A 144,179-nucleotide genomic window follows, 5' to 3' on the forward strand; every position below is an offset into this window, starting at 1 on the left:
CACTGATCTCCTCTACAGCATGTAGCCCCAAGGGATCTGCATCCACTGTGTAACAGCACTGATCTCCTCTACAGCATGTAGCCCCAAGGGATCTGCATCCACTGTGTAACAGCACTGATCTTTATTATTTTCTACAAAGAAACACTGCCAACTGTAGATTCACTGCTGAGTCATTGGCTGTTCCAGGTGATTAATCTTTGCTATTCTTATAAAAGACCAGAGTACTACCAAACAAAGTAAAGTGGCCTGTACTCTGATTGTTATGTGAGCTATTCTACATCTAGATACTCTTGAGCTGAATACAAGCACGCTACAAACTACGAAGCAGAGGTAATCAAAATGCAGCTCTTTTTTTTCCTTCAATCGGTGTCCAGAATGTTTACAAGCAGGGTAATGAGATAATAGCCACAGCTGAAAATAAAAGATCTGCTCATCGTGCTGCACATGATTCATCGGTGAGCAGCGTCTGAGAGCCAGTGTGTGTTTGTGCTCTGAATGGCCAGCTGGGAAATTGTGACCCTGCATGCTCCTCAGGGGTAGCAGCTCAGATGCGTATGTGAAGTGAAGATGCTCCGTCGCCCCACTAGGTCCTCTTAGCTGGGTACTGGGGTCCCTTGTCACATATTACACACTTTGGTGCTGGCTGAGGCCTCCAGCTATACTCTAGTTCAGGGCTCTCCAACCCTGAGAGCTACCATCCAACCCTAATCTAGCAAACCTGATTCTAATAATTAGCTGGTTGATAAACTGAACCGGGTTAGTTACAACTGGGGTTGGAAGCGAAAACCTACAGGAGGGTGGCTCTCCAGGAACAGGGTTGGAGAGCCCTGCGTCTAGCTGCTAGAGCGTAGAGAGAGAGACAGTTATATGTGCCAGCCTGCCAGGCAGTACCAGTGATAGTGGCATCCCAGGTTAGCTACCACTGCACTGCTAGTAGGCACAGACAGAGAGGCCCGGGATACAATTGCCATGGCAACGGTCACAGCGTATTACCTGGGAGACTACGGGAGGCTGGCGGCTTGTCAAGGCTGTTTTTTGTATGCATATGTCTGTATCTCCCCAGGTAAAGGGAATGAGTCACGCTGTACCTCCCCAGGTAAAGGGAATGAGTCACGCTGTACCTCCCCAGGTAAAGGGAATGAGTCACGCTGTACCTCCCCAGGTAAAGGGAATGAGTCACGCTGTACCTCCCCAGGTAATGGGAATGAGTCACGCTGTACCTCCCCAGGTAAAGGGAATGAGTCACGCTGTACCTCCCCAGGTAATGGGAATGAGTCACGCTGTACCTCCCCAGGTAATGGGAATGAGTCACGCTGTACCTCCCCAAGTAATGGGAATGAGTCACGCTGTACCTCCCCAGGTAATGGGAATGAGTCACCCTGAGTGGCTATTACAAAGATGAATGGCTATGTAGGTCTCGTATGGCTCAGTTGGTAGAGCATGGCGCTTGCAACGCCAGGGTTGTGGGTTCGATTCCCACGGGGGACCAGTACGAAAAAAGTAATAAAAAATATGAACATGTATGCACTCTACTGTAAGTAGCTCTGGATAAGAGCGTCTGCTAAATTACTAAAATGTCAAATGTATTATGGTGAATCACACACAAACAGATCAGATCAAAGTGCATCAATAATAATCATCATCCTCATGATTATACACACAAAGCAGCAGTGTAAAACCAAAGTTATGGTGACTGAAGTGCTGTGTGACTGAGTACACATGTTTCTTCAGAAAATGTATTCAAGAATTACAGCAAACGATGGACAGCGAAACATGCCAGCTTTTCTTCCAACAAACTGCTGCGTATCCTCAAAAAGCCATCCTTAAGGATATGGGCATTTCAACTCAATGAGATAACACCTCAGCCAAGTGCCATCTTTAAAAGTAGCTGCAAATGTGGAATGACTTAATGAATTGGGCCATGGGCCTTTGTCCAGGTCTGAAAATAAAGGTTGAAATATGTGCTCGTCACGCTCTCTCAGTAGCGTTGCCAGCTAGGCCCGAGGTCAGCCTAGGACAGAGGAGACTAGGGAGATTCATGCAGGTCGGCCCCTTCAGGCAGCTCTGCGTGGAAGACCGATAAAGGAGCGGCAATCGAAAATGGAAGGGTCCCGGCTCACACCCCTGCGGAACACCTAAATTCCCTGACAGAACCTAGTTCATCATATGAATTACTCCCACATACGATTGTCTCCGCAAGTTTATAGTCAACGTTTTCGCTGACTTTTCCCGCCAAGCAAACACTTAGACTCAAGCCGTTGGGCTATTTGAAGTTGCATCTGGCTTAACAGAGAGACCATCTGTACAGAGTGTTCGCTACACTAACCTGTTTGAATGAGGCTGTCTGTACAATAACAATGCTGAATAAAGTGTGTTTATGTACCCTCAAAAAGCCATAACAAGTCCCTTTCTGAGTGGGAGCGATGAAACCTTTGTGTGCCAAGCCCAGATCCATAGCCTACAAAAAAATAACTGAGCTCTCATTTATCAGCTTGGGGAAACTACTTAAAAAATAGACTCTCGACAAAATATCTAAGATGAAAATACAGCGATACTGAGGTTACACTTCCAATTAGCCACTTGCTTTTTGGAAATTATATCTGTAGTCATGGTGTTGCATTATTAGTCAGGGCCATGTAGCATTATTAACTGACTGTTTCTTTTAAGAATGTACTTACTCTTAGTGAGTCGTGCCACATGCTTTCCCCTCAACACAGCAATTCCGCAGGTTACATAAATGCCCTTTAAAGCACACACACTTTGGAGTCTAGTGTACAGTGGGGTCTGAAATTATTGACACCCATGATAAAGACGAGGAATAATGACTGTATAAAATCAATAATTCAAATACTGAGCTATATTGTACGCAAAAAAAAGGGAAATTATATTGTTTTATACTAAGAAAGAGATTTTGTTTAACAAGTAATACTTTTTTTAGAAAAAAAAGTAGGTGTCAAAATTGTAAAAATTATTGACACCCCTAAAGATTATTTGAAAAAGAAAAGGAGAGCTGCACACTCCAGGAGCTCAGATGCAATAACCTAATAACCAACGTTTCTAGAAGACTAGCCGTCTTCATCAGGGTATAACCCCTAAAGATTATAACTAAAGTAGTCAAAAGTTTAGTATTTGGTCCCATATTCCTAGCACGCAATGACTAAATCAAGCTTGTGACTCTACAAACTTTTGTGCCCAATAGAAATGAATGGTAAATAATGTAGTGTCTTTTTTTTCAGTCACTTTTATTACAAATAAGAATTAGAATGTTTCTAAACACTTCTACATTAATGTGGAAGCTACCATGATTACGGATCATCCTGAATAACGATCATTAGAGAAGGTTAGAGGGTCAAAGATCATACCGCTAAGACATATGCATCCCATTTCTACTCAACAAGAAACAGACAACAGCTACGTCACCCTGTCACCCATATTCAAGAACAACTCATTCTCAATTCCGATTACCTACAGAGGCCCTATGATCTGGAATTCATTCCCGCCTGCTTTTGCCAAGCTATCCCCATCTTTGATGTATTTTGTTAAGAGGGGGAAGCCCAAAAGGGCTTGTCGAGTATTCCCCCCCTCCTGCACACACACACACACATATTTATTTTACTGTTTGTCTATTTGTGCAAATAAACTAAACTAAAAACTAGACATTACCAATAACAGGGGAGGTTAGCATGTCTTGGGGGTATGATCTTTGACCTTCTGAAACTCTCACTCATCATTATTCACGATTCATTCAGGATTGAATGATTGAATGATGAATCCAGAATAATTATGGATAATTACTTGTTAAAACCAAAAAAAAGATTACTTGTTAAACACAATCTTTCTCTAAGCAATTGTTTTAGTATAAAAATATAATTTCTCCATTTTTTTTGCATTCAATATAACTCAGTATTTATTCTATACAGTAATTGTTATTCATCTTTATCAAGGGTGTCCCACTGTATATCTAGGGTCATTGATTATTTCAGAATGGTGTCACCATACATTTCTTCAACAGTGTCTCTGAAAAGCTTTTGTCCCATGTCTCGATCGATCTCGCCCGTTTGGTTTCTGTCACCGTCTTCGACCTTTCATTCATCATGACGATCGAGAAAAACTAAAGAAGGGTATCAAAGGCTTTCTCCACCTTTCGTTGCGGTCTATACAGATGTTAAATGAATAACCCATTGACTTCAAAATCGAAGTACAAAGGCTAAAAGATGAAGAAAAGAAAAAAAAATCTAGTATCTTTCAATAGTTGCTGAGAATCATTAAAGACATATTTACCTGAGGGCCTGAAGCAAGGCTTGCAAAATGCATGAGCAATTCTGAGAAAATACAATTAATCATTCAGCTTAACAGAAAGACTCATGCAGGAGGAGAGAAATATCCCTGTTTGACAAGATAAGTAGGCTTTTCAAACCCACAGCCTGCATTGTATTAACCAGCATTGGGAGTTTACAGAGGGTCACGAGGACCGTCAGTGACTATTTTATGTGAGTCTGTTTCTTAAATTCTATTCAAAGGCTTCATCTAAGTTTATGTAGAAGGGTCAGGTGCTGCGTACCTCAAAGATACAGTAACTGGCTAAGGAGTTATAAAAAGAAAAACTATATACACAATAGGATCACGACTAAAATAACTCTTCACCTATAAAACATAATTGTCTCCTCGTCATCCATAGTGTAGTTGATGGCTTGCCAGGTAACTACGGAATAACACTGTTAATCTGTTTAAGAAAGAACACACTGGAGGAGTAGAAGCAATTAAATTAAATGTGGCTAGCTGAGGGGCATGGTTAGCATCAAGCCACTAAACCTAATGACATGTCATTATATATCCAGGTACCAGAATGACTCATTCATATGACTGAATTACATATTAGTGCTGAACAGTGCCAATTCCAACATTCATAATTCTGAACATTGTTTATAATTTACGAGGTAGGGTTGTAAGTAATTGTATATTATTTGGAGTGACAAGACTTTGAATGATTCAGTCTGGTAAAGTCTCCTCTCTTTTAAATTCTCACCCATCCCTTAATAGGCTAATTAATGCACAAATTAAAAAAGGACAAATTAATGGACTAATAACTGATTGGATCAATAACGGACAGAACAAGAACCTTCCGCCCTGTAATACCAGTAAATGAAGGTGACAATGTCACCGGAGAGATCTTTCACAGACAAAATGCATGATAGATGGAGTTGGGAAACTAACACACCCAGACAGAAGCATTGGAAAGGGAGAGATTGATGGACACTGATTTATAGGCACCAGCTCATTAACTAAAACTCTGTGCTTTAACAAATTACATTCCCTTGATGATGCACGCTTACTTTTATCTTTGTTAATAACATCACTTTTTAACCAAATTCCTTTCACAAGCCCCAAAACTGGTGTCCCTGAACAACAGATATGAAAGTGAATGATTTGCGGGATGCTTGGGGGGGGGAACGTCAAGAAATTAACTTAAGAGAGGACGTAGACAGAGTATTTGAATATTGGGGCATCTACAAACTCAGTCAACCAAAGTTAACAACATATCTGCTATCGTACCTGCTATTCTGTTTTACTATCACTATACACATAACATTGAAAATAATCCTTCAGTCTACATACACTGAGTGGACAAACCATTAAGAACGTGGTCCTCTGTAGCTCAGCTGGTAGAGCACGGCGCTTGTAACGCCAAGGTAGTGGGTTCGATCCCCGGGACCACCCATACACAAAAATGTATGCACGCATGACTGTAAGTCGCTTTGGATAAAAGCGTCTGCTAAATGGCATATTATATATTATTATTATTATAACACCTGCTCTTTCAATGACATACTGACCAGGTCAATCTAGGTGAAAGCTATGACCATTATTGATGTCACTTGTTAAATCCCCTTCAGTCAGTGTAGATGAAGGGGAGGAGACATGTTAAAGAAGGATTTTTAAGCCTCGAGACAATTGTGACATGGATTGTGTATTGTGTCATTGAGAGGGTGAATGGGCAAGACAAAAGACTTAAGTGCCTTTGAACAGGGTATGGTAGTAGGTGCCAGGCGCACCGGTTTGTGTCAAAAACTGCAACGCTACTGGGTTTTTACGCTCATCAGTGTCCTGTGTGTATCAAGAATGGTCCACCACCCAAAGGACATCCAGCCAACTTGACAACTGTGGGAAGCATTGGAGTCAACATGGGCCAGCATCCCTGTGGAACGCTTTCAACACCTTGTAGAGTCCATGCCCCGACGAATTGAGGCTGTTCTGAGGGCAAAAAGGGGGTGCAACACAATATTAGGAAGGGCTAATAAAAATTTATTGAATTAGTTTCCCCACTCAAAATCCAGAGCTAAACCTTGGAGAACTGTTCTTTGGACAGGGGACAGACATAATTCCTCATTATATATGTTTTATTATTGCCACAGCCAAGTCACAAGGGGCTATCAGATCTCAAACACATGTCCCTCTCTGCTGATAGTTCCTCATCAGTTAACTGGATTCAACAGACATGGATATTATCATCATGACATGTGTTGATTATTATGGGCTAGCTAGCCCATCAGGGGTTTGGCTGCAACTGCCACTGGACAGACTGACAGACAGTAAGGGGGAAATGAAGACTTCTGTTGTTATCTCGCCATCTCACTTCTGTTTAGTTCGACTCCAGCTCCTGTAGCACGTCTATCAAAAGCAACCCAGGTTTCTCCTCCCTCAGCTCAGAGCACTTACCAAAACAAGATGAAATGATCCTCGACCCCTGGAGGTGATGACGACAACGATGATGATGCGTTTCACTAAACATGCCCACAGGACATCAAGCTGGCTGTAATTCTGAGGCTGCTCTGTGGCTGTAGATTAGCATAATGTATTCCTGTGGTTTCTACATGAGGGCTCAGTTCTGGGCTTTGATGCAGGGGACAAGGCCATGAGACTGATGGGATCGTCGTCTCCACCTTTCATCTAGGCTAAACGCAGGCTAAACTTGAGCATAGAGAAGAATGGAGGAGACAGCCTCTACAAAGAAGAAGTGAGAGACGATGTCACAGACATGTTTAGGTTTACAATTACTGCAGACAAAGCTATGGACACCCAAGTTAGAGAATGGAGGGTGAACGGGCGGACTAGAGGGTGAAGGATGATCAACAATTCTCCACAGAAGCTTTAGTGTAAATCAAATCACATTTTATTCAGGACATGATTCGTAAACAACAGGTGTGGACTAACAGTGAAATGCATACTGACGGGCCCCTAACCAACAACACAGAGAGAAAGAAAAGAGAAAATGCGTAATAATACAAGTAATAGATACATAATGAGTAACGATAACTTGGCTAGTTACAAGGGGTACCAGTACCGAGTCGATGTAGGGGTACGAGGTAATTGAATTAGATATGTACATATAACTAGGAATAAAGTCTGGGTAGCTATTTGTATAAATTGGAAGTGCTGTAAATGCCAATACAAAATGTCCGAAATGTTTCTTCTCTGGGGCTGAAGAGAAAATGATACCACAGCACAAAGAACAAATCTAATCAGCCTGTTGCATTTGTTCAGTGCAGTGACTTTACATTTCTGCTTATGCCAACAAAATGTGCCCTGTATACTATTTGCCACTCGAAAACAAATAGCAACTTCGGATACGTTTTTAATGTTTACTTTCCCCCTAAGACACTATATTAAAACAAACAAAGACTACGACCATTGAATAAATGTCCAATATTCTCTCCCGTTGACAGCCTTTCAACAGAGAAAATGGAGGACCAATTGTGTTGAAAGGTAGCCATTGTTACCACATAATTTACTTCACTGAACAAAAATATATATGAAAATTGTAAAGTGTTGGTCCCATGTTTCATGAACTGAAATAAAAAAAATCCCAGAAAATTCTCTCTCTCAAATTTGGTGCACAAATTTGTTTACATTCCTGTTAGTGAGCATTTCTCCTTTGCCAAAATAATCCATCCACCTGACAGGTGTGGCATATCAAGAAGCTGATTAAACAGCATGATCATTACACAGGTGCACCTTGTGCTAGGGACAATAAAAGGCCACTAAAATGTGCAGTTTTGTCACGGAACACAATGCCACAGATGTCTCAAGTTGAGGGAGCGTGCAATTGGTATGCTGACTGCAGGAATGTCCACCAGAGTTGTTGCCAGAGAATGCAATGCTAATTTCTCTACCATAAGCCGCCTCCAATGTCGTTTTAGAGAATTTGGCAGTACGTCCAACCGGCCTCACAACCACAGACCACATGTAACCACGCCAGCCCAGGACCTCCACATCCGGCTTCGTCACCTGCGGGATCATCTGCAATAAAGCCCTTTTGAGTGGAAAAACGAATTCTGATTGGCTGGGCCTGGCTCCCCAGTGGGTGGGCCTATGCCCTACCAGACCCACCCATGGCTATGCCCCTGCCCAGTCATGTGAAATCCATAGATTAGGGCCTAATTAATTTATTTCAATTGACTGATTTCCTTATATGAACTGTACCTCAGTAAAATCGTTGAAATTGTGGCATGTTGCATTTATATTTTTGTTCAGTATAATTAATGAATAAATACCATTGAAAACAGTACTTGTAATATTAAGTGCTACCCAAAAACTTGAGTTGTTCATCAAGTGAAACCTCTCCTCAGACGCTGGGGGAGACGCAGGTCCCTTTAGTGTGATAATTCATGGACAGACCCTCTTTATAAGAGCCATCAGTCTTGTCAGAGGGAAGTCAGACAGGTGCCCTCTGCTCCACCACAGGCTCCCGGACAATCATCCAATCATCTCTGGCACTCCCCGCAAACGAGAGGGGAGCTAATCTGATTGGTTTACACAACGGCCCTCTGGAGTGTGCAAGAGAGGTGGGGGGTGTGGGGGTGTTGCATTCGATGGACGATAGGATCTAGTAAAATAAATGCTGAACATGATGGCGAGATGATGAGATAGGTGGTGATATGTGTGAGTACTGTACGTCAGTGTAGTTGTGTGTGTGTGTGTGTGTTTGTGTGTGTTTGTGTGTGCGTGAGTAGTCTCTTAATAAAGAGACGGTGGCACTGCTCTCTCTTATCTGAAAGGTTTTAGTTGCCTCTGTCTGGTACAGTGTACAACCCCTTTATGAAAAAATCCTTTTAAGTGTTAATAGGCTTTTACAGAGTCCTTGTTCCAGCACAGCCGGTGGAGGCTGTGCGTTTCAGTGATGCACATGATACTGCTTTTAGCATAGAGAGACAGAAAGAGAGGGGGAAAGGGGATACCTAGTCAGTTGCACAACTGAATGCATTCAACTGAGATGTGTCAACCTGCATTTAACCCAAGCAGAGGGGTGCGTGGGGGGGGGGGGGCTGCAGTTAAATCGACATCCATGGCGCCCGGGGAGCAGTTGTCGTTGGGGGTTAACCACATTCGAACCAGCGACCTATTGGTTACTGGCCCAACGCTCTTAACCGCTAGGCTACCTGAGGGGAACTCCACAAACTACAATTACATTTTCTATGAGCCACTAGGTCAAAACAAACAACTGTTCTGAATCACTGCACGTGCACACTAACTCCCAAAACAGACACAAAGGGCTTGAGCCATCATTCACACACACACATTGCACTGATAAAGACAGGTCAGCAGAGAGCCCAGTCATTACTAGGCACACCCAGTGCATGACCTTCTCTGCCTCCCTCCTTGTCCCCTCCCTCCTCCCTCCCTCGCTCCTCCTCAGGAGGTGGGGGCCACTGGGGCGCTAGAAAATGATTGTGTCTGGGGTGCCAGCCAGTATCAGATAGGGACCATCTGTTTCCCTGCACAGTTAGGAGACTGAGATATGACCTGCTCTTCGTAATTCAGTGGAGAGAGCGAGAGGAGGCACTGGGGCAACGACAGATCGCCATCCAGAGAGAGAGAGAGCGAGAGAGGAGACACTGAAACTGGGGCTACGACAGATTGCCATCGAGAGAGCGAGAGAGAGAGAGAGAGAGAGAGAGAGAGAGAGAGAGAGAGAGAGAGAGAGAGAGAGAGAGAGCGGAGACACTGGGGCTACAACAGATTGCCAATCAAAGAAAGAAAGAGCGAGAGAGCTGCACATCACATGGTGAATCCTCAAAAAGGTGTAGAGTAGTGAGAGTTATATAGAGTTGTGTGTCATGCTGCATCTATGGGAGGCCCAATCAGGCTCATTAAATACACACTCTCTTCAACTGTTATTCCACAGTGGGAACTGGAAACGCAAGTCACAGGACAAGAAATGTAAACTACAGCTCAGTACTGATCATTGCAGTATCTTTTGCATAATTCAACATGCTATCTCAGGGGTTCCCACGACCCCATTTTGATTTTTGAAAATTCTTGCGACCCCTACCATGTGAAACAAATTATGTTTACTTTATGGCAGTCAATTGAAAAACATTCTAACAGTGTTTCTGATTGTCTTCTCAACTCACCATCACATACTTTTCATGTGAGGCTATGACAGTCAATGCAAATTAGTCTGACGTAATGCATCTTATCTCACCACCACTAATGAGATGGGTGTGCTTGATGCATGGCGCGTCAGAGCTTCTCAAAGTCAGGAGGTGTGGTCGACAGTGCGCACCTCATCTCTGCTGTCACATCCAACCTGGATCGATATTTGGTTTCAACGCAAACGAGAGCACTGAATCCAGCTTCACACAGATATGAGCTGGCGAAGGGTACCATTCGTTTTATGGTGCTTTAAAGACAACTGGGAACTCCAAAAAATATGAGGTCAAATCATGACATCAGTGATCTTCAGGTCAGAAAGTCGGAGCTTTAGAAAGAGACCAGAGTTCCAAGTTGGAATTCCGAGTTGGATGACCGTTCAAAACAATTTTTCCCAGTCGGAAACAAAAATGTTTTCTAGTTCCCAGTTGTCTTAAACATACTTTGTTTAGATATTGAAATCCAGTGGCCTACCTGGATAAAAAAGAAGATGCTTATTTCTCACAATGAGAACAAGCTGCCAATTCCTTATATAAATGCACCTCTAAAATCGATAAATCAACATATCAGCAAGCAACTGGGAGAGTGTGAGCGATCAGTTATGTACAACAACGAACCAATCAGTTGGTAAAGCAGCTCGGCGACACGAAAAGGAGAAGCTTGGAGAAACAAACTAGTAATTAACAGTTAAAGGGTATTCAGGGAAATGATGTCAATGCACACCAAAACAAACTGCTACAATCTGTTATTATAAAAGTAGATTAGCTCAAAAAGAAAGTAGAGGTTATCGTGTCAGACACGCACAAATAAGGTGTGCGCATGAACGAACAAGACAACAAAATTAGCCTTTTGGAAACAAAGTTGCAAACTTTAGAAGATGAATTGGACCAGCAAGAAAACAGAATGAGACTAAACAACATGAGAATATTGTCCTTACCGGAAGACAAGGAAAAAGGATACCTTTCCAGAGACATGCTCAAACTGATAGAGGAACTTGATATGGATATATCACCAGAAGATCTGGAACGATGCCATAGGATCGGCGAGAAACAGAAGAACGACAACTACCCAAAGGCATAGTTCCACAGTTTGAAGATCACCATCAGACCAAAATAAAACATTCAGAGGCCACGTGGGGGAAAGGAAATCGAAATCCACGCCCGGTCCATTCGATTAGTCCAGGATTTGTCTGCCAGGCTGAGAGAGACGCAAGGAATACATTCCGATCAGACAGTCACTGGTGGAAAATGGGACCAAATCTCAGTTCTGCTTCCCGGCAGTGCTGTGGGTATGGAAGGGAATGCAAAGCATGGAATTCACAAGCCCTAATTAAGCTACAATAAGTCTTCCCGGTTGAAGTAGGAGAGCTCCCTGCTTTGAGAAGGAAAAAACTAATCAGCGCACCAGCTTATCGTAAATTTAGACAATATCCTTTCTCCCCTCCCCCCAATACAATTTATACTCTACTTTCCCCAAGTAACTGTTCTTCTCTATGAATTAACAATAGAAGTAGCCATTGCCAATGGGCTACATGGACACTGAAAAGACAATTCAAAGGGGGAAATACAGTATCTGTCAATAACTGTTCTATGGATGTCCAAGTGTGTGTGCGTGTGTGTGGGAGTGTAGGTGTGTATGTGTGTGTATATGAATGGGAGTGGATGCTTACGGTATATGTTGGGGGGAAATGAATGACAATGGACGAGGTAAAGGGGGGAGAAAACTGGGAGGGGAGGTGGAGAGGGATGAGTTTGGCTTGGGAGAGTGAGAGAAGGAAGGATTTAACTATACTACAATGTAATTGTATTTATTTTTGTGACTTGCAAACCTGCTGTAAAATGAATAAGAGTTCTGGACAGATTAGGAGAGGATGTAGAGTCATTATTGTTCCTTGTTTGTCATTATAACTAAGACTCAAAATGGTGGTTACTGGTGAGAGTGGAGAGGGGCTCTATCCGAGGGATTGGGATGGGGTGACTGGGAGGGCATCTGACATTTCCCTGAAGGACAGTACCAGTCAAAAGTTTGTTATATATTTTGCAGCTGCATTTAAAACAATTATAATCATTACAATTAAAAAACAAGGTGACCCCTGAAAGCCAGATGGAGATGGGTACATTAGACATGCATTCGGTCTTTATATTACTGTACCATAGGCTATGCTGCAGCAAGCGTATAGGCCTACCTGTCACAATAAATGTTACCATGATGAGATGATAGGTCTACATGCATTATGAACTGCTCTCCATACTGAGATGGGCTGTCTGTCCCCACCCTGAGCGTTGATTCATCATGCAGAGGCCATAGAGAAGCCATATTTAGACACTGCATATAATTTAACAGTTCCATTTCACGCCATGCTGTTCATATAAATAAATTATTATAATTTACCGGTTTCTCGCAGTTATTTATCCCGGGAAAAGGGAGTGGTTTTGGGCGGTAAATCCTGGTAAATCTAGGTAACCGGGTTCCCGCCATTCAACCCTAGGTGGTTTTAACTTTCCAGACTTGGAATTGTATCAACTCGCTACCCAAGGCTTTTACTTGCGACATATAGTTAAATGCACTAAAGAGGAACAATGTCTACATATTGAAGATGCGCATGCTCATCCCCAGAATCTTCTCACGTGTCTATTTTCAAAAGATAAAGCTAAGAACATTAACAACTTCATAGTTAAGAACACAAACAATATGGAAGAAAATGAAACATATTCTACAAGAACCAATATCTCTCCCTAAAAACACAACCCTATGGAACAATCCTTGGACAGCTTTTCAGAATTCCCCGATAAATTGGTCGACATGGAAACCTATAGGCATAGAAACCGTGAATGAATTCGTAATAGGAAATACATTTATTTCCATGACAGAATTAAAAACCAATTTTGGACTGACCAATGTAGATATTTTCAACTAAATACAACTTAAAAGTTTCATATTACGAAATTGTGATTTGTAATCTTTTGGACATCAGAGCAATCTTGACGGAATTATTTTTGAGTCAGAAAATAATATTCATTTGATAGGTAAGATATCCAACTGACAATCTCAAATATAAACTATTGGAACCAAGACTTTAAAAAAATAAGGTAATAAGGTGAATGCACCAATTTGTAAGTCGCTCTGGATAAGAGCGTCTGCTAAATGACGAAAATGTAAATGTAAATGTTAAAAAGACGTGATATTGGCACAAGATGGAGGGAATGTTGGAAAATAACTAACGACATTACAGTTAATTAAAAACGTACACTTCATCCAGTGTAAACTAATGTATACAATTTATTATACAAGAGACCATATTCACAAATCCTACAGCACAACGGCAGAGTCATGTCTTAAGTGTAAAACTAACAATGACTCAATAACCCATGCTTTCTGGGAATGTTATAAAGTCCAAAAGTTATGGGCGGAGTTAGAAAGTTGGCTGTCAGAAGTATTACAATGTAAACTAACTTTTAATCAGTCTTACTGCATATTTCAAGACATGGCATATGAGGGTGCAGTGAGATACCTGATGGGTTGGACGATACTTTTCTCGTCAATCATCTTGAAAAAAACGTATACTTGACTGAAAATCAACCAATCCTCTATCATTAACACAATGGAAAGGTCAAATGCTTTATTATCTAAATGTTGAAAGTGCGTGGGCGACGGAGAGAAACTAAATGGTGCAGTTTGAGGCCATATTGAAGTACAAATAGTTCAATATGAAAAGTATGTTTTGTGGACCAAGGCCCAGGGTGGACTGCCTCTTCCTGTACCAGCAAGATAGAGGAGAAAGGAAAAATGAGAGAGGAGAGGATGGAGGAGAGGATGGAGGAGAGGAGAGGATGGAGGTGAGGAGAGGAGAGGATGGAGGTGAGGAGAGGAGGTGAGGAGAGGAGAGGATGGAGGAGAGGAGAGGATGGAGGAGAGGAAAGGATGGAGGAGAGGAAAGGATGGAGGAGAGGAAAGGATGGAGGAGAGGAAAGGAGGATATGTGAGGATGAAAGAGAGGTGAGAACGGAGAGAGGTGAGGAAAAGAGAGAGGTGAGGAGAAGAGGAGAGGAGAGAGAAATTATAGAAAATGAGGAAATGATTTTAATCTCCGTTCCCTCAGTGGTCTGTCACCTGTCATCTGCCCGTGGCTCCACCACACAATTTGTGCAAATCACCATTGCTCTCTCCCTTCCTTTCTCTCTTGCCACGGCGGTAGGCCGAATCAAAGCGACTGAAGTAGTCCTAACACGAACCAAACGCCACCTTCACACCTGTCACTGTGTCACAGTCTGTCACATCTGTCCCTTTCAGAAGGGATTTCAGCTATGAGAGAGTCCAAGGGTGGGGTGACCCGGCAAGTCTCTTCTGTTCTGACAACTTGCCATCCCACAGTTACTGAAAGAAAAAGAAAAAAAGAGTCCCGCAAAACAAAGGAAGAATGGGCATTTCTGCTGCGGGGAGTGAGAAGTATGAGATTCCTGCATGTTTTTCAGTTTCATTTCTCTTTGTGTGGTGTTCTCTCACAATCTTAACACATTGTCAGTACAGAATGTACGGAATGAAATCCAGGCCCCAGAATCAATCCTCCACAGTAGAGTAGGGATCAGTTTGCTCAGTTCGGTGAGGCAGCAGAGAACAAACTCATGGCAGAAGCAATTGGGGCCTTGTGGCCTGGAGGTAAGGCGTGTGTGGTGTGTGCGTGTGTGTTTACTGTATGTGTGGTGTGTTTGCGTGTGTGTTGGCTGTCTGTGTGTTGTGTTTGCGTGTGTGTTGGCTGTCTGTGTGTTGTGTTTGCGTGTGTGTTGGCTGTCTGTGTGTTGTGTGTGCGTGTGTGTTGGCTGTCTGTGTGTTGTGTGTGCGTGTGTGTTGGCTGTCTGTGTGGGCTGTCTGTGTGTTGTGTGTGCGTGTGTTGGCTGTCTGTGTGTGTGTGTGTGTGTGTGTGTGGTCTGGCTGGCAGCTGCTCCGGCCGTGGCAGTAATGCGTTCTGTTGTCACACCTAGAGCTCTTTCCCCTCCTCTTATCATCCTCACAGGAAGAGCTGCCGTCACGGGTAGCAGAGCTAAAATTAGTATCGCACTCCGATAGACCGCAAGTGAAATGCACTCGGCCCGAAAAGGGCTCCTTTCAGACGTCGGCGTGTTTCTTTGACAGCTTTCTTTGACAGCTTAACGACGAAAATGCACACACACACACACACACACACACACACACTAACCCTCCCTGTGCACTTCTCTCCTGCTGACTGCGATGAAATATTCAAAATGGGACGGAGGCTCTGGTTGCCATGGAAACCACCCACCAACTCATAGCAATCAATGAAGTTATCCGAATAGATGAAGGAATCTAGATGTTGTTGGGCCTCACCATTGCTGAGTAGTGAAAAGAAAAACCTACAGCGCATTCGGAAAGTATTCAGACCCCTTCCCTTTTTCCACATTTTGTTACGTTAGCCTTACTCTAAAATTGATTTTAAAAAAATTCTCCCTCAATCTACACACAATACCCCATAATGACAAAGCGAAAACAGGTTTTTAGAAATGTATTATAAACTAAAAAAACTAAATACCTTATTTACATAAGTATTCAGACCCTTTGCTATGAGACTTAAAATTGCACTCATGTGCATCCCGTTTTCATTGATCATCCTTGAGATGTTTCTACAACTTGATTGCTCCATCTGTGGTAAATTAAATTGATTGGACATGATTTGGAAAGACACACACCTGTCTATATCAGGTCCCACAGTTGACAGTGCATATCAGAGAAAAAAACAAGCTGAGGTTGAAGGAATTGTCCGTAGAGCTCCCAGACAGGAATGTGTCGAGGCACAGATCTGGGGAAGGGTACCAAAAAATATCTGCAGCATTGAAGGTCCCCAAGAACACAGTGGCCTCAATCATTCTTAAATGGAAGAAGTTTGGAACCACCAAGACTCTTCCTAGAGCTGGCCGCCCGGCCAAACTGAGCAATCGGGGGAGAAAGGCCTTGGTCAGGGAGGTGACCAAGAACCCCATGGTCACTCTGACAGAGCTCCAGAGTTCCTCTGTGGATATGGGAGAACCATCTCTGCAGCACTCCACCAATCAGGCCTTTATGGCAGAGTGGCCAGGCGGAAACTACTCCTCAGTAAAAGGCACATGACAGCCCGCTTGGAGTTTGCCAAAAGGCACCTAAAGGACTCTCAGACCATGAGAAACAAGAATCTCTGGACTGATGAAACCAAGATTTAACTCTTTGGCCTGAATGCCAAGCATCACGTCTGGAGGAAACCTGGCACTATCCCTACGGTGAAGCATGGTGGTGGCAGCATCATGCTGTGTGGATGTTTTTCAGCGGCAGGGACTGGGAGACTAGTCAGGATCGAAGGAAAGATGAACGGAACAAAGTACAGAGAGATCCTTGATGAAAACCTGCTCCAGAGCGCTCAGGACCTCAGACTGGGGCGAAGGTTCACCTTCTAACAGGACAACGACCCTAAGCACACCACCAAAAAAATGCAGGAGTATCTTCGGGCAAGTCTCTGAATGTCCTTGAATTGCCCAGCCAGAGCCCGGACTTGAACATCTCTGGAGAGACCTGAAAATACCTGTGCAGCGACGCTCCCCATCCAACCTGACAGAGCTTGCGAGGATCTGCAGAGAAGAAAGTGAGAAACTCCCCAAATACAGGTGAAGCTTGTAGTGTCATACTCAAGAAAGCTCGAGGCTGTAATCGCTGCCAAAGGTGCTTCAACAAAGTATTGAGTAAATGGTCTGAATACTTATGTAAATGTGATATTTCAGTTCTTTAAATTAATACATTAGCAAAAATGTCTAAAAAGCTGTTTTTGCTTTGTCATTATGGGGTATTGTGTGTAGATTGATGAGGGGACAAAAACGATTTAAATCAATTTTAGAATAAGGCTGTAACGTAACAAAATGTGGAAAAGGTAAAGGGGTCTGAATACTTTCCAAATGAACTGTATCTAAAGATTTGTGTTTTACTTTAGATTTTGAACGACTCTTGAACTCAATTACACCTGTGCTCACAGTAATCAAAATGAGTGATTGCGGGGCCAGGTGATCCAGTGACTTATGACTAATACTGCCTTGCTACTTGAAAAAGACCAATTTCACAGAGAAATTGCCCCGTAACAACCGTGATTGACATCAATTACCTCAAGTGAAATTGGGTCTCCGACCCTCCAGTGATGTATATTGCTTGTTCGCAAAACCAGCTATCTTCGTAGAGAGTAACTACCTGTCAAATGCTAAGCAGCCGGCAAGCCGCTTATACAATAAAAACATTAAAACCCGTCACTGGCTGAATAGCGTTGGGTGATGAGACTTAACTTTAAAGGGCATTCTGACCCCGTCCACGGGTACAACAGAGCACAGGATTAAGTGTGTGTGTGTGTGAGTGTGTCTGTGTGTGTGTGTGTGACTGTGTGTGAGTGTGTGTTCAGTGTGTGTGAGTGTGTGTGTGTGTGTCTGTGTTCAGTGTGTGTAAGTGTGTGTAAGTGTGTGTGTGTGTGTTCAGTGTGTGTGTTCAGTGTGTGTGTGTGTGTGTGTTCAGTGTGTGTGTGTGTGTGTGTGTGTGTGTTCAGTGTGTGTGTGTGTGTGTGAGTTCAGTGTGTGTGTGTGTGTGTGTTCAGTGTGTGTGTGTTCAGTGTGTGTGTGTGTGTTCAGTGTGTGTGTGTGTGTGTGTGTGTGTGTTCAGTGTGTGTGTTTGTGTGTTCAGTGTGTGTGTGTTCAGTGTGTGTAAGTGTGTGTGTGTGTGTGTGTTCAGTGTGTGTGTGTGTGTAAGTGTGTGTGTGTGTGTGTTCAGTGTGTGTAAGTGTGTGTGTGTGTGTGAGTGTGTGTGTGTGTGTGTTCAGTGTGTGTGTTCAGTGTGTGTGTGTGTGTGTGTTCAGTGTGTGTGTGTGTGTGTGTGAGTGTGTGTGTGTGTTCAGTGTGTGTGTGTGTGTGTGTTCAGTGTGTGTGTGTGTGTGTGTTCAGTGTGTGTGTTTGTGTGTGTGTGTGTTCAGTGTGTGTGTTTGTGTGTTTGTGTGTTCAGTGTGTGTGTGTTCAGTGTGTTCAGTGTGTGTGTGTGTTCAGTGTGTTCAGTGTGTGTGTGTGTAAGTGTGTGTGTGTGTGTGTTCAGTGTGTGTAAGTGTGTGTGTGTGTGAGTGTGTGTGTGTTCAGTGTGTGTGTTCAGTGTGTGTGTTCAGTGTGTGTGTGTGTGTGTGTGTGTGTGTGTGTGTGTGTGTGTGTGTGTGTTCAGTGTGTGTATGGAACATGGCTCACAAAGAAATGAGGAGAGTTAGAGGTTAATTCCTTAAAGGAAAGACTCACCAATTTCTATAGATTCCTGGGGTTATTTCATGTTTTCATGTGTATCTGAGCTATTCCTCGTTCAAGCAGAAATACAACCGCTATGACGCGTTTTGCATCATATGAACATATGATATTCCAGAGAGCCAGCGAAGCGAGTGAACGCATCCAAATGATGACAGCACATCACTAATACCAATTAACGACAACCTGTGAACCATCTACCCGCGCTGTTTCAATTGAAACAGTCCACTCAATGAGGAGGAGGGAGAGTGAGAGAAAGCGGGAAATGGCCAAATCATGCCTTACCTTCGATCATGCTATTCAAGTCAATCTCTTCATCCTCCTCCTTGACTCGCAGATATTTAGTTGTGAGCCTATAGAAGAAAGAGAGAAAGAGAAAGAGAAAGAAAGATATTATCTTACAGAGGAAGCAATTCACTTCTAGGGCCAGCATTGAGGAGGACCTGCTTTTAAGTCATTACAAAGGAGTGGATATACCCCTGGGATGGCTTACATCAAAGTACAGTATATCGCCATGATGAGAAGGATTTACCAAGAAAATCTTCCAAAAGGACTAATTCGAGGCAGAAAGGAGTTGGAGCACTTAACAAAACAAGCAGATTAATTTATTTTAGCTCACTTTAATCCATTGTACAGGATAAAAACATGTGACTGACGTTTTGACGTCAAGCTGACGTCTTCCTCAGAGTGACCTGACCATTGCACTTAGCTGATATATACATTTTTGTAAATATTTGAGTATATCTTTTCATGTGACAACACTGAAGAAATGACACTTTGCTACAATGTAAAGTAGTGAGTGTACAGCTTGTATAACAGTATAAATTTGCTGTCCCCTCAAAATAACACAACACACAGCCATTAATGTCTAAACCGCTGGCAACAAAAGTGAGTACACCCCTAAGTGAAAATGTCCAAATTGGGCCCAATTAGCCATTTTCCCTCCTCGGTGTCATGTGACTCGTTAGTGTTACAAGGTCTCAGGTGTGAATGGGGAGCAGGTGTGTTAAATTTGGTGTCATCGCTCTCACACTCCCTCATACTGGTCACTGGAAGTTCAACATGGCACCTCATGGCAAAGAACTCTCTGAGGATCTGAAAAAAAGAATTGTTGCTCTACATAAAGATGGCCTGGGCTATAAGAAGATTGCCAAGACCCTGAAACTGAGCTGCAGCACGGTGGCCAAGACCATACAGCGGGTTAACAGGACAGATTCCACTCAGAACAGGCCTTGCGCCATGGTTGACCAAAGAAGTTGAGTGCACATGCTCAGCGTCATATCCAGAGGTTGTCTTTGGGAAATAGACGTATGAGTGTTGCCAGCATTGCTGCAGAGGTTGAAGGGGTGGGGGGTCAGCCTGTCAGTGCTCAGACCATATGCCGCACACTGCATCAAATTGGTCTGCATGGCTGTCGTCCCAGAAGGAAGCCTCTTCTAAAGATGATGCACAAGAAAGCCCGCAAACAGTTTGCTGAAGACAAGCAGACTAAGGACATGGATTACTGGAACCATGTCCTGTGGTCTGATGAGACCAAGATAAACATATTTGGTTCAGATGGTGTCAAGCGTGTGTGGCGGCAACCAGGTGAGGAGTACAAAGACAAGTGTGTCTTGCCTACAGTCAAGCATGGTGGTGGGAGTGTCATGGTCTGGGGCTGCATGAGTGCTGCCGGCACTGGGGAGCTAGTTCATTGAGGGAACCATTTTATTTTTTAATTTTTTTCATTTAGCAGATGCTCTTATCCAGAGCTCTTATACAGTTAGTGAGTGCATGCATAAAAAATAAATAAAAATCATACTGGCCCCCCGTGGGAATCGAACCCACAACCCTGGCGTTGCAAACGCCATGCTCTGCCAACTGAGCTACATCCCTGCCGGCCATTCCCTCCCCTACCCTGGACAACGCTGGGCCAATTGTGCGCCACCCCATGGGTCTGAACCATGAATGCCAACATGTACTGTGACATACTGAAGCAGAGCATGATCCCCTCCCTTCGGAGACTGGGCCGCAGGGCAGTATTCCAAAATGATAACGACCCCAAACACACCTCCAAGACGACCACTGCCTTGCTAAAGAAGCTGAGGGTAAAGGTGATGGAATGGCCAAGCATGTCTCTAGACCTAAACCCTATTGAGCATCTGTGGGGCATCCTCAAACGGAAGGTGGAGGAGTGCAAGGTCTCTAACATCCACCAGCTCCGTGATGTCGTCATGGAGGAGTGGAAGAAGACTCCAGTGGCAACCTGTGAAGCTCTGGTGAACTCCATGCCCAAGAGGGTTAAGGCAGTACTGGAAATGGATGGTGGCCACACAAAATATTGACACTTTGGGCCCAATTTGGACATTTTCACTTAGGGGTGTACTCACTTTTGTTGCCAGCGGTTTAGACATTAATGGCTGTGTGTTGTGTTATTTTGAGGGGACAGCAAATTTACACTGTTATACAAGCTGTACACTCACTACTTTACATTGTAGCAAAGTGTCATTTCTTCAGTGTTGTCACATGAAAAGATATACTCAAATATTTACAAAAATGTGAGGGGTGTACTCACTTTTGTGAGATACTGTGTGTATATATATATATATATATATATATATATATATATATATATATATATATATATATATATATATATATATATATATATATATATATATATATATATATATATATATATATATATATATATATATATATATACACATATACATATACATACACATACACACACACACAGTGGGGAAAACAAGTATTTAGTCAGCCACCAATTGTGCAAGTTCTCCCACTTAAAAAGATGAGAGAGGCCTGTAATTTTCATCATAGGTACACGTCAACTATGACAGACAAAATGAGAAAATCACATTGTAGGATTTTTTATGAATTTATTTGCAAATTATGGTGGAAAATAAGTATTTGGTCAATAACAAAAGTTTCTCAATACTTTGTTATATACCCTTTGTTGGCAATGACACAGGTCAAACGTTTTCTGTAAGTCTTCACAAGGTTTTCACACACTGTTGCTGGTATTTTGGCCCATTCCTCCATGCAGATCTCCTCTAGAGCAGTAATGTTTTGGGGCTGTCGCTGGGCAACACAGACTTTCAACTCCCTCCAAAGATTTTCTATGGGGTTGAGATCTGGAGACTGGCTAGGCCACTCCAGGACCTTGAAATGCTTCTTACGAAGCCACTCCTTCGTTGCCCGGGCAGTGTGTTTGGGATCATTGTCATGCTGAAAGACCCAGCCACGTTTCATCTTCAATGCCCTTGCTGATGGAAGGAGGTTTTCACTCAAAATCTCACGATACATGGCCCCATTCATTCTTTCCTTTACACGGATCAGTCGTCCTGGTCCCTTTGCAGAAAAACAGCCCCAAAGCATGATGTTTCCACCCCCATGCTTCACAGTAGGTATGGTGTTCTTTGGATGCAACTCAGCATTCTTTGTCCTCCAAACACGACGAGTTGAGTTTTTACCAAAAAGTTATATTTTGGTTTCATCTGACATTCTCCCAATCCTGTTCTGGATCATCCAAATGCACTCTAGCAAACTTCAGACGGGCCTGGACATGTACTGGCTTAAGCAGGGGGACACGTCTGGCACTGCAGGATTTGAGTCCCTGGCGGCGTAGTGTGTTACTGATGGTAGGCTTTTTTACTTTGGTCCTTAGGATCCACAGTGTCTAAGGAGTACTGCCAGAATGCCTCTCTTTGTTTTAGTTTAAGTACGATGTCACCTCCTCTTATAAACCTGGGATGACTTACATCAAAGTATATCACCATGATATAATAAGATATCCCATTTTAAAAGTACATTGGCTTCATAGCATTAACAACATTGTACCATCTTACAAACTGCTGTACATCAATGGGCAATGTTCTCTTGGCAGAGAAAAACATCTGTGTCTAGTGTTGAGGTTAAAGTAATGATAGCTCTGTGAATAGTGGTCGTGATAGCATGTCCACAGCTATTCAGTGCTAGCTGAATAGTGGGCTGCGATGCAGCTTGGCAGCTTGGCCTCTTAGTTCTTTCTCATACAGTAAAGTAGACTGTAGGAGAAACACCATAGAGCCACACCTGATCCAAGTCTGCCTCATAGAGATAAAACATTGTTCTAATCAAATAAAAATAAAATGTTATTTGTAAAGAACAGGTGTAGACTAAAAGTGAAATGCTTACTTACGGGCACTTCACAACGCAGAGAGGAAAATATAGAAATGTTATAACACAGGGAATAAATGCACAATGAGTAACGATAACTTGGCTATATACACGGGGTACCAGTACCTAGTCAATGTGCAGGGGTACGAGGTAATTGAGATAGATATGTACATATAGGTAGGGATAAAGTGACTAGGCAACAGGATAGATAACAAACAAACAGTACCAGCAGCGTACAGTACCAGTCAAAAGTTTGGACACCTACTCAAGGGTTTTTCTTTATTTTCACTATTTTCTACATTGTAGAATAATAGTGAAGACATCAAAACTATGAAATAACACATATGGAATCATGTAGTAAGCAAAAAAGTGTTAAACAAATCAAAATATATTTTATATTTGAGATTCTTCAAATAGCCACCCTTTGCCTTGATGACAGCGTTGCACACGCTTGGCATTCTCTCAACCAGCTTCATGGAGGTAGTCACCTGGAATGCTTTTCCAACAGTCTTGAAGGAGTTCCCACATAGGCTTTATATAGCATACATAAAGGCTTCATATGCACTACATAAATGCTTCACAAATCTATACGCATTTGTCATACTCTATAAACGGTGTATAAAGGATGATCTAACCAGTCCCACTATAGGGTGAATTGCCAAATGTGACATAACACACTATGTATGTTTATACACCATTTATAGATGACATATACTTAGATGATTTGTGAAGCATTTATGTAGTGCTTATGAAGCTTTTATGTAACGCTTATGAAGCCTTTATGTAATGCTTTATAAAGCCTTTATAAGATGTACTTTGTTTAAAGTGGGACCGTTTTCTCTACGAGAAAGACCTGGACCAGGTGTCTGTGGACAAACTACATCAACACATCACACAGGTGCATGTTTTCAAAAAAGTTACGGCTACTGCAAATTCTCTTCTCTTGTCATAACTGCGAGACGTCTTCAAGTATGTGCTCAGAGGCAGGGAAATGAATGCATGATGCCTGGCCTGAATATATCTGGCGGAACGATTGAGCTTAGAGGGGCGCATCACAGAAGCATAACTAGAAAGGACACGGCTATATACATAAATGACATTGACTTAAATGGGAACGTCTGTTCTAGTAATTCTACGGTAGCATAACCTTTAATGAGTTTCCTCCAAAAAGCACAACAAGTCCCCTCGTTGTCATGTCCTGTCAGACAGTGATTTAAAAGGGAGACTATACTGAGCCTCTGCCCTTCCTCCTGGATGATGTTACCTCTACAGGAGGATATTGACAGATCTAGAAGCAGTCAGAGACCATACCTGAATCCCCAATCATATCTACTGCAAATGTCATCTCACACAGATAATGTTAGACCCTGCTGCGTGAGAGCAGATAGTGACTGAAAATGATGCGAACAAGAATAGTATCTCCTATGTAAACATGTCAAGTCAAGTTTGCAGCGCAAACTATTGAGAACCATTGAAACGATAAGCTTTTAATTCAGACCTTCGACTACAGTATTGTCACCTCTTCTAGTGTGGGACTAACGTCTTCAATAATAAAGTGAGAAAGTGTAAATGTTTAACCTTGTTGAATTGGTCACTTAATCCCAAAATATTTTAGAGTGGCCTAACCTTAAATTCCCACAGTAAGAACTAACTTTTTAAGTTGGCCAGAAATTGCATGACGACTCATCCTGAATTTAATTCCGCTGCACTATCGATCGCTTCATACATTCAGTCTGAAAGCCGCTGTCCTAGAAGTCGTTTGTGCTGACGTCAAAATGAGGGTCGTTGTACAAAAATGTATAAATGATTGGATCGTCTCTAACCAATCAAGAGTATCAAAGCCAATGACTTAATTCATGATTTGTGTAAGACGGCTCTGGCCCAACCCATCGGTTTGTGGGACCAGTCATAACGCTCAGAATGTGTTCGCATTCTACAAGACGTTGGGGAGGAAAACAAATCCAGACTCATCGTGGAGAAGAAAGAAATGCTAGTGGGCGTGGCGTTTGGCCAGAGCGATGTGGAGGGGTAGTCAGGCTAGTGGGCGTGGCGTTTGGCCAAAGCGATGTGGAGGGGTAGTCAGGCTAGTGGGCGTGGTGTTTGGCCAAAGCGATGTGGAGGGGCAGTCAGGCTAGTGGGCGTGGCGTTTGGCCAGAGCGATGTGGAGGGGTAGTCAGGCTAGTGGGCGTGGCGTTTGGCCAGAGCGATGTGGAGGGGTAGTCAGGGTAGTGCAGAAAGGCCATGTGCTTTGTGTTACCATGGCTTTGAGAGTGGCCTGACTTAAAAAATGTCCCTTACAAATGTTTTGTACTCAGTGTGCAGTATGACATGCAATGCTCTGAAAGAAGAATTGCCTATAGCACATAGCGTACAGCAGCGGTCACCAACCAGTCGAACGCATTCGCTCTCTATAATTTCTATTAAAAAACAACAATAAAGCCTTGCTTTCTTCGTATTGTGTTTTTGTTTTGCACCGTTGGGGTAGGTGCACTTGATTCAGCAGCCCTAGCGCTGGGAAGGCAAAGTGTTCCCATTTTGAACCATTTCATGTGTCTAAAAGGTAGAACTCTGCATAGCCGGCAGGCCCAGAGAGCAAATCAAGTGCACCCCTAGGCCTACCGCTGGCTAATCAGATAGCTCAGATCACCATGTCTGCACAGTTTTCTCGAGCCATAGGCTGTAAAAAGAAGCTTTGAGAGCACAGCAAAGTTGATACCGTGAGATTTCAAAACTTTTAAAACCATGAGTAGAGAGAGAGACTCAATGAATACAGCAAAGTAAGTTAATGTTTAAGTTATTATTCAGCACTGTAAACACTTTGTTCAACACTTTTATAAGCCATAGAATGCGCGTTCTCCCTACTTCCACTCACGCTACAACCAGCACTGCAGCTGCAATGAATGAGCATAGCAAAGTGTTTCGATAAGCTTGCGTTGCTATTGTTAGCGACTTCATAAGAGTAACATGAATTGGCACGAGTCAGAAATAATGCAGTGCGACTTGAGTTTCGCCATCGGCTGGAAGACTGTCTCCTTTTCTCAGCGCAGGGAGGGAGAACGGAGGGACGGTGAGTCGCGTTAGAGGCAGCCTCACCGCTGCTCTCTCCCTCCCCTCAGACTGACCATCAGATGCAGGTAATCAATCAAAATAAAATAAAAGCTAATTATTATACTCACTCAGCTGTGCCTCCCAAGTAATACAACAAATTATCTATTACTAGTGTGATAACACACCTAAATGTTTTAAATAAAATTTCAAAATGGTCTGAGAAGAACAACATTATCAGGGCAAATCAAGCAGAGCCAATATGCAGTGATAATGTATTAGGCATATAGCCTACTGCACAAACCTCATTGCTACAGTACTGTTTTTAATAGGTTAATGTTGCATAGGCTAATGTTTTTAGAAAAATCTGAGTGGTAAATCTCGGCTTGCTTTTGGACTCAGGAAAGATTGGTGACCACTGCAGTACAGGTATGAGACGAGGCGCTATATAAATACATAATGTACAGTAGCAGCAGTGCTTTTGAATTGAGCCTGACAGTGAAAACGAGAGAACGAAATCGAGGCGCTAAAGGAAGTTCCCATGGAAGAACTGTCAGTATTTCCAAGACTGACCAGAGACTGAAATAACCTTGAAGATCAGCAATGTTGAGCCAACACCATCCTAGAGGAATAGTTAGTTGATGTTTCATAATACACAAACCAGTTCAAAGAGAATCAAGTTCATTATTTCAAACTCTCGAGGGGTCTCTTCTCCCCAATTTAAAGTAGAGTCGACAAACAGTGAATGATTAATGAGATGAAAAGAGGGCGAGGGGGTAGGACGGCCCAGGAAACTAATCAAGGATTCATTATATATCCGGTTTTTAAATGGAAACAAATGGATGAAAACCAATTCTGTACCTTTTGAGAAGTAAAAACAACAACATTTGATTTCACCTAACTTGTACACTCTGTCATAAATAGCATATGAAAAAATTAAATAATAATAAATATTAAAAAAATACTACAGTAAGTGCCCATTAAGTGCCAAATGAGTGCAAACAGCGCTGACCCTAACAGGATTGATGATTTCATCTTAAATCAGTCATTAATCCCCTTGCGACAGGGGGATGGAAGCATGTTGTGTGCAACAGGAAGGGGCAATTGAATGTGAGCTTCATAAAAATGTTGAAATTGTTAAAACATTTCTTGCCTGCCTACAGTGAGGGAAAAAAGTATTTGATCCCCTGCTGATTTTGTACGTTTGCCCACTGACAAAGAAATGATCAGTCTATAATTTTAATGGTAGGTTTATTTGAACAGTGAGACAGAATAACAACAAAAAAATCCAGAAAAACGCATGTCAAAAATGTTATAAATTTGATTTGCATTTTAATGAGGGAAATAAGTATTTGACCCCCTCTCAATCAGAAAGATTTCTGGCTCCCAGGTGTCTTTTATACAGGTAATGAGCTGAGATTAGGAGCACACTCTTAAAGGGAGTGCTCCTAATCTCAGTTTGTTACCTGTATAAAAGACACCTGTCCACAGAAGCAATCAATCAGATTCCAAACTCTCCACCATGGCCAAGACCAAAGAGCTCTCCAAGGATGTCAGGGACAAGATTGTAGACCTACACAAGGCTGGAATGACCTACAAGACCATCGCCAAGCAGCTTGGTGAGAAGGTGACATCAGTTGGTGCGATTATTCGCAAATGGAAGGAACACAAAATAACTGTCAGTCTCCCTCGGCCTAGGGCTCCATGCAAGATCTCACCTTGTGGAGTTGCAATGATCATAAGAACGGTGAGGAATCAGCCCAGAACAACACAGGAGGATCTTGTCAATGATCTCAAGGCAGCTGGGACCATAGTCACCAAGAAAACAATTGGTAACACACTACGCCGTGAAGGAATGAAATCCTGCAGCGCCCGCAAGGTCCCCCTGCTCAAGAAAGCACATATACAGGCCCGTCTGAAGTTTGCCAATGAACATCTGAATGATTCAGAGGAGAACTGGGTGAAAGTGTTGTGGTCAGATGAGACCAAAATCGAGCTCTTTGGCATCAACTCAACGCGCCGTGTTTGGAGGAGGAGGAATGCTGCCTATGACCCCAAGAGCACCATCCCCACCGTCAAACATGGAGGTGGAAACATTATGCTTTGGGGGTGTTTTTCTGCTAAGGGGACAGGACAACTTCACCGCATCAAAGGGACGATGGACGGGGCCATGTACCGTCAAATCTTGGGTGAGAACCTCCTTCCCTCAGCCAGGGCATTGAAAATGGGTCGTGGATGGGTATTCCAGCATGACAATGACCCAAATCACAAGGCTCAAGAACAAGCACATTAAGGTCCTGGAGTGGCCTAGCCAGTCTCCAGACCTTAATCCCATAGAAAATCTGTGGAGGGAGCTGAAGGTTCGAGTTACCAAACGTCAGCCTCGAAACCTTAATGACTTGGAGAAGATCTGCAAAGAGGAGTGGAACAAAATCCCTCCTGAGATGTGTGCAAACCTGGTGGCCAACTACAAGAAACGTCTGACCTCTGTGATTGCCAACAAGGGTTTTGCCACCAAGTACTAAGTCATGTTTTGCAAAGGGGTCAAATACTTATTTCCCTCATTAAAATGCAAATCAATTTATAACATTTTTGACATGAGTTTTTCGGGATTTTTTTGTTGTTATTCTGTCTCTCACTGTTCAAATAAACCTACCATTATAGACTGATCATGTCTTTGTCAGTGGGCAAACATACAAAATCAGCAGGGGATCAAATACTTTTTTCCCCTCACTGTATCTATGGGCATCACAAAACACCAGAAAATGGCCAAGAGTAGAACCAGCTCACCTGCTTTTACACTATGGTTTGACTATTAAAATGTTCAATGTCTCTTTTGAAAAAAATATTTGTTTCACCACTTTAAAATGAGAGTTCAGTTCACGTAACAAGTTTGACATTAAAATGAGGGACAGACGTAAATGAATCACTCATCACATGAAATAAATAATCATCTTCAGAAATGACTGTGAAAGCAACAAAATAACTAAGGCTTTACAATGATGGTGGGTTTAAATCTTCCTAGAAGTCACAGAGGGTGCACAGAGCGACATGTCAAAATGCTAAATAAATGTGATTTATTGAAATCTCCAGGTCTATATTAAAAAGGGACGCAAAAGGCAGTCATTCCGTGGAACGATCCATGAATCCTATAGAATCCATGAATCCATGAATCCTATAGAAAGTGACTGTGCATAAAAAAATGATGTAATTTCTATGCCTTTGCCGTCCTTTCTCAAGGAGATTATGGTCAGAATATGATAGAGATGAGCCAAAATATATCTGCTGCATTTGCTGCACTTGACTACAGAATAAAGGCATACTGGGATTTCATTTTTACTGCATCGTGAGGGAGGGATGCCAGTTCAGGAAATATTGATACAGATGTCTTACATAACAAACTCCACTCCATTTTTATATATATATATATATATATATATATATATATATATATATATATATATATATATATATATATATATATATATATATATATATATATATAACAGGAAACTTACATAATCGTCAAGGCATGCAGTAATCTTTCAAAGGGTTCAACCATCAGTTCCTCCTCCTAACCCTATCCCCAGGATAACCTGGTTAACCCTAACAACAGGAGAACCTGGCTAGTGCGGGCAGTATGAGGGAAAATCATGACGGCCTACCCTGGCCAAACCCGGACGACGCTGGGCCAATTATGCGCCGCCCTATGGGACTCCCAATCACGGCCGGATTGTGATACAGCCTGGAATCGAACCAGGGTCTGTAGTGACGCCTCTAGCACTTGATGCAGTGCCTTAGATCGCTGCGCCACTCAGGATGCAGGGTTCTATAATCTGCTTGCTCTATATGACATTACTGTGCCCTCCCTCCCTCCCTCCATCCATCCATCCCTCCCTCCATCCCTCCCTCCATCCCTCCATCCCTCCATCCATCCATCCATCCATCCCTCAGGTAACATCTGCCAAAGTATGGCTCTGTAATGACAGAGCATTTGCATTTACATGAGCTTTACTCCCACGCCACATCAGTCTGGTGACAGGAGAGGGTAAATCATAGTGGCCGAGGTATGGATAGGGGGAAAACACAGGTCTGTAGGGTTCTGTAGCTATTTAATAAATTGCAAATTCAGAAATGAGACTGAGGCTATAAATGTATTGTGGCAATATTTGGTTTGACTTGAATCAATGCTGCAGATCCAGCAGGGATCAGTTCTATTTTAAATAGGTTTTGTGGGCGTAGGGAGATTGGATGTTCAATTTAATCAATCCAGCATTACGTGCGAGTGTTTGTGTGTGTGCGAACGTGTGTGTGTGCATATTTAAACTGATGCCTCGCATTTAGTGATGGAGGAAAAAAATAATCGATACAGCTACATATCGCAAATTTATTTTGGACGATATTATAAAAACGATACTTTGACTCCAACTATCGATTTGTTAACAAAAGTATGACATAGTCGGCTGTCCCTGAGCCGGTATTGTTCATCCTATATCTTGTTCTCCATCTTCTTTTAAAATAGTGAGCCAACATGTCTTCAGCACTTTTATTTCCCTGACCAAAACTAATTTTCTCTCTGCAGCAGACATATAGTGTGCAATATGTTGGATACATATAGAATCGTGAGAATCGTAATACATATAGAATCGTGAGAGTCATATCGGCACCTAAGTATCATGATAATATCGTATCGCGAGGTCCCTGACTTCCCCAGCCCTACTCGTGTCTCTGTGTAGCTCAGTTGGTAGAGCATGGCGCTTGCAACGTCAGGGTTGTGGGTTCGATTCCCACGGGGGGCCAGTATGAAAAAATAATGTACTGTAAGTCGCTCTGGATAAGAGCGTCTGCTAAATGACTAAAATGTAAATGTAAAATGTGATCTGCACTGCATCGAAGTGCTCTGACCACACTCTATCCATAGAGACAGACTGAGCTGAGTGGAGCCCAGGGCCAGTTCTGGATCAGTGCCCCTGCATCAACACCCTGTCAACCCCACCGAGAAGAGCCCCAGGGGGCCTCGCTAAAAGCCAGGTGTCAGAGCAAGCGGCTGTCTAAAAAGGCCCTGTTAGAGAGTACAGAGACGCAGAGCGGGTCCCACTCTGAGACTCAGAGAGAGGAGATGCAAGTGGTGCTATAAGATGAGACAGCTAACGCTTTCATATAATATTGACAGAGAAGGAAATTGGACAAAAGTACGATTCAAGATGGCTGCCATTTGGAAGATGTACAGTACAATTGACCAGACCTCCTAAACTCCTGCAGAATGTTTTCAAACAAAAAGAAAAACATACTGATTTCATTTCAAGAAATTCCGCTCAGCAATGACCTCCTCTCACTCAAAAATCCATCACTTGTCACACATATCCTAACAACGTGGTCAACAACTACTATGGTTCACCAGAGTAACCAGTCTTATCCGAAGATGCAGAGTGGTGAAACGGTAGCCACAGATTTGCATAACCACCCTACCTCCACACAATTATAGGTCATATTCTCCCGACACGGTATCAATTGTGAGTAGGGAGATCGGACGGCCTCACGTCTTCGACCTGCTGAGAGTACGGAGATATAGCAATACCATTTCCGCATATTGTGCTGACCCGAACCATACAGTGCTGACTTCTATATTCCTTTCACGTTGTCGTTTGCAGCATGGACGCATAATCAGGCCAGCTCAGTACAGCTCAGATGTCTCAGTAGCGTAACAGGGTTAAGAAGGCCTTATGGTCTGAGGTGTAGTGTATAGTGTACCTGCTGGGTAGCCGGCCTCTCTTCCCCAGAGAGAGCAGTTTCTGTCCCTGAGCCGTGGCTGGTTCCTCCTTGGGCTCTCTCTTCACTAGGGGGTTGGCTGGGGGGCGACCTCTGAGACGAGCAGCCCCCTCGTAACCCGACAGCGTTGCCCTGAGAGAGAGAGCGAGAGAGGGGAGAGACAGAGATAGAGAGGGTGTGTGGGCAGGGGGAGAGAGAGGATAAAAAGGGAGAGGTTATAGTGAGAGATGGAGAGAGAGCGAAAGGGCAGTGAACAGAGACGGAAAAGAGAACAGGAGGATGAACATTAGAAAGACAGCTACACAGACAGGCAGGCGGTCAGAAAATCAACAGGGACTGGAAATAGCCTTAGAGGAGATGTGGGACGTCTACATATAGTTGATTTGAATTATTTAAAGATCAAATGTGTGTTTAACAGGTGGCATGAAGTTCAGGTGAGGACACTCTCTGCTAAAAGACATGAATATGGGCTCAACTGGATACAACCACACGTTACAGTGTTGCCATAGCATGAACAAATGTTTTTATCAGTACTACAGTGGAATAATAACACAGAACTGTTTTTGGATGCTGTAAGACTAGTGGCTAGACACCCTCAACAGGTAGATGCCTCCGTAGTCCATACTGAGAGACGCGTGCAGGAGTTCAAATGGTCTTGCTTTTGTACTATACGACCAGATCAAAATATAAAACATTTTAAGGAAACATTTTCATGTACTGTAAATGATTGATGAATCAATAAAGCAAATGCTGACCTTGAACGTAACATCTTCAGTACATCCTCATGAGTAACCACAAGTCTACTCTTAAAGAGAGTCTTTGGCAGGTACCACAACTTGACACCATTCAAAATCATATCACAAACACAGCATCAATTTAATTAGCTTCTCTAAACAGCCCAACATGTGAAATTTCAATCTGACATTACATCTGACACATTAAAGACGCCTCTGACGGGAATTTAAAAAAGCGGAGTTGATAATCAAGTTTGTTTTATATTAAAACCGTTCCCGCTCGGCTTTAAACTTGACAAGTTTCCTACTGTAAACTCTGGCGGGCTAGCCATCCACAGCCCGACCAGGCCTAGATAAATGGAGCAGACCCAATGCAATTGCAGAAAATCCATCTGAGCAGCGTGTAAACTAAGCTGATCAGCGGTGCTGAGTCGGCGTTTAACCAAACGCTTCTGATACTAAACGCTTATGTATCTGCTGTGGACACTGTGGAAAAATGCAATTCACCGCCCTTAAACTTCTTAAACGTCAGAGAAGCCAACAAAACGTGATCTGCCTCGTCTCCATCGCTTGATGGAAACATTCTAACCTTGGAATTTGCAGAGAGTGGCGTGCAGTCCTCCGTTATGCCTTTTAGATAAAGCCTTAAAAATGTCACGACAGCTGTTATTTTGCTAGTTTAGAACAGTATCAGGTCCCCTCAGTGGAACATGAAACATTGGATTACATTTAGCCAAGTCTCCTCTCCTTCCAAGGCTGTAGGCAGTTTCAATTAGAAATCTCAGTTGGGTGGCGACACTGACACAGTGTTTAAAGACTTCGAAAATGCATCCTTTCTTCCTCCACTCCTTGAAGTCATCACTTATATCTGACATGTCTGAATGGGTGAAAGCTATGAAGTGGAACTGTTGCTTTCACCTATCCTATCATGCTAGATTAGTGAGGATGGAAGGAAGCATTTTAACCATTTTCAAACAGGGCCAGCTGGCCATCTTGACACATCATCACAATGACATCACACCCCCTCACCTGGTCTCCATGGGAACATCCCGAGGTGGCGTGGCTTCCTCCTGGTCGTCGGCGGTGCACAGCCTCTTGGTCTTCTGGACAAAGTGTACAGGGACAAAGGTGATCTGCTTCTCGCCACCCAGCCGGTCAGGCAGCACGACCTCCTTCTTCATGTTGATGTCAGAGTAGGGACAGCCGAAGGCACTGTGGAGAGGAGAAAAATAAGAAGGGAGGAGTGAGTGAGAGAGAGAAACAGTGTGAGAAAGAGAGAGAGAGACAGTGTGAGAGAGAGAGACAGTGTGAGAGAGACAGTGAGAGAGAGAGACAGTGTGAGAGAGAGTGACAGTGAGAGAGAGTGACAGTGAGAGAGAGAAAAGTAGACAGAAAGACTGAGCCAGGAAGATAAAGAGGGAGAAAAGAAAGGGCCTCAAGCCTGTCGATACTTTAAAAGCCCTTCTCAGCCGGCCAGCCCAGGATGCAGCAGCAGGACATGTTTGTGTGTGAGGGTTCATTTGGCCTGGCCTGTCACAGCGTATTAGTCAAACCAGCCCTTCAAAATGACCATGTGGAGAAAGCCAGTGTAAAAACTGCTCAGCGTGTGGTGCTGAGGTCCAGGCCAACCAGAAACAGTAAAGAGTAGAGACACATTGCTATTGTGTGGCTGCTCAAAGTATTTAATTATATGCATCTCTAGGCTTTGCTGAGCCAGAGCACCTTTTCTGCAGAAAATCACTGCTTTAGAAATTCAGAGGCTAGCTCTCTCCATCTGTCTGAGGATTCAACTCCTCTCCTTCCCTCCCCCGCTCATGCATCTTTTGGTTCAGTTTAACGAATTCCACTTTGGACCGTGACTCACGGCAACAACAAGACGACATAAACAAGACAAACCACAATGAAGAGGCCAACAAATGGGATGAAGAAATTAGAGAATGCAGCAAATGAAGTATGAAATGGAGTGAAAGAAAGCGAGACCGAGAGACAGAGAGCGAGAGAGACAGAGCGAGAGACAGAGACACAGAGAGAGAGACAGACAGAGAGAGACAGAGAGACAGACAGAGAGAGACAGAGCGAGAGACAGAGACAGACAGACAGCGAGAGACAGATACAGAGAGAGAGAGACAGAGACAGAGACAGAGAGACAGAGACAGAGACAGAGAGACAGAGCGAGAGAGACAGAGACAGAGAGACAGACAGAGAAACCCCATTTTTTTCCATTGACATTTGTCTAATGCCTTTGGATTTTTGGAAAGGCCACCCTGAGGGTGCTGTGACTAATTAGCTTGATGCTGTGTCAATGACAGCAGTGAACTGAGACACACTTTATTTTTTGGGACTTAACTTATTCACATCTGGGGATGGAACTCCATCTGGCTCCAGCTGGCTGGCTGCCTGGGAAGGTGACGCTGTTCTCGTAAAACACTCACTCACACACAAGTACGCACAAACACAAAATAATGCAGGTACGCACTTAGACACACAGGTACACACACACCCCGTGACTGACTAAGAGAACATTGGTGATGAAAGATTTAGTAATACCTCAAATTCACTGCCCTTAAAAATACAAGGATGTGTAGCACACTGTTACCTTTCCACACAGGCTTGAGGGGACCCGCAGCCCCATCTGCAGAATTAGCTGACTCCACATCTTTCAAGTTGAGGCTGTAACTCCCCAGAGCCAGATGAACTCATGGATACCATTTTTATGTCTCTGCGTCCAGTATGATGGAAGTTAGAGGTAGTTTTGCGAGCCAATGCTAACTAGCGTTAGCACAATGACTGAAAGTCTATGGCAGGGTTCTTCAATTCCGGTCCTGGAGGGCCGAAACACTTCTGTTTTTTATTTCTACCTGGTAGTTAATTGCACTCACCTGGTGTCCCAGGTCTGAATTAGCCCCTGATTAGAAGGAGAGGATGAAAAACAGAGGTGTTTCGGCCCTCCAGGACCGGAATTGAAGAACCCTGGTCTATGGTATCTGCTAGCAATAGTTAGCAATTGCGCTAGTGCTAGTTAACAACCTCCTTCAAACTGCATGCAGAGACATAAAAATGGCATCCACGAGTTCATCTGACTCTAGGGAAGTAGATAAGGGGCCTCATTGCCAAAATCCTGAAGTATCCCTTTAAGGCCTTGGCTAACAGTGGGAGAGTACAGATTTACAGATACAGTTGACAACTCTCACATTCTGCTGGCTGCAAAGCTGGCCAACCATGACCGACAAAATACAGCAACGAGTGGAGGAGGGGGTCACCATAAGTGTCACAGCAAGCAACTGAAGCAAGTCACTGGGTTGAGGGCCAACCGCTCTAGTTTGTTATACATGTTTCCCCCATGATTACTTTCAAGGCTGGGCACCCCCAAAGCAACATCCAGGCGTGATTTGACACAAGAACTGTCAACCAAGTGGCCAAACTCTGTCAGCTGGGGGCCAACAGAGCTAACTGGGGGGCCGTACCCGCCTATAAATGGTAAAGGAAACACTGGTAGACACAGCTAGGAAGAAGACAAAGAAGAGGTTCCTCTAACACCATCACACAGCCTTCACGCTCCATCACAGTCCATAAGCCCAGCTCCCTCTACGCATCTTAAGTCTGGCCCTGAATTTAACGAATTCCACTGGAAACAGGAGTAGATAAGAAGACTTAAGAGCCACAGAGAGAGAGAGAGAGCTCTGTTGGAAGGACACTGAGGTAAATCCAGCCGTGTTGGACAGAGAAAGACACACAACGGCCAAATCTGTTTTTGTTATTTACGTACCTCACAGATACAGTAATTAATCAAGTTATTATGTGTTTACTGCTGAGCTGCTACCACAATGTGTTCCCCTCACACACACACCTGCATCTGATGCCATAAATCGACTTCACACACACACACTCTCCCCCTCTAACTGCCTTGGGACCAACTAAACCGTAGCGCGGACCAAGGAGAAACATATAGTTATGTAAATTTTTGATAAGGGTATTGGAACTGATCCTTCAGCAGACTGGAGACTTTAAGCCCGGGACGAGACAATTTATGTTGACGCCCGCTGTGGAAATCCACAACGCTCGTGTTCATTAAAATGGAATGATGCATGATGGGACAGCAGAACTACTGGCGACTGAAGCAGGAGGAGCTCAGAAATAGAGTGCAGCAGCAGTAGTGAGCGTTGAGAAGCTAAAATGACTGTGTTCAGAGAGGGGTCTGTCACCGCACTCGATGTCCTTTCCTCCACTGCAGATAAGAGATAAGATCAATTTGAGGAAAGGGTCGTGCTGGATTGTTCTGAAGTTCAGGAAAGAGCCGAAGTGGGCCCTTTCCATTCACATGTTATCTCAATGTGATCTCAATGGAATTCAACATGACTAGTCTTTGTGCGACCTCATGAGCTGACACTTTAAGGTCAAAATGTTAAAGAACCAATATAATGTATAAAAATGCTAAAAGGCATACACGTTTTCTTTTCTTTCTTTTTTTTCTTCCAAGTAAATGCACAGTTTTATAAATATTCACGTGGGGTAATGAGATTGCATAATGCTCGCTCGAGCAGTAGATGAACTCCGGCTATCTCATCACGAAATCTCCAAGCTAATACCAAATAATACCAAAGTGAAACAATTTTAGTTTCCGAGGTAGAAGTTTTGGTGAGGGAGGCCCTGCTCTCTCCACTCCCAGATGCTTAGCCCATTTCATTCCGATCTCCTCTGCATTTTTGTAGCCATTTGCTACAGCCTGTCAACTATGCCTCTGCCTATCCCTGTTCTCTCCTCTCTGCACAGGCTACACAAACGCACCACACCGCGTGGCTGCTGCCTCTCCAATCTGGTGGTCCCTGCACGCACCACCCACGTGGAGTTCCAGGTCGCAGGCAGCCTCTGGAACTGCCGTTCTGCTGCCAACAAAGCTGACTTCATCCCAGCCTATGCCAACCTCCAGTCCCTCGACTTCCTGGCGCTGACGGAAACATGGATCACCACTGAAAACACCGCTACTCCTACTGCTCTCTCCTCGTCTGACCATGTGTTCTCGCATACCCCGAGAGCATCTGGTCAGAGGGGTGGTGGTACAGGAATCCTCATCTCTCCCAAGTGGACATTCTCAATTTTTCCCCTAACCCATCTGTCTATCTCCTCATTTGAATTCCATGCTGTCACAGTCACTAGCCCATTTAAGCTTAATATCCTTGTCATCTATCGCCCTCCAGGTTCCCTTGGAGAGTTCATCAATGAGCTTGACGCCTTGATAAGTTCCTTCCCTGAGGATGGCTCACCCCTCACAGTTTTGGGGGATTTCAACCTCCCTATGTCCACATTTGACTCATTTCTCTCTGCCTCCTTCTTTCCACTCCTCTCCTCTTTTGACCTCACCCTCTCACCGTCCCCCCCTACTCACAAGGCAGGCAATACGCTTGACCTCATCTTCACTAGATGCTGCTCCTCTACTAATCTCACTGCAACTCCCCTCCAAGTCTCCGACCACTACTTTGTTTCCTTTTCTCTCTCACTCTCCTCCCACACTACTCACTCTGCCCCTACACAGATGGTAATGCGCCGCCGCAACCTTCGCTCTCTCTCTCCCACTACTCTCTCCTCTTCCATCCTATCATCTCTTCCCTCTGCTCAATCCTTCTCCCTCCAATCTCCTGATTCTGCCTCCTCAACCCTCCTCTCCTCCCTTTCTGCATCCTTTGACTCTCTGTGTCCCCTATCCTCCCGGCCGGCTCGGTCCTCCCCTCCAGCTCCGTGGCTTGATGACTCATTGCGAGCTCACAGAACAGAGCTCCGGGCAGCGGAGCGGAAATGGAAGAAAACTAAACTCCCTGCCGACCTGGCATCTTTTCACTCCCTCCTCTCTACATTTTCTTCATCTGTTTCTGCTGCTAAGGCCACCTTCTACCACTCTAAATTCCAAGCATCTGCCTCTAACCCTAGGAAGCTCTTTGCCACATTTTCCTCCCTCCTGAATCCTCCCTCCCCCCCCCCCCCCTCCTCTCTCTCTGTGGATGACTTCGTCAACCACTTTGAAAAGAAGGTTGACGACATCCGATCCTTGTTTGTTAAGTCTAATGACACTGCTGGTCCTGCTCACACTGCCCTACCCTATGCTTTGACTTCTTTCTCCCCTCTCTCTCCAGATAAGATCCTGCGACTTGTGACTGCAGGCCGCCCAACAACCTGCCCGCTTGACCCCATCCCCTCCTCCCTTCTCCAGACCATCTCCGGTGACCTTCTCCCCTACCTCACCTCGCTGATCAACTCATCCTTGACCGCTGGCCATGTCCCTTCCGTCTTCAAGAGAGCGAGAGTTACTCCCCTTCTCAAAAAACCAACACTCGACCCCACTGATGTCAACAACTACAGACCAGTATCCCTTCTTTCTTTTCTTTCCAAAACTATTGAGCGTGCCGTCTTTAGCCAACTCTCTTGCTATCTCTCTCAGAATGACCTTCTTGATCCAAACCAATCAGGTTTCAGGACTGGTCATTCAACTGAGACTGCTCTTCTCTGTGTCACAGAGACTCTCCGCACTGCTAAAGCTAACTCTCTCTCCTCTGCTCTTGTCCTTCTAGACCTGTCTGCTGCCTTTGATACTGTGAACCATCAGATCCTCCTCTCCACCCTCTCCGAAATGGGCATCTCCGGCGCGGCTCACTCCTGGATTGCGTCCTACCTGACCGGTCGCTCCTACCAAGTGGCGTGGCGGGAAGCTGTCTCCGCACCACGTGCTCTCACCACTGGTGTCCCCCAGGGATCGGTTTTGGGCCCTCTCCTTTTCTCCCTATACACCAAGTCACTTGGCTCTGTCATATCCTCACATGGCCTTTCCTATCATTGCTACGCTGACGATACACAACTAATCTTCTCCTTTCCCCCTTCTGATAACCAGGTGGCGAATCGCATCTCTGCATGTCTGGCAGACATATCAGTATGGATGACGGATCACCACCTCAAGCTGAACCCTGGCAAGACGGAGCTGCTCTTCCTCCCGGGGAAGGACTGCCCGTTCCATGATCTCGCCATCACGGTAGACAACTCCGCTGTGTCCTCCTCCCAGAGTGCGAAGAGCCTAGGCGTGACCCTGGACAACACCCTGTCGTTCTCCGCCAACATCAAGGCGGTGACCCGCTCCTGCAGGTTCATGCTCTACAACATTCGGAGAGTGCGACCCTGCCTTACACAGGAAGCGGCGCAGGTCCTGGTCCAGGCACTTGTCATCTCCCGTCTGGACTACTGCAACTCGCTGTTGGCTGGGCTCCCTGCCTGTGCCATTAAACCCCTACAACTCATCCAGAATGCCGCAGCCCGTCTGGTGTTCAACCTTCCCAAGTTCTCTCACGTCACCCCCCTCCTCCGCACACTCCACTGGCTTCCAATTGAAGCTCGCATCCGCTACAAGACCATGGTGCTTGCCTTTGGAGCAGTGAGGGGAACGGCACCCCTGTACCTTCAGGCTCTGATCAGTCCCTACACCCAAACGAGGACATTGCGTTCATCCACCTCTGGCCTGCTGGCTCCCCTTCCTCTGCGGAAGCACAGCTCCCGCTCAGCCCAGTCAAAACTGTTCGCTGCTCTGGCACCCCAATGGTGGAACAAGCTCCCTCACGACGCCAGGACAGCGGAGTCACTCACCACCTTCCGGAGACATTTGAAACCTCACCTCTTTAAGGAATACCTGGGATAGGCTAAAGTATTCCTTCTAACCCCCCCCCCCCAAATTGTAAAGTGGTTATCCCACTGGCTATAGGGTGAACGCACCAATTTGTGAGTCGCTCTGGCTAAGAGCGTCTGCTAAATGACGTTAATGTGCCCTTGAGCAAGGCACTTAACCCTAATTGCTCCTGTAAGTCGCTCTGGTTAAGAGCGTCTGCTAAATGACTAAAATGTAAATGTAAATGTAAACTTCACACCAGGATAACATTACCTCGTCACCAATAACGGCTCTGGAATTAAAAATAATATATTGAGGCTGCTTGAGCATAATGCCGTGCTGGGGTATTAAATACAGTAGCTTTCCGTTTTTTTTATATGTACTACAGAAATGACTGAATACAGTTGTGTGTGTGTGTGAGTGAGTTAGTGAGTGTCGTGTTTACCTTTTTAACAAAGTCAATAGGGAGAAAACTACACAAAGATCTTAAAGGACACCTTTCAGAGAGAGACATATTTAAGTCTGTCATAACAAAAGAAGTGATGACATTTCTAGCCACAAATGTTATTTCTACTCATAAAGCTGAAGTTCTGAGTTCATGTTAATTCATGCATATGGGATTCAAATGAGTTGCTAAGGAGGTTGGGTTTCTACAACGTGGTGGATTTCTTTTTTTCTGCAGCAGCAGGGTTTTATACGTAGAATGGTACTGCAGATGAGGAGTTGGTCAGGAGCCATTGTAATCATTGGTCTTTCAGGAGGATCCCACTGTGGCTAGAGGAGATGGGCGGGAGAGAACATTGGTCTTTCAGGAGGATCCCACTGTGGCTAGAGGAGATGGGCGGGAGAGAAAAATATGCACGGTCTACTCTCATTACATTCAGCGTTGATTACATCCTTGAAAGATAGCAGAGGGTAGCAGAGATAGCAAAAATAGCAGAGGGTGAGTTGAATCCTCAGGGGGAGGGAGAGGGAGAGAGGTGGAGAGTTGAATCCTCAGGCAGATGCTCAGGGGGAGGGAGAGACAGAGACAGAGAAGTGGAGAGTTGAATCCTCAGACAGATGCTCAGACAGACAGATGCTCAGAGAGAGACAGAGACAGAGAAGTGGAGAGTTGAATCCTCAGACAGATGCTCAGACAGACAGATGCTCAGAGAGAGACAGAGAGAGAGAGAGAGAAGGCTACAGGGTTGGCTTTTTCCAGGCTGCTCACTCGCTGGTGTGTGAGCTCTGTGAGTGAACTCTGGCCAGGAGTGCTTCTCCTCCATCCTCCCCTTTGTGGAGGCACTCCTCCAACCTCTGGCTCCCCTGGATTAAATGCTTAGGGCCCAGCTGGCTGCAGCCCCCACTCCCTCCCATAGAGCAGTCCAAGTCAGCTAGCCGAGCGCTACCATTCGGCCATGCAACGCTGCATTTACAGCAGCTTATCTATTACCCAATGACAATGGTCGTCCACATCCCACCTTGCCAACGCCAGCTGCTGGTGGATAATACCTTCACATGGAGGTATTAGCCCTTTCTAATCTGGATCTCAATGGAACAAACAGCAAATTGAGCAAAAATAATGACGCCCCTAAACAATGGTGACATTCTATCAGAAAAGCCAAGCTGGGCATAGGTCTGGCACAAACCATCCTTAGCTACTACCACAAAGGATTTGATAAGTATAAAGCAATATGCTGAACGTCCTTCCAAGCCTATCCGGAGTTCGATACTGCGACCAGAATGGTCACATTTGCGACCGTTTGACTTGGCAGAGCAACACATTTTTTAATTGGTCGCAAGGGTGCCAATGAAAATATGTTTTATCTGGTCACGTTAGTTATTGGTTCACAATTACTTTTTTTTTTTTTTATCGTCATGATTTATTTAAAAGAGTAATGTGCAATTAACCAAAATAAACCAACTTTCCGAAGAGGCAACAAAGGCATGGGAATGCCCCTGTCTGAGTGTGTCAGGGCTCAACATACAGGAGAGGTTTTGGAAACCCTCCGGGCCAGTCAATCATCCCAGTCAGTGGGCAGCTTGGGCCAATGAAAAAAAGATTGTAATAATGCTATTTTTAATCTAGGCCAGTGGTCACCAACCAACTGGTTGATCGCACATTTCTGTAAAAAACAACAACGTTACCATTTTTATTTTATTCATCTCGTACTGTTGGCGGTAGGTGCACCCGAATCAGCTGCCCTGCACGCCACGTATGTGAATTGTTCCCATTCTGAACCATTTAATTGGTCTGAAGGTACAAACACGCCTTCCTGGCGGACCCAGAGAGCAAATCAAGTGCAATATAGGGCTACCGCTAGCCAATCGGAATGCTCAGATTTGTCTGCAGTAACGTAGCTGGTGTAAATAAAAGCTACAGCAAAGTTGATACAGTGAGATTTCTAAACTTTTAAAAACCATGACTAGAGACAGACTGTCAATGAATACAGCAAAGAGCTGCTGTTTTTATGAGAGCGTTGACAGGGCACTTTTTATTCAACACTTAGGCCACAGGAAGATGTTTGGGGGTGGGGGTGCTGGGGAGGGGGGAATCATTTTTTGCTCGCGTTACAGATGGGTATATCGGTCTGCTAATACAGGACTAGTGCACTACTTTTACATATATATATATACACACACACACACACACACACACACACGTTACTGGACCGGGCCATAGTGTCAGACAGTGTTGTCATCAACGGTTGTCTTACCTGTGGTGTCCTGTGTATTTGGCCCCTTTGATGTGGCCCATGCCCCTGCAGCCCGGAGTGGGGCACACTCCCTGGGTCACAGAGCTCTTAAGGTCAGAAGGTCCTGCATGTGCTGCATGTGGACAAAAACAAAACAAACTTTACAAAATTCTAACTTACAATGCTTTTCTTTCATTATTTGTTTTTTTATGCATGAATACGATGGCTCACTGTTCGTTGTTGGCATATACTGCCGAGGTTTGCCCATTTTACCAATGAAGTAATCATTAAAATAATTTGCAACAAATGGTTTTGTGATGAATAAGCCAACTGATTCAATGAAAGATGAGTTTTTCTGCCCATAATTTATTTTCCCATAATTATTTATATCATTGATCTTGGATTGATAAATTTTTCATTGATTGATTTAGCCAGTAGGCAAGTAGTAGGTTAACTTTGGTCAGCAACTGCAGTCAGTGGTATACATATATACACCTAACCCATGTGTGATGAGTACTAAAATGGAGTTACAATGAAAGGAAAAGGCCTTTAACTGGGGTAGGTCAATACGTAATTCGTGTGTCAGGGTAGACAAATAGCCCTTATGGCTCTGCTTATGGTGGTAGATTTCCAAAATGAAGAGATTAAGAACTCTAGAGAGAGACATCAAAAATGTCTCTTGCCATAATACATCACCCGCCAAACTTCTAAGACAAACCAAATAAGATCTATGATATTCAAGTCAGGTTTATGGCCTGTATTGCCGGTGCCAAGATACAACTATTTATTTCTCACCCACATGCACACACAGACACATTTCATGGGTCGTCCCAAATGTGTTTACCAAAAGGGGGAATTTAAGAGATTTGTTATAGTCTCTGAAGGAGACGAGTCCTCCACTTGGAATAAGATTAGACTTATTTTCCGTTGCAGCCATTTATATTGTACCCCTAAAAACAGTTGTCAGCGGTAAAACATCAAGAAAAAAAATCACGGCCAACATCGAAAAACAAAAACAGATGGCATTGGAAGGTCAAGAGATGAATCTGTGCAGACAAAAATACATTTCTTGATTTCTTACACTGTGCCAACCTGTCAATCACAACGGACTACTTTGACATGAATTAAAGTTTGTTTTGGGGCTGTACATGCTATTGGCTACAGTGCAATCGGAAAGTATTCAGAACCCTTGACATTCTCCAAATGTTGTTACGTTATAGCCTTATTCTAAAATTGACAATAGTTTTTTTCCCCTCATCAATCTACACACAATAACCCATAACGACAAAGCAAAAACACGTTTTTATAAAGGTTTGCAAATTAAACAAATGAATAAAATGAAATATCACATTTACATAAGTATTCAGACCCTTTACTCAGTACTTTGTTGAAGCGCCTTCGGTAGCGATTACAGCCTTGAGTCTTCTTGGGTATGACACTACAAGCTTGGTACACCTGTATTTGGGGAGTTACTCCCATTCTTCTCTGCAGATTCTCTCAAGCTCTGTCAGGTTGAATTGGGAGCGTCGCTGCACAGCTATTTTCAGGTCTCTCCAGAGATGTTTGATCGGGTTCAAGTCTGGACTCTGGCTGGGCCAATCAAGGACATTCAGAGACTTGTCTTGAAGCCACTCCTGCTTTGTCTTGGCTTTGTGCTTAGGGTCGTTGTCCTGCTGGAAGTTGAACCTTCACCCCAATCTGAGGTCCTGAGCGCTCTGGAGCAGGTTTTCATCAAGGATCTCTCTGTACTTTGCTCCGTTCATCTTTCCCTCGATCCTGACTAGTCTCCCAGTCCCTGCTGCTGAAAAACAATCTTAGTTTCATCAGACCAGAGAATCTTGTTTTTCACGGTCTGAGAGTCCTTTAGGTGCCTTTTGGCAAACTCCAAGCGGGCTGTCATGTGCCTTTTACTGAGGAGTGGCTTTCGTCTGGCCACTCTGCCATAAAGGCCTGATTGGTGGAGTGCTGCAGAGATGGTTGTCCTTCTGGAAGGTTCGCCCATCTCCACAGAGGGTCTCTGGAGCTCTGTCAGAGAGACCATCGGGTTCTTGGTCACCTCCCTGACCAAGGCTCTTCTCCACTTCTTTTTTGGTACCCTTCCCCAGAGCTGTGTCTCAACACAATCCTGTCTCGGAGCTCTACGGACAATTCGACCTCATTGCTTGGTTTTTGCACTGTCAACTGTGGGACCTAGACAGGTGTGTGCCTTTCCAAATCATGTCCAATCAATTGAATTTACCACAGGTGGACTCTCACGGATGATTAACGGAAACAGGATGCACCTGAGCTCAATTTCGAGTGTAATAGCAAAGGGTCTGAATACTTACGTAAATAAAGGTATCTGTTTTTTAATTTTTAACGCATTTGCAAAAAAGCAACAAAATTCAAAAAACCTGTTTTCACTTTTGTCATTATGGTGTATTGATGAGAAAAACATTTATTTAATCCATTTTAGAATAAGGCTGTAATGTAACAAAATGTGGAAAAAGTCAAGGGGTCTGAATACTTTCCGAATGCACTGTATATAGGTGTGCTGAATATTTAGAGCGCAGTACAAATTCCTGTGCCATAGAAAATACTTTGCACCATTATAACAGATAGCTGTGCTCTAACGTCAGTGAGATTTACCTCTGAAAGGGACAGAATAAATAATGGGGTATGGAATGGTCCTTGAGAAGAGTGGAGTCTACTGGTTTGTGTGTAGGTGAGAGTGTTGAGGTGGAACAGTTAGCGAAGAGCGCACACTCGCAGATGTGCGCACACACACACACACACAAAGGGGTTGTGAACTCACAGAGGGGGGGTTCCAGGGTGTGGCCTGTTCGGGCACACCAGCCCACAGGGTGAAGGTCCGGCAGGTCAGAGTCCACCCAGAAGTCAAACTTCTCGTGCCAGCCGTCAAAACGGATCTGATTGATACAGAAAGAGAGGGAGAAACAGAGAGAGAGAGTTAAAAAAACTAATTCAAATTGAAATCCCTATTAAAATTAGGTTAAAACTAATTGAATGTGTCATTGAACCAATTGCACTTCATGGCAGCGAGTTGTGGAGTCCACTTGCAAAACAAGATTTCATCCAATGGGACAAACACCCCATTGAAACCCTGCATGCAGAGTTCTGTAAGATTCTCCTACATGTCCCGAGGAAAACTACAAACAATAATAATAATAATAATAATATGCCATTTAGCAGACGCTTTTATCCAAAGCGACTTACAGTCATGCGTGCATACATTTTTGTGTATGGGTGGTCCCGGGGATCGAACCCACTACCTTAGCGTTACAAGCGCCGTGCTCTACCAGTTGAGCTACAGAGGACCGCAAACAATGCATGCAGGGCAGAATTAGGCCAATATCCACTAATAATACAAACTCAAAAAGTAGCAATTCAGTTTTGGAAACATCTAAAATACAGTGACCCCCTCTCATATCATTACCAAGCCCTGCAATATCAAGAACTGAACAAAGAAAAGAGTCCCCTCATCCAGCTGGTCCTGGGGCTGAGTTCACAAACCTGTTCTACTAACACACTGAAGCATCAGGATCAGAACATCCAATCAATCAGAATAAACCAAATTACAACACAGTCAAAACAAAATTACATTACTTATTGGAAAGCACAAAGCAAAATGCAGTGCTATCTGGCCCTGAGAGAGAGCGATACACAGAGAGAGAGAGAGAGAGATACAGAGAGAGGGAGAGATAGAGATAGAGAGCGAGAGATACAGAGAGCGAGAGATACAGAGAGAGCGAGAGAGAGCGAGAGCGAGAGAGATACAGAGAGAGAGAGCGAGAGAGATACAGAGAGAGATACGGAGAGAGAGAGATACAGAGAGAGAGATCCAGAGAGATATATAGAGAGAGAGAGATACAGAGAGAGATACAGAGAGAGTAGTAAACAGTAGTAAACAAAAATGTTATGACACCAAGTTTAATGATTATAGAGCTGGTTCAGAATCCACAGTTGATTCTGTTCTAAATGTACCTACTCCTAGTAGAGGACTCTTTGAAAGTACAATGGGATGCATGACATTAAATAATAACATTTTATATTAATCAATCCGCCACGGTGTGTAAGATCTGATTGTTTTATTTAACCTTTATTTTAACAGGGAAGACATTGAGACCTAGGTCTCTTTCACAAATGTGCCCTGTATATACAACATAAATAAACATATTATATGCAAACTATACTGAACAGAAATATAAATGCTACATGTAATGTGTTGGTCCCATGTTTCATGAGCTGAAATAAAAAAAATCACAGACATTTTCCATATGCACAAAAAGCTTATTTATCTAAATTTTGGGCACAAATTTGTTTACATCCCTGTTAGTGAGCATTTCTCCTTTGCCAAGATACACCATCCACCTGACCGGTGATCATTACACAGGTGCACCTTGTGCTGCGCACAATAAAAGGCCAATAAAATGTTTTTCTGTCTGTAGTCTGATAGGCTGGGCCTTGCTCCCCAGTTGGTGGGCCAGTCTCCCAAGTGGGTGAGCCTATGTGCAATCCCATGGCTGCGCCTTTAATTGACTGATTTCCTTATATGAACTGTAACTCAGTAAAAATCGGTCGGTCGGTCTCGCTCTCAAAAAGACAGTAATGGGAAGCATCACAAAATCAGCCTGTTACATTCCTCCACAAATAAGTCCCCAATCAATACTTTAAAATTGCCAGAACGGCACCAGAACATCAAGATGAAACATTTTGTTCCAGCAATACGGTGCATTAAAACTAAACGCAGATTTACCTCGGTCGGTTTTTACCTAGTTAATCCTGTGAACGGGTTAGGCAACTCAGGTGTCTATACTTCAACAGCAAAGTTAGATAAGACTGAAGTTTATGAAGTAAGGCCTTGATTACACATCCTTATTTCAAGATGCATGAATTATACATCATGCTAATCAATTCATCTTCCTCATCAGCTGGCAAGTGTTCTCATAGTGGTGCTTTCGGTGCAATATTAAAGTTTCCACCAAACTCCACTCTATACTAAACACCACCGCTGCTTCGACCGATGCCTCTCAAAACTTGCCGTGTTTTTAGATTTCCGTTTCCCACTCTATTAAAATCATGACGACTTGTCAGCTGACAAGCAGCAGCTCATAACCATGGTTCAGTGGTGCAATAGTGTTCCTCCAGGGAAGCCAGCAGGCTTGACCCGTGTGTGTGTGTGTGTGTGTGTGTGTGTATAGAGTAGCTACACAAAGAAATCATTATATGTCTTATGTAGCACTAATGGATGACGAGAGGGTTCTGGTGAAGACGGATGACTGGGGTCTGGGTGGGGGAGAATCGATGCAGTGCTTTGACCCAAGCTAAATCCACTATGGGTTAATGGCGCCTGTCTGATCACATAATCATGAACCCTCTACAGTCCAAGCCCTGTCTAAGCCAGGGGAGAGGGGAGTTCTATTAAGCTATATGGAATTGTTTTAAGAAGGCCATAACAAGGATCATTTAGCTATTAGATTTGGAATTTTAAGACCCCTTAAAGTATATATATATAAATATATATATATATATATATATAAATATATATATATATATATAAATATATATATATATATATATATATATATATATATATATATATATATATATATATATATATATATATATATATATATATATATATATATATATATATATATATATATATATATATATATATATATATATATATATATATATATATACATACATACACACACACACATATACACACACAAATCATTTGATGAAAAATTTTATTTGGCCTTACTGCTATTAGCCCATAGAAACGCAATGAATAACATATTTACTAAATTGAACAACAGATTGTTTGTTCTGAAGTGTCAGAGAGATGAGAAAGATTAGAATTGTTAAATGATTTTTTACATGTATTTGACCCCTTATTCTTGCCACTAAACTGTCTCCATATATACTTCCATAATTTTTTTTTAACTGGTACCTGGTGGACCTTCAGACGAGTCATGTGAGGCCTGTGGGCGTCCTAGAGCAAAACAACCGACAGGTCGGTGTTCATGAGAGTCTCACCTTTCCACAGCGGGGTCATATTAGTGTGCAGCCCAAACTGTTCGGACGCTACAGACAGAAGTTGGCAGATCGGCTGTACCTACTTAAGATGAGTCCCAAGACACTTTGTCGTAGAGCAAAACGGAGAACACCATCATGTTTGTGAGCGTCTCATCTTTCCACAGAGGGGTCATAGGTCATAATAGTTTGTAGGCCAAACCGTTTGGACACTACTGATGATTTTGTGAGAAGACCGATTTTCGGGATGTCTCAAACATCAATCTAGCTCTGTCACCTTTCACCGCAGATGCGGAAGTGTGACATCAGCGGATGCGGTGGATTGAGGGGGCGCGGAAACCGACTCTAGGGGGATTTAATCACACTGTGAGACACGTCGGGGGATTCCTCTGCTAGACTGACTGAGCAGCGTGACGTGATAGGACAAATATGGTGAGAAATGAGGCACTCTGCTCTGTCAATGATCAACTGTATAAACACCCAATACATACATCAGGCGGAAACACATAGGCATGGGCATGGGCATGCAGTACAAACAAACACAGTGCATGTGCCCTGACACACACACAATACAAACTACCAAGTCTCAGTACAAGGCTTGTTAGTGGTTTAACAAGAGCAGCACCAACAAGAGGCTTCTGCAGACTCTCCAGGCTGCTCATTTCACAGACATGGAGTCCTAAACAGCCGTGGTGTAGGAGCTTCCAGCTCAGCAGGCCTCCTCACCCTGACTAACACCCCCCCCCACACACTTCTATTCACATACCCTCCTCTCATCCCCTCACCTCCTCTCATCCCCGCAATCATCCTTTCATTTTGTTCTCTCTCTCTCTCTCATCCCCTCTCTTATCCCACCTCTTCACCTTCCTCCCCCTCACCTTGACCCTGTAGTCCTCAGTGTCTGAGACAGTAGCCACACGGACCAGCATGGGGTTCCTCCTGTCCACCACCTCCAGCTTCATGTTCACCTGGAAACTGTGAGGAGCTCTCTGTGATGGGGAAGAGAAAGGAGGAAGTGAGGGGGGAGACAGCGAGAGAGACAGAAAGAGCAGAGCATGCAGAGTGGAGGAGAGCAGAGGTGAGGACAGGCCCCGTCAGCCAGAAACTCAGCCAGAGGAGAAGATTTGAGGGTGTGGAATTGTGTGGAGCTGTGCAGATGTCATGCAGGGGAGAGGCAGTTGACAGTGGAGTTCTTTAGGGCAGAGAGGAAGTCAGTGAGTTTGACACAGGGTGTTTCTGAATGAGAATGACAGGGACCATATCCATTAATCGTCTCAGAGTAGAACATTGGTCGTAAGTACTGAGAATAGAGACATTTGACTCCTACTCTTATATGTAAAAAATAAAAGCTATGCATGAAGCATTTTAGTCATAAGACTCCGACTAAGTAAACAGATGTTTAGGACACATCATGAGCTGTCCTAACCAGTTAAGAGTTGTGCAGGTGTTTTGATAATAGAAAAAGTCAGTGAGTCAGTGGTTCCTGCACCACATAAAATTGCTTTGGAGTTGAAGAATGTTTTGATATTTCTATATGATCAATCCATAAACAATCTACACCTACATGCAACAGTATGTCTTGCGCTTTTGAAAATGATTTCACATGAGCCCTTTATCACATGATATGCCTAAATACTTATAACCACATAGGCTAATAAATAATAATATTTATATTTGTATTATTTAATTAACCTAAATCATGTTATTCCAAGTTATCCCTTTGGAGCGCAACATCATGTTGGTAAAAAAATATAAAATTGGGCAATTGAAGCCATCTAGGGCCCATGTTAACTTTGATTGTGTTCGATGAAAATGTTAGACCTTTCAAACGTTTTATGCAACATTATCTGCAAGTGATTTGATGCCAACTGTCCCAAAGAAATGTAGAGTTATTAAATGGGAGTGACGAGTGTGTTGATATACAGTGGGGGAAAAAAGTATTTAGTCAGCCACCAATTGTGCAAGTTCTCCCACTTAAAAAAATGAGAGAGGCCTGTAATTTTCATCATAGGTACACGTCAACTATGACAGACAAATTGAGAAAAAAAATCCAGAAAATCACATTGTAGGATTTTTTATGAATTTATTTGCAAATTATGGTGGAAAATAAGTATTTGGTCACCTACAAACAAGCAAGATTTCTGGCTCTCACAGACCTGTAACTTCTTCTTTAAGAGGCTCCTCTGTCCTCCACTCGTTACCTGTATTAATGGCACCTGTTTGAACTTGTTATCAGTATAAAAGACACCTGTCCACAACCTCAAACAGTCACACTCCAAACTCCACTATGGCCAAGACCAAAGAGTTGTCAAAGGACACCAGAAACAAAATTGTAGACCTGCACCAGGCTGGGAAGACTGAATCTGCAATAGGTAAGCAGCTTGGTTTGAAGAAATCAACTGTGGGAGCAATTATTAGGAAATGGAAGACATGCAAGACCACTGATAATCTCCCTCGATCTGGGGCTCCACGCAAGATCTCACCCTGTGGGGTCAAAATGATCACAAGAACGGTGAGCAAAACTCCCAGAACCACACGGGGGGACCTAGTGAATGACCTGCAGAGAGCTGGGACCAAAGTAACAAAGCCTACCATCAGTAACACACTATGCCGCCAGGGACTCAAATCCTGCAGTGCGAGACGTGTCCCCCTGCTTAAGCCAGTACATGTCCAGGCCCGTCTGAAGTTTGCTAGAGTGCATTTGGATGATCCAGAAGAGGATTGGGAGAATGTCATATGGTCAGATGAAACCAAAATAGAACTTTTTGGTAAGGAGGACAAAGAATGCTGAGTTGCATCCAAAGAACACCATACCTACTGTGAAGCATGGGGGTGGAAACATCATGCTTTGGGGCTGTTTTACTGCAAAGGGACCAGGACGACTGATCCGTGTAAAGGAAAGAATGAATGGGTCCATGTATCGTGAGATTTTGAGTGAAAACCTTCCATCAGCAAGGGCATTGAAGATGAAACGTGGCTGGGTCTTTCAGCATGACAATGATCCCAAACACACCGCCCGGGCAACAAAGGAGTGGCTTCGTAAGAAGCATTTCAAGGTCCTGGAGTGGCCTAGCCAGTCTCCAGATCTCAACCCCATAGAAAATCTTTGGAGGGAGTTGAAAGTCTGTGTTGCCCAGCGACAGCCCCAAAACATCACTGCTCTAAAGGAGATCTGCATGGAGGAATGGGCCAAAATACCAGCAACAGTGTGTGAAAACCTTGTGAAGACTTACAGAAAATGTTTGACCTGTGTCATTGCCAACAAAGGGTATATAACAAAGTATTGAGAAACTTTTGTTATTGACCAAATACTTATTTTCCACCATAATTTGCCAATAAATTTATAAAAAATCCTACAATGTGATTTTCTGAAATGTTTTCTCTCAATTTGTCTGTCATAGTTGACGTGTACCTATGATGAAAATTACAGGCCTCTCATCTTTTTAAGTGGGAGAACTTGCACAATTGGTGGCTGACTAAATACTTTTTTCCCCCACTGTAACAGTATAATTATAAAAAAAATCCACTTTTAACAAGCATCCGAATTGGTCCCAAAAAATTATAACATACGCATGCCAACATGCCAAGAGTAGGCAAAGTGATCAGGCGAATATTATATCAATCGTTTTACCATTGCAACATTTGATGTTACATTCACCGTGGTTGTCCGAAGCATGCACAGCTGGCGATGCCTCATCGCGATTGGTTATTCCCCATCTCTTGCAACAACGTCAATGAGCCTCATCACTATCTTTCCTTTGCGGTACCTCAAACTGTTGTGATTACCAGCAGAGATTAACTTTTATGAGTTGATTTTACTCCTGGCTCTTTATCTGGGTAGTGTCTTAACATCATCATAAAACCTACTCTGAGCTGGGAGTTATTTTAGTCTTAAAACATGTTTCCTAGGACTTTTTCTGAGATGCTTTGTGGATACGGGCCCAGGTCTGGTAAAGTGACAAACTGATGTCAAACTGAGGAAAACATTACTTGTGTCATTATTGTGAAAAGGGACCTAACCACAACCGTTATTAAACTGCCTTAAATTTCAATTGTTTGTAGGAGTTTTTTTAGACAATAAAGGAAATCATTATGAAACACTAAAGAAGCCGTTAGATTGCAGCAGAGCCTGGGAACAACAATGGTGCCGCGTGACACACAGACACACACACAAACACAGCGCTGTCTGATACATAGCTAGCCAGCTGTTCTGTGCCTAGTGCTTACTGCTTACCATACAGAAAGCCTGGCTTGGAACCGCCGTGGAACCATTGTCTTCTAAGTACTCCTCCCACAGGAAATGTTCTGGGTTGGGGTGTCCTTGAACACAATCCAAAACACAATCTGATTTAAACATGGGGAAATCGCACACGCTCGTGCTTGCGCACGCACATGCACACACAAACAACTTCAAACGGGGACCATACACGGCTGTGACAATCTCATTACAAGACAAATGAGCTTGAAAACTTAAATGTGACACACACACACACACACACACGGGTGCAACATATGCGGGGGAGCTAACGTACACAATCACATATCGCCTGGTTGCGGAAGGAAATTATGTTTAGCTAGCGGAGATTGAGTTGTGGAGGCTGCCATTAGTGAGTGATTAGTTGTACTGGCCACTGCCTCGGTAGTTCTTGTTAAATCAAATACAGGAAAATACCTCAGTCCCAAGCCAGAGAGTAGTCAGAGGTAGTCAGTTATAGAGGCACATTTGAGCCAATCACAAACGGTTCAACAATAAAAACTTGCCTGGCTACTTCGGGAACTGCTCATTTACTGTGCCTTTACTTTGAAACTCAATCTGAAACTAGATTCCATTCTAGTAAAACATCCAAGAGAAAATGCATGCGTGCATCTCAACAGTCTAAAGTGGCCTCCTGCTTGCAATATGGCAGATGCATCTGCTACAAAAGGAATTTATAACACATTACATTTTGTAAGACAAAATATGTTCAGTGCATAGAAGCAGCTGGAAGTCTGATAGTAAAGCTGTGGGTAAAGAGCCTACAGATGGTTCAATATAGAGGTAATGAGCACTTTCATAGTCACAGTTTCTCAGGGCAAGATCTAACATCATATTAGTAAGTACACCTGTCTCTTCCTTGACTATAGGAATACGTTCCAGAGCTGCAGTTCTTCACTTGCTCTAAGAACACCAGTTGAGGAATCACACTGTATACGACAGCAATGATGAGTCCACATTAAGTTAAAGTAAGGGATTTGGTAAGGGATTTGGAAGCAATACAACTGGCCTTAGAGACTAGTTGCGTATCTGGAGCATCAGCAATTGTGGGTTCGATTACAGGCTCAAAATGGCCAGAAACAAATAACTTTCTATTCTTGTTTCAGTCTATTCTTGTTCTGAGAATTGAAGGCTATTCCATGCGAGAAATTGCCAAGAAACTGAAGATCTCGTACAACGCTGTGTACTACTCCCTTCACAGAACAGCGCAAACTGGCGCTAACCAGAATAGAAAGAGGAGTGGGAGGCCCCGGTGCACAACTGAGCAGGAGGACAAATACATTAGAGTGTCTAGTTTGAGAAACAGACGCCTCACAGGTCCTCAACTGCCAGCTTCATTAAATAGTACCTGCAAAACACCAGTCTCAATGTCAACAGTGAAGAGGCGACTCCTGGATGCTGACCTTCTAGGCAAAGAAAAATCCATATCTCAGACTGGCCAATAAAAATAAAAGATTAAGATGGACAAAAGAACACAGACACTGGACAGAGGAAGATTGGAAAAAAGTGTTATGGACAGACAAATCGATGTTTGAGGTGTTCGGATCACAAATAAGAACATTTGTGAGACGCAGACCAAAGGAAAAGATGCTGGAGGAGTGCTTGATTCCATCTGTCAAGCATGGTGGAGGCAATGTGATGGTCTGGGGGTGCTTTGGTGGTGGTAAAGTGGGAGATTTGTACAGGGTAAAAGGGATCTTGAAGAAGGAAAGCTATCACTCCATTTTGCAACACCATACCATACCCTGTGGACGGCGCTTGATTGGAGCCAATTTCCTCCTACAACAGGACAATGACCCAAAGCACAGCTCCAAACTATGCAATAACTATTTAGGGAAAAGCAGTCAGCTGGTATTCTGTCTATAATGGAGTGGCCAGCACAGTCACCGGATCTGGGGTGAAATCTCTTCAGATTACCTCAACAAATTGACTACTAGAATGCCAAAGGTCTGCAAGGCTGTAATTGCTGCAAATGGAGGATTCATTGAGATTATTTCTAACCTTGTCAATGACTACATTTCCTATGCATTTTGCTATATTTCCTATTCAAACTCATTTCATGTATGTTTTCATGGAAAACAAGGATATTTCAAATGACCCCAAACTTTTGAACGGTAGTGTACATACACACTTCAATGTTGGACATAAGACTGTAAAAACACCAGGAAATCAGTGCCAAGTGATTTTAATTTTGTAAATCTGTTCCCAAGTATTCCTACACATAATAGAGAGACGTGATTGTATACACATGTAAGCAAGGTTTGAAATGATTATGTTTTAGTCAAATATTATATTTGTTTGGGCTAAACTTGGTCACTTTTCAGTATACAGTTGTGGATGATCCGTTATGTATCCCATAGACTGTTGGCATCTCCCAGCACCACATGTACACCACTGAAACTGCTATAGCTTAGCCAAGGACTATCGGGTCTGATAGGAGTTGAGAGAGAGAGAGAGAGAGCGCTAGCAAAATCAAGAGAGAGAAACCTTGTTTCAAATGGTCAATGAATTAATGCTCTCTGCACAAGGCATGGATCAAATAGTTACAATAATATTGTACCCAACAGCTGTGATAACATAAACGATAATCTCTCTCCCCCTCCCCTCCTGTTCTCCCCCCCCTCTCTTGCCTTCTTTCCCTCCCTCTTTCTCTCTATTCGCTGATCTGCAAATGATCTGATGATTGTGCTCCAGTATCCATTTAACAGCACAGCACCACACTCGCTTTTAACTGGAAAAACAGATGCAGTTTTGTGACATACAACTCTCTGGGAGAATGTTAGCCGAATGGCACAACCGAGCAGCCTATTATATTGTAGAACAAGAGAGGGAGAAGAAAATGGAGATGGAGAAAGAGGAGAGCGAGAGAGCCTAGAGGGTTTTGATATCCTTTCAAATGCTTTGGACTTGGATTCCTTATGTCATTTAGCAGACGCTCTTATCCAGAGCAAGTTACAGTTGCTAGGTGGGCCAACCACATGTCCACAGGCATAGGAAATATTGAATTTATTGAGGAAAAGTGTATCAAAGTCAAAGCTAGAAAGGAGGGGGTGGTTTCAGGTGCTTTCGGAAGATGGGCAGGGACTCTGCTGTCCTAGCTTCAGGGGGAATTTGGTTCCATCATTGGGGTGTCCGGACTTAGCAGGAGCTGCCCTCCCGTAGGGATGGCAGGGCCAAGAGACCAAAGGTGGCAGAACGGAGTGCTCAGGTTGGGGTGTAGGGTTTGAGCATAGCCTGAAGATAGGGATTGGCAGTTCCTCTTGCTGCTCCATTGGCAAGCACCATGTTCTCATTGTGGATGCGAGCTTCGACTGGAAGCCAGTGGAGTGAACTGAGGAGCGGGGTGACATGGGAGAACTTGGGAAGGTTGGGGTAGTTGAGTGTCATACACATAGCAATGATAGGAGAGACCATGTGAGGATATAATGGAGCTGAGTGACTTGGTGTATCGAGAGAAGGAGGGGCCTAGAACCGAGCCCTGGGGGACACGAGTACGTGGTGCAGACACAGATCCTCTCCATGTCACCTGGTAGGAGCGGCCTGCCAGGTAGAATGCAATCCAAGAGTGTGCAGAGCCTGAGTCGCCCAGCCCTGAGAGGGTGCAGAGGAGGATCTGATAATTCACAGTGTGGAAGGCAGAGGATAGATCTAGCAGGATGAGAGTCAGCTTTGGCAGTGTGGAGAGCCTCTGTGCTACAAAGAAGAGCAGTCTCGGTTGAGTGACCCGTCTTGAAGCCTGACTGGTTAGGGTCAAGAAGATTATTCTGAGAGAGATAACAAGAGAGTTGGTCAGAGACAGCACACTCAAGCTTTTGAAAGAAAAGAAAGAAGGGTTACAGGTCTATAGTTTTTTGACGTCAGATGAGTCGAGTGTTGGTTTCTTGAGGAGGGGAAGCGACATTTTGAAGTCAGAGGGGACGCAGCGAGTGCTCACGGATGAGTTGATGGAAGTGAGGAATGGGAGAAGGCCTCCAGAGATGGTCTGGAGAAGGAAGGAGGGGATGGGGTCGAGCGGGCAGGTTGTCGGGCGGCCAGTCCTCACTAGTTGCAGGATTTCATCTGGAGAGAGAGGGGAGAAAGAGGTCAAGGCGTAGGGTAGTTCTGTGTGAGTGGGACCAGTGGACTCAATAGGCTGAGTGAATGAGGAACAGGATGTCGTCAACCTTCTTTTCAAAGTGGTTGACAAAGTCGTCCGCAGAGAGGGAGGAGGGAAGGGGAAGGGGTGGAGGATTTAGGAGGGAGGAGAAGGTGGAGAGTTTCGTAGGGCTAGAGGCAGAAGCTTGAAATTTAGAGTGATATAAAGTGGCTTTAGCAGCAGATACAGAGGAAGAGAAGGTAGAGAGGAGGAAGTGAAGGATGATCGGTCCTCCGGAAGTTTAGTTTTCCTCCATTTTCACTCAGCTGCCCACAGCCCTGTTCTGGAAGCTCGCAATGAGTCACTCTGCCACGGAGCAGGAGGGGAAGGCCCGAGACATAGAATGCGGAAAGGGAGGAGAGTACGGACTAAGAGGAATAATCAGAAGGGAGAGATGATAGGATAGAAGAGGAGAGAGTAGTGGGAGAGAGAGAGAGCGAAGATTGCGATGGCGCATGACCATCTGGGTAGGGGCTGAGTGGCTAGGGTTGGAGGAGAGAGAGTTAGAAAAGGAAACTAAGTCAGAGACCTAGAGGGGGGTTGCAGTGAGATTAGTAGGGGAACAGCCTCTACTAAAGATGAGGTCAAGCGTATTGCCTGACTTGTGAGTTGGAGGGGATTGGGAAAGTTTGAGGTCAAAAGAGGTAAGGAGGAGAAAGAGAGAGTTGGAAAGAAATTAATGGAAGGCAGACTCCAGGAACTTGAAATCCGCCAAGTACGAAGAGCGGTGAGCCATCGTCAGGAAATTAGCTTATTAAGGTGTCAAGCTCATTGAGGAACTCTCCAAGGGCACCTGGTGGGTGATCGATGAGAACAGTGTTACGCTTGAGTGGTCAAGTGACAGTATGGAATTCAAATGAGGAGATGGACAGGTGAGAGAGGGAGAAAAGAGAAAATCTCCAGTTAGGCGAAATGAGTAGCCCTGTGCCGCCACCGCAACGACCAGATGCTCTCGGACTATGAGAGAAAACATAGTCAGATGAAGAGAGAGCAGCTGGAGTAGCAGTGTTCTCTGGGGTGATCCAGATCTCCGTCAGGGCCAAGAAGTGAAGGGCAGCATAGGCTGACCGCAGATCGGAAGTTCCAAACGCTGCCAGAGACCCGGAATTCCACATGGGTTGTACGCTCAGGGTTCAATAAATTAGAAGAGTTGCAGCCAAGGGGTGGGGAGCATCTGTAAAGCCTACAGGGAGAGGAGCGAACAGGTATAGAAAACACACACACAGTTGCCAAAGCTACAAAAGAGCAAAATGAGATAATCTGAAAATAACTCGGTAAAACACTCAAGTGAGAGAGTGGTGTGAAGCCTTCCTCTCTTTCCTTCCTCGAAGAACTCCACAGAACAACTCTGCAGAACCGTCTTTGTTTCGCAGACGAGACCACCGCTTATAGCTGCCCCTGAGAAACCAGGGGAGACTGAATCCTGGTTGATGTGTCAACAATCATCTGCAAGTTATGAGCATTCAGCAGTTCACACACCAAGTAGGCTACTGGGAAGACAGGCAGCACTTAAAGTAGCTGGCCATAGCAAGCAAAAAGACAGTGCTAGACAACAGATGAAGACAAAAAATATACTTATCACTCCTGGAGATATCAGGAGTCCTCTAGCTAATAAAGGAAACTCCACCAACGAGTTTGATTACCGTTGGAGTTATTCACTTTACAGCACCCAGTGGGTAATTCCTACCACATTACCATCACCCGACCCAGGCTTAAGTGCCATTACATTGAGTCAGACAGCGTAATTATGACTGGGTGTTGGGGCCCTGGAGTGGCCCAACATGACAACACAATAGATGAGAGGGCTACTGTACGTGTTCGTTACGCTTTGCAATTACACAATAAGACATTAAAAGCCACACAAAGTGACATTTTAGACACCTTCCTATACCTTAGTCCCATTTAACATTACCATGACAACCCCTCCAACTTTTAACATATCATCGTAGCTAGCTGCTGACTGCAGATGAGAGCCTTTTAAATGATTGACAGCATCTAGACTGACAGGAGAGCTGATTTTACGTAAGTCAAGAGAATAATATGAAAATATGAAGCTGGTCTGTCAAAGCTGTCAACGGATCAAATCATGAGATTAAAGCAGAGCTCGGGGGTATGTAGCCTGTGTACAGTAGCATCAACTGCAAAGGAAGTGGAGGTGGAGGTGAATGCTGACAGGTGAAATAAATAATATAGGAGTTCTCTACACTTTTTTTTTGGTCAACATTTTTGAATGTCAATTAAAATGCTTTAACATGTAACTCATTGTGATAGCACTTAACATTACATTGTGGTCCTCTGTAGCTCAGCTGGTAGAGCACGGCGCTTGTAATGCCAAGGTAGTGGGTTCGATCCCCGGGACCACCCATACACAAAAATGTATGCACGCATGACTGTAAGTCGCTTTGGATAAAAGCGTCTGCTAAATGGCATATTATTATATTATTATTATTACTACAACTTGTTACCATTCAATTACTAAGTTATAACCTTTTTCCTGTGCTGTAATGTAGTGTTCCATCATGGTATATCAACAAAAACAACAATTGTGAAGTAAATGACTAATGTTTAGATTTTTTATGCATTTAAGGCATACAGTACTGTATTACTAAAGAACAGCCGTGATTAAGTTTTTCCTTTCAGGATGATGCACGGGTCATACATATAATGTATAACTTAAGCCTTGTTCACATTGGCAGTTTGAAGTGACTCAATCCTATTTTTTGGCATAAATCTGATTAGAATCTGTTATTTTTCCTGCAGTCTGAACAGCCAAAAAGCCCATGGAATCAGATATTTCAAACCACCTTCGTAGGTAATTTGAAATCAGATACAAATCTGAATCCTGGCCTTGTATCTTAACGGTCAAATCTGATGTATTTGACCTCGTGGTTTTTACACTTATTTGGCATATCTTGTTGCTTGCTAGCTACTCTGTTAACAGTTTTGACAAGAACATGTGGAAGCTAACTAGCTTAATTGTTTACAAACAAATTAGTGAATGTGCTAGAAAGCTAAACAGCTACTTAGCTAGCTAGTGGACTGCTGTGGCTAGTCAAAAAGGACTCGTTTTGAAAGTTGGATCCTCTTATCCTTTGAGGCTTTAAAAGTGTTCTTAAACTATGGTTTTGAACATTCAAAGCAACTGGGAAATGTCCATGGCAGGCATTATTGTCACCTTAGCGTACTACATAACTTCTGAATGATAGGAAGCACCACCACCAATCAGCCTACACCACCGCGCACATACCCGTTGTTACTATGACAACTAGCATAGCCATGTCAGCAAATGACTGCTGTCTGAACACACACAAATCCGATTTGGTCACTTGTAACTTGCTGTTTGGACAGTCAGTATTCCAAAACGGATCCCTGCCCCTGTTTCGCTAAAAAGCTAAGGGATGGAACTGGAGAAATGTAACCCCGCTCAAATTCAGACAGAGCTATGGACTGACCATCCATGATATGAAATGTATAGTTTTAACCATGTTTTGAGGCTATACGGTGTTTGTTCACAAACATACATATTTTTGGTTCTGTTGGGGTACGACAGATGAACTAAGCTCATAAGGCATTTATAAGTACAATTCTTCAAGAATCAATGGGCATATATAATTAAGTAGCAACTAAGGATTCTAGCTTTAAATAAGGGTGTAGAAGTGGAAGGGGACAATACCAGAATATTAGAGGAGAAATGAAATGAATTACTCTAGTATTGACGTGGAAGATTAAGAGAGAGTTATGATAAAGGTTCACATCTTACTACTAATATGGGGACTAAAGTAAGGAATGACTAAAGTAGCCTTTTTGGCAGACATTAGCCACACAGCATCCAAAGTGAATTACACACAACACATATATACAGTATTGTATCGACTGGGCTAGCTACTCACCCTGAGGTGCAGTGAGAGGTCGTCCGTGGTCCTGGCACCAGCCCACTGGGTGGATGTAAGGGCTGCTGGCATCACACCTAAAACACACACACACACACACACTATAACTCTAATTTTATATCTTATTTACTTTGAATTTAATGTCATATCTTATGTTGTTCTTGTCTATTAGTGTTCTGTACTTTGTCATGTATTTGTACGTTTTATGTGGACCCCAGGAAGAGTAGCTGCTGCATGTGCAGTAGCTAATGGGGATCCTAATAAACTAAACCACACACACACACTTAACCACAGCATACTGTACATTATCTTCCTACATAGACACACTTCCTCAACTATACACACACGTACAATTTTCATTTGATTTCAATCCTCCTGGGGTAGCACAATACAATAACCTGTACATGCAATTTCCATTTACAAAACCCGGTTTGTGACCGGGAGAATATTGCAATAGGGCTCTGACGAGAGGTTCTGGAAATAGATTCTCAATCCACGCAACCCGTGTTGGTATTAAAAATTAGCGATAGCGATGTTACTGTGCAACTTTGACGTTCTATTTTCTCCAGAGATTGCAAAACAATTTGTATGTTGATGTAGTGCCCATCGGTTATGATTGTTTCAACCTGTGTTGAGAAGTCTTGTTTTCACAGTTGGTTCCTGGTTTTAACCCCCTAGAGTCGATTGACGCACCGGTGCGTCAATGTAAGTAACATATTTTTAAAATCCCCATCAAAATCTGTCAGTTTAAGCTATAGATATGTTTTTTGCATTGGATGCGTCTCAATCCACCGCATCCGCCGATGTCGGTGGTGAAAGGTGGTAAAGCTAGAGCAGTCATAGCCGCAGGAAGTAGGGGTGCTGAGGGTGCAGCAGCACCCCCTGAAAAATCAGGTATTTTTTTTGTTTAAAAAAAAAAGTTCCTCACAAAAAAGTAGTGCACTTGGCCTTTACTAGCCCTGTATTAGCTGACCCACATAGCCGTCTGAAGTATTGTTAGGGCGGAGAAACCTGCATCTTGTCAGTATATCCATAATCTTTGTTCCAGCTCTTGTCATGGGCTCCCGATTGGCGCAGTGGTCGAAGGCACTGCATCTCAGTGGCTACACTGTCCCGCTAAATCATCCTGTTTTAAAACATGGTCACCCCACCCCTCGTCCGAACGGTTTGACCTAAAATCTATTATGACCACTCTATGGAAAGGGGAGGCTCTCACGTTTTGCTCTATGACCCCAACAAGTGTCACTGGACGTGTCTGAAGGTAACCGGTACCGGTTTACATTTTGTTATGGAAGTATGAAGGTAGTTTTGTGCCTACCCAAAAAGGGGGTTAAATGTGTGTACCAAAAAATATATAGATATATTTCCAGAGTTTTCTTATATCTCCTAGATACAGGACAAACACTTCAAAACCGTGTTTCTTACGATTCATTTTTTGACTGGCTTTTTTGCCATTTATGAATGTGTTATTCAATGCATTTCTCTGGGCTATAGTAGTAAAAGCTCAATTCAATATTTTCTATATTTATTTATACCTAAAGGGGTCATAAAATTCCAAATCAAATAGCTAAATGATCCATAGTATGACCTTAAAAACAGTCCATGTGTCAGCATAGAAACCCACCACCCCAACGGCTTAGACTTTGAAGAATTAAAGAGCACCAAAAAACGACTAACCATGAGCCTTAGCGTTTCTACCGCCACAGAAACAGACCCTGGGTCTGTTCTGAAGTGACTTGTCTCGGTTAACCCAGAGGTAATATCTCACGAAATTTGGTCAGATGCACCTGTGACAGTGCTATTGAGTGCCATTATGTGTTTGCTAACAGATTTCATGGTTTATTTTAGGGCTGTGTCTGGTAACTTAGCTAGCTAACAGAAATTGGAAATGCAACACCTCACCCAACCAACAACCGCCATGTTCAAAATGCTATTTCTAATCTTTTGAATTAATGGTTAATCCAGGAGATGTTTGTACATTTTCAACATTTGGAACCACGCGACCAGCTTGTTGTTGAAATTTGTATGCTAAAAATGAGTGGGTGTTCCGGGTTTGATCACAGGCTATGTCGCAGCCGGCTGCGACCGGGAGACCCATGAGGCGACGCACAATTGGCCCAGCATCGTCCGGGTTAGGGGAGGGTTTGGCCGGCCGAGATGTCCTTTTCCCATCGCGCTCTAGCGACTCCTGTGGCGGGCCGGGAGCATGCACGCTGACACGGTCGCAGGTTGTACAGTGTTTCCTCCGACACATTGGTGCGGCTGGCTACCGGGTTAAGCGTGTCAAGAAGCAGTGTCAAGAAGCAGTGCGGCTTGGCAGGGTCGTGTTTCGAGGACGCATGGCTCTCGACCTTCGCCTCTCCCGAGTCCGTATGGGAGTTGCAGCGATGGGACAAGTCTGTAACTACCAATTGGATATCACGAATTTGGGGAGAAAAAGGGGTAAAAAGTCAATAAATAAAAATGTAAATATGAAAATAGCCAATCATGAGGTGTACAGAGTGAAGGCTTGCCTGATTGCTGTCCCTTAGGCCCAATAAGTTGACCAAAAATCCCACAAATGCACTTTGGTGAGCATAGCAGAGTGGCTGAGAGAGTGAATCTGTGTGCGAGGGGTGTGTGTGTGTATGTATATGTGTTTTTTGTGAACGTGTGTGATTAGCCAATCATGGGGTTACGTGAAGTGAAGGATTCCCTGATTGCTGTCCCGTACATGCTCTCTGGTGAGCATAGCAGAGTGGCTGAGAGAGTGAATCTGTGTGCGAGGGGTGTGTGTGTGTATGTATATGTGTTTTTTGTGAACGTGTGTGATTAGCCAATCATGGGGTTACGTGAAGTGAAGGATTCCCTGATTGCTGTCCCGTACATGCTCTCTGGTGAGCATAGCAGAGTGGCTGAGAGAGTGAATCTGTGTGCGAGGGGTGTGTGTGTGTATGTATATGTGTTTTTTGTGAACGTGTGTGATTAGCCAATCATGGGGTTACGTGAAGTGAAGGATTCCCTGATTGCTGTCCCGTACATGCTCTCTGGTGAGCGTAGTGGAGTGGCTGGGAGTGAATCTGTGTGCGAGGTGTGTGTGTGTGTGTGTGTGTGTGTGTGTGTGTGTGTGTGAGTGTGTGTGTGTGTGTGTGTGTGTGTGTGAAAGTGTGAGCATGCAAGCGTGTTGTGCCTGTGTGTACGTTAAACAGAGTGTGGGTGTACATGTTGATTGTGTGCGTGTGACTGCGAGCTGTGGCGACCCATGATTTATGCATGTCTTTGTAAGTAGTAAGGAGGATAGGAGCTTCTCCTCTTGGAAAGTCTCAGTATGAGACATGAAAAAGGAAGAAAAAGGACAAATAAAATACCCGCTGCAAAATGTCTCAGCCAGGCAGCTCTGAGAACAAAACAGAGAAGACCGTCAGTTCTCCTCTTCAACGATTACATCTTATCTAATTACACAGCTTCTGTTTTTCTCCCACGTCAGGCTTTTCACTGGATGAATTGGGTCATGAGTCACATGCTATGTAATCAAACTCCTCTTCGCAATAAGCAGGTAAATCGTCACCGATTCACTGATGACAGTACTGGAATTGAAGATCATACATGCACACACACGTGCACACCCGCACGCATGCACACACTCTTTACTGTTGTTCTATACGTCACTCTATATGTAACAAAGCTATATGCACTGAGTGTACAAAACATTCCATGCTCTTTCCATGACATAGACTGACTGGTTGCAACACAATATTAGGAAGGTGTTCTTAATGTTTTGTACACTCAGTGTATATATATACACACACACACACAATAGAACATCAGTTACAAAACAACACTAAGGTGTAATATATCAATTACTGACACTAAACAATCAGGAAACAAATGTTGAACGCATATCTCATCTGGCTAGAACTTGATGAAAACACCTTCTCAAACTCAGGTTTGATTTCCACAACAGACTTCATTTAACAGTCAAGGTAGAAACCAGGAAGCAAACATACAAAAGCACGTTTCAAACTGAGGAAACAGAATGAGTTCTGTTGAAGTTTTTCCCCCCCGCACACATAAACACACAGTGTGGACATTTTATTTTCCAATTTCTCATCAACTTACAAAAAAGCTCATTTCAAAAGAATGGAAAACAGTTTGAACTGAATGATGGGTGTCTCACCAGTAATCGTAGGTGTCGTCCCAGTTGTCAAAGTGAACCAGGAAGCGATTGTCCACGATGTCGGCCACTGAGGCCACACACACCAGGCATGGGTTCTTCCTGTCCACTGCCTCCAGTTTCATGCCCACCTGAAACTTAGTGGTGCTCGTGGTCTGTGGACACACATCAGTAGGGGCTCAATTCTTTGACTAAGTGGAAATCATGCATTCATGTCAATGGAGGGTTTGAGTAAATATTCAAATAGCATACACTGATTCTGCCCTAAAAGCTTGAGAGTCACTTGTTAAATCCACTTCAATCAGTGTAGATGAAGGGGAGGAGACAGGTTAAAGAAGGATTTTTAAGCCTTGAGACAATTGAGACATGGATTGTGTACTTGTGCCATTCGGAGGGTGAATGGGCAAGACAAAATATTTAAGTGCCTTTGAACGGGGCATGGTAGTTGGTGCCAGGCGCACCGGTTGGTGTCAAGAACTGCAACGCTGTTGGGTTTTTCACGCTCAACAGTTTCACATGTGTAACAAGAATGGTCCACCACCCAAAGGACATCCAGCCAACTTGACACAACTGTGGGGAAGCATTGGAGTCAACACGGGCCAGCATCCGTGTGGAACGCTTTCGACACCTCGTAGAGTTCATGCCCCAACGAATTCAGGCTGGTCTGGGGGTGCAACTCAAAAATATATCGTCCTTTACGTCAATCAATTCCCTTCATTAAAGTCATACAGTACCTCTCAGTCAATCTGTATTTGAGCTTATGTCACTGTAAAAAACTACAGGAAGTAAAGCAGTGTTTCTCTGACACAGTGTGGAGGGAGCTTTACAACAGCCACTGGGACACATTGTTCTGTTCTGTTGTGTGAATGAAGGTCAGCTTTTGGCCCCAGGCGTCCTTACAGAAGAAAGTAGCACTAAGCTTCTGTTGACTCCCGCACCCCGACCAAGCACTTACACTGTTATGGGATTTAAACAGATTCTGTGGTGCAGCTGGAGCATTGCAAGACTCTTGGTATTTCTCCCAGTTAAACTCGACTTCGTTGTAGCCTGAAAAAAAAAAAAAAATAGTGCAGAGAAATAGGAAGGGGGGAGAAAGAAAGGAGAGAGAAAGAAAAGAAAGGAGAGAGAGAGAGAAAACAAATGCGATTGGGGTTGTGTAAAATATTGCTGTGCCAGGTACATTACATTATTCGCAACAGACTGCCGTGTATTAGCAATACATGCTGATGGTGTGGAAATGACATGAGGCCCTTGTAAGAAAAATCAACAATGCATAGTTTAAAGACCATTCTCCTGTAATGTGCTGAAGCCTATTCCGTTAGGATTAAACACGCACAAGCTCTTACACAGAAGCAATACCATTATATCAAACAGACAAAAGTGACCAGCTGAAGGGACCTTTCACACTACTGAGCCGAACTGAGCTAAGACGAACCAAGCTGTTCTGGCTACGAATCCACCATAGTTGCTCGCCTTGAATCATGTTGACAAAGACCACGTGAAAATAATATATCCAAGCCTGCAGTTTGGTTTGGGTCAGCACGATTGTCACGAGTCACAGTGAAAAGAGAAAAGGGTAACATTATGTTGATCTGCTGTAGATCACCTTTTGGTGGGTGGAGCTTGTGTCCTGTCGACTCACACCATCCGGCTGGCCTGATGTCGGCAGAGTCGGCGTTTACCCAGAAGTCATAGCATTCAGAGTAGCCGTCGATGTGGAGACGCAATCGGTAGCCAATCACCTTTGAAAAACAAAATGCAGTTTATGTATGAATGTGCATGCGGTCCCTATCCCAAACATCACGGCATTACGTCATTCCCCTCCGTCATCCCATGACTATTGCAGTAGGCTACTTGCAGGGCCTTGCGCTTAACAGTTGGTTTCTGTTCCACTGTGAATTATAAAAAAGAGACTTTCCATACAATTCGATTTTTTCTGATGGAAATACAACAGCGACAGCTAATGTCAATCTTGTACATTTGGAAAGTGGTCGATGTGATACGCACATTCAAAGTGCTTAGGTCTTGACTCGTGACAATTTTAACACAAAAAGGGATGGCATCAAAAGCAAATTGACAACACAAAACTACCAAGGCCGTTGTCAGTAACAGTTAAGGATGAGAATTTCCTCCACCCACAACAACGCTGCCTGGACTTCAATCACAGACCCAGTTAAAGTGTGAGACATGCCCATCATACTGGGTTGAGGCTGGTCTGGAGCTCACCTCTGCCACAGACAGGACGCAGAACATGGATGGGTGGAGAGGGTCGATCCCCTCCAGCCTCATCCCAGCCTTGAAGCCACTTCTGCTGGGGGGGAATGACTGGGCCTGGAATGGAGGGAGAGAGAGACGAAGATAAAGTGAGACAAGAGTTGGGGAGAGGAAGGAGAGCGTAAGAGTGAGAAAGCGTGAGGGAGACAGCAAAGGACATACAGAGAGAAAAGTACATGAGAGGAAGGGAGCGAGAGAGCGTGTGATGGAGACAATGAAGGACAGAGTGTGAAGAACAGAGAACAAGGAAAGAACGAAGCGACCAACAGGAAAGCAGGAGAATAAACCCAAATGTTGATTTAAAAAAAAGATATCCTCTGTAGAAAACCCAAACCTATACATTTACTAGGAAACATAACATTATTGTGTTTGCATTTTCATGGCTGCTGGACCGCCACGCTCAAGTGTGTCTCGGCAGCGCAGTTGCCGTGGAAATGGGTGTTTGTGCCTCCAACGGAACAGATGTCCTGTCAAATCCCTTCATAGAAAAATTAATACGCCGGGGGGGGGGGGGGGGGGGGGGGGGTAAGTCTCAAAACCTTGATTAATCTACACTGCGGTCTAATAGTTGTGCTGTGACCGTCCTCAAATGGACAGTCATTAGAAACAATGGGGACATCCTGGTGTCCATCACACGCACACAGTGGGGTTGTCATCTGTTTTGCAGGCCCCCGTCGGCCCATTAGAAATCAGTCCTGCAGAAAAGCAGTAGGAAAGGGGAGGATCTGTGATTTTAGCTCCTCCTCCTCTCATTTGAAATCTGTCTGTGTGATCTACAACTCCAGCTACTGAGATACTTTCCCTATTTCATCAAGGACAATTGGTTGCAATTTGCTTTGTACTAAAAAAATACATAAAATAAATTCACATTAAATCACTTGGAGAAGATACACTACATGACCAAAAGTATGTAGACACCTCATCAAACATCTCATTCCAGTTTGTCCCCCCTTTGCTGCTATAACAGCCTCCACTCTTCTGGGATGGCTTTTAGACCGATGCGCCACTCGGGAGGCCTAGCACTCAAGCCTAAGTTCAACATGCGCAATACCAAGCTTCGGCTGCAGTGGTGTAAAGCTTGCCGCAATTGGTCTCTGGAGCAGTGGAAACGCTTCACCATCTGGCAGTCCGACAGACGAATCTGGGTTTGGCGGATGCCAGGAAAACGCTAGGGGAGTTGCAGCGATGGGACAAGCCCAACTACCAATTGGATATCACGGAATTGGGGAGAAAAAAGGGGTAAAAGTGCAAATAAAAATGTAAAGCCTTATGTGCGGCTTGTCGGCCACGGAAACCCATTTCATGAAGCTCCCGACGAACAGTTATTGTGCTGACGTTGCTTCCAGAGGCAGTTTGGAACTCGGTAGTGAGTGTTGCAACCGAGGACAGACGATTCTGTGAGCTTGTGCAGGGTTGTTGTGAGCCGTTGTTGCTCCTAGACGTTCCACTTCACATTAACAGCACTTACAGTTGACCGGGGCAGCTCTAGCAGGGCAGAAATTTCACAAACTGACTTGTTGGAAAGGTGGCATCCTATGACGATGCCACGTTGAAAGTCACTGAGGTCTTCAGTAAGGTCATTCTACTGCCAATGTTTGTCTATGGAGATTGCATGGCTGCGTGCTCGATTTTATACACCTGTCAGCAATGGGCGTGGATGAAATAGCCAAATATACTAATTTGAAGGGGTGTCCACATACTTTTGTATATATAGTGTAGCTTTGCATAGTACCGTAAACTATGTACTGTAGTTCAAAGTCCCCAACATCCTTCCTTCCTTTTAAATCAACAGACCATGTTTAACGTCACGCAGTTGGCTTATGGCCTTTAAATGCAAATCATAGCTTTATTGGCCTGTATTCTAGTTCAGTAAATTACATCTCGGACTGAAAACAGACAAACATGGAGGGACTACCTGAACATTTGTTTTCATTTTCTTTAGCAACATTTTTCATTGTAATGTATAGGACTCTCAAGTCAGGCTATAGTAGTAGACAGACCTACTGGTTGATGAAGGTGATGCTTACCTCAGTGAACAGTCTGAGGGGAACTGCTATGGCCTTCTCCTCTCCCAGGTACTGATCCCACGACCAGGCCTTCCTCTTACCGCTCACTGCTGCCACACCACACCATAATCATCTGAGTTACATCTCTTCTTATGACACCACGAGCCAGATTCCCGGACACACATTAAGCCTAGTCCTAGTCTAAAAAGCTTGCTCAATGGAGAATCCCTGTGTGTAAATATTTGGTCAGTACTCTACAGTACATAGCATTTGTCAGCCATTATCATTTGATATCACTTTAAAAAACATACTCTGTGCATTCATATCAATTACCAGTAGTACTTTAGTATTCAGTTATGATCTGATTGTTGTGATTAGTAGCATTTCCAGAGTTTACCTTGAGCGCTGGTCACTTTGTTCTTCATTTTTGCTGCGTCCTCTTTTGGTCGCTCCTGAAATGAAACAGTTGCTACAGGTATAGGATCTTAAATTTGGTCACTGTTGTCTCCGAGAATTTTCCTGCACAGCAGGAAATGCAAATTGTTGTGTATTCAAGGTTTAAAGGGCTTCAAAGTTAGTCATTTCCACTTTAAAATGTGAGAATTGATTTACCCCAACACATTTTTTTTTTTTATCAACCCATACAACAATGTCCATTCATTATAATCTACATAATAATGTCCTGTTGCTGCAGGATTATTTTCCTGCTGTGAGAAACTGGGAAAATTAAGATTTAAGAACTTGAGAAACACTTTACTTAAAGGCCCAGTGCAGTCAAAAACATGATTGTCCTGTGATTTATACAGTATATACACTACCGTTCAAAAGTTTGGGGTCACTTAGAAATGTCCTTGTTTTCGAAAGAAAAGCAATTTTTTTGTCCATTAAAATAACATCAAATTGATCAGAAATACAGTGTAGACATTGTTAATATTGTAAATGGCTAGTGTAGCTGGAAACTACAGATTTTTAATGGAATATCTACATAGGCGTACAGAGGCCCATTATCAGCAACCATCAGTCCTGTGTTCCAATGGCACGTTGCGTTTGCTAATCCAAGTTTATCATTTTAAACGGCTAATTGATCATTAGAAATCCATTTTGCAATTATGTTAGCACAGCTGAAAACTGTTGTGCTGATTAAAGCAGCAATAAAACTGGCCTTCTTGAGACTAGTTGAGTATCTGGAGCATCAGCAATTGTGGGTTTGATTACAGGCTCAAAATGGCCAGAAACAAAGAACTTTCTTCTGAAACTCATCAGTCTATTCTTGTTCTGAGAAATGAAGGCTATTCCATGCGAGAAATTGTGAAGAAACTGAAGATCTCGTACAACGCTGTGTACTACTCCCTTCACAGAACAGCGCAAACTGGATCTAACCAGAATAGAAAGAGGAGTGGGAGGCCCCAGTGCACAACTGAGCAGGAGGACAAATACATGTCTAGTTTGAGAGACAGACGCCTCACAGGTCCTCAACTGCCAGCTTCATTAAATAGTACCCGCAAAACACCAGTCTCAACATCAACAGTGAAGAGGCGACTCCGGGATGCTGACCTTCTAGGCAGAGTTGCAAAGAAAAAGCCATATCTCAGACTGGCCAATAAAAATAAAAGATTAAGATGGGCAGTCTGAGATATGGCTTTTTCTTTGCAGCTCTGCCTAGAAGGTCAACATCCCGGAGTGTCCTCTTCACTGAATACTTACGTAAAAGTGATTTCATTTTTTTTGCAAAAAATGTAGAAACCTGTTTTTGCTTTGTCATTATGGGGTATTGTGTGTAGATTGAGGGAAAAAAAATTGAATCCATTTTAGAATGTTGTAATGTAACAAAATGTGGAAAAAGTCAAGGGGTCTGAATACATTCCGAATGCACTATATTATGCTGAATTGTAATGTTGAGTATATTGACCTCTTGTACCTTGGCATTAGGTTCAAAGAGTGGGGTTTGCATGCAAAAGTTAAAATAAATTATGCAGCTATTGCCACTTATAAGATTAGCTATGTTTATTTCAAAAAGAGACATGAATTTAGAACATATTTCTCCCGAGATGTCAATCACAATTTGAAATGCTCCCGGGTCGCCCCCCATCCTCGCCTCCAACTGACAGAGCAGCCGCTGCAATTTTGAATTTTCTTCAGATGAGGAGAAGAGCAGCTGAGGATGAGAAGAGCAGCTGGCAAAAATCTTCCTCATGGATAATGGCATTTTATTTGATTATATAATCATAACATTGATTTAAAATATGTTTTTTACCTGGTGGGTGACAGATGAAGATATTTTATTTAACTGCCTAGAAAGCAAGAGTTTTCACCAAGATAGCTAACACAGCTAGTTAGCTAGCTAACGTTAGCTCCTTTAGCGTGCCACAATAACATGCAGTGTGACTGACGAAGGTAAGAATTCTTCACCCTGTGTGGATTGTTTTTCCACTGACTCTGTCGCATTAGCCTCAGTGTAACTGTTAACGTGTTTAAAGACCTTATTTTCAAATACAGATAATAAGTGCACAGAGGTAATTTGTACATTATATTTAGTTTTTCAGATGCAACCTTACAGTGACTTTCGGAGCTCACAAAGGGAAACAATACATTTTCTAGTCTTAATTGTTTGTGTTGTGTGCCTTTTTTCTATTGCATTTGACATGCATTTAATTACATTTCTGGAACATATAACCATATATTATGAACTATGTATTACTCATATATAAAAAATGTATTATTCATATATAGATATTGACTATAAATAATTATGCATACTGTGAAATACATTTTCAACAAATACATATAAAATATATGAATAGCACATGTTTGTAAAATGCATACTACCACATATGGATAAGACAATTAAATATATTTAGATATGTCAAAAATATTAAAACATATTTAGAAACGGACAAAATCAAATATATTTATGAAATATCTGTGACATATGAGTAATAAATGTATTTAGATATATTTATTTCAAATATTAGTACATATATATTTCATATATGTATTGTAAATATGTGTCAATATACAGTGGGGGAAAAAAGTATTTAGTCAGCCACCAATTGTGCAAGTTCTCCCACTTAAAAGATGAGAGAGGCCTGTAATTTTCATCATAGGTACACGTCAACTATGACAGACAAAATGAGAAAAAAAAAATCCAGAAAATCCCATTGTAGGATTTTTTATGAATTTATTTGCAAATTATGGTGGAAAATAAGTATTTGGTCAATAACAAAAGTTGCTCAATACTTTGTTATATACCCTTTGTTGGCAATGACACAGGTCAAACATTTTCTGTAAGTCTTCAATGCCCTTGCTGATGGAAGGAGGTTTTCACTCAAAATCTCACGATACATGGCCCCATTCATTCTTTCCTTTACACGGATCAGTCGTCCTGGTCCCTTTGCAGAAAACAGCCCCAAAGCATGATGTTTCCACCCCCATGCTTCACAGTAGGTATGGTGTTCTTTGGATGCAACTCAGCATTCTTTGTCCTCCAAACACGACGAGTTGAGTTTTTACCAAAAAGTTATATTTCCTAATAATTGCTCCCACAGTTGATTTCTTCAAACCAAGCTGCTTACCTATTGCAGATTCAGTCTTCCCAGCCTGGTGCAGGTCTGCAATTTTGTTTCTGGTGTCCTTTGACAGCTCTTTGGTCTTGGCCATAGTGGAGTTTGGAGTGTGACTGTTTGAGGTTGTGGACAGGTGTCTTTTATACTGATAACAAGTTCAAACAGGTGCCATTAATACAGGTAACGAGTGGAGGACAGAGGAGCCTCTTAAAGAAGAAGTTACCGGTCTGTGAGAGCCAGAAATCTTGCTTGTTTGTAGGTGACCAAATACTTATTTTCCACCATAATTTGCAAATAAATTCATAAAAAATCCTACAATGTGATTTTCTGGATATTCTTTTCTCAATTTGTCTGTCATAGTTGACGTGTACCTATGATGAAAATTACAGGCCTCTTATCTTTTTAAGTGGGAGAACTTGCACAATTGGTGGCTGACTAAATACTTTTTTCCCCCACTGTATCAGGCTTCGGTATGGGGTTAGGATATGCTCAAGAGCTCGGGTGCGGTCGGTCCAGGCCTACTCACTCTTAGACAATATTCCTCCGCCACGCCTTTGCTGGAACTCACACTCAGTTTTATTTTCTTCCTATCCTCTGCCTGCATCATTAGAGACAGGATCGATTCTACAACCAGACAGGAAAAAACAACAAACACACACGTAGGCCAGTAGAATGCAAAAACAAATCAATTGCCATTTAAATTGTGCATCGCATTAAGACATCTCAATTTATTCCTACATGTAATTTTCCTTCTGAACAGAGTGAATGAAAGGCCCCCACATTCCTTCTATAAAAACATGAAAGCTCTCTGAAGTTACCCCATATCAAGCAAAGCAGATTACATTCCAAGTCTTATGTGCACTTCAATTGTTCGCTTGGTACATAAGCAGCTGGACAGTCTCATTGCCTGTGGTAGGAGACAAAGGCGGGATGCGTTCTCCCCCCCCCCAAGTACAGTAACCCATGTGTATTGTATATAGAGAGGACCTGAATGCATCTCTTTCCCCGGTACATTATGTAAATTGATGTCTGATGGAATTTGGATTGAGTTCCAGGTAAGAGATAGACTGCTTCCAATGAAAGTCAAATGAAGTGAGATGGGGTCTGTGGTGGAGGGGGTGGCCGCTGGAGGGGCCGGGATTTCCCAGAAGGCACTGAGAAGCAGCGACTGTGAGCCTTCCTATGCAGATTAATGGATTGTACTGTAGTTACCCAGAAAACAAAATGGATTCACTATATTACGGTAATACTTACTGCTCTAACACAAAATGGTTGCCTTCTGGCCTTGTTGCACTCTGACTAAGATTAACTGCGCTGAAATATCATAAAGGAAATCTCAGGACTACAGAGCAAAATAACCACAGCCTAACCTTAACAGACCCCATAACTGATTTAAATCATAGTTTAGACCATTGACCAATGCTACCCTAATGTTAAGTGAACTCTTTAGTGATTCAGTGAACCTCCAAAGTGACTCACCGTTTGGTATGTGCACCTGCCCAGTCCTTCGGCCAATCAGGGACTCAGTCTCCCAGTTTCCATTCCAATCACATTCTATGTCTTCAGCAGATATATTCGAGGCCTAGTCACAGACAAATTAAATAAAAATTGGTTCAAAATGACAGGCAAATATGCCATAGTCAATAAATGCAAAGCATTGAACTTTGTTTACACAACAATTAATGTGCCATACTCTGAAAAGTAGAAATTTGACAGTGTCCCCAAAACCACCTAGAGATTTCATTTTACAAAAAGGTTTGTGGGACGATACGGTTTGTTTATAAACTACAACTTAAATACTGCAATGAGGATTTGATTGAATGGCTCCCATGTTCTCCCTCTAAAAGCTACTGCATTCCCAGGCAGTCAATATCACCTTCCATATTAGATTAGGAGGGCCTATTAATTGGTGGAAGGTTTCCAGGAGGTGTGACACAGAGGGGGAGGGGAGCCAGTGATCAAGGCGGCCTGATGGTGAGTGGAGGTGGGGTTGATCTGACTGCAGCCTGCAGGCCCTCTGATTAACTGGCAGAGGGTGGCTACCAAGGCTAGGGGCATTAGGGATAAGCATTTGAAATTATTTCAGTATTACAATAATATCATGATCTTTTTTCAGATATCTGGATAGTCGAAATATGAGTTTTAAATATACACTAGATGACCAAAAGTATGTGGACACCGAATCAAACATCTCATTCCAAAATCATTAATATTGAGTTGGTCCCCCCTTCGCTGCTATAACAGCTTCCACTCTTCTGGGAAGGCTTTCCACTAGATGTTGGAACATTGCTGCGGGGACTTGCTTTCATTCAGCCACAAGAGCACTAGTGAGGTCAGGCACTGATGTTGGGCGATTAGGCCTGGCTCGCAGTCGGCGTTCCAATTCATCCCAAAGGTGTTTGATAGGGTTGAGGTCTGGGCTCTGTGCAGCCCAGTCAAGTTCTTCCACACTGACAAACCATTTCTGTATGGACCTTGCTTTGTGCATGGGGGCATTGTCATGTCGAAACAGGTAAGGGCCTTCCCCAAACTTTTGGAAGCACAGAATCGTCACAGAAATTTGCATCCTGTAGCACTAACTCCAAAAAGTTTTGGGACACTGTAAAGTCCATGGAGAATAAGAGCACTTCCTCCCAGCTGCCCACTGCACTGAGGCTAGGAAACACTATCACCACCGATAAATCTACGATAAACGACAATTTCAACAAGCATTTTGCTAGATAAACGACAATTTCAACAAGCATTTTGCTACGGCTGGCCATGCTTTCCACCTGGCTACCACTACCCCGGCCACCAACTCTGCACCCTCCGCTGCAACTTGCCCATGCCCCCCCCCCCCCCCCCGCTTCTCCTTCACACAAATTCAGACAGCTGATGTTCTGAAAGAGCTGCAAAATCTGGACCGCTACAAATCAGCTGGGCTAGACAATCTGGACCCTTTCTTTCTAAAACTAGCCGCCGAAATTGTCGCAACCCCTATTACTAGCCTGTTCAACCTCTCTTTTGTATGGCCTGAGATCCCCAGAGATTGGAAAGCTGCCGCGGTCATCCCCCTCTTCAAAGGGGGTGACACTCTAGATCCAAACTGTTACAGACCTATATCCATCCTGCCCTGCCTTTCGAAAGTATTTGAAAGCCAAGTTAACAAACAGATCACCGACCATTTCGAATCCCACCGTACCTTCTCCGCTATGCAATCCGGTTTCCGAGCTGGTCATGGGTGCACTTCAGCCACGCTCAAGGTCCTAAACGATATTATAACCGCGATCGATAATAGACAGTACTGTGCAGCCGTCTTCATCGACCTGGCCAAGGCTTTCGACTCTGTCAACCACCGTATTCTTATTGGCAGACTAAATAGCCTTGGTTTCTCAAATGACTGCCTCGCCTGGTTCACCAACTACTTCTCAGATAGAGTTCAATGTGTAAAATCGGAGGGCCTGTTGTCTGGACCTATGGCAGTCTCTATGGGGGTGCCACAGGGTTCAATTATTGGGCCGACTCTTTTCTCCGTGTATATCAATGATGTCGCTCTTGCTGCTGGTGACTCTCAGATCCACCTCTACGCAGACGACACCATTTTGTATACATCTGGCCCTTCATTGGACACTGTGTTAACAAACCTCCAAACGAGCTTCAATGCCATACAACACTCCTTCAGTAGCCTCCAACTGCTCTTAAACACTAGTAAAACTAAATGCATGCTCTTCAATCGAACGCTGCTGGCACCCGCCCACCCGACTAGAATCACTACTCTCGACGGGTCTGACCTAGAGTATGTGGACAACTACAAATACCTAGGTGTCTGGTTAGACTGTAAACTCTCCTTCCAGACTCACATTAAGAATCTCCAATCCAAAGTTAAATCTAGAATCGGCTTCCTATTTCGCAACAAAGCCTCCTTCACTCATGCTGCCAAACATGCCCTCGTAAAACTGACTATCCTACCGATCCTTGACTTCGGCGATGTCATTTACAAAATAACACTCTACTAAGCAAATTGGATGTAGTCTATCACAGTACCATCCGTTGTGTCTCCAAAGCCCCATATACTACCCACCACTGTGACCTGTACGCTCTTGTTGGCTGGTCCTCACTACATGTTCATCGTCAAACCCACTGGCTCCAGGCCATCTATAAATCACTGCTAGGCAAATCCCCACCTTATCTTAGCTCATTGGTCACCATAGCAGCACCCACCCGTAGTCTGCGCTCCAGCAGGTATATCTCACTGGTCATCCCCAAAGCCAACACCTCCTTTGGCCGCCATTCCTTCCAGTTCTCTGCTGCCAATGACTGGAACGAATTGCAAAAATCTCTGAAGCTGGAGACTCTTATCTCCCTCACTAACTTTAAGCATCAGTTGTCAGAGCACCTTACCGATCACTGCACCTGTACACAGCCCATCTGAAATTAGCCCACCCAACTACCTCATCCCTATATTGTTATTTATTTTGCTCTTTTGCACCCCAGTATCTCTATTTGCACATAATCTCTTGCACATCTAGCATTCCAGTGTTAATACTAATTGTAATTATTTTGCACTATAGCCTATTTATTGCCTTACCTCCATAACTTGCTACATTTGCACACACTGTATATATATTTTCTGTTGTATTTTTTGACTTTGTTTTTTTACCCCATATGTAACTCTGTGTTGTTGTTTTTAAATCGCACTGCTTTGCTTTATCTTGGCCAGGTCGCAGTTGTAAATGAGAACTTGTTCTCAACTGGCTTACCTGGCTAAATAAAGGTGAAATAAAATTAAAATTAAAGTATGCTGTAGCGTTAAGATTTCCCTTCACTGGAATTAAGGGGCCTAGCCCGAACCATGAAAAAAAAGCCCCAGACCATTATTCCTCCTCCATTAAACTTTACAGTGGGCACTATGCATTGGGGCAGGTAGCGTTCTCCTGGCATCCACCAAACCCACATTTGTCCGTCGGACTTCAAGATGGCGAAGCATGATTCATCACCCCAGAGAATGCATTTCAACTGCGCCAGAGTCCAATGGCGGCGAGGTTTACACCACTCCAGCCGACGCTTGGCATTGTGCATTGTGATCTTAGGCTGGTGTGCGGCTGCTCGGCCATGGAAACCAATTTCATGAAGCTCCCGACAAACAGTTATTGTGCTGACGTTGCTTCCAGAGGCAGAGTTGGAACATGGTAGTGAGTGTTGCAACCAAGGAAAGACGCGCTTCAGCACTCTGCAGTCCCGTTCTGTGAGCTTGTGTGACCTACCACTTCTCGGCTGAGCCGTTGTTGCTCCTAGACATTTCCACTTCACAATAACAGCACTTACAGTTGACCGGGGCAGCACGAGCAGGGCAGAAATGTGATGAACTGTCTTGTTGGAAAGGTGGCATCCTATAAATGGTGCCACGTTGAAAGTCACTGAGCTCTTCATTAAGGCCATTCTACTGCCAATGTTTGTCTATGGGGATTGCATGGTTGTGTACTCTTTTTTATATACCTGTCAGCAATGGGTGTAGCTTAAATAGCCAAATCCACTAATTTGAAGGGGTGTCCACGTACACACAGAAGTAAAACAGTTGAAGTGGGAAGTTTACATACACCTTAGCCAAATACATTTAAACAATTCCTGACATTTAATCCTAGTACTTTTTGGAGAAATGTTCTCTGGTCTGATGAAACAAAAATAGAACTATTTGGCCATAATGACCATCATTATGTTTGGAGGAAAAAGAGGAAGGCTTCCAAGCCGAAGAACACCATCCCAACCGTGAAGGACGGGGGTGGCAGCATCATGCTGTGGGGGTGCTTTGCTGCAGGAGGGACTGGTGCACTTCACAAAATAGATGGCATCATGAGGAAGGACAATTATGTGGATATATTGAAGCAACATCTCAAGACATCAGTCAGGAAGTTAAAGCTTGGTCGCAAATGGGTCTTCCAAATGGACAATGACCCCAAGCATACTTCCAAAGTTGTGGCAAAATGGCTTAAGGACAATAAAGTCAAGGTATTGGAGTGGCCATCACAAAGCCCTGACCTCAATCCTATAGAAAATGTGTGGGCAGAACTGAAAAAGCATGTGCGAGCAAGGAGGCCTACAAACCTGACTCAGTTACACAAGCTCTGTCAGGAGGAATGGGCCAAAATTCACCTAACTTATTGTGGGAAGCTTGTGGAAGGCTACCCGAAACATTGACCCAAGTTAAACAATTTAAAGGCAATGCTACCAAATACTAATAAAAGCTGAAATAAATCATTCTCTCTACTATTATTCTGACATTTCACATTCTTGAAATAAAGTGGTGATCCTAACTGACCTAAGAGAGGGAATTTTTACTAGGATTAAATGTCAGGAATTGTGAAACACTGAGTTTAAATGTATTTGGCTAAGGTGTATGTAAACTTCCAACTTCAATTGTACATACATACATACATACACTGTATATTTTGAAACATCAATGGAGACTTGCTGGCACGACTCGAGAGAGACAGCCGGTGCACTGCACTCTGCTTGTTTCAGCAAAAATGTGGGGGAGGGGCAAGAGAGGAGCAGAAGCCGGAATGTGTGAGTGTGTTTGTGTTGTTCCAAACGTCAAATTTCGAAGTGTTTGGTTACTTCTCTGTATCGTTCCAAGGTTAAATGTAGGCATTTACTTTGAATTCTTAAGGTTAGGCATTAACTCAGAATTCTTAAGGTTAGGCATTAACTCAGAATGGTTATGGTAAGGGTTAAGGTTCGGGATAGGCTTAAAACCAAAAATATCAAAAATAAACTTTCTATCGCTCGTTTCGAACATTAAACCTTTGTAATCAGAGCCAGATGCATACGCCCATCCGTCATCACCGTCATCACCGTCCACAACGCCTACTTGAAGGTAACAGCGCTCAAAGTTGCCCCTAGTGGCCAGTTTACACGTCATCTCCCGACGTACTCCGACGTCGATGAACGTCGAATACTGACTTGTATCACGGGTGACCTGCCTGGAAACAACAGCCTGTTGGTTGATCCTTGTAGCCTACTCCTTCTCATTTAGACAACTTTGTTTTATTCAAATTCAGAATGTAATGGTCTATCCTTGTAGGTTATGTAGCACATAGATCACCATTTACATTTTAGACAAAGCTTTTCCCCCAGAAACTGTATCTATTTTTTTGTCCTTCAAAATGAATACTCTTCCAAGTAATCAAATATTAAACATTTGTTTGGATATTCAAATAACCGCAGCTCATCCCTACTGGGCATGGGGTGGAGCTGCTTGTCCTAACACTACCCTCCTCTCCCTCGCTGAGCTCCATTGATCTAATTGTTTCATTTGACAGTGAAAGAGCCACCAGGAGGTGATGTGATGTGTGCCGTACAGAAGAGAGCAGAGGTTTGTGGGAGTAAAGACGAAGGGCTAAATCCTAACCTGCATGCATGCATGTAAAGTACAGTAGGCCTAACTCTTCATGTAAATATTGCATTAATGCCAATGGTAAATGTGTAAAAGACTGATGATCTTTAGCATTCATCCCACTGATGCCCCAGTATGTCCTCTGACCAACAGTAAATAACTACATTCAAGTGGTTGCTATGGGTATGATGATATTGTGTGATGCTGAGAATGTTTCAACCGTGCAAACAACAAACAAGCACATCACAACACTAAAGGCGAACAAATACAATTTTAAAATATCTAGCCATCTCCACTGCAGTTATCCAAAAAGACAATTACGCCCAAGCCCCAGGGGACCAGCTACAGCAAATACAGCATGAACTGTGTACCTGACAGGAATTAATATAACGTTTTCAGCGGCCTCCAATTCAATAGGGATAATAGGATGAATGTTGCCACCATGACCCAAAGAAAGAGACCCAGCAATGAGGGGAGCTAAACAATGGCCGCTACCATGGTGCGAATTATGGGGGAGCCAGGGGGGGGGCTCAGCTCCCATGAATGAGACGTTAGTTGGTATTATTTTGGAGTGGACGAACATTTGTTTGACAAATCAGATGAAAATATCATGAATGGTTGTGTTCATGACACATTAAAAAGGAAATAAATGTGTACAGTTTAAATGACGTCTTTATTATTAGGCCCATCAAAATGTTTCGTGCACGCGCAAGATTCCATTTACCTTGATGGCTTACATCAACCTTTTTCCCCCAGAGTCCCCTTTTTCACATTTGAAAAATGGCATGCCCCCCCCTCCCCCTTTTTTATGGTTGTTTATTGAGCCTATATTAAATACACCACCAAAATATTGAATTTGTTCAATATGAGGGACCTAGGAAAATGTTGGTTTTTAAGCTCATTTTCTGCAATTTTACATACCTAGTTTAACAAAACTCATGACATATTTTAGGTAGGCTATTTAATAATAAATAAGGAAAACAAAGTTTAGACCTTATTTCCACAAATGTTATTCCGCTACCAAATGTTTTATTATTATAATTTATATGAACCGTCAATTTCATTATACATATTCTCTTTTACAGAAAGTGAATAGATCAATTGACACACATATAATATTACATATAATAAGACGCCTAGACTTTAGAAGGTCGTAGCTCAGCTTTTGAATGTCACAGAGACAAATCAAAGATAGCGCCATATTCAGAGTCGTGTCTGCTGTTTCTAGCCTAAAGCATGGCAGAGTTACGCATCGTTATAGATCGGTTTACACAATCTCGAATTTATATTTTAAAAATATTATTACACCCCTCAAGTCCCGCAACCTCCCAGAAAACTTTGGTGCCCCCCTGTAGTGGGCCCCTAGGTTGGGAACCCCTGGCTTATATGGAGTGATGTACTACTCCTGGGGTAGAGGTCTTCACGGGTCTAAAAAGCTGGACCCGTTACGAAAAAGCTGGACCCGTTACAAATAAAAACTCAATTCAGAACATTAAGTAGCAGCCTACCTGTTGGCTCTTGATCGTTGTAGCCTATCCTTCTCCTTTAACTTTAATTCAGTCATTTTAATTCCATCTTCCACTGACTAGATATCTCATAACTTTTGCCACACACGGAGGCTCTATGACTGTAGTCTATTGCCGCTTTGATGACTTATGATTGGCCAACAACAGGCTACACGAGGCACCCTCCACTCTCTTTACTGCAAGCAGTCGCGTTCGGATCTGTACGGGCCCTTCCGGACAAGTCAGTTAAAATAACACATACCCGAGACCCGTGGCAGATCCGACCCAGACCTGTGACATTAAGTATTCTGGATGCGGACCAGTCTTGGGTATTCGGGTAGAAGTGGATCCGTGAACACCTCTACTCCAGGGTATTGTTCATTGGTCACAAATGAGAGCCGTTACACACACATGCATAAATCTAATAAAGTTAATGGCAGCCCACGGGCAAATACCAGCATGCATCATTCTCCAGAAAGGTGAGAGAGAGAAATAGAAAACAAATCCAATTTTGATATACTCCCATATCTATAAGATGGAATACCACAGTGTGCCATCACAGCAGCGAGATGTGACATGTTGCCACAAGAAAAGGGCAACCAGTGAAGCAAAAACACCATTGTAAATACAAACTATATTTATCTGGCTATTTATTTTCCCTTTTCAACTATTTGCACACAACACTGTACATTACTGATAATATTACACTTGAAATGTCTTTACCATTTTGAAACCTTTGAGGGTGCAATGTTTACTGTTAATTTCTAGTAGTTTTTTGTTTGTGTTTTTCTTCTCACTTCTGTTTATTGGTTATTTCACTTGCTTTGGCAATGTAAAACATTTCCCATGCCAATAAAGCCCCATTGAATTGAGAGATGGAGAGAAAGAGAAAATGAAAGAGGGAGAAAAAAAGAGAGAGAAATATGGGAGAGAGAGACAGAGGATGACAAGGTTCTCAGCTGCAGGACATTGTGCTTATATGTATATACCCACTACCTGCTTTTAAAGTAAAGGGACTAATTACGCGTTAAATTGAAAAATCCAACAGGTTTTTTTCTAGAACTGAAAGTGGTGGCCGTTTTCACGCCTCCACAATAACATAAGTCCAAGACCGCTCCATCATGAGCCCGGCTCCTTTATGTTGCTTCTGAATGACAAGAAATTGAAATATCTGACACACAGAGGCAGGCCTATTTGTGTTCACGATAACAGAGCTCGCTAAGAGAATCCAATAAACACAGCACAGAAAACACCATTCACATTATAATGGAAACTCCACAAACGTGTTCAGGGGGAAACATAGAAGAGAGCGATAGAGAGCAGGGACATTTGTTCATGGTTAGCCGTTGCTTTCAGTGCATTCTTGGCAAAAGGAGGGAATTGAGTAGGACCTTTCGCCACATTTTCTGATCTCTTCACAACATTATAAAACATTTTATGTTAAAGCTAGAATCCTTAAATTGCTACATCAATTTTTCTACTTATAAATTAATGATATATACTTATTTATTTTTGAAGAATGTAACTTGTAAATGCCTCATGAGCTTAGTTCAACAGCCGTACACCATCAGAAGGCCAAATATAAGCTTGTTTTACTCTGTTTGTAAACAAACACCGTATAGCCTCAAAACATGACTAAAACAATAATTGTTATATCATGGATGGTCAGTCCTTGCATCCATACCGCCGTCTATGAATTAGAGTGGTTACAGTTCTCCAGGCCCATCCCTCAGCTTTTTACCAAAACAGAAGTAAGGCTTGGCGTTTGTAGCCAATACAAGCTTTTCACCCTACAGTTAAACTCTCCCTTTGTCAGAGCAGCTGGGCTCAGTCTCTCTCTATGTGCTCTGACAATGAAGAGCAAAACAAATCTCTGTTCAATTGCCCGTGGGACAAAAGAAAGACCAATTGTAATCTGTCCTAATCTGACTGTGATGGCCGAGGCCTCTCCGTAGTCTGCCATCAGAATGACACGTCTCTGAGACATCTACAATTGCTCCCTTAATTCATTTGGGTTGCGACTACTGCTACAGGTGGATCCCCAATTATCTCCTGTGCCATCTGAGAATACACCCACACCCGATAGTTTGTGGAGATTAACAGAACGGTTATGGAACAGTTATGCTCGGTTCTATTATCTACCTGAATGAGAAGTGTCATCACTGGCACATAAGAACCCAAGCTGAATTAAAAATGTACAGGTATTATTACGTGATGATGTCAAGTGTCAAATAGAGCCTGGTAAATACATACGGTCTGGGGAACAAAAGGGGGAAAGTTCAAAGTCATTCATCAAAGCGAGGCAAGGGGAATTCATATAACTAACCATCTCTCATCATACTAGACACAGTGGGGCGGCGTCAAGCCCCTTTTCATAAATGTACTCCTGGGGAAATTCCTCTAACTCACATCTATTCCCCATTCAAAACATAATAACTATCCATTTGCAATGCAAGGAACAAAATGTCTAAAGCAGTGGAAGACTCATTTTTATAGGATTAAAACACATTTTTCCTATGTCTCTAACTGCTCCATCCTTCATCTCCATTTGAGGATTATCAGTAAATTGTTTTTGTCTACCACAGTGGACAAACACTAACGCATGAGGGCACTTTGGCTAAGGCTTTTTGGAGCTTTAGTTGCAGCAATGTCGTATGTTTAGGGACTAGGGACCACACACTCCCCCACCCGCCCTCACTCCCCCCCAACACAGCATGAGGCTTCACAAATTCACACATTTTTCCAGGACTTAGCAAATACCCACGTCTCATTTGCTTCAACACAACAAAAAGGGACAGAGGCTGGAGGACAGAGGGCAATTGTGAGTCTGAGGATTTTTATTACGCCCTGGGTGTTCACATTTCATATAAACAAGCTTAAAGAAACCCAGCAAGCTGGGATTGGGAATTGCCTATCGGAAAAGCCTGGTAAATGATGATTAGCACAACGACAAGTTGTGACAAAACGTGCCCAACTCTAATTGGATTTCCAACAAAGAATGACTACAGGGTATTCTATTCTGTTGCAAAGGGAAAAATACAATTTGTTCTCAATCTAAACAATGCTTCCAGATTGCATGCTGGTGGCACTCTCAATATAACTATCAAGTCTAGTAAAATGGCTCCTGATTCAAAGTCAACGTATGCTTGATCAATAGGAGGTCTCCGAGGCTGGTGAGAAGAACATAGCAGGTACACAGTAACATTCTATTGAAACTAGAGACTATTTTTTCAAAGCAATCTGCTTTGTCAATGCCGCAAAGACACATTTTAAACTTATAGCACACTAAGCACAGTAGAAATTAAAAAATAGTGTTTAAATTGCCCATGACATATAACGCAACAAATATCACCATGTTATCATATAGGCTACGTCAAAGTGCATACATGATGAGAATAAATATTATAGATGCAAAATTGCACTCAAGATTTGGCTCTCTCAGTACAATATTAATATGTTCAAAAGAATGACGCTGAAATCGGTTAGTTCTGTATGAAGAATAACTCATCTAACTTTATTTGATGTCAGACCAGCCTTAGCACTGACTGAGATACCAGCAAGTCAAAATGAATAGGTCCGATATCTGACAATGCATGGTATCCATGAATGAACACATTAAATGAATATGCGTCATGTCTTTTTAAATCACCAGATTTGTGTGATATTTCCGATCATCAAGGTTTCATGGCCTGAGGCAATAGACGAGCTAGATTTTCAAGATTCCTACAACATGTCTGCTGGGAGACTAAATTGAAAACTGGATCTTGATCAATTGATATAACTTGACAACATCTGTTATTGTTTTGCATATTGATAAATAACCATAAAGGCCATTACAACTGAAAGTCAGTAATTCTCTTAGATAATACCTTAGCGCTTAATTCAAAACCAGGGTAATGCCTTTTCTATTTCAGTTTTTAAATCACATTTCCAACTATATCTAGCTACCCATTTCACTGTGCTGAATTGTCACAGATTTAGTGCAGGGATTTGACTGAAACTATCAACTTGAGTCACATACAGTTGAAGTCGGAAGTTTACATAAACAAGTTTTAATGACTCCAACCTAAGTGTTTCAACCACTCCACAAATGTCTTATTAACAAACTATAGTTTTGGAAAGTCGGTTATGACATCTACTTTGTGCATGACACAATACATTTTTCCAACAATTGTTTACAGACAGATTATTTCACTTATAATTCACTGTATCATAATTCCAGTGGGTCAGAAGTTGACTGTGCCTTTGAAAAGCTTGGAAAATTCCAGAAAATAATGTAATGTCTTTGGAAGCATCTGATAGGCTAATTGACATCATTTGAGTCAATTGGAGGTGTACCTGTGGATGTATTTCAAGGACTAACTTCAAACTCAGTGCTTCTTTGCTTGACATCATGGGAAAATCTAAAGAAATCAGCCAAGACCTCAGAAAACAAATTGTAGACCTCCACAAGTCTGGTTCATCCTTGGGAGCAATTTCCAAACGCCTGAAGGTACCACGTTCATCTGTACAAACAATAGTACGAAGTATAAACACCATGGGACCACGCAGCCGTCATACCGCTCAGGAAGGAGACGCGTTCTGTCTCCTAGAGATGAACGTACTTTGGTGCGAAAAAGTGCAAAGCAATCCCAGAACAACAGCAAAGGACCTTGTGAAGATGCTGGAGGAAACAGGTACAAAAGTATCTTTATCCACAGTAAAACAAGTCCTATATCGACATAACCTGAAAGGCCGCTCAGCAAGGAAGAAGCTACTGCTCCAAAACCGCCATAAAAAAGCCAGACTATGGTTTGCAACCGCACATGGGGACAAAGATCGTACTTTTTGGAGAAATGTTCTCTGGTCTGATGAAACAAAAATATAACTGTTTGGCCATAATGGCCATCTTTATGTTTGGAGGAAAAAGGGGGAAGCTTGCAAGCCGAAGAACACCATCCCAACCGTGAAGCACAGGGGTGGCAGCATCATGCTGTGGGGGTGCTTTGCTGCAGGAGGGACTGGTGCACTTCACAAAATAGATAGCATCATGAGGAAGGAAAATTATGTGGATATATTGAAGCAACATCAGTCAGGAAGTTAAAGCTTGGTCGCAAATGGGTCTTCCAAATGGACAATGACCACATTTCACGTTCTTAAAATAAAGTGGTGATCCTAACTGACCTAAAACAGGGCATTTTTACTTGGATTAAATGTCAGGAATTGTGAAAATGTATTTGGCTAAGGTGTATGTAAACCTCCGACTTCAACTATAACTAGTAATGACTGGTTTTATAATTTAAGGCTATATGCAGAATTCAAAGTGACAGTGTTTTTTTCCGATTGAGGCATGGACTTTCATGATGCTGAAATGAGTGTGCGCCCCCGATCTGTGATTTGCTTCCTCCTATTGAAATCTAAAACAATGGACAACTTGCGGCATGAAAAAAAATTACATACGCAAAGAGTTAAATCCATTCAACATCATTTTTAACAAACACAATAAAACTAGAACTACAAACTTAAAACAGATGAGGTCACTGAAATGTTCTGCGAAGAGAGAAAGCCAAGCCAGTACTGCAATACTGAAGTAATTAATTTAACAAGATGATCTAGATGACAGGAACCTCTGTCATACTTAAAGGGATAGTTAAATTCACCAAAATGCTCATGTCTTACAACGCATTATTACTGCATCGTAATGCATTATACCTGCAGAATGAGAGAAGTGTAACAGCATTGTATCTCTTAACCAATCTGCAAGCCAACTGTAAAGACGAATAGAAGACTTCTGATATCAGGTGTCCATTAAAGTAAATAAAACGTACTCTCAGCCTCCAAACAACCCCTCATCCATCAGCAAGAAGCATTTACCCGTCAGAAAGGAAAAAGTGTTCCCTTCGCTCATATCACGAGAAATGTACATCCAAGTCCAAGTTAAATACCACTTCAACAGATAAACTGACGCTTTACAGTTCGGGACAACGATATCAGGTCACCACCATCAATCTCCTCATTATGTAATATGACATACCGGCTTCACTTGACAGCAGAAGCAAAATGTAAAAACTAAGGAATGACTTTACAAAGCCAGTGCAACATTATCTACACTAGAGATCTTGAAGGCACAATGTAGATTAGAATACGGTTCCACACATGTTGTCAGTTAAGATATAATTTACTATCTCAACCGAGGCAATAAAAGTCACAGTTTAGCCAATTTGTTATCGTTGAATAGGTTCTTCCACTGATACACATAAACTGAGGAGGCTTCTCAAGCCAAAACACTTAATTCATGTTTTATTTTTTATCTGTGTGCTACAACAGGAAATGTTGTGTGGCAGCTATATTGCAGCGTGGAAAGCAGGAAGCATATGAACAACTTCGACACTGACATCAAAATAAACACCTCAACAATATACCCTTTGATCTGTCTTTCTGACAATCACACGTCATGACACAAAATCACTCACCTTCAAAGTGAATGGAAATGAAGTATTGAATAGAAATAATTGAATATATAATACCAGAGAGTCCATGTTGTTGCTGTGATGATATAGGACAGGGGTATTCAACTCCTACCCTACGTGGTCCAGAGCCTGCTGGTTTTCTGTTCTACCTGATAATTAAATTGCACCCACCTGAGGTTTCAGGTCTAAAATCAGTCCCTGATTAGAGGGGGACAATGAAAAAATGCAGTGGAACTGGCTTCGAAGCCCAGTTGAGTTTGAGGGCTCTATGATATATTAGACATAAGGGTCTGTTTTCTTAGAAATACGACTAACAAGTAGTGTTTTACTGAGTAATAATAATTGAATGACCAGAGAACTAAAAGTAAAAACTGTGTTTGACAAAGAAACAATACATTGGTTTGTGAAAAAGGGGCGTGTCTACTGCTATTTTGTTTTAGGCCCATCTATTCTTATTGTGTTACTTTAGTGAAGCATGACCGTTTGACTGTGGTAACATTTTACTGCATACAATCATACAAACAAGCTCTTAACTCAACAGGTGTATTTCATTCCCAATTTACACAATTTTTCTTCAGTTTTCTTCAAGTGAAATTATGAGAGCGCATCTACCTTTATCTAATCATTGAATTGGATAAGGTGTTGACAATTATTAGTAGGTTTGAATGAAGATCATGATTTTTAGAATAAGAACACTTAACTTTAATCTAATTAAGAATCAGATATTATTTTATATTTAAAATTTTCTGGATAGTTTGTGTTACAGTGTAATTTAGAAAACACTTGACAAGTTGACATTTAGGCCTAAGGTTTTATAAACAAAAACATCCTTATAGGCTACACCTGGTCGGTTCAAATTAACAGAAAATGGTGACGTTGTTCAAAAAAATGTCGAGGTCATCTAAATATTAGGGCCAAAAACAGTCTATAAAGTGCCAAGGTGAAACTGAAACTCCACCCAACTAGAAAACCACTTGAAAGATTAGACAGTTCTGAAGTCAAGGAAATAAAAACAAAAGCAGCAAAGCTTCATTAAATAACTTTACAATTTTTACACGTCTCCTCGTACAAGGACAGTTGTAACTCATCACGAAGACACACTGTAGCTACCAAAAATGCTAACATGCAGAGCAAACATTTCCGAGAACAGTCAGAAAATTAGTTTCACTTAGCTTGACTGCCGTGCTACGCATTGTGTTTACATTATCTGGTGTCACTTGTTTGGAAAACGTTTCAGCAATAAATTGACGAATACATAGAAATAGTTGATTTTACTTAATTTAGTGGGTCAGTAGTTGACGGAAGGGGCATATTATATGTTCGTTTGCTTAATAGGAGAAAACATGAGAGATTAGCGCGAGGATAGCCATCTCAACACATCTGAAAACGATAGGAAAACCAGACACGCCATTCGAATAGTTTTCGTCCTACATATTGGAGCTCCTCCATAGTGTGTGCTTGATCATCTTTTAAAAACAAAGTGCAGTAACACAGCGGTTGTATGAAATTATGAATTCCTTACCCACACGGCTGTCGTTTTGCCCCTCTATGTTGTGACAGGAGGAATAGGGTTCTCTAGCTGCGGTTGTGCGCATGCTCTCGAACAGCCCTCTACTGGAAGAGTCCGAACTAAATATTAGATGGCGAATGAACAGGTGTGAAATATGGTGGCGGGGCAGACGATATGGAAAAGGTAGGCTACAAGACAAAAAAAATAGGAAAACAGGATTGTATAACAGTCCATACTTTCTTGTACATATAATTGGCCAAGAATAATAAAATACTAGCCTACTGTCAATAAATCAATAACAACTGTTTTTTATTGGGTCAATTTTAATGTAATTTGATTTAATTTCATGCAATCCTGAAATTCCTAAAAAATTTTGACAGAGTGGTCTACATCCCACAGTACATCAGTTAGAATAAACATAATTCCCTGTAAATGGTGAGGAATTTCACGGAATTCCTATTACTCAAATTTAAATCTGGCTGCCTCTTTCTTTCAATTCAAGCTTGAAATATTGAATCTATTCCTGGACACAAAGATAGAATGTGTTCATAAGAAAGAAGATAGAATGGGTTCATAAGATATAATGGGTTCATAAGAAGATATAATGGGTTCATAAGCAGATAGAATGGGTTCATAAGATAGAATGGGTTCATAAGCAGATAGAATGGGTTCATAAGATAGAATGGGTTCATAAGATAGAATGTGTTCATAAGAAGATAGAATGGGTTCATAAGATATAATGGGTTCATAAGAAGATAGAATGGGTTCATAAGATAGAATGGGTTCATAAGAAGATAGAATGGGTTCATAAGAAGATAGAATGGGTTCATAAGATAGAATGGGTTCATAAGATAGAATGGATTCATAAGAAGATAGAATGGGTTCATAAGAAGATAGAATGGGTTCATAAGATAGAATGGGTTCATAAGATATAATGGGTTCATAAGAAAGAAAATAGAATGGGTTCCTAAGAAGATAGAATGGGTTCATAAGAAGATAGAATGGGTTCATAAGATAGAATGGGTTCATAAGAAGATAGAATGGGTTCATAAGAAGATAGAATGGGTTCATAAGATAGAATGGGTTTATAAGAAGATAGAATGGGTTCATAAGAAGATAGAATGGGTTCATAAGATATAATGTGTTCATAAGATAGAATGGGTTCATAAGAAGATAGAATGGGTTCATAAGAAAGGAAGAAAAAGGAGGAAGGGGAGAAAAGATGAGCTCATACACTCATAGAAAAAAGGGGCTACCCAAAAACGTTTTTTTTTTGGTTCCAGGTAAAAAACATTTTTTGATTGATCCACCTTTTCATCAAATGAAAAACACTCAAAGAACCCTGAGGGACAGCTGTAGGTATCCCCCCTTTTTACTAAGAGTGTAGGAGTGACTTGAATCAACATTATTTCCATGTTAAAACAACACATTTGCACATAATGACCTGTGTCTAGACTCCTGTTATGTTGTGAACTAGATAAGATCATGTAACCTGCGTACTAAGACTGATGCAGTTAGTGTAAATCCTATTTGTGTGACTCTGCTTTTTCTATCTCCATACAAACACCCCAACAACATCCCTGATGTATTTCTGGCAGGTTGTATAAGTAATTCATGATCGCTCTCCTTGTTCTGTTCATAAAGCAAGGGTTGCCCTGGTGACTGGCTGCAGCAATGCAGAGGCCTGAATAAAATATTTTGCTACAGTTATTTTAAAGAAATAATGGAATTTGACATGTTTCTTATGTAACTCTCTATTGCAGCTTCTGGTTCTGCGCCCTCATTGCCAATTTGAACAACGCTCATCGTCATGATCTATCATATGACTGACTGTTCCAATCAAGTCCAATCGATGGCCCATGGAGCTTTCATTTAAAGCCTTTTCCTTTCCTTCTGGTGGGGTTATCAACCATAGAAATATAATTACTAGAAGAGGCAAAGCCCATCAGACTACGACCATGTATGTTCTAGTTTTTCTATTGCTATGCTGTCGACTCACACCTCAATGCTGATTACATCAGTGCCTCACCTTGAACCAGAGTCCCATTAATATTTAAATTGAGAGAAATCCAGAGAAAAGGAGTTCCTGAGTCAACACTGTTGGATAGATTTACTGCTGTCTCTCCTCTTTTGAGCTCACTTGAGGGGTGAGAACAAAGCCCAGTTAAATCCACTAGACATCCATTTTGCACCATACTCATTGCAAATTGTCTCCAATGTCAGGGGTGAGTAATTCCGTGCTCCCTCTAGGGTCTATGGAGAAAAAATCTGCCCACTCAGTGTTGGTTTTGCGGAATCCAGACAATTGCTTGGCCTTGCTATCGAACAGACACATAGGCCTAGTGGTGTTCAACCCTAGACCAAACAACTACTGCCAAGCAACAGTAGGCTTGGAGATCAAGAAGTGTTCTAGCTTCTTCTCTTGCAGGCTAGAGGTCAGAATATTGGACGTCTCTGAGCAAAACTGATAGTTTAGGTTACACATCGATTGTAGTATCTGCACTTAGCAAAGTCTATTGATCCTCTCCCTCACAAGGAATACCGCATTATGCAAGGATGTTTCCCCAAGGGTATTGACACAGCCGTACCCTGTGGAGTTCACACTAGTAATGGATAAAAGGAAAAAAATACATGTCTAGGATTCCCCCCAACTTTCCCAGTTGCTTTGAATATTCAAAATCATAGTGTAAGTACACATTTAGCTTTGATATTTGCCACTGACTTTTACCAATGTGCTATTGTGAGAAGGATTGTTGAGAAATCTCCACTACATAGATTCAATGTTGCTTTCGAAGTCATTCCAAAGGGTAGGTTGAACACATGGGTTCCCAAACTTTTTCACTCAGGGCCCCCCTTCCAGCATTGGGGAACATCCCGCACCCATCCCCAATGCTGGAAGGGGGGCCCTGAGTGAGAAAGTTTGCAATGTCTATTTCTATGGGCGCAAGCACTGTTCATGACACAAAATAAAGCTTACTTCCTACAATTCTACACATTTTGTCATGGGGTGCAAAGGAAATGTTGCACTTTTAAAGCAACTTTTCTTGCAATTTTATACATTTTGCCATGTCTAATGTGTATTCATGTGATATTTGAGGGACCCAACAAAAAAAATCCCCCCCCCAAGATTGCACCTAGTGCATTCTATTATTACAACTTTCCAGAGTAAATTTAAAGCCGGACTAAGTTCCTTTAAAAAAAGTCATCAAAAGTAATCAACAGCTATTGTTTAAAAAACCCTAGAGTCGATTGATGTGTCAATCTAGTAAGTAACATAATTTAAAAAATCTCCATCAAAATCTGTCATGTCTCTAATTTCCTTGAATTACCTCAAGCACAAGCATTCATAAACTATACACCTGGGCCCCTTGTAAAAGTATCAGAGCAATGCAGTGTAATGTAGGCGGAGGGTTTTCTGTTACAGTCTGTCAGCTCAAAACACACTGTTTGTTCTCTGCCAAGAGATCGCAGATCGACGCACTTTGGTCTGTCAAATGTGATTTAGCCTTCTCTGTACGGGGTGACAGATATATAGGATAGATGGAGTGTGTGTTTATTGCATGTGTGTGTGTATGTGTGTGAGTGGGGGGGGGGGGGGTATGTGTGAGAGAGAGAGAGAGAGAGAGAGAGAGAGAGAGCGAGAGAGAGAGAGAGAGAGAGAGAGAGAGAGAGAGAGAGAGAGAGAGATCGATGCGACAACAAACCTTGTTTTTACTTCTACTTGTGTAATCGTTCCATAAGCTGCAGCACCATGACGCAGCATTTGAATGAATCATCACTCATGGTAATTCTGTTGCCATCACTACTGTGCTCCGTGTAGGCCACAGACATATATACACCAACCAAAACAACTGTGATAATAACAGGGACACATGGTACTAAAGCCACAGTATTACACACTGTAGCGTAGTGAAGTCACTGCAGCAATACACGGCAGTTAACAATAACGATCAACATTTTTTAAAATGATCATGGCATCAAATATTTTTGACAAATTTGTTTTCCTTGACCTTGAGTAAAAGGCGAGGCATGTAGTCCACAGTATGAAAAACCCTCTGAATTGAATGTCTTTGCATCCTTACTCACAATTAAGATTAAGATCACCTTATTGGTCAATTGCACACAAGGTCCAACCGAAATTTGACTTCCACTTTTAACCCAACCCCTCCGAAAGACACACACACACACACATACATACATATACAGGTTTTGGAGAGGTGAGGGGGCCTGCCACACTGGGGGCCTGGGGAGCTGTTGTTGTGGGGGGTTAAGTGCCTTGCTCAGGGGCGCAACAGTAGGCAATGGCATCTAGGATTTGATACCAGCAACTCTCCAGTTGCCAGCTCACTTCCCGACAGATTTTTCCCACAAACCTCCTGAGCTTATGCTACAAAGTTCACCTTCTCTTCCCTTTGGAGCTTGTTGAGGTCGACTGTTGCCAAACAGAAAAGCCAACAATGGACCAGTAAGGCAAAAGTGACAAAATACATTTGACCTTTTGCACATGCCTCGAGCCTGCCTGTGTCTGTGAACTACTACAGCGAAATATGTGCCCTTGTAATCTTGTGAACTATTCGGATCAAATGATAGGAAAAGGCTATACGGACACTCCTGACCTGCAAACTGATATTTCATTTCAGAATTGGTGAAAAGTAGGTGAGAGTTAGGGTCAGGGTTAAGGGTTTGGTAAAGGTTAGAGTTAAGGTAAGGGTCAGTTTACGATTTTGGTTAGACGTTTTGCAGGTCAGCAGTGTCCTTATAGCCTCTCCCCAACTAATACAGGAGGGCCTAAAAGCCTGGCAAGCAGTTGGCACTGCTGTAACCTCTTTTGACCACTAGTACGAATAGAATTTGATATGATTTGAGTTGGTGCCAAAGCCCCAGGGTTCCGGTCTGGAAGCACCCTTTCGACTGTGCCCAGTGGACAGCTTCGGTATTGCAGGTTAACTGAAATCCGGCCTAGAAAGAACATCATTAAATTATTCAAATAATTGTCGCTGAGGCCGATTTCTTTCCCATCACTCACAGCCGAAGATATTAACATTTTATATTCATGCTCTGATGTCATGAGGGGAAGTGCTGGTTGGTTTGTTTAGCTGTCCACATGCTGGCAGAGTTCTCCGGAGAATGTTTGTACGATACTGCTGTCTGTCCAGTGTGCACTAAATGCTAGTGCGCAGGCATGGTAGTCCCAGTAAAACCGGATATACAGTAGAAAGATGGCAGCAACCACGAACGTGAGTAGATTATCTTTGAAAACAACGGGCATCCATCTCGGACACTGTCTCCAGTTCATATATATCTCAGTGGTTGGTGTTCCAATAATGCTTCTAGCAGAATAATGCTGCTCCATGTCTCTGCTCTGGTTGTTAGCTTGCTCAGAGGTGAGGAAGTTATTGGCTGTGCTTACAGTAATGCAACATAAGGTTGAGAAAGGCAAACAAATGACACCACAGGAAGTAGAATCAGATTTAAAGGGATTCTTTGGGATTTTGGCAATGAGGCCCTTTATCTACTTCCCCAGAGTCAGATTTTTTTTTACATACCATTTTTACATCTCTGTGTCCAGTATGAAGGAAGTTAAGAGGTAGTTTCCTTCATACTGGTCACAGAGACGTAAAAATAGTATCCACAAGTTCATCTGACTCTGGGGAAGTAGATAAAGGGCCTCATTGCCAAAATCCCAAAGTATCCCTTTAATCAAAACGGTCAATAATGAATTAGAATGGTATCTAGGAACTGAAATACATAATGCAGGATCAGATTATAAATCCCATGGCAACAGGCTTATTCACATACAATCTGAAACAACACAGTCAAATCATGTATACTATATATCCCTCAAACTCAGCTCTGGACCTTGAAGCCAGTTCCACTGCATTTTTTCAGGGACTGCTTTAGACCTGGGACACCAGGTGTGTGCAATTAATTATCAGGTAGAACAGAAAACCAGCAGGCTCCGGACCTCGTAGTGTCAGAGTTGAGTACCCCTGCTGTTTATGACAAACAATCAGGCATAGGGGACAATATAAGGTGTCTGAAAACCTACATATCACAAACCTAATTACTACAAAACCTATTTTACTATGACAAAATATTGGACAACCCAGTGTCAGACAGCCTACTAAGGATGATTAATCGCCAGGAGATGGCAGTACGTACACTGGGAATATTCACCATAATACTCGTCTGAAGGTGGTTTGCATCTATTCAAATATAGGCCCTGTTGTTACAGGCAGCATAATAATCATTTATTAACTTTTAATTGCTTGTGTTTGTTTAATTCCATTCATTCCATTCTAGACATTAAAATTAGCCTTTCCTCCCTATTTTCTCTCCACCAGCCTCCACTAGCTTGGCTGGCCAAACAGAGATGAAGGGTCTTTAGTGATCAACCAAGCAAACACCAAACGTGAAGACCCAGGCACATTAAACAAAGCAATAATTCCATGAAAAAAACATGGGTTTGAAAAAATGTCAATCCATCAAATTATGAGGTACAACTATAAATCCATTTTTTGAATGTTGACAGAAAAATACAATACAGAAAACAATGCATTGTTTGCTGTCCATATGTCAGTCGGAATGCTTGCCCCAAACACTGTCGTTCCTCAAACACAAAAAAACAAGTGCCCAAGAAACATATTCATTCAACCTGAAACGTTATATTGGACTGACAACAAAACATTACCTTGCCACTAAGATTTAGTGATACAGCCAAAACAGCCTAGCCTGTGAGCATGTTAAATAATCCATGAGTGTTTCTGATGCCTTTCTCACTGTGCTATTGCTTTGGGACAATAATTACCTTTCATTTTCAAGGCGATAAAATTAGATCAGACTAGGGATGCGTCCCAAATAGCGCCCTATTCCCTTTACAGGGCCCTGGTCTAAAGTAGTGCACTATATAGGGAATAGGGTGCCATTTGGGACGCAACATAGTTAAGCTGTTGTGCCTCTGCCAATGCTGCCATAGGTTTAATTTCCTCTGACTGACACGATCCATTTACAATTTTCACTGCCGCTTTTATGACCCCGTCGTGAAACTGGTTTCAGCTGTCAGATAAAACAAACTGCATTGGAAAGTGTCATTTACTGTAAGAAGTTGTTGATAAGTGATAGTGGGAGAGAAAACTATCTTTGAAAAGTGTACAAATCTTATAAAGTGTTATTCAGGTGACTTTCAGGTAATTTACACCTAGGCCTATACTTCACAGATCATTTTGTCCTACTAACCCTAAAATACCAAAAAAATACTGTAAATTGCTTCTTCTGTCAGGGTTCACCTATAATACATTATTGCCCTGTCAACGATCAGTTATAATGCCATAGGGCACCTAGTACACTCTACACCACCTAAGCTTAGTATGATGTACTGTACAGATGTCATAAGACCTGATCTTACTGTAGGTCCTTTCCTCGTATAGGGCTCCTGTGTGTTTGTTAGTCATGTCACATGACCTGGATTTGAACCTTTTATTTAAAGCTTTTTCATCAAACTGTCCCCCTTCTTCTTTTTACGTCAGATAAGTTGGTCCAGTACCGTCCTCAGACAATTGCTTTTTGTTTTTGGTCTAATTCTCATTTCTGGAAAAAGCTTAAAATAAAGGTTAAAATCCAGGTCATGTGACATGATTAACCAAAACACAGGGCCCTACGAGTCATACATGCTATCCTAGGGTTTAACCTTACTCCTTTAATAGCCAGTAAATACTATATATTTCATAGGCCCAAATAAGGAAAGACAGCACTTATTGAGAGAAGACCATATTCCTACAACACCTCACCAAAAGCAATTAATTTAGAGATTTAAAGAGATAAACGGAGGGTAGTAAGACGATATGAGCTCTCTTTAGTTTTACAGGACAAAAACATTGGGAATATCATTTTAGGTCAGCACTCCTTTCAAACCCTTTCCTCTGATCTCAGTCTAATTAAAAGCTTGATCAGATGTCTGCCGGTGTTAAATTACTAATGTGTTCTACAGAGGTGAACCAGGGGATGGACGTGATAACAGCACTCAACTTATCTATTGAACAAGCAAATAAATTAACATTAAAATAAACCTGATCACTATCACGATCTTAACTCCACTTTCAATATACTGTTCTCAAATGAAACAAAATACCCTGCTCTTGTTTTAGAATTAATTTGTTTGACTTCCTTGTCTTCAATCATTCAAGAAGCAAGCAGACCCGTGGAAAGAAGGAGAGATGTTTTTCCCAGTAAACAAAGTAAGTGTCCTCCCTGTGCTGGTTGGACTGTGGAGAGTATCCTTGTCTCTCCACAGAGGATGTGTAGCTACACACTTTCCATGCCAAAAACAACTCTGTGTACCAAACGATCCTTGCCAGGAGGACTCTTGCTAAGTGTGTGTGTGTGGTGTGTGCTGTGTGCTGTGTGTGTGTGTGTGTGTGTGTGTGTGTCTGTGTGTGCGTGTGTGTGTGTGTGTGTGTGTGTGTGTGTGTGTGTGTGTGTGTGTGTGTGTGTGTGTGTGTGTGTGTGTGTGTGTGTGTGCATGTGTTGGGGGAGGGAGGGAGGGAGCAACTTTCAAAATGTGACAACAACAAAATAACACATATCTTCCTACAGTATTTTAATTAGAATAACATTTCTCTTTAGACCTGTGAAATCCTCAGCTTCTTCAATCTAATTCTAACCATCCTGGAATGTAAAAGAACTGTCTTTGAGCACAACAGACTCTATAATGATAACGGAGCTGCTCCTTTTCTAAGGCGTTGTGAGGGCTCTTGGCACTAGACCGGGCACCACAGCGCGCTTCACAGTAAAAAAAAAAGGTGGAAATGACTCATGCATTCCCCCTCTGAACCCCCTAATCTACACCCCCACATCAGGGAGGTGTTCAGTAAGTCAACTGAAAACAAACAAAAAAGTGTTCTTATTGGTCAGGTTCAGGTAGTACCTCCCCTTTTCAAATCATTTTCTCCTTACTGAACAGGACCCTGATTCAGCCCACACACAATAACATGGGCATCGCCAATACACCCTCTTGTCGCCTGCGGAACAGTAACACCTCCACCCTAATATTACCGTATAGCCGTAATTATAGCTGTGAGGATAATATGTGTCAGGTGGATTGGCAGTTCCAGTAACAGGACACCTTGGGGCAGACTGGCTTCAGAAAACTCTCCAATAGGGAAACAACTGTTTTCATTGTAAATCATTCTCACTTATCTGAGAGAAAGAACTAGCCATTTTGAGTCATTTGAAAATGTGCTATAGAGATACTGTATATGACAAAATTGAGACATACATGCTCATAACAAGTAGTGGAGTGTTACCATATCGTCATAAAGAACAAACGTTGAGAGATATTGTTGTTCAGACAGGTCAAGACCAAGCCAACTGAGCTAACACATTTTGTTTGTCAGTTCTTCAAATAGACAGATCGAGCACCGCTCCTGTTTTTATGACCTTAGATATTCATATGCAATGAGTGTCTCTGGTCATGATAGGTTCAATGGTTGGGATGCAGTATGAAAATGTGTGCACTCACTAACTGTAAGTCGCTCTGGATAAGAGCGTCTGCTAAATGACTAAAATGTAATGCTCAGACAAGACAGTACGTTTGTTAGACAAGAAACAGAAACATAAGCCTATTCGACAAATACATCCATTTTAGGGGTGATGTGACTCATCACTTATACAACTCCTAGAAACTGAGATAAAAGTTTGCATAGAGATATAATCATTACATCATGACAATATTAAAATGATCCAAACACATACAGATGAGTCAACTGTGACCACAGCACAGAAAAGGTAATTCCACTCCCATCAATGTAATCAGTAGGCATCCGTATTAGTGCAGTTTTCTCTCATCACGTGGTGCCTTCGACGCCATACGTGGGCGAACCATGCCTGAAGCTATAGAAGCGGTAGGAGTTTGATGGTGATAAATAGACCTGCCATCGTCTCTGAAAATATGTTTTTGAGACAAGCTGAGCTCCCACTGCTTGGGTCAGGGAAAGCAAATAACTCTGCAATGTGGACATATTTCTGTCTGTGAAAAACCATAGCTCTTCATATTTTATTTTTGGCCACCATATGAGAGTATTGGAAGAAATTGTGCCACGTTGTTTTTCAGTATTCAAGTATTGCTGTAAGCAGAATTATTCAATTGACCCTCTGGCTAATATTGATTTTGAGGAAGAGGTGCGTGTGTGGAAGATTTCTGATGAAGATGTGTCTGTGTTTACTGCAACACTGAATAATTCCACTGAAGACAAACACAGACAGATCGTAAGCAAAAACTGTTGACTTACTCAAACAGGAATTTAAACAGATTGCAACAACATAGCTTGCTTATTACAAGATATTCCAATTCCAACTAGCCTGCCAGTTTTGTGGTCTTGAGTCCTGACATACGTTCTTCCACTGAACCTCATGTTAGTCAATCATTGGATGATAGAGTGAACTTTGACAGAAAAATGTAGGCTGCAAGTGTAAGAGTTAAAGCAAATTCTACATGCAGTATGTTGTTTTAACCATGTAGGGCATTGTTTAGCTAGTAAAGCCTTGTGCTTCACAAAGAAAAACAACCTGACATCTAGATTCTTTTAAGCTCTGTGCAATCAGAAATGTCATCCTAAGACTGAAAATCCTGGTTGGCTTGTTTACATTAGTCTGTCCGAAACTGGATCTCTGTGTTTGGTGGGTGGCAAGTACATAAAAGTAATAGGGACTAAGCTGAGGAGTAACTTTCCTATCCCTTGTAGGTTCAAGTCTGCTGATTTGTAAGGACAGCTGAAACACAGGCAGAAGATATGGGGGAAAACTCAGACTTCATTTGCCACCTTTGAACTGACCAGGACCAAACAAATCAGAAGATGGGGTCGCTCCAACAGGAGATCAATCTATTGGAAATGCAGATGATGTAGGGAGATAATGAAAGGTCAGTCAGGTGACGTAGGGAGGTCATCAGCCCTGAGATATGGCTCCAATTTCATTTGTTTTTAAAAAGTACTTCAGTTACAAAACAGTGTGAAAGTGAGAGATGAGACATACTTATTGCAACAGACATTTTTCAGCTTTTAAATAAACATTGTACTGTAATTGCTAATTGTTTTGTAATTGTACAAGTAGCCTACTCTGGTGTTGAAAAGTCTTCAAACCCTGTGGTTATCAATTTCTATTAATGATATTTTAACATATTGTTCAGAAATGTAATCAAACATAGGCCTAACAACTGGACACAGACGTCAGTTCAACGACTAGTTTTGATTTACATTTGAATGAGTTGTCAGCTAACATAAATTCAACGTGAATTAAACCAAACATACAGTGTAACCATGTCATTGGATTTAGGTTGAAAGTTTGGTGAAAAAAAGACAAACATTCCCGAAATTCCTTTACGTTGATGACTTCAATCCAATCAGTTTACCACGTTGATTCAACGTCAACACATTGAATTGATTGAATTTTGGGGTTGAAATGATGTGGAAACATCAGTGATTCAACCAGTTTGTGCCCAGCTTGAATGTTTTTCAGCAAACGAAAGGAACTCCTTATCTGGGAATGTCTGTCCATGGAATAAAGGGTCAGGGTCCAGAGAAGGAGCGTCGGAAAATCTGAACATTCCAGGGGAAAAAGGGAGTCTCACACCAAGGAGTGTCCACTCTGTGCCGACCCTGCAATACCCAGCCCCTCTCCTCTTCCCCTCCCTGTCTTGACACCCCTCCCCTCTCTTCTCCCTTCCATCTCCCTCACCCCCCTATCCCACTGTGAAACCAGCTGCTGTTTCTGCTTCCACAACTGCCACTGTGTGTCACTAGGGACAAGAGACAGCACTGCCAGCACAGACACACATTAATACACATCAATACTGCATGGCCAGACAGCAAATTCCCTGTCTTTCTGGAAAATAATGTATTTTTTAATAATTATGTATGATCCCATCATGTAAGCATTTTATTAAATTTTTACATTTTAGTCATTTAGCAGACACTCTTATCCAGAGCTACTTACAGTTTTCCTTTAAGTTTTTCTTGACATTTTCCTGTTTTCTCACTTAAAAACGAATCAAGAAACAGCATTTTAGTTCATTACAATAATCAACAACTCTGGACGAGAATATGCTAGCAAACCCATTCTTTTCATGCAGTGTTTGGGGTCAATGAAACCCAAACTATCCTTTCGAAACAAGCTTTCAACTGAGTTGTACCATGTTTAGATGGTCTAGCTATGCCATTACTGTGTTTTTAGTGGAAGGACTGTCAGAAAGGAAAGGAAATGTTCCCCCAACCTATAAAGAAAGCAGGCTGTAGCGGTCCTACCATGGTCGACCATGGATACACTGGATTGAGAGCCTGTAAGGTTGCCCTGCTAAGCGATACCCTTCTGGGTCAGCTTGGTTGCACGGTCAGCTCGAGTTTCCCAGCTCCTTTCATTCGCCAAGTTTCCAGCGAGTTACGAGGTGCTGTATTATCTGTTGTCTGTATCACCATGGTAATGGAACGGCCCATGTCAACCCCTAACCCCCTACTGTATCTCTCCCTATGTGAGACACACACACAAAATATGATGTTATTAATAACAGCTCTCATGCCGCAGCAGCAGCTCTTCAAACACCCATCTCTCATCATTAGGCCCACTAAAACAACGACTTATCTTTCACTGGCACACGTTACGGATATGGTGTTCATGCAATCAATTACAGTGAGAGTGACATGCTAAGCTTTTCTGTTTAGCCTCTGAATATTTGGGGAACGGATGTGGAGATATGTCTGTCCATGTTCCACGGCTCCTCCTATCAGAACGTGTCGGATACCGGTGTTGTGTCATATAGATATAAACTGCCCGCTCCATGATCTCGCCATCACGGTTGACAACTCCATTGTGTCCTCCTCCCAGAGTGCAAAGAACCTTGGCGTGACCCTGGACAATACCCTGTCGTTCTCCGCTAACATCAAAGCGGTGACCCGATCCTGCAGGTTCATGCTCTACAACATTCGCAGAGTACGACCCTACCTTACACAGAAAGCGGCAAAGGTCCTAATCCAGGCACTTGTCATCTCCCGTCTGGATTACTGCAACTCGCTGTTGGCTGGGCTCCCTGCCTGTGCCATTAAACTCCTTCAACTTATCCAGAACGCTGCAGCCCATCTGGTGTTCGACCTTCCCAAGTTCTCTCATGTCACCCCGCTCCTCCGCACACTCCACTGGCTTCCAGTTGAGGCTTGCATCTACTACAAGACCATGGTGCTTGCCTACGGAACTGTGAGGGGAACGACACCTCCTTACCTTCAGGCTCTGATCAGACCCTACACCCAAACGAGGGCACTACGTTCATCCACCTCTGGCCTGCTAGCTCCCCTACCTCTACGGAAGCACAGTTCCCGCTCAGCCCAGTCAAAGCTATTCGCTGCTCTGGCACCCCAATGGTGGAACAAGCTCCCCCACGACGCCAGGACAGCGGAGTCACTGACCACCTTCCGGAGACACTTGAAACCCTACCTCTTTAAGGAATACCTGGAATAGTATAAAGTAATCCTTCTTCCCCCACCCCGCATAAAAAAAAAGGTGGTTGTCCCACTGGCTATCATAAGTTGAATGCACCAATTTATAAGTCGCTCTGGATAAGAGCGTCTGCTAAATGATGAAAATGTAAATGAAAAATGTGTCATACAGATATATAAACCACACCGGTGTTGTGTCATACATATATATAAACCACACGGTGTTGTGTCATACAGATATATAAACCACACCGGTGTTGTGTCATACATATATATAAACCACACGGTGTTGTGTCATACATATATATAAACCACACCCGGTGTTCTGTGATACGGTATATAAACCACACCGGTGTTGTGTCATACAGATATATAAACCACACCGGTGTTGTGTCATACAGATATATAAACCACACCGGTGTTGTGTCATACAGATATATAATACATGACCAAAAGTATGTGAACACCTTCCATTCAGCCACAAGAGCATTAGTGAGGTCGGGCACTGATGTTGGGCGATTAGGCCTGGCTTGCAGTCGGCGTGGCTCTTAAATGGGGTTGAGGTCAGGGCTCTGTGCAGGCCAGTCAAGTTCTTCCACATCGATCTCGACAAACCATTTTTGTATGGACCTTGCTTTGTGCACAAGGGCATTGTCATGCTGAAACAGGAAAGGGCCTTCCCCAAACTGTTGCCACAAAGTTGGAGGCACAGAATCGTCTAGAATGTCATTGTATGCTGTAGCGTTAAGATTTCCCTTCACTGGAACTAAGGGGCCTAGCCCGAACCATGAAAAACAGCCCCACACTATTATTCCTCCTCCACCAAACTTTACAGTTGGCACTCTGCATTGTGGCAGGTAGCGTTCTCCTGGCAGGCATCTGCCATACCCAGATTCGTCCGTCGGACTGCCAGATGGTGAAGCGTGATTCATCACTCCAGAGAACGTGTTTCCACTGCTCGCGACGAGCTTTACACCACTCCAGCTGACACTTGGCATTGTGCACGGTGATCTTAGGCTTGTGTGAGGCTGCTCGGCCATGGAAACGCATTTCATGAAGCTCCCGACGAACAGTTCTTGTGCTGATGTTGCTTCCAGAGGCAGTTTGGAACTCGGTAGTGAGTGTTGCAACCGAGGACAGACCATTTAAACGCGCTACGCGCTTCAGCACTCGGCGGTCCCGTTCTGTGAGCTTGTGTGGCCTACCACTTAGTGGCTGAGCCATTGTTGCTCCTAGACATTTCCACTTCACAATAACAGCACTTACAGTTGACCGGGGCAGCTCTAGAAGAGCAGACATTTTACGAACTGACTTGTTGGAAAGGTGACATCCTACGACGGTGTCACGTTGAAAATTACTGAGCTCTTCAGGATGGGCCATTCTACTGCCAATGTTTGTCTATGGAGATTGCATGGCTGTGTGCTCGATTTTATACACCTGTCAGCAACTAGTGTGGCTGATGTGGTCCTCTGTAGCTCAGCTGGTAGAGCACGGCACTTATAATGCCAGGGTAGTGGGTTCGATCCCCGGGACCACCCATACACAAAAATGTATGCACGCATGACTGTAAGTCGCTTTGGATAAAAGCGTCTGCTAAATGGCATATTATTTATATTATTTATTTAAACAGCCGAATCCACTAATTTGAAGGGGTGTCCACATACTTTTGTGTATAAACCACACCGGTGTTCTGTGATACAGATATATAAACCACACTGGTGATCTTGTGAGGGGATGTCTATGGAATGATAACACTGGGGGTCTTTTTCAATTTTTTTGTTAGTGAGGGGCAAGATTGGACATGAGAGATGGTTTGGGGTATTTGTATTTTGTATTTATTAAGGATCCCCATTAGTTCCTGCCAAGGCAGCAGATACTCTTCCTGGGGTTTAATAAGGATCCCCATTAGTTCCTGCCAAGGCAGCAGCTACTCTTCCTGGGGTCCAGCAACATTAAAGCAGTTATATACGATTTCAAATATTACATAACATTACATGGGGCTGACAAGATGGAAAGTGTGTGTGTGTGTTTGTGTGTGTGGTGTGTTCGTGTGCATGTGTGTGTAATTTGCAGACAGATGCTACTTAGAACAGGATACTCCCTCAGCTTTGGGACACTAAATATATCGACAAACTGTGTCTCCCTTTGCATTCATCACATATACATTTCTGTGAAGAAAAAAATGGACTTCCCCCTGGATCCTATTGACAAGCACAGATTTAGATGACTCACACAGCAGAGCACGTCAGATGGGCTGGGGTATAATTGCAATCAAATCATTCATCTGAATAATTTATGTGCTGGCTCACAAAAGAGTGCTCTCCACGACACGTCAACAAAGACATTAATATTCTCTCCACCCGAAAACATTTGACATTTTAAGCTGCCTGATCGAATAAATCTCAAGATCTGAGAAATGAACGTAGCTGGCCTAAAAACACATCTTGGATTGTACATTTCCTCTTGTGTCGTAATGTAATATTTTCCCCTACTTTATTTCAAAAGTCACTTTTTGGTACTTTACAGTAGGGTCATATTTGTTTATGTTGGCAGCTTAGTCTGACCAAGGGCCACTGTCTCAACGATTGATCATGTCTGGGGCTTATGTTCGCTTTTCTACACTCCCAGTTCTCTCAACACCCTTCCATGCACACACCCTTCCACACACACCCTTCCATGCACACACCCTTCCACACACACACGCACACACACACACACACACGCACACGCGCACGCACGCACACACACACACACACACACACACACACACACACACACACACACACACACACACACACACACACACACTGTATGGTAGCTTTCACACAGTCAGCAGCTTGTTCGTCTTCAGCTGTCCTCGACTTGCGGCCCCCTATCATTACCCACAAACCACTGCCTCGTACAGGGCAGGGCGACAGACAGGTCGCACATCAATGGACATGTTTTTACTGAGGTGTTGCTCAGCCCTAAAAGGAAATGTTTTGGTTTGAATTAATGAAGGGGAGATCAGTGAGGCTCCTCTTCGCCTGCTGGGACAAAATGGGGGAGGTTCGAGGTAAACAAAACTGTCTGAAAGCTTACGTTACACCTTGAGACTGGAACCGGTTGAGTTACCGCAAAACACCAGATAGCATCTTTGCTCTGCAGAACATTTATTTTTTTACTGTTCCTCATCGGTCAAATGGCTTACAGTGCCTAAAAATGTTGCCCTATTCTGTTACCCGTTGGATAGCAGCGATTAAATACCCGGGATATAAAGGACTGCCATACTGAGAAACGTTGAAATGATGTTACATTTACATTTGACATTTTAGTCATTTAGCAGACGCTCTTACCAGAGCGACTTACAGTTAGTGAGTGCATCCATTTTCATGTTACACTTTATATTTTCACTATCCCCAGTAAGTCAACAAGATAGATGGCAATCTTTATTGCCCAAGACCTTTGAAGTTCATCAGGATGAAGAGAACAATGTCTTAGGAAATATGATGGGAGCTCGGAAACACACCAACCAAGGATACTTATTTTCCAGTTACATCAACTTGGAGTCCTGCCAAGTCCTCGGAAAGTCAGATAGGAGGGCTATCTATCCACCTAAATGGAATCTGTCTACAGTTCACATTAAGATTTCAACAGGCATTACAAGGGTTGTTGTGGAGGCTGGGGCGGCTGACAATTACAATGTATCTCAATCTACAGTGTCATTAAAGGTATTGCGAAAATTATTAAAAGGATTCCTTTGTACAATTTGGACCAATGACTGTAAAAACATTAATGTTCCTGTTGTTTACCCCTGCAAATAGCACATTCATAGATGACTGTGCATTGAATCTCTTCAGAGGGAAGCAAAGATGAGGGCTCTTAGGTGAATGAGGAAATGTGCCTATCAGCCAACGTGCCTCGCTGCGATGATCCTCCAGTTCCCTGAATTAGCCTGCATAGCGCCTCAGTGATGTAAATTACCCTGCATAGCGCCTCAGTGATGTAAATTACCCTGCATAGCGCCTCAGTGATGTAAATTACCCTGCATAGCGCCTCAGTGATGTAAATTACCCTGCATAGCGCCTCAGTGATGTAAATTACCCTGCATAGCGCCTCAGTGATGTAAATTACCCTGCATAGCGCCTCAGTGATGTAAATTACCCTGCATAGCGCCTCAGTGATGTAAATTACCCTGCATAGCGCCTCAGTGATGTAAATTACCCTGCATAGCGCCTCAGTGATGTGAATTACCCTGCATAGCGCCTCAGTGATGTAAATTACCCTGCATAGCGCCTCAGTGATGTGAATTACCCTGCATAGCGCTTCAGTGATGTAAATTACCCTGCATAGCGCCTCAGTGATGTAAATTACCCTGCATAGCGCCTCAGTGATGTAAATTACCCTGCATAGCGCCTCAGTGATGTGAATTACCTTGCATAGCGCCTCAGTGATGTAAATTACCCTGCATAGCGCCTCAGTGATGTGAATTACCCTGCATAGCGCCTCAGTGATGTAAATTACCCTGCATAGCGCCTCAGTGATGTAAATTACCCTGCATAGCGCCTCAGTGATGTAAATTACCCTGCATAGCGCCTCAGTGATGTAAATTACCCTGCATAGCGCCTCAGTGATGTAAGTCACCCTGCATAGCGCCTCAGTGATGTAAATTACCCTGCATAGCGCCTCAGTGATGTAAGTCACCCTGCATAGCGCCTCAGTGATGTAAATTACCCTGCATAGCGCCTCAGTGATGTAAATTACCCTGCATAGCGCCTCAGTGATGTAAATTACCCTGCATAGCGCCTCAGTGATGTAAATTACCCTGCATAGCGCCTCAGTGATGTAAATTACCCTGCATAGCGCCTCAGTGATGTAAATTACCCTGCATAGCGCCTCAGTGATGTAAATTACCCTGCATAGCGCCTCAGTGATGTAAATTACCCTGCATAGCGCCTCAGTGATGTAAGTCACCCTGCATAGCGCCTCAGTGATGTAAATTACCCTGCATAGCGCCTCAGTGATGTAAGTCACCCTGCATAGCGCCTCAGTGATGTAAATTACCCTGCATAGTGCCTCAGTGATGTAAATTACCCTGCATAGCGCCTCAGTGATGTAAATTACCCTGTATAGCGCCTCAGTGATGTAAATTACCCTGCATAGCGCCTCAGTGATGTAAATTACCCTGCATAGCGCCTCAGTGATGTAAATTACCCTGCATAGCGCCTCAGTGATGTAAATTACCCTGCATAGCGCCTCAGTGATGTAAATTACCCTGCATAGCGCCTCAGTGATGTAAATTACCCTGCATAGCGCCTCAGTGATGTAAATTACCCTGCATAGCGCCTCAGTGATGTAAATTACCCTGCATAGCGCCTCAGTGATGTAAATTACCCTGCATAGCGCCTCAGTGATGTAAGTCACCCTGCATAGCGCCTCAGTGATGTAAATTACCCTGCATAGCGCCTCAGTGATGTAAATTACCCTGCATAGCGCCTCAGTGATGTAAATTACCCTGCATAGCGCCTCAGTGATGTAAATTACCCTGCATAGCGTCTCAGTGATGTAAATTACCCTGCATAGCGCCTCAGTGATGTAAATTACCCTGCATAGCGCCTCAGTGATGTAAATTACCCTGCATAGCGCCTCAGTGATGTAAATTACCCTGCATAGCGCCTCAGTGATGTAAATTACCCTGCATAGCGCCTCAGTGATGTAAATTACCCTGCATAGCGCCTCAGTGATGTAAATTACCCTGCATAGCGCCTCAGTGATGTAACTCACCGGGCTACAGGAGATGTGTTTGTTACAGGTTTTTTAAATCGCTTTGGTACTATTTTTACAAGTACATGGTACATTTTCACAACTCTTAGTACAAAACTCGAAACTGGTCACACTTGTAACGCAGTCAGTCTTTCATTCAAAACCTGTAATTGTGCATTAATTTGGATTGTAAACATCTCTCATCACACAACCATTGATTCAAAATATAAATTAATTGTGAAATGTACTGAGAACATTGGTATAATCACCAAAACAAAACATAATGATATTTTTTAAATTTAGTATTTTTAACTACCTAATTACTGAAATGTATATGCTACAGTACTGTAAATTACAGTAGATTACACAGTTTTCACATTAGGCAATACACTTACATTATCCAACAAAATTGAAAGAAAATCTATAATTTCCATAATATATATCCAATGTTTAATCAAAGGTGTGATCAATGAAGACATCCTCTACAATCATACATACAAAAAAAACATTATTTTCCAGGTATAATTGCAACATACAACATCATTCAAAGGTTTGGACACACCTACTCATTCAAGGGTTTTTCTTAATTTTTTACTATTTTTTACATTGTAGAATAATAGTGAAGACATCAAAACTATGAAATAACACATATGGAATCATGTAATAACCAAAAAAGTGTTAAACAAATCAAAGTATATTTTCTATTTGAGAATCTTCAAATAGCCACTCTTTGCCTTGATCACAGATTTGCACACTCTTTGTATTCTCTCAACCAGCTTCACCTGGAATGCTTCTCCCAACAGTCTTGAAGGAGTTACCACTTATGCTGAGCACTTGTTGGCTGCTTTTCCTTCACTCTGCGGTTCGACTCATCCCAAACCATCTCAATTGGGTTGAGGTCGGGGGAGTGTGGAGGCCAGGTCATCTGATGCAGCACTCCATCACTCTCCTTCTTGGTAAAATATCCCTTACACAACCTGGAGGTGTGTTGGGTCATTGTCCTGTTGAAAAACAAATGATAGTCCCACTAAGCCCAAACCAGATGTGATGGCGTATTGCTGCAGAATGCTGTGGTAGCCATGCTGGTTAAGTGTGCCTTGAATTCTAAATAAATCACAGACAGTGTCACCAGCAAAGCACCCCCACACCATAACACCTCCTCCTCCATGCTTTACGGTGGGAAATACACATGCGGAGATCATCCGTTCACCCACACCGTGTCTTACAAAGACACGGCGGTTGGAACCCAAAATCTCAAATTTGGACTCCAGACCAAAGGACAGATTTCCATCTGTCTTATGTCCATTGCTCGTGTTTCTTGGCCCAAGCAAGTCTCTTCTTCTTATTGGTGTCCTTTAGTTGTGGTTTCTTTGCAGCAATTTGACCATGAAGGCCTGATTCACACAGTCCCCTCTGAATAGTTGATGTTGAGATGTGTCTGTTACTTGAACTCTGTGAAGCATTTATTTGGGCTGCAATTTCTCAGGCTGGTAACTAATTAACTTATCCTCTGCAGCAGAGGTAACTCTGGGTCTTCCATTCCAGTGGCGGTCCTCATGAGAGCCAGTTTCATAGCGCTTGATGGTTTTTGCGACTCCACTTGAAGAAACTTTCTAAGTTCTTGAAATGTTCCGTATTGACTGACCTTAAAGTAATGATGGACTGTCATTTCTCTTTGCTTATTTGAGCTGTTCTTGCCATAATATGGCCAGACAAATACAAATAATATGGACTTGGTCTTTTACCAAATAGGGCTATCTTCTGTATACCCCCCATACCTTGTCACAACACAACTGATTGGCTCAAACGCATTAAGAAGGAAAGAAATTCCACAAATTAACTTTAACAAGGCACACCTGTTAATTGAAATGCATTCCAGGTGACTACCTCATGAAGCTGGTTGAGAGAATACCAAAAGTGTGCAAAGCTGTCATCAAGGCAAATGGTGGCTATTTGAAGAATCTCAAATATAAAATACGTTTTGATTTGTTTAACACTTTTTTGGTTACTAGATGATTCCATATGTGTTATTTCATAGTTTTGATGTCTTCACTATTATTCTACAATGTAAAAAATAGTAAAAATAAAGAAAAACCCTTGAATGAGTAGGTGTGTCCAAACTTTTGACTGGTACTGTAGGTGTACTGTCTGTAATCAAATTTATGAAATTAAATGAAACAAATTAAATGAATGAACATAAAACATGATGTTTAGCACGCATTCATTTGCATCAAGCCTGTCTTGAGCATTTGGCCATACATTTTAATCCACATCACAGTGAATGTCCTCATTGTTCATGCACCACGGGAAGAACCTTTTGGCAGGGCGAATCCAAGCTTGACATTGGTCTGCATTGATGTCCTCGCACGCCTCATCCATAGCCAGAAGGAGGGTGACACACTCATAGGGATGGCGCTCGTACATCTTCCACCTCCATGCTGAAAAAAATCCTCAGTAGGGTTGAGGAAAGGAGAGTATGGGGGCAGGTGTAGGGTCACAATCGGGGATGGGCCCGAAACCATGCTTGAACCACCTCTGCATGGTGGAACCTGACATTGTCCCACACACTGACATAGGTGACCCCTTCACCTTGACAGGCCTGCTCAATTTCCTTGAGAAACACAATGAGGTGTGCAGCGTGGTAGGATCCAAGTAATGGCCTACCACACCATCTTCAGAGATAGCTGCGCACATGGAGATGTTTCCCCCACGTTGTCCAGGCACTTGGACGGTCGCCCGTTGGACGATGATGTTCCGCCCATGGCGCCGAGTTTTGGCCAGGTTGAAGCCCGCTTCATCAAATATGTGTGATGGATCACAGCAAAATCAAGCACCATCACCCTCTAAAAATATATTTTGGTTAGTTATTTTTACAGTATAGTTCCAATATGACATTGTGAAGTAGCATGTGCACCAAATAGTAACAGTAATACTGTATATAGTGCTGTACCTGAACATACTTGGCCCGCAGTTATTTCACCCGGTTGTTGTTTCTCTCAAAAGGCACCAGGTAAATGTGTTTCATAGATACCTGGTGCCTCTTCAAAAGGCGGGCAATTGTTGGTAGGCTGATGGATGCCACTTTGGCAAAGGTGTCATCGTTCTCCTTAATGACATGCTTTATTTTGAACAGCCGTATGTCATTCCTGGCCCTCACCATTTCCACCACGGCCCACTCCTGCTGGCCGGTCAGCACACAGCCACTGCCACCACCATGAGGTCTTCTGTCAATTCTGAGGGTAGAACAGAGTATACCATCAATAGATCATACTGTAAGAATACTGTAACATGTTTTGTGAATTTACATGCATTACAATATGTAATTTACTGTAAATGTAATGGTAAAGCTTAGTGCATATTCGGCAGACTTACCGGGTTTCTTGGCGAAATGTTCTCATGATCGAATTGACAGTTGATCTTTTCAGATTGGGGTGATCTAATCTGGCAGCCTCAGCCATGGTAAAGCCTCTGTTAACCACATGGTCAACGACGATGGCCTGGACTTCATTAGACACAACAGTTCCCTGCCGTCTGCCTCCCTCTCTGATGTCCACCGCTTTGAAGGGGCCCATGCCCACCTCTTTGACCTCTTTGATTTACATTTACATTTACATCATTTAGAAGACGCTCTTATCCAGAGCTACTTACAAATTGGTGCATTCAACTTATGATAGCCAGTGGGACAACCACTTTATTTATTTATTTTTTAATGGGGGGGTGGGGGGGGTAGAAGGATTACTTTTATACTATATTGATGGGGCCCATGCCCTCCTCTCTGACAGGCTCCTTGTCCACCAGCTCTTTGATTTATTCCTCTCCCTTGTTGTCTATCCTGCTCCATGTTGAAAGAAATTTGCTAGTGTTCACACCCCCTTTTATATGGTGACCAATTGTGGTTACCACTATGTGAAATCAATTAGCAACAACTAGTAGTCATTATGAGTGGTTATCATCAATCATACATGTCATTTAGATGTTTGTACTTTACAAACACATATTTCTGTAGTTTTCTAAATCCATATATAGTAGACAAACCAGTTTAAAATCTACAGGTTTACCAAACGGTTAAGTGATTAAACATTAAGCGCAGTTGGATTAAGTGACGGTCAAAGGTTGGTATTCATTAGGATCCCCATTAGCCTCTGCAAAAGCATCAGCTACTCTTCCTGGGGTCCACATGAAACATGACATAATATATAGTACAGAACATTATTAGTCAAGGACAGAACTACATACATTTAAAACATCACACATAGCCTACACAGCAGTACATACACACAATATCTAGGTCTAGGTTCCAGTTCTCTGCTGCCAATGACTGGAACGAATTGCAGCCCATCTGAAATTAGCCCACCCAACTACCTCATCCCTATATTGTTATTTATTTTGCTCTTTTGCACCCCAGTATCTCTATTTGCACATAATCTCTTGCACATCTAGCATTCCAGTGTTAATACTATTGTAATTATTCTGCACTATAGCCTATTTATTGCCTTACCTCCATAACTTGCTACATTTGCACACACTGTATATATATTTTCTGTTGTATTTTTGACTTTATGTTTTTTTACCCCATATGTAACTCTGTGTTGTTTTTATTGCACTGCTTTGCTTTATCTTGGCCAGGTCGCAGTTGTAAATGAGAACCTGTTCTCAACTGGTTTACCTGGTTAAATAAAGGAGAAATAAAAAAAATAAAAAAAGGTCTAATACATAGTACAGTGGAAATTACAATACAATATATATAAAATGGCTGTGTCTCTTCACAGTCCCCTTTGTCCAGTAAGGTGTTCTTTTTATCTGTTTTTTGAAACTGGTTTTATTGCTAGTTTGAGTTACCTGGGGTGGCAGAGAGTTCCATGTAGTCATGGCTCTATTTAATACTGTGTGTTTCCCAGCCTCTGTTCTGGACCTGGGGACTGTGACGAGACCTCTGGTTGCATGTCTTGTGTTGTACCGATGAGTGTCCGAACTGTGTGCCAATTGCTTGAACAGACAGTTCAGTACCTTCAACACATCAATAGTACCAAAGCCATAAAAAAAAAAAACTGTAATCTAACCCCTATACTGGTTCATATGCAGTGAATCTGGAGACGCAATATCAAAATTCACCTTTTAACCCTCTCGTTTCCCATATATTCATAACATGGCAAAGCGCCAGCATTACTCAGTTGGGATGAACATACAGTGGGGAGAACAAGTATTTGATACACTGCCGATTTTGCAGGTTTTCCTACTTACAAAGCATGTAGAGGTCGGTAATTTTTATCATAGGTACACTTCAAGTGTGAGAGACGGAATCTAAAACAAAAATCCAGAAAAGCACATTATATGATTTTTAAGTAATTAATTTGCATTTTATTGCATGACATAAGTATTTGATACATCAGAAAAGCAGAATTTAATATTTGGTACAGAAACTTTTGTTTGCAATTACAGAGATCATACATTTCCTGTAGGTCTTGACCAGGTTTGCACACACTGCAGCAGGGATTTTGGCCCACTCCTCCATACAGACCTTCTCCAGATCCTTCAGGTTTTGGGGCTGTCGCTGGGCAATACAGACTTTCAGCTCCCTCCAAAGATGTTCTATTGGGTTCAGGTCTGGAGACTGGCTAGGCCACTCCAGGACCTTGAGATGCTTCTTACGGAGCCACTCCTTAGTTGCCCTGGCTGTGTGTTTCGGGTCGTTGTCATGCTGGAAGACCCAGCCACGACCCATCTTCAATGCTCTTACTGAGGGAAGGAGGTTGTTGGCCAAGATCTCGCGATACATGGCCCCATCCATCCTCCCCTCAATACGGCGCAGTCGTCCTGTCCCCTTTGCAGAAAAGCATCCCCAAAGAATGATGTTTCCACCTCCATGCTTCACAGTTGGGATGGTGTTCTTGGGGTTGTACTCATCCTTCTTTTTCCTCCAAACACGGCGAGTGGAGTTTAGACCAAAAAGCTCGATTTTTGTCTCATCAGACCACATGACCTTCTCCCATTCCTCCTCTGGATCATCCAGATGGTCATTGGCAAACTTCAGATGGGCCTGGACATGCGCTGGCTTGAGCAGGGGGACCTTGCGTGAGCTGCAGGATTTTAATCCATGACGGCGTAGTGTGTTACTAATGTTTTTTTTTGAGACTGTGGTCCCAGCTCTCTTCAGGTCATTGACCAGGTCCTGCCGTGTAGTTCTGGCCTGATCCCTCACCTTCCTCATGACCATTGATGCCCCATGAGGTGAGATCTTGCATGGAGCCCCAGACCGAGGGTGATTGACCGTCAACTTGAACTTCTTCCATTTTCTAATAATTGCGCCAACAGTTGTTGCCTTCTCACCAAGCTGCTTGCCTATTGTCCTGTAGCCCATCCCAGCCTTGTGCAGGTCTACAATTTTATCCCTGATGTCCTTACACAGCTCTCTGGTCTTGGCCATTGTGGAGAGGTTGGAGTCTGTTTGATTGAGTGTGTGGACAGGTGTCTTTTATACAGGTAACGAGTTCAAACAGGTGCAGTTAATACAGGTAATGAGTGGAGAACAGGAGGGCTTCTTAAAGAAAAACTAACAGGTCTGTGAGAGTCGTAATTCTTACTGGTTGGTAGGTGATCAAATACTTATGTCATGCAATAAAATGCAAATGAATTACTTAAAAATCATACAATGTGATTTTCTGGATTTTTGTTTTAGATTCCGTCTCTCACAGTTGAAGTGTACCTATGATAAAAATTACAGACCTCTACATGCTTTGTAAGTAGGAAAACCTGCAAAATCGGCAGTGTATCAAATACTTGTTCTCCCCACTGTACATACAATGTGCTGTAGGCCTATGGCAATTTATATCAGAGAAGATTCAATTACAACTTTTTATATTGTTACAACAAATGGCCCAGGTTTACCTCATAAGAAATTACTACTTAATTTGGTTGAGAAAAATTGAGTTCATTAGGACTGTCTCTCCATTGTTGAGGTCTGTACATTTATAATTGACCAGGTTATATGAGTTAAACTGTATGAAGTCACTGTTGATCACTACCTACCAGATCACCCCTGACAGTGTGCTGAATGAGGGGGAACCACCCCACATGGACCTCTCTCATCATCACACCATTGGACAGATTATAGGCTATGCAAGGCCCTGTGTTTTGTGCAATCATGTGACAAAGCAAGATTTTATCCTGTATTTTAAGCCTTATCCAGAAATTAGAATTAAACCAAAAAGGAAAGCAATTGTCTGTGGACATTGCTGGACCATCTGACATAAACAGAAAAGGGGACAGTTTGATGAAAAATCTCTGGATAAAAGTTCAAATCCAAGCATGTCACATTATTGCACAAAACACAGGGCCCTAGATGTCACTGTTGGTCAATACCATTGACACAAAGGTCACTACCTATCAGGTAACTTGTGTGAGAGCGTCACCACTCCTTATTCAACTTGTATGGGATGGTACAGACTTTCCCCATTGCCTGAGCTCTGGGCTGGGGAGACCCTAGCAGCACAATGACAGTGATTGGGGTGAATTCATTAGTTGGATTCTGTTGCGAAACATTTTGTCTGTTGCAAAACGTTTTGCAACGGAAACCGTTTGCCATTTACTTTAGGAACCAAACTGAATCAAACAGAAACAAACTGGGAGGGACCTAGCTTCATAAATGTGTCCAATAGAAACTCTTGTTTTTGTTGTAAAACCTTTTCCATTTGGAGTAAACGGTTTCCATTGCAAAACGTTTTGCAACAGAGTTAACGTTTTGCAAGGGAATCTGACTAATGAATAGTCTCTGAATAATCTCTCAACTGACAATGTAAACAAAGCAACTATACACATAAAAACGTAATGAAGATGGGTAAAATGGAGACAAGGGGGCATACAAAATCACCACTGACCTTTCAAATGATTTTATTCAGCTATTTGGAAAGTTTAGAACAATACACAAAAGGCATGAGCTAAAATAAACAAGTGCAATAATGTTGACATTTGTCCATATGCCTATTTCATTTACATATGGAACACAGGAGGCTGGTGGCACCTTAGTTGGGGAGGACGGCTTGTGGTAATGGCTGGAGCAGAATTAGTGGAATGGTATCAAACACATGGTTTCTATGTGTTTGATGCCATTCAATTCACTCAGTTCCAGGAATTATTATGAGCCGTCCTCCCCTCAGCAGCCTCCACTGATATGGAAGTGAGACGTTTTATGCAAATAAACCCAACTTCCACTGGCTCTATCCTCGAGCCAGTGGTGTCGGGTTTCACCGCGAGCAGGCGCGAGAGTAGCATTGGTCGATTGCTTCATTCAATTTCTGTCAGGAGTAGCGCAGCGTGTGCCAATGCAAAGTAGGCTACACTTAACACCGCTGGTTAACAGTAGCCAGGCGCTTACTTTGGTATGATATTTTGGCGGTCAGGCGATGGAAATAAAAGACTCTTGCAGTGTAATTTTAACAGCATACCATTCATACACACCGTCCACGATACATTTGGTGGATGAGGGCTATGAGCCTCCAAGACACTCTCCTTGCAGGTAACTGGCACTTTCTTGATGGAAAAATTGCAGGATAAATTAACAGAATGTATGTTAGCTGTTTAACTAGTGTGTTATTAATTGTGTATCCATATGCTTGATATAGCTTTCAAACAAATAGGACTGGGTAAAGCGCTTTGAGAACGAGAGTGTGGGAAATTGGGACTTTAAATTATAGTCTCTGCTGTCAGAAGTTTACTGCGTCGCTACTTGCGGTGATGAGTCGCCTAGCTCTATACAAAAAGCTTTGAAGATGTTTATAATATTGTTGCGTTGGTTTCTGCATTGGTTTCTTCTGAAGTGTCTTGTTGGTTTCTGCATAGCACCACATATGGTATGTGACAGTTCTGACCCCCTTAAGACTTGAAGTGTTTTTCAAGTGTAGCCTATCAAACAAACAAGTGCCAATAAAAATACATTCTTAGCCTATTGGATGCATTAACTGCACATTTGCAGGATGATGTTGCTTGCTGGCACTGATCTGACGTCAGTTTTACATTATAGGTTCTGATGGGCAGTGGTGTAAAAATACTTTAAAGTACTACTTAAGTAGTTTTTTTGTGATATCTGTACTTCTATTTATATTTTTGGCAACTTTTACTTTTACTTCACTACATTCCTAAAGAAAATAATGTACTTTTTACTGACACCCAAAAGTATTTGTTACATTCTGACAGGAAAATGATCAAATTCACGCACTTATCAAGAGAACATCCCTGGTCATCCCTACTGCCTCTGATCTGACGGACTACCTAAATACATGCTTCGTTTGTAAATGAATGTCTGAGTGTTGGAGTGTGCCCCTGGCTGCCCGTAAATAAAAAATATATACAAATTATGCCGTCTGGTTTGCATAATATAAGGAATTTGAAATTATTCATACTTTTGATATTTAAGTACATTTGAGTAATTCCATTTACTTTTGATACTTAAGTATATTTAAAACCAAATACTTTTAGACTTTTACTCGAGTTGTATTTTACTGGGTGACTTTCACTTTAGTCATTTTCTATTAAGGTATCTTTACTTTTACTCAAGTATGACATTTGACTACTTTTCCCACCACTGCTGATGGGTCACTAGGTCAGGATTTGGGGTGATTCTACATCAGGAAGGCCTGATTGTTCTGGCAATTCTCTCATAGAAACTAAATTGGAAGGAAGCATGTTTGATATGTTTTTACATTTGAATCACAAACCATTCTTAAGAAAATCATGATGAAAGTGGCCATTTTAAGACCTATAGACCTACATACCTCCTGTAAGACCCTATGATCCATGAACTGTACATGATAAAGACATCTTCGTGTCAGTGCTAAAAGATGGAGTATGTCAAGATTCTGAAATAAAACATTTACATTAATTTATTCAACATAAATATTAACATGAATATTGTTTAATTTTGTTCATTTTTAGACATTGTTTTTAACAATATACTCTTCAAGTACATTACATTTCCAGAGTGGGTGCTCTGCTACTTTTGATGTTATGATCCATTTTATGACCACCACAATCACAGTGAATGGGGAAAATGGATTCAAAGGAAACTCCCTCTGCAGGTGATTTGCTGAACGTGATTGGTTAATGACCAATTGTTAATGGCCTAATGGGCGAGTTGGTTTTGCATGGCCCAGTGCCCCAGGTGGGTGGAGATTTTCACTTAAGGACCAATGGAAGGGTCTAAAATGTATAAATTCTGCCCACCCGGCCATGCAAAATGAACTTGCCTATTGTTGAGATGGGGAAGTATAGCGCACTCTGTCTGGGTTGACTTTCAGGTGAGTCCAACAAAACACTACATTTGCAGACAGTCACTTGGCAGGCACTGCACAGAGCACAAGGGGACATTTAAAGACGATTATGTCTGGGTACGGCCATTGAACATAACAACCTTAATTATGTGTAATTATAAATATAAATTGTTCATGTTTCACCATGTCTCTGGTGGCAGATTTAACAAGCCAATCATCTAGGATTGCGGGGTCATATTCATTAGGGCACACCGTAGCAAAACGTTTTGCAACAGAAAACAAACATTCAGGTAGTCCTTGTTTTCTTCTGTTTTGTGACTAATGAATATGACTGTGGACTGATTGGACTGCAAGGTCACTTCACCTAGCTGTGTGTATCTTAAGGTTGGCTGTATTTGACTTCTTTGGCAAGACTACACTCATCTGGCATTGGACTGGAATGTTTATTGATGGAGTCGTCTATTTGTTATGGTTCTTGGGAAGTAACCACTGTGCTGTAAATTTAGACTTCAGACAACATTCACGGCCTCTCTCTCCTCCATTCTAACCATTAATTCAATACATTAAGGGAAATGTATGTACTACATTAACCCTATAGAAATATTTGGTTAAAATAATATAGGTTAAATATCCTTATACTTAAGTCATAAAAAAATTAATCTAAATCTGTCCTTGAGTAAGAAAAATGAACTCGCACACGTCATTGACTAGATGTTTTGTTATTTGAACACTTTCTTTAGAATTCACTCTCTTTCCAAGGATCTGTGAGATAGATAGCTGTTGGCTTGTACTGTAGTAGATACAATACTGTCTATGTTCTGTGCTGACACTATGTTCCACTGTGTTGCCCTAACAACCTAAGAACATCTGTCCTCACAAGCATGCCCAGTTGTGGCCAGTTTGCCCAGATGCTCCGTTTTGTTTGGCTACTTGTCCCGTGTGTGTGTGTGTGTGTGTGTGCGTGTCATTGACGGGTGATGTCAGCCCGAGCTACCCAGGGTCAGGCACTGACAGGGGAGCCAGCCTCTTCTTGTGTGGCATGCCAAAAGGTTGGCGCACCCCAGCCATTAAAGTCAGAAAATATTTCCATTCTCCCAAGACGGAGACATAGTTGGAGTTGACCCTTGGGATATGCGTCTTCTCAGTCTTTCTCTTGAATTAATTTACGTTGAAATGTTTTTGGTTTTTTTTGCGTGAAAGATGATCTATGTTTCTGTGGGTGTTACGGTGAAAATTGTCCGAATATTTTTGGTGAACATATGATAATCTGATTGCAGTAATGTGTTGATAAGACAAAACGGGCCACCTGTTTTCACATGGAACGATGCTTTGACTACCAGTACAAGGTTAGATAAGCATGAGGAACATGGTGGTTCTCTCCCTCTGCTGTTTATACAAGGGTATCAGAACAGACAGTAGGCAACATCACTTATAGTAATAGCCCTTAGGATGTACTTTCACTGATCAGACTGACATGATTAAAACTACTCCTTTCCTCCTTTTTTTAAAGGGGCATTATGCAGTTGCTACATCAATTTTTGAACGTAAACAGTGCATTCGGAAAGTATTCAGACCCCTTGACTTTTTCCACGTTTTGTTACGTTACAGCCTTATTCTAAAATTGATTAATAAAACATTTTCCTCATCAATCTACACACAATACCCCATAATGACAAAGCGAAAACAGGTTTTCACTAATGTTAGGAAATATATTAAAAACTATATATATTTAAAAAAATACCTTATTTACATAAGTATTCAGACCCTTTGCTATGATACTCGAAATTGACCTCAGGTGCATCCTGTTTCCATTGATCATCCTTGAGATGTTTCTACAACTTGATTGGAGTCCACCTGTGGTAAATTCAATTGATTGGACATGATTTGGAAAGGCACACCTGTCTATATAAGGTCCCACAGTTGACCAAGCCATGAGGTTGAAGGAATTGTCCGTAGAGCTCTGAGACAGGATTGTGTCGAGGCACAGATCTGGGGAAGGGTACCAAAAAATGTCTGCCGCATTGAAGGTCCCCAAGGACACAGTGTCCTCCATCATTCTTAAATGGAAGAAGTTTGGAACCACCAAGACTCTTCCTAGAGTTGGCCGCCGGCCAAACTGAGCAATCGGGGGAGAAGGGCCTTGGTCAGGGAGGTGACCAAGAACCCGATGGTCACTCTGACAGAGCTCTAGAGTTCCTCTGTGGAGATGGAAGAACCTTCCAGAAGGACAACCATCTCTGCAGCACTCCACAAATCAGGCCTTTATGGTAGAGTGACCAGACGGAAGCCACTCCTCAGTAAAAGTCACATGACAGCCCGCTTGGAGTTTGCCAAAAGGCATCTAAAGGAGATTCTCTGGTCTGATGAAACCAAGATTGTTTTTCAGCGGCAGGGACTGGGAGACTAGTCAGGATCTAGGGAAAGATGAACGGAGTAAAGTACAGAGATCCTTGATGGAAAAACTGCTCCAGAGCACTCAGGACCTCAGACTGTGGCGACGGTTCACCTTCCAACAGGACCACGACCCTAAGCACACAGCCAAGACAACGCAGGAGTGGCTTCGGGACAAGTCTCTGAATGTCCTTGAGTGGCCCAGCCAGAGCCCAGACTTGAACCCGATCAAACAACTCTGGAGAGACCGGAAAATAACTGTGCAGTGACGCTCCCCATCCAACCTGAGAGCTTGAGAGGGTCTGCAGAGAAGAATGGGAGAAACTCCCCAAATACAGGTGTGCCAAGCTTGTAGCGTCACACCCAAGAAGACTCAAGGTTGTAATCGCTACCAAAGGTGCTTTTACAAAGTACTGAGTAAAGGGTCTGAATACTTATGTAAATTTGATATTTCAGTTTTTAGTAATTATATTTGCAAACATTTCTAAAAACCTGTTTGCTCTGTCATTATGGGGGTATTGTGTGTAGATTGAGGGGGGAAAAAACAATTGAATCCATAGAATAAAGCTGTAACGTAACAATGTGGGAAAAGTCAAGGGGTCTGAATACTTTCCCAATTAACTTCTGTACCCCCATAAGAACCCCAAATATTCCAATGTTTGTAAACAAAGTAAATGTAAACAAATACTGTATAGCCTGAAATTGTGATATCATGGATGGTTAGTCCTTGCATCCTTATCTGTCTATGAATTTGGATGGTTTTGTTGTTTCAACTGCGGATTTTCCCCCTATATATTTTTTTAAATAAGATAATGTTTGAGAACTAACAAGCCCCAAAATAAAAACTAGACTATCAGGGAGAATCTTAAATGTAATGTCATGGGGCCCCCATTGATTTTGTTATGTTTGAGTCACTCAGATAGCATAAGAGCACGGCATAAACCATAGCAAAATGTGTAGAATTAGCTTTAAATCAGCCAAATGTAAAACACGCTAACTTTGCCACCGTTGCTGAAAAGAATCCTAGGGAAAACACTGAAATGACTAATCATCTGAAGATTTGAGCAATACATTTAAGGAGGGATTGAAAGTCTAAGAACAGAATTCTCTCTGGCATCAGGTTTGCCAGATTAACTGGTGACAACATCAGGACAATTATTGACATTTTGAAGGACACACTTGCTGCTTCAGCTGTTTTAAACGGTTATAGTTATATTTTATCCAGGCCACTAAAGCTTGTACTTTTGGGAGTGGGCTAACTAATTTTAAGGAGAGCTCAGCTTTCATTCTTAATGGTCTTATTAATTAGCCCACTTCATTAATCATTTGACCCATATTCTCAAATTCATCTCCCAATCTAGCACCATTGGAAGCAGCACAGAAAATGTTGAGTCAAAGACTCTTGATTGTAGAGGGCACAGCTGGTCACACCACCACGACTGATGATTAAAAACACAAAAGTGGCACAAAATAATTTGAACTGAGAGAAATCCGATAGACACAGAGGGGGTCCAAAAGCCTGCACCACTCTGAGAGCGGTGCTGGACACTGGGATCGTGTGTCTCTCACTCCCAGGTGACATCATTCCCACAGGCTAAAGGCTAGAGCAGTGTGTGTGCATGCACAATCATCAGATGCGTGCGTGCTGGGGGGGGGCTGACGTTTGTTTCAGTACCGGCACGTGGGTTGGGGCATTTGGGTCACCGGCAGGATTATTTTCAAAGCTTACCCTCCATTGAGTTGTCAGACACACAATGGTAACCCTTGATACTCTGGGGTCTCCCCATGAGTGTGCCTATTGTAGCTGGTGAAAGACCGGCTCTTCGCTGTCTTTCAACCACCTCTGTGGTATTGGTATGTTGGTATGGTATTGCTGCAGAGTGTGCAGTTAGGCTAACGGAGCTGTTTTGGAACAAACACTACTGAAATCTATAGACATCCATATTGGGTGGCTGTTTATGGGTGACTGTTTTGGTGGTTTTGAAGGACTGTGTTTGGAATGGATGACTAGTTATATTTAGGATTGCTGGTTTTTACATGTTTGGTTATGGGCAATTCCACAGTAATGGAGACTCCGATTTGTCACTTTAAAATGTGTGCCAAAAAAACCCCATTGATGTCAAACTTTAACAAACTCTATGCACAAGGATTACTTTAAACTATTTACACAGAACATTTCACGAAAACACATTTACTTGAAGAACTGTGCAGATGCAAATTTTGGTAACAGAATTACAGTAAAAGCTCCCTCTTTTCTTTTTTTTATGCGACCATGTTTTCCAAAAACTCTGTTAAATATCTGCCCCGAATTAAGTTTCAAAGATGTCTGCAGAAAGAATGGGGTGTCCGCTATGACATGACACCTTGAATTTGAAAAAGATCTCTCTTGGTCCTCATAGGTCCTTTTACATGGACATGACCGTATCCACATTCAGTTACTTCACCTTTGATTGGGATGCCATTCTGGCACCAATTTATTTATGTCCTATAAATCACTTCCCATTTCACTGTAGCGTTTTTTACAGCAGGTTTTGCATTCAGGCAACGTAGGAGGAACCACACAGTAACCAGCCTGAGGAAGCTGTTCTTCTGCCTGACTAAAAGCAAAACCCATTTGAGAGTTTAAAGAATTTGCTGTTTCTATCGGCACATTCTTTATCACCTTTGACATGTACCTGTGTTTTTTAAATAAATTGGAAATGCATAGTGGTCTATAGTTCATCATGAGCACAGAGGGATTATCAGAAACAATAATGAGGTTACGCTTGTCTTAAGGCCTAAAAATCCTTCTGTAACGCGGCTCCTCCCCTTCATCTACGTTGATTTGAAGTGGATTTAACAAGTGACATCAATAAAGGATCATAGCTTTCACCTGGTCTGTCTGTCATGGAAAAGGTAGGTGTTCCTATTGTTTTGTCCTTTCAGCAGGTTAGGCGAACTGAATTTTAAGTGTGTGTGTGTGGTCACTGAAACTGTGGTAAATTTGAACTTTACCACTTATGATGATGACCGAAACGAAGCACTCTACTCAAGTACTTCCCACACTGACTCACTCAGTGTTGACGTAGCAGTATTTAAACCACATTCTACCTACGGTGAAGACGTTGGGAAGGAAATGGCTGCCATAAAACCTATGAAATAAAATACCTGAATGTGCAGTGGGGTCGTTCCATATTAATTCAATAATTTTCTGACTGCACCCCTTTTGATTTGAACGACACCTTCCATGCATGTTTGCCCATGGTAGAAGTGGTCAGAAAGTGCCTTTTTGGACCTGAATGCCAAAACATTCAGGAGATAGAGGTGCTCAAAGTTGTTTGTGTGTTGTGGCGGGCACAAACACACAACTCATTATGTAAATGATGGTCTAACCTACAACATATGCGAAAATGAGACCAATCTGTGTTTACGCGTTTTTTGATCATCTACATAAAAAAATAAAAATATTACTTTTTAAAAATACAAAATACAGAATAACATATTTCAATAAATGATCAAATAGTTTGGCAACCCTTTCAAATGATATCAGTCTCAAACGTTTTATATTTTCCAGTGATGAAGACATGGATGTCTCATGGTATGGTGGGGTATGCAAAATGGGTCAACTTTGAGCACCTTTTATCTCCTGAATGTTTTAGTGTTCAGGTCCAAAAAGTCACTTTCTGACCACTTCTACTATGGGCAAACATGTATGGAAGGTTACGTTCAAATCAAAAGGGGTGCAGTCAGAAAGATATTGAATTAATATAGAACGACTCAGTGATTTTAAAATGCAATAAATAGGACTATGACTTCATCAAAATGTAATGACTGAAATGAGATGGTGACTTCCTGGTCTGTCATTTTGGCAATGCTGCCTGTCCACATTCCACTACTCCACTCTCAGGTAGGACTGAGTGAGAGATGCATGGTACAGCTGTACGTGCTGACTGAGGTTTAGGCATTAATCAGCTTCCGGAGCTATAGGACTGAGCTATCCAGAACAGCTGATCTACTTTATTGTTGCTCTCCATACCTGAGGGTCTTGGAACTGGAGAGAGGAGCTGATTTACTCTATAATGGCTGTAATTCTATACCTGAGTGGATTTTGACTGGACTGGAGAAAGACTTACTCTTGTTGTATTTCTATAGCTGAGGGACTTTGAACATGGAGAGAGGGGCTGCCTCCATACACAGGTAAACACGCTCTTGTCCCTTCGTACTGTACACCTGTAGCCTATGGAACCGGTGTGAAATGGCTAACTAGTTAGTGGTGCGCGCTAGTAGCGTTTTGAATCGGGGGACATAACTCTCTCTGAGACCTTGAAGTAGTTGTTTGCCTTGCTCTGCAAGGACCGCACCTTTTTGTGGAGCGATAGATAATGATGCTAAGTGGGAGGTGGCAGTTGATCCCTGGTTCGAGCCCAGGTTTGGGCAAGGAGAGGGACTGAAGCAACACTTACACCTACACACACAGAGTATTATAAAAGCTGTTCTGTCCTGATAAAGTGGAAGAGGTTGGACACTGCGACTCTATTGTAAACCGTTGAGGGTGAGCGGTTGATTTATCAGGTGACGAATTGTTTATTTGCTATGGAGGATTTCTTGTTTTACAATTGTTTGTTTTACCATTCTATGCTGCAAGTGAATCATCGATTTACGCAATCCTTCCTCCCATGTCTGCATTCAGAACTTTGTGGTTAGGAAAGTCGTTTTGATTTTACTTGAATTTGAGTCTTTAACCGACTGATGTGACAGGATTACTGGAATGTCTTTTATTTAAACAAGGAGAATAAGAAGACCGGGATTTGTGAGACTAAAGGCTACTTTGTACCTAGATAAAAACAAATTCATGGAGAGTTGTTACTGTAGCTCTGACCTTTTGGCTGTAAACAGCCCCTGAAGTCATAACATTGCACCTGACAACTATAACGATGTAAAGACGGTCTTTCAACCAGAAGAATTCTGTGGATCATATCAAATGTGATACGATTTATCTCTCTAAAGCAGAACAAGGACACGGCTGAAATGTGTGTGTCAGTTTCGCCCTCGTTTCACTGCCTCTTCCTACGGGAACTGCTTTGCATAGCACGGCAGGAGGCAGCGGGGAGACTTGGAAAGGGAAATTATCAGTATGGAGTTGATGACAGCAGACTCTCACACACACACACACACACACACACACTGTAGTCAGTTACTTTGATTTTGTTAGCATTATGTTGCATAGTCCACACTGAGATGGGGTTGGACTTGCTCGCCTGACTAAAACGGTAGGCAACTCTCATGGTTAAAAGGCTTATGGATGTGTGTTTACGTAACAGAGACTACAATAGGGCCTCTCAAGCATCACTTGATGTTCTGAATCGGTTTGGACTACAGATGGTCACCTGTGCCCTAGCAAAACTCTCTTAAAACTAGGAATGTTGTCACCCTAAAATACCCCACATGTCATTCCAGGGTTCATTTCACCTGTTCTATTAGAGCCTGCTGGCCAGATGTTAGATTCATTTCTATATTATGTGAACTCTTTTTAAAGTGTATTTAGTTCTACTGAATGCACTTGGTTAGGTTTAAAGAGCTCCTGTGCCAAACTTGAAACTGGGATGTGAATTTTTACTTCTCAACCCATTAAAGGAAAATTCCACCCAAAACCACTCATTCCTTTTCATTTACAGTGTTTAAATAACACTAATATGTGAGAACAATATTTTTTGTGAACAAAGGTTTCATTTTGGCGTTTTATAATAAGGTTGGTAGCAACATGGAAAATTGTTGTGGAAATCTGTTGCAGCTCAAGTCGACTGCAAAATCCACAATGCCGCTTATCCACAGGCACCAAAAGCACATTAGGCTACTCTTGCTCTATCTGGGCTGGCTGGCTGGCTAGCTAGCTAGCAAACGTAGCTACACACAATAATACCAAAGACAATATCAGCATGTAAAGTAGCTAGTTAGCTGTAAAATCACCTAAACAAACTGCAATTAAGGAGTCTACAATCTCACCATGTTCAACCTGCAGATCGATGTGCCTCAGAGTGGAGTCTAAAAAGCGCAACGGCAGATATACTTTTGAGGAGAAGGGGAAACGTTGCCCATGCTACATCAATGGGAACCTTTCTCAACATATACACTGACTTTGAGAAAGGATTGCATGACGTTTAGCAACCACATGATTGGTCGACAGTCTGGTGGGGTATACATTCCTTCATTCTTTGGATTCCTATCTCCTTTCTATAATACATTACATGGCCAAAAGTGGGAGGACACCCCTTCAAATTAGTGGATTTGGCTAATTTAGCCACACCATTTGCTGACAGGTACTGTATATAAAATCAAGCACACAGCCATGCAATCTCCATAGTTAACATTGTCAGTAGAATGGCCTTATTGAAGAGCTCAGTGACTCAACGTGGCACAGTCATAGGATGCCACCTCTTCAAGTCAATTCGTCAAATTTCTGCCCTGCTAGAGCTGCCCCGGTCAACTGCAAGTGCGGTTATTGTGAAGTGGAAAAATCTAGGAGCAACAACGGCTCAGCCGCGAAGTGGCAGACTACACAAGCTCACAGAACGGGACCACCGAGTGCTGATGCGCACAGCGCATAAAAATCTTCTGTCCTCGGTTGCAACACTCACTACCGAGTTTTAAACTGCCTCTGGAAGCAATATCAGCACAATAACTGTTCGTCAGGCGCTTCATGAAATGGGTTTCCATGGCAGAGCAGCCGCACACAAGAATAAGATCACAATGCCAAGCGTCGGCTGGAGTGGTGTAAAGCTCGCCACCATTGGACTCTGGAGTGATGAATCACGCTTCACCATCTGGCAGTCCGACGGACAAATCTGGGTTTGGCAGATGCCAGGAGAATGCTACCTGCCTCAGTGCGTAGTGCCAACTGTAAAGTTTGGTGGAGGAAGAATAATGGTCTGGGGCTGTTTTACATGGTTCGGGCTAAGCCCCTTAGTTCCAGTGAAGGGAAATCTTAACGCTACAGCATACAATGACATCCTAGACTATTCTGTGCTTCCAACTTTGTGGCAACAGTCTGGGGAAGGCCCTTTCCTGTTTCAGCATGACAATGCCCCCGTGCACAAAGCGAGGTCCATACAGAAATGGTTTGTAGAGATCGATGTGGAAGAACTTGACTGGCCTGCACAGAGCCCTGACCTCAACCCCATCGAACACCTTTGGAATGAATTGGAACGCCGACTGCAATCCAGGTCTAATCGCCCAACATCAGTGCCCGACCTCACTAATGCTCTTGTGGCTGAATGAAAGCAAGTCCCTGCAGCAATGTTCCAACATCTAGTGGAAAGCCTTCCCAGAAGTGTGGAGGCTGTTAAAGCAGCAAAGGGGGGACCAACTCCATATTAATGCCCATGATTTTGGAATGAGATGTTCGACGAGCAGGTGTCCACATAGTTTTGGTCATGTAGTGGATCTCTGGCAACGACACCATGCAATGCATCCTGAACTAAAGAGGCAGACAAATAGGACAAATGTGCTAGACCCTCTTAACTCAATAGCTCATTCGAGAGAAGACATCCTCCCGAGTTATGACATCGGCCATCTCTCCCTCCACCTCTCTCCCTCTTCCTGCCTCCACACACCTTTTCTGCCCTCTGAAATCTGACATGTATATAATGATGTTTTTGGGATCTAAAAGTCGTATTCCTATTAACTTCCAGTGTAGTGGTGCTACGTCATACCAGACGGATTTCTGCCTGCTTGAACGCCAATAACTCAGATGCACATTAAATTACCCAGGGAATCGATAGAACATTACTTAGAGATGCACAAAAACAATATAAAATTAAAAATTGGTGAACCTTTCCTTTTAACATTGTCACATTTTACAGTGCATTCGGAAAGTATTCAGACCCCTTTACTTTTTCCACATTTTGTTACGTTAGTCTTATACTGAAATTGATTTAAATAGTTTTTTTCCCTCATCAATCTATACACATAATGACAAAGCAAAAACAAGTTTTAAGAAATGTTTGCAAATGTATTAAAAATAAACTGAAATATGACATTTACATACACTACCGGTCAAAAGTTTTAGACCACCTACTCATTCAAGAGTTTTTTTTTTCTTCTTTATTTTTACTATTTTCTACATTGTAGAATAATAGTGAAGACATCAAAACTATGAAATAACACATATGGAATCATGTAGTAAGCAAAGTGTTAAAATTACAATATTTGAGATTCTTCAAATAGCCACCCTTTGCCTTGATGACCGCTTTGCATACTCTTGGCATTCTCTCAACCAGCTTCATGAGGTAGTCACCTGAGATGCATTTCAATTAACAGGTGTGCCTTCTTAAAAGTTAGTATGTGGAATTTATTTCCTTAATGCGTTTGAGCCAAGGTAGGGGGGGTATACAGAAGATATCCCTATTTGGTAAAAGACCAAGTCCATATTATGGCAAGAACAGCTCAAATAAGCAAAGAGAAATGACAGTCCATCATTACTTTAAGACATGGTCAGTCAATACGGAAAATTTCAAGAACTTAGAAAGTTTCTTCAAGTTCAGTCGCAAAAACCATCAAGTGCTATGATGAAACTGGCTCTCATGAGGACCGCCACAGGAATGGAAGACCCAGAGTTACCTCTGCTGCAGAGGATAAGTTCATTAATTACCAGCCTCAAATTGCAGCCCAAATAAATGCTTCAGAGTTCAAGTAACAGACACATCTCAACATCAACTGTTAAGAGGGGACTGTGTGAATCAGGCCTTCACACCACTACTAAAGGACACCAATAAGAAGAAGAGACTTGCTTGGGCCAAGAAACACGAGCAATGGACGTTAGACCGGTGGAAATGTGTCCTTTTGGTCTGGAGTCCAAATTGGAGATTTTTGGTTCCAACCACCGTGTCTTTGTGAGACAAGGTGTGGGTGAATAGATGCTCTCTGCATGTGTAGTTCCCACCGTAAAGCATGGAGGAGGAGGTGTTATGGTGTGGGTGGGCTTTGCTGGTTACACGGTCTATAATTTATTCATACTTCAAGGCACACTTAACCAGCATGGCTACCACTGCATTCTGCAGCGATACGCCATCCCATCTGGTTTGCGCTTAGTGGGACTATCGTTTGTTTTTCAACAGGACAATGACCCGACACACCTCCAGGCTGTGTAAGGGATATTTTACCAAGAAGGAGAGTGATGGAGTACTGCATCAGATGACCTGGCCTCCACAATCCCCCGACCTCAACCAAATTGAGATGGTTTGGGATGAGTCGGACTGCAGAGTGAAGGAAAAGCAGCCAACAAGTGCTCAGCATATGTGGGAACTCCTTCAAGACTGTTGGAAAAGCATTCCAGGTGAAGCTGGTTGAGAGAATGCCAAGAGTGTGCATAGCTGTCATCAAGGCAAAGGGTGGCTATTTGAAGAATCTCAAATTCTTGGTTACTACATGATTCCATATGTGTTATTTCATAGTTTTGATGTCTTCTACTGTTTTACAACGTAGACAATTAGTAAAAATAAAGAAACCCTTGAATGAGTAGGTGTTCTAAAACTTTTGACCGGTAGTGTAATTATTCACACCCTTTACTCAGTACTTTGTTGAAGCCCCTTTTGGCAGCGATTACAGCCTCAAGTCTTTTTGGATATGACGCTACAGGCTTGGCACACCTGTATTTGGACATTCAAGGACATTCAGAGACTTGTCCCGACGCCACTCCTGCATTGTCTTGGCTGTGTGCTAAGGGTCGTTTGTCCAGTTGGAAGGTGAACCTTCGCCCCAGTCTGAGGTCCTGAGCGCTCTGGAGCAGGTTTTCATCAAGGATCTCTCTGTACTTTGTTCCGTTCATCTTTCCCTCAATCCGGACTAGTCTCCCAGTCCCTGCCGCTGAAAACATCCCTGCAGCATGATGCTGCCACCACCATGCTTCACCGTAGGGATGGTGCCAGGTTTCCTCCAGATGTGACTCTTGACATTCAGGCCAAAGAGTTCAATCTTGGTTTCATCAAATCAGATAATCTTGTTTCTCATGGTCACCTCCCTGACCAAGGCCCTTCTCCCCCGATTGCTCAGTTTGGCCGGGCAGCCAGCTCTAGGAAGACTCTTGGTGATTCCAAACATCTTCCATTTAAGAACAATGGAGGCCACTGTGTTCTTAGGGACTTTCAATGCTGCAGAAATGTTTTGGTACCCTTCCCCAGATCTGTGCCTCGACACAATCCTGTCTAGGAGCTCTACGGACAATTCCTTTGACCTCATGGCTTGGTTTTTGCTCTTACATGCACTGGCAACTTTGGGACCTTTTTTATATAGACAGGTGTATGCCTTTCCAAATCATCATGTCCAATCAATTGAATTTACCACAGGTGGACTCCAATCAAGTTGTAGAAACATCTCAAGGATGATCCATTGAAACACGATGCACCTGAGCTCAATTTCGAGTCTCATAGTAAAGGGTCTGAATACTTATGTAAATAAGGTATTTATGTTTTTTTATTTTTAATAAAGTTGGCAAAAAAAATTACCTGTTTTCGCTTTGTCATTATGGGGTATTGTGTGTAGATTGAGGAACATTTTTGTATTTAATCAATTTTAGAATAAGGCTGTAACATTACAAAATGTTGAAAAAAGGAAGGGGTTTTAATATTTTTCAAATGCGCTGTACATTGGGGAAATGTTTTTTTTCTAATGTTGACCTAAATCTATGGTTCATTTGGTTGTTTCTTATGTGATTAGGGCAAGTTTCAGTGGTTTCAAAGTCTTCCCTTTATTTTCATTAGCCATTTTATTGTTTTTGTTTTGTCATGACTTTACAGTCCAATAACATTCATATAATAATACATCTCTAGTCTAGATAGATATGTTTTCTATAAGCGTATGTCTTTGGCCATTTTGGTAATGATAACATACCAGGCTCCTGCTATCTTTAAAAGGCCCAACAGGATGTATCTGCTGCTGCAGTCAAGTGCCCCCTGAAACATTATCAAGAGTGGCCTGTTTCTCACAATGGAACTTAATTTCATGAACAATAACACACACAAAACACACCACTTTCCCTTCCAAATAACTGAATTCAGCTTGTGAGGTTACAGGCCGTGTTTGTAATGTAACTTGCGGATTTGAAAATACAGGTAAAGGTACTTTGATTAAGAAGGATGAGTGGCCATTTTACAATACTATTGGTGGCCATTTTCTATTTCTACAGCAGACTTGACAGTGACGTAACGCAAGGCTAATCAACAAAAGAGTGTTTGGGGGGGGGGGGTGGGAAGAGGACGTGACTTCATGCCACACTACATGAGCTATTTTGGCAAAACACGAGTTCTGGACGAAGTGGAGACAACACAAGATGATATTCCATTGAATGTCCATAGATAGACATTAGTCATGGGCAGCGACAATGGTCAACTTATGATGACGCTTTCTTATGTCATGACCAGCATGTGACCACTGACCAGGGCCTGAGTCCATGATACATTCTCTAGGTAATGACCCTGAGAGACCAAAACATCCCCATACAACTCATGAATCATTACTGATGTGATGGGTCCTCTCCCACTCCTCACTCTACATACAAACCCCCATCCGCCTACACGCCACTCAAGCAACCTATACATTCCCAATTAAGTGTATTAATCAGTGAGAGGCAGCCATTACAGCATCGTTCCTATTGATCTGTTGTTTGATGTAGCCTGCTGTTAATGCCCCTGTTTTTAACCAGCCCTTTACTCTATGTGCTGACACAGCCCCTCTTTGTGTGTGTGTGTGTTTGTCTCTCTTCTTTGAGATCATAATGACCTTAATGACCACAGGCAGATCTGAGGGTGTTGAGAGGGCTTGCAGACTAAATAATGGCTCTTGACCTGTGGCGCTGGACCAGACTAGCTGTGTGACCGGTAGGAGGGGAATTGGCCCTAAGGCTCTTGCTCTTCAACAACCAGTAACAGGGGCCTCTTGTATGCATCTGCTGATGAGGGCAGGGGGGGCCTGGTGATGTGAGCGGGGAGGAGGCTGCTGATGAGTCCTGGACTTCCTGACGGGCCGCGCCCAGGTGGTGAAGGTAGGAAACAACACCTCCGCTTTGCTGATCTTCAACACTGGGGCCCCACAAGGGTGCGTGCTCAGCCCCCTCCTGTACTCCCTGTTCACCCATGACTGCGTGGCCAAGCACACCTCCAACTCAATCAAGTTTGCAGATGACACAACAGTAGTAGGCTTGATTACCAACAATGACGAGACAGCCTACAGGGAGGAGGTGAGGGCTCTGAGTGTGGTGCCAGGTAAATAACCTCTCACTCAACGTCAACAAAACAAAGGAGATGATCGTGGACTTCAGGAAACAGCAGAGGGTGTACCCCCCTATCCACATCGACGGGACGGCAGTGGAGAAGGTGGAAAGCTTCAAGTTCCTTGGCATACACACCCACGCAGACAGTGTGGTGAAGAAGGCGCAACAGAGCCTCTTCAACCTCAGGAGGCTGAAGAAATGTGTCTTGAGACCTAAAACCCTCAAACTTTTACAGATTCACAATTGAGAGCATCCTGTCGGGCTGTATCACCGCCTGGAACAGCAACTGCACCGCCCGCAACGGCAGGGCTCTCCAGAGGGTGGTGCGGTCTGCCGACCGCATTACCGGGGGCAAACTACCCGCTCTCCAGGACACCTACAGCACCCAATGTCACAGGAAGGCCAAAAAGATCATCAAGGACATCAACCACCCGAGCCACTGCCTGTTCACCCTGCTATCATCCAGAAGGCGAGGTCAGTACAGGTGCATCAAATTTGGGACCGAGAGACTGAAAATAACCATTACTAGCACTTTAGAGGCTGCTGCTGTCTATTGAAATCACTGGACATTTTAAGAAATGGAACACTACTCACTTTAATAATGTTTACATATCTTGCATTACTCATCTCATGTGTATATACTATATTCTACTGTATCTTAGTCCATGCCGCTCTGTCGTTGCTCGTCCATATATGGATATATTCTTAATTCCATTCCTTACTTAGATTTGTGTGTATTGGGTATATGTTGTGAAATTGTTAGATATTACTGCACTGTCAGAGCTAGAAGCACAAGCATTTCGCTACACCCGCAATAACATCTGCTAAACACGTGTATGTGACAAATAAAATGTGATTTGATTTGGGGGGGCCTGCTTATGAGGGCGGGGGGGGGGGGGGGGCCGCTGATGAGGGCAGGTGGGGTTCCTGGTGATGAGTTGTCTAGCCCCACTCAGATGATCAGATGTGTAGGAAGGGGACAGTCCCAGTGTCTTTTTAATGTCCCTGAAGGGACTGTTCAAGAAAGAGACAGAGGTCAGGCCTATAGTATGACTGGTCAAGGAAGTGATTGATAGCGGACTGACTTTGGATCAGTTGTTGTTGGTTGGGTTTAAGCTTTAGCCTACAAAGCAGATTGAATGGAATGTTAGCTGTGACCAGGTTTGGACCATATGCACCAGACCCCCAAGTTTATTTTTGGCAAGCCAGATGTTCCAGCCCCTAGCCAGGGGCTAATTAAGGAAAAGGAGTTTTAGTTTCGACCTCCACACTGATTTAAGATCAACATGTGTTGATGTTATTTGCACGGCTTTAAAGTTAGAAAGATTTAAAGTCTGAGTTGACGTTTTAGATGCGCTACGGTCAGCCATTTGGCACGCGCACACTTTTGATTTCATCAGTTCTAAAAGTGTATGGCCAATTGAATCAGTAGGAGAGATGGGGAAAAGGTTTAAGCTGATTTAACTTATGAAGGAGGGAGATGCCAATGTGACTTTGGCAGGTTTTAAAGGGCACACTTCCAATACTTTACTTTTCAGCAGTGGGGCAAGGACACTGGCTGCACAGGAGAGCAGTGTTGTGGGTTGGACGTGTTTAAAGCTGCAGTGAGTGAGGCTAAACACGTGTAAATGGTTATGCTTTTTACAGGTGTTATTGTTGGATTGTGGCCTTGGCTCTTAGGCCCTGGTGTTGACATTCTTGGAGGAATTAGGTCATGATTGGAGGATCCCTGAGTTTCTACTCTGATTCCAGACCTCCGTACCCTCTCTCTGCTTTCTCTCCATCAAGCCCAGACCAGCTCCACATGTTTCCAGGGGGGGGAAATATGAAAGGAATATATATATATATATATATATATATATATATATATATATATTTTTTCGCTCTCTGATTTGAATTACTTTGGAGTTTCGGTAATGATCTGATGTTTTTCAAAACAATTTTTAAAGATATTTAAATGAAATTGTTTTGAGCAGAGCTTTTTGCAAGTTATTCACTTATAACAGGACCGCTGGGATGCACAGCAAGAGTATAACACTGTTAATGTACTTGAAATTGTTTGTATTCCAGGTTTTTCACATTTTAAGAGTGATTTGTATTAAGAATAGTAGCACTGTATACACTTAGTGTAAATACAGGGATGATGTTATAAATAAATTACAGTAGTAATGTGAGTGCTATTCCTAATTAGACTCATTATCGGTTAGGTTTGCCCTTAAGAGACATTTCTTAAATGTACCACAAGTTAACTGCCATGCGCTCGCTCGCTCGCTCGCTCGCTCTCTCTCTCTTTCTCCCTCACTCTTTCTCTACTGAATCTGTCAGGAAGAGAGGGAGAGAAAAAGAGGTGGAGCGAGGGAGAGATGTGGGCATGTAATGACCTTTTTAAAGAGGGAGTTGAGGCTTGGCAAAGATGAAAGCAGAGAAGAGGAATGGTAAGCAGTAAATGTGTCGAGGGAGCGGGACGGGAGGCGGGGCAGGGGAGCTGGACAGGGCAGAGGGGGCCGGGGAGTGGGAGGGGAGCAGGGCAGGGGACAGGGAGGGGTGAAAGAGACTGGCGGATAGATGGAAGGAGGGAGAAAGCTGGACACTGGAAACTTGTGTGCCTCCTGCGGAGTGGGAATGGGATAGAGGGAGCGCGCGCGAGAGAGAGAGGTGTGTGGGAGGAGAGATGAGCTTGGGTTCCACAGAGACTCTCAGTCTGTAGGAGGATATCCTGAGATGGTTGTCTCTCACCCTCTCTGTCTCCCTGCCTGGCTTCAAACAGCTTTGTTTATATACTGTAGACAGGCACCTCTCTCTCTTTTAGATCACTAGAGTTCACTCGCTCCCCTCCTGTTCTCTTCTCTCCAGCTGGATGAGGAATTGAAAGGTAATCTGCTTTTTCCTCCTCTGAAATGTTATCCTCCTTGCGCGTGTGTGTGTGTGTGTGTGTGTGTGTTAGCGTGTGTGTTAGCGTGTGTGTGTTCATGTATTGATTCTCGTGAAGTGGAACATTAACAAATGGACTGTCTGTATTGATGGATACTTATTGTATTTACTAAGATATTTCCTTTGAGAACATTCAGTACTTTTGCTTTTAGTCAGTGGTCATGGATTATGGGCAATTCCACGCAATTTCTTATTTTGGACGTCTTACCAAGAAGCACACCTGAAGACTTAGGGATTGTAGTACATTCATTTCATCTGAATTGACTGTAGTGTAACGGTAGCCACATGATGGACAAGATAGCTTTTTGAATGGAATGATGGTTCTATAGATTTCCTAAGCTGTAGTATGACTACTGGTATGTATCCCCTGTAGTATGGTATCCGTGGTGATGGAATGGTGTTATCCTGTCCCTACACTACCAACACCTGAATTGGGAATCTCTCCATCTAAAACTCTTACTCATCAACTTGAATTTCTTTACAAAACCTCCTTAACGTGACCTGAGGGGAAATGACTGCCTCGAACTAAGTGTGTCTGTGTCACACATGTTTTTACTGATCTCACACTTCTGGATTTCACCTTATAAGGCTTCTTTCATTTTGGGTTTGAGCCAGATGTGTTTTTTTGATGTTTTGGAGGTTGGGGATGAACCACTGTGAATCAACCGAGGTGACTTAGTATGTCTACTATTGACTCTGTTCTAGAAAAATAACCAGGGCCAGTATTTTCAAAGCGTCTCAGAGTAGGAGTGTTTGTCTAGGATCCAGTTTTTTCTCTTTTTAAGATCATAACATTTCTGGACAGAGAGAAGACCTGATCCTAGATCAGCACTCCTACTCTGAGATGTTTTGTGAATACTGGACCTGACTTATGTCCCCTCAGTTGCCAGCATCATAGCAGGTGATGTAGCTGTTGTTCAGAGACAGTGAAGAGTTGTTTCAAGTTGTATGTACGGGATATTCATGGTGTACATCCTCCAACGTAATGCTTATGTGCTGATAAGCTGTAACATATACACAGAGACACACACACACACACACACACACCCAAACCTGCTCTTCAACAAGCACGGCATATTTCTTTGTGTCAACAGACCAGACTTACACCTGGAATTGTTATTTTATCCTGCTCACATGAATTCCTAGAACAAAGTTGTGTGTTCATTTGAATTGTCATGATATCTGTGTGTTTTAAGCATATATCAATATGGATAGTTATAGGCTCAAAGTGTTCTTAGCTTATTCTTTGCCTTGGTGCACTCGACCACCCATCATACTAGCTACTCTTCCTGTAATGGACAGCATACTGTAGGCCTATATGTTATTCTGGGAAATCTCACGTGATAACATGAGGAGCGTGAGGTAGAGGGGCACCCAAGGGAACAAAAACGCATTAAAGCAAAGTTCCGCTCCATTCGGACCCCCAGCATGCATCACTCTAATCAATAACATCCCCCTAAGTGTGGCCAGGGCCAGCTTCCTGGAATATACACACACACACACACACACACACACTTACCAATATTTGAATGCAAAACAAGAAGGCATGTTTTTCCCTGAATACTGATGTGCTTCAGGCCCCATGTGAGCTTGCAAACAATATCGTCCATTGTGCAGCAAATTAACAAATGGCATTTTAACAGAATTTAATGAAATTGGGAAGGTTTCCATGCTGAGTAGATAGTAGGAAATCCCTAAGAGGCCTTCCCCTCGCCTCCTATTCATGTTCCTCCTCCGGCTGTAAAGGGGGAGATAAGGGTGTGTGTGCCTGGGTAAGTGTGTTCCCAAGTGTGTGTGAGAGAGACACTGCCCTCATTACTCTGCCACGTTCCTTTCCCATCCTATCATCATGGACCAGGAACCTGCTATCCCAGCATTGACCTGGCCCATCAGATCAGACATCAGACCCAATCAGACAGGGGGGCCAACCGTACAGGTATATGAGGGCAACAGACCACAACCAGGTACTGCTCTCCTGACCACTCATAACTCTGCCTGTCTGAAATGAAAGGACTTGTGACGTCACCAAGCCTCTCTGTAAGTAGGAGTTATAATGGGAACCAGGCTGTGACTGGAAGCAGGTAGACCTGTGGGAAAGACATGGCTTTAGGAGTGGGGATGGACTCCGTATGATGGTGTATGGGTTTGTTTATGTCAAGGCGTGATCACGCGTATGCACACAGCACATAGCCTAAAATTAGGATGGGTAGCTGGCAGCCCTGATGTAGACCTGCTGATAAATTTCCCCAAAATTGGGGGAAGTCAATAGTGGTCTCAAATTCAATTATTAATCAAATGTATTTATAAAGCCTTTTTTACATCAGCAGATGTCACAAAGTGCTATACAGAAACCCAGCCTAAAACCCCAAAACGGCAAGCGATGTAGATGCACGGACATCAGACGCCAAATTAAGGTTGAGCGTTAGAATAGTAGAATACACAAGGTGCAATTTTGAAATTTGGTTGCATTAGCTGTTTGTCTCTTATGTCAGTCACTCAATAAGCCCGTGTCAGCTGAATTTTTTTTGATTTGTAAATTAGTCTAGCCAGCTATCTAAACTGCTAACATGCTCATACATGTGAAGTGGTGCACAGCCACCCTCATTCATAGTGGTGGAAAAAGTACCCAGTTGTCATACTAGAGTAAAAGTAAAGACACTGTACCGAAATAGATAATTACTCAAGTAAAAGTTACCCAGTGAAATACTACTTGAGTAAAAGTATCTGGTTTTAAATGTGCTTAAGTACAGTGGTGGAAAAAGTACTCAATTGTCATACTTGAGTAAAAGTATAAAGTAAAATTAAATGCTATACATAAGATTCCTTATATTAACATACCAGATGGCATGATTTTTTTTTTTTTTACGGACAGACAGGAGCACACTCCAACACTCAGATATAATTTACAAATGCAGTATTTGTGTTTAGTGAGTCCGCCAGATCAGTTGACAATGCGTTATATTGATAGGTGTGTGTGAGCTGGACCAGATTGCTGTCCTGCCTGAACATTCTAAATGTAACTAGTACTTTTTGGTGTCAGGAATTTAGTGGAGTAAAAGTTGTCAAAAATATAAATAGTAAAGTACAGATAACCAAAAAAAAAAAAGGACTTAAGTAGTACTTTAAAGTATTCTTACTGAAGTACTTTACACCACTGCTCATTCGTGTACATACGCAGCTTATAGGAGCTCCATCTGCAACTTGCGTTTTTCTAATGAGTAGTTTCCTGCTAGTCTTATTGTCTGTTTATGATCCTGCAAGTTATGTATTTATCACTGTTGTTTTCCAAAGTCCAGACGTTAATTACAGCCCAGTTTCATGTTAAGTTATGTGGTTTCAGTTTGCTATTATTGACAGTTTGTTTAGAAACATTTTGCTGCTTTCATTATTTCATGTAGCTAAAGTATCTGCTGTTTGATTCTCTGAGTGGATGCAGTGTTTAGGAGTGAATAAGGGAGAACTCCCTCCCAGAAAGATGTTTATCACAGATATAAACTGTGGTCGAGTGCCTAAAGTAGTTTCTTTCTTTATTAGGAATGGTGATTCAGTCCCACCAAATTCATTTCTGCATGCGTAATGGTTTCTATGATTCACAGTGTGACATGCTAGCCTAAGTGATACTGGGCTCATTTTGCAATGAAAGTTAAGATAATCACCCTTAGGCAAGCCCCCCCAGCTCCTCCACTGTCTTTACTAGGGCCATAGAGAGTTAAATTCCCCCCATATAGTTTCCAGTGTCTGTTATCTAGGTGTGTGTGTGTGTGTGTGTGTGTGTGTGTGTGTGTGTGTGTGTGTGTGTGTGTGTGTGTGTGTGTGTGTGTGTGTGTGTATGTATGTATGTATGTATGTATGTATGTATGTATGTATGTATGTATGTATGTATGTATGTATGTATGTATGTATGTATGTATGTATGTATGTATGTATGTATGTATGTATGTATGTATGTATGTATGTATGTATGTATGTATGTATGTATGTGTGTGTGTGTGTGTGTGTGTGTGTGTGTGTGTGTGTGTGTGTGTGTGTGTGTGTGTGTGTGTGTGTGTGTGTGTGTGTGTGTGTGTGTGTGTGTGTGTGTGTGTGTGTGTGTGTGTGTGTGTGTGTGTGTGTGTGTGTGTGTGTGTGTGTGTGTGTGTGTGTGTGTGTGTGTGTGTGTGTGTGTGTGTGTGTGTGTGTGTGTGTGTGTGTGTGTGTGTGTGTGTGTGTGTGTGTGTGTGTATATATATTACTTTCTAAAGTACAGGGGATTTGAAAAGTGTATGTCTGACGTAGCCTATTTATTTATTTATTTTTCTCAAAGTATGAATCTGGTATTTTGAAATCTATGTTTTTCACAATTAAGCCAATTCTGGTGTTACAAAAAATTGTCTACAATCTCCTTCCCAATACCAGCCTATTGACTTAGTGACCTTCTCCCTCCCCACCCCAGGAAGGAGCAGTACCAGGGGAAAGGCCTACGAGGCAGAATGAGTTCCAGGAGGACCAGGCCCCCTACCTCTCCTAGCCCACCGGAGCGGCCGGCGGCGCGGGACTCCCAGGACTCCATGGAGGACTACTGGAGTGAAGTGAAGAACATCGAGGAAGACGGCCAGCGGGGCCACGAGGACCTGCTGGAGAGGGGGAGTATGGACGGTAGGCTACATACTTACAAGGAAATTGTGCTTTTAGCCATTTATAGACCTAGGGTGCAGTGGTCTAAGGCACAGTGGTCTAAGGCACTGCATCGCAGTGCTAGCTGTGCCACTACAGATCCTGGTTCGAATCCAGGCTCTGTCGTAGCCGGCCGCGACCGGGAGACCCATGGGGCGGCGCACAATTGGCCCAGTGTCGTCCAGGGTAGGGGAGGGAATGGCCGGCAGGGATGTAGCTCAGTTGGTAGAGCATGGCGTTTGCAACGCCAGGGTTGTGGGTTCGTTTCCCACGGGGGGCCAGTATGAAAAAATAAATAAAAAATAATAATGTATGCACTCACTAAGTGTAAGTCGCTCTGGATAAGAGCGTCTGCTAAATGACTAAAATGTAAAATGTATTGAGTTGGGCTCAATTCCAGTTAAATTCCATTAAGGAAATATGAAATGGAATGGACCCCAACTCTTGGTGTGCTCTTTTGGAGTCCTTGCCATAGAGATGGATACAAATGCAGATTCTGATAGATGCTATGGATACGGATTTATCTCTGACTCGTCCTCTACATTCCAGAGGTGGAGCTTGAGGAGGCGTGGCTTCAGGAGGCGGGTCTGTCCACACTGGTGTCGGGGGCGTTGGGGGAGGGGCCTGCGGAGGCGCTGCTCTCCACACTGACGCGCTCGCAGGCAGCCATGGTGAAGAAACGTGTGGACAACTATACCCTGACCATGAGGAAGAGGAACAAGCAGCCGACCAGACATGTCCGAGACGTCTTCTCCACGCCAGACACATCGGTGAGACAAATGGCTGGGCATCATTTATTATCCATAAAAATATACGTCTACGGCGCTTTGGGTTAAGCACTTAGCAATTATGTTTATGGAGTTTGAGTCTGTATATTTCCCATTGAAATCCTAAAATGTCTCATGTCTGGCCCTTTGTACGCTATAACTGGTGCCTGTGCCCCTCAGTGCCCCTATGGCCTCAGTTCATCTGGATATAGTATTCTCAGCTGTGCTACTGATCCTCTGGCAGAGCCAGACAAGCCTCTGTAATGTCAGTACGTATCCTAATCCTGTGTGTCAGAGATGAACTAGAGTAAGGAGAGGAGTCCAGTAGACGTGCTTCCGATACTCAGGATGTCACCCCCCCAGCCTTAAAACACCAATCCAGTTGGTATGGGCCAGAACCATTATAGGCATAGATGCATATATACCTTGCTCTGGCACGGGCAATTGTTAGAGGAGCGGGGGTGGATGGTGGAAACACGATGAGCTCTTGCTCATTCTTGCCCAGCTCTATAACTCAGCTCTCAGCTGGTGGGGGCAGCTGTCCCGTCTTTCTCCAGAAATATAACTGCCCCACTGACTGACTGACTGACTGGTAGCTGGAATGTGAAGGAGGGTTTACATGACAAGGGCAACAAGGAAGTCCCATTCTGTTTTCAGATGGCGGTGCACTGAACACTGCTGAGATCAAATGGCGTCATATAGCACAGCAGCGTTGTAATTCTGTAGAAGGGTTGGTCATATATCGGGTAGCAAGCCCACAGATTGTGTTCGGCCTAGTGGATTCTTTGCAGTTGTCTATCATGGGAAGTGCCCCTGTCAGCACTGCTGTGTGGCGGTGACAGGAGCCTCTAGGGTGAGTCACAGATCTGGCAGGGGGCACAGGATTATGAGTCACACCACTCAGTCCCAGTTGGGATGACAGCTGAGTCCGGGACACAGAAAGCCTTCACCCTACTCCAGCTAAAATACTGTCTTACTGGCAGGCCCCGCAGACTACTGGCAGACCCCGCAGACTACTGGCAGACCCCGCAGACTACTGGCAGGCCCCACAGACTACTGGCAGGCCCCACAGACTACAGGCAGGCTACTGGCAGGCCCCACAGACTACTAGCAGGCCCCACAGACTACTAGCAGGCCCCACAGACTACTAGCAGGCCCCACAGACTACTAGCAGGCCCCACAGACTACTGGCAGGCCCCACAGACAACAGGCAGACTACTGGCAGGCCCCACAGACTACTAGCAGGCCCCACAGACTACAGGCAGGCTACTGGCAGGCCCCACAGACTACTGGCAGGCCCCACAGACTACTAGCAGACTACTGGCAGGCCCCACAGACTACTGGCAGACTACTGGCAGGCCCCACAGACTACTGGCAGACTACTGGCAGGCCCCACAGACTACTGGCAGGCCCCACAGACTACTGGCAGACTACTGGCAGGCCCCACAGACTACTGGCAGACTACTGGCAGGCCCCACAGACTACTGGCAGACTACTGGCAGGCCCCACAGACTACTGGCAGGCCCCACAGGCTACTGGCAGACTACTGGCAGGCCCCACAGACTACTGGCAGGCCCCACAGACTACTGGCAGACTACTGGCAGGCCCCACAGACTACTGTCAGACTACTGGCAGGCCCCACAGACTACTGGCAGACTACTGGCAGGCCCCACAGACTACTGGCAGGCCCCACAGGCTACTGGCAGGTCCACAGACGAATGGCAGACTACTGGCAGACTACTAGCAGGCCCCACAGACTACTGGCAGACTACTAGCAGGCCCCACATACCACTGGCAGACTACTGG

The 144,179-nt window shown here is 42.9% G+C and overlaps 2 protein-coding genes across 4 annotated transcripts in view; one reads left to right on the forward strand and one right to left on the reverse strand.

Annotated features, from left to right (window-relative positions):
* Positions 1 to 14,652: 14,652 nt before the first annotated feature.
* LOC311109257 (lethal(3)malignant brain tumor-like protein 4) lies at positions 14,653 to 90,000 on the reverse strand (the record flags this gene model as incomplete). Its single annotated transcript, XM_084152094.1, has 18 exons — positions 89,921 to 90,000; positions 74,552 to 74,654; positions 73,599 to 74,252; positions 69,907 to 69,961; positions 69,531 to 69,619; positions 67,456 to 67,560; positions 66,836 to 66,971; positions 66,185 to 66,276; positions 65,233 to 65,384; positions 61,077 to 61,153; positions 53,031 to 53,116; positions 49,675 to 49,785; positions 45,549 to 45,663; positions 42,776 to 42,887; positions 33,467 to 33,649; positions 31,686 to 31,835; positions 19,011 to 19,078; positions 14,653 to 14,714 (listed from the first exon to the last, which is right to left on the reverse strand). The coding sequence occupies exons 3-18, from the start codon at positions 73,677 to 73,679 to the stop codon at positions 14,653 to 14,655; spliced, it is 1,674 nt and encodes a 557-aa protein (XP_084008220.1). The 5' UTR covers positions 73,680 to 74,252; positions 74,552 to 74,654; positions 89,921 to 90,000.
* Positions 90,001 to 117,505: 27,505 nt separating this feature from the next.
* LOC311108933 (rho GTPase-activating protein 18-like) overlaps positions 117,506 to 144,179 on the forward strand; it is a 39,622-nt gene continuing 12,948 nt past the window's right edge. Inside the window, exons 1-3 of one of the 3 annotated variants that reach the window (XM_084151708.1) lie at positions 117,506 to 117,640; positions 141,386 to 141,588; positions 142,156 to 142,376. In XM_084151708.1, coding sequence (XP_084007834.1) covers positions 117,528 to 117,640; positions 141,386 to 141,588; positions 142,156 to 142,376 — 537 coding nt within the window. In that variant the 5' untranslated portion in view covers positions 117,506 to 117,527. Of the gene's footprint in view, positions 117,641 to 125,659; positions 125,958 to 126,204; positions 126,333 to 141,385; positions 141,589 to 142,155; positions 142,377 to 144,179 lie in introns of those variants that run through there. The other 2 variants (XM_084151709.1, XM_084151710.1) reach the window with 2 other exon arrangements.

The sequence above is a fragment of the Coregonus lavaretus genome (genome assembly GCF_964263955.1).
Source record: "Coregonus lavaretus genome assembly, chromosome: 34".
NCBI classification, from domain to species: domain Eukaryota; kingdom Metazoa; phylum Chordata; class Actinopteri; order Salmoniformes; family Salmonidae; genus Coregonus; species Coregonus lavaretus.